Raw genomic sequence first — 144,179 nt, forward strand, 5'->3', positions numbered from 1 at the left:
TTTAAGCATTTGCATTCCAGCATAAATGATTTTGTCATTTAGCCATCCACCGTTGATTAAAACATTTTTTATCGTCTTCTGAAAGTGTTATGCTTCTAACTTGAGTAAGCTTATATTGACCAATAGAAACTGCCTCTTCTTCTTCTGCAAGACTAATATGTTCTACTTGAAAAGCTTTCTTATGTTTATTTACACATATCCTATTTGGGTGGCAATGATTTTTGCATACAGAACCAAACAGTTTACAAGGACATCGTCTTGCATGACACCTATTTTTGCATCTACAAACCAAGTTCATTGAATGGAGTTAATCTTTTTTTTTTTTTACTTCTGAATATGTCTTATCCAAAATGGAATCTGGTATAATCACTTTGGAACTCTCATAAGCATGGTTTATTGTTTCTACTAAAGGGGAGTCATCAACAGAGCTGTTTGATTTTGGAAGAGTTATATTGAAATCTTCATAGATATCATTTTTTGGTTTATGTTCTGAATTAAATGTATTAAAGATACCCCTATTTTCTGATAACGACTCAATAAAGATGTAGGTATTTAGAGAAGTCACCTCATCATCAAAGCATTGATCATCAAGACTTTCTTTATCAGAAGAGCTATAATCAACCAAACTTTTCTGTAAAATAGGGGCAGAAGGTTTATAGATTTTGAGATGGCCTCCTGTAGCACGAATTGTAACACCTTTGTTATCTTGAAGTTTGTATACTCCATGAGGAAGGCAACTAAGTATTTTATACGGGCCTACAAATCTATCTGTTAATTTACCTCCTTTGGTTTTTTTTACGATTAAAATTTTATTTTAGTACTAAGTCATTTACTTTAAATAGTCCTGATTTTGAGTGCTTTTTATCGTAATTGTTTTTTTGCTTCACTTGAGCTTTCAAAATATTTTGTTCTGCCTCTTCCAAGACTAACTTATATTCTGTCAGCGACATATCTGGATCCTTTAATTTAAAATAATCTGCACTTAAATCTTTAGGAGATTTTGTCTGGAAATCTACATCAATTGGAAGATATGCTTGTCGACCATACATCAGATGAAAAGGTGTGAACTTTGTAGAATCATGACAAGATGTATTGTATGCAAATGCACAGGTATCTAGAAAAACACTCCATTGTTGCTGTAATAATTTTACGAATGTGTTTGTTACAGAGTTGTGACTCCAAAGCCTGCTGCTGATATCTATGTGCTAGAGTGTGACAAATATTGGTAAAATTGCATACAATATGAGCACACCTTTTGAAAAATGAATTTTTTAATTCGTATGGCATACAACTCATGCCAACAAGTGGACCGGACTGTGTTATAATGTTGGGCAAATGGATAAGAAAATGATGCTTTGGACGTAACCTTTTTTCATTGTTGCAGTATAACTTGCTAAACATAGATAAATGATCACTAATAACATGCTTCATATAAACAATCATTTCATGTGTAAAACATGGTGCAAAAATTAAATCAATTAAATGAGACAAGTGAAGCAGAAATTTCCAGTTTTTATTCTTTAGAGGGACAATTTTTCCAACAGCCATTGGTAAATACTTGAGCAGAGCCCACCATAAACAAATAGCTTTATTAATATCTGATAGAGTTAGGCACTTATCTAATATGACCAAACCATGAAGTATACAACCTAATTCTGCAAGCACAACTCCTTCTAAGAGAGTATGCATAATATCTATACACCAATTATCTGCCAAATGATAACCTTTTATTTTATTGAGTGGACATTCAGTCTTTACACCTCTGTAGTTATTTTTCAATTTATAACTGTTCTTATTGCTTGACCTACTTGCTTCTAAATTAATTAGATCTGTTTTGTAGCTATGCACAGTACGCTTCTGAAACAGTTCATCTTCAAATTTATTTTGAACATCAGTTTTTGTTGCATAGCAAATTGTACAAAAATGACTGCCAGAGAAAGACTCAAGAAATCCAAGCAAGCCATTAAGAGCCAAGTTATCACAAGTAACTTGGCAAATACTTGCATAAATTGTACAACTACTTAAAACTGGAAATTCTCCTTGTAATCCAAGAGTGCCTAACTCCTATATCTCATCAACAAATTTGCTTAAAATTGGTCCATGACCATAAATTGCAATATCATGAGTGTAACCCATTGCTAACAAGTGCACATTGCCAAAACAAGAGTTAAATGCGTGTGGAAGATTTTCAATAGTATAATAAAAGACACCTATGTTATGAACTGAGCCTTGACTTCTCAACGGATTGGTTACACCTAAACCATCATAAAACAATTGGATCATTAGAGAAATTTTAGAGACATCACTAAAGAGGTAATGTTCTTTAAAACGACTTCCATCTGAGGAGTCTGTTAATACACCAGGTCCACACTTTTTCTCGAGAATTGCTTTTACATAGGCCTCATTCTGTAACAAATTAAATAAAGTTTTTTTGATAAAAACTTATTAGAACTGATCATATACAAATTTGCTATGCCCACAATGAGACTCTAATCGTGCCATATAACAAATACCTTCAGGTTGAACCATAAGAGGATGCCCTGCAAAGTAAGAGTCAATGCGATAACGTGTTGATAAAAAATCAAGAGGATTATTGCATAGTTCCAATTTGGATTGCATTTCTTGAAAAATTTGGTCAATAACTGCACGATCAATACCAGCTAACTTAAACTTTTATTAAATTCTTCTTTAAAATAACATGATAGTGATCCAGCCATATTATTATATGACTGGACAATTGTCGGTATGATACCATATGGTATGCTACTATTTGCACAAAGTTGTGTTTTAAGTGATGCTCCTTCAGCTTTAACATTCTTAAAAAATACAAATTTTTTGAAAATAGCTTTTATAACTCTATAAATGCTTGAAATGGCGGCTATATTATAATTATATCACGCGTTTCTTGCGCATTATTTTACTCCACATTAATGTGCAATGTTTCAGTCTTTAAAGAATTTACACTCGACTAGCTTTTTATGAAATAATAACTCCACAAAATTGTGCAAATTACGTCCTCTACACTTAGTGTGCAATTTTATGTCCACACTTTCCGCGAGAGTGTAGGAAAAATTATCCCAGATAAGAAAAAAATATCCCAGCAATCGAGTTTATATATTTTTATACTCCACAAGTATAATTTTTAATCGGCATATATTCTTACGGCAGTTTACAACTTACCACCTCCCCCCCGGCCCTGTGTACTAGCGAATATATTTACACTGTAAGACTTTACCGTGAAAATCACGGTACTATACCGTTACCCATAAGTGCCGGTATTGTACCGTGATTATTTTACGGTAAAACACCGTGAATAAATCTCGGTAAAACGCCGTTGTTTTACGGTAGAATACCGTGATTATTCTGTAATGAAACAGCGTGAATTACGGTATAGTACCGTGATTAATTTACAGTAATGCCTCGCTCATTTGTTGTAAAGTATATATTGTACGACATAAATCAAAATATATTTTTACTATTTTCGAAAATGTTTCGCCTGTTTCATTTTGTCTTATTTTTTCTTTAGTTTCAATTGTATTTCAATTACATTTTGTTCAAGTGTATCTTCAATTATAAATATCTATTAACATATATGTTTGTTTATATGCTAATGGCAACAAAAACACGTCATATTTTTAAAAATCTTTTCAGTTTTACATTACTTACATGCATACATTGGAACGCAAAAAAACTGCGTTTTGCGTTTGCGTTCCAAAATAAAAACTCACACGCAAACTCACACGCATTTGACGCAATTTATTGCTTTTACTTACGTAAACGTAAACGCAACTCACGCATATAAAATGCGTTTAAAAACGTAACTTAAACGCAACTTACGCGTATAAATGCGTTTACAAACGGAACTCAAACGCAACTTACGCGAATAAATGGGTTTGCAAACTTAACACAAACGCGACTTACCTAATCTATTTTTAAAAATGTGTCTTTTTAAGAAAACGCGAATCGTTAAGTAATTACTTTTTTTTTTTTAATTCAAAGATATAATAACTTTTTATTTAAACCGTTGTGTTATTATTGAAACTATTGCATTATATATTCATTTTACTTTTGTGCTTTTCAAATTCAAAAAATACATTATCTTTATATGATAAGTTTACATTTCACTATCTGAGTCATCGTCGTCCGAAAAATCATTTAAACTTTCAAGAAGTTTTAAGTTTACTTTTAACAATGAGCGACTGATAATCAGATCAGCTGTAATGTTGCCTCGTCTCTTTTCACAAACAAAACCAGAAGTACTAAAGTATCTCTCTATAAAAGCTGCTGATGATGGAATATTTAGTAAGATGACAAATAGCTTTCGTAAAATTGGCATTTTAGAATTTTTGAACCAAAAATCATAAGAAGGATACACAGATACAGCAAGTCCTTTCTCTTTCTTTTCAATTTGCTTAAAAAAGTTAAGTTTTTCTTTTTCGATTTCAAGTAAATAGAGTTGTAAATTAGGCTCCCGAGCTTCTGGGCAATAGTTATCATCTAGCATAAATCCGCTGAGCGAATCAGTTTGCTGATCATTTGAACTCAATCGGTCTTTCGCTTGTGTAAGCTCACATCCTGGTTGCGATTCTAAAGCACTTTGATAAATATTACGTGCCGTAAAGAATTTCAGAACTTCGTGTAGCTTTTCTACTGCTCCTAAATAATTTTAGGTTGGGATATAAACTCTAATATAGTAATTTAATATATAAAAGTAGTTAAATTTTTAAATTAGGTTTTTAAGAACTAGTTTTTAAACTAAATTTTAAAACTTTTTCTTTGTCTTAATTAAATAATAAAACCTAATAACTAAATACCTATAACAATAAATTGACAATCAGGTCTAAAGAACCACAATTTAAGCTTTGAGATATTCAACAGTGATGCTACCTGATAAATTCCTGAGTTAAGTTTGTACTCAAACGTTAATTTAAAAGAAGAAATTAACAAGTTAGCAAATTCTTTTCCATTTCCTTGTAATTCCATTGAAATACAAGTTGGCCTAACAAAAATCCATTTTAAATATATAAATAAAGATGATCAAGCTCATACCTTTTTTTTAAAATTATTTTCAAAATCTTAAAACATGTTAGAACTTGTAATTCAACATACCATAAACACATAGATGAGGAGAATTTGATATTGGCACTATATCTATTTGTTCCATTTTCTCCTAAACATTTTTCTTACTACCAAATATCTTTTAGTAACTACATTGCATGTTATTATAAAATGAGTGAAAGACAATTAATTGCTTGAAAATATGTATTGGATATATTTTAAATTAATGATTACTATCTTTAACTTACATCCACAAACATAAGGAGTGCGTCAAGTTTTTCATTAAATAAACTAATCAAAGCCATTACAAGACCGGGACCCACAGGTAAATCTGACAAAGTTTCATGTTTTGCTTTATCTAAACTTATTATCACCTTCTTTACTTTAAGGTCTGCTATTCCACAACTATGAAAAAATAAATACAATTTTTCATCATATAATGCTTTCATCAAAAGTTCACCAGCATTCACTCCACCCATCAAAACATCACAGTGATGTAGCAAACAAAAAACCTAAATAGAAAAAACCAATTTAAATATATATATATATATATATATATATATATATATATATATATATATATATATATATATATATATATATATATATATATATATATATATATATACCAAAACTAAATAAAATAAACTTCTACAAAAATCTAATTAAATACTATAACAAAATCTCTATTTATTAGTAATATAGATTAATACATACTGGTTAATAATATAAGTTATATTATTTTTAAATAAAATCAATTTAAATTACTGTAAAGATATTGGGGAATTTTATCAACAAATCATTCAATAACATCTTTTCATTTATTTCAGTTCGTTGCAAATAGTATTCGAGTTCTTCAGGACTGTTTGAAACACTGAGAACTAGTTCTCGGTTCAAGCAACCATAGCTATCACTTGTTTTTTTTATAACATCTACTGATAATTGTTCCTTTTCGGATTCCATATTTAAAATACTCAGTAATGGTGGAACACGGTTTGGCCGCTGCAGATAGTCATAACGGTTTACTAGCTGTAACGTTAAACTATCATGACCGCTACCAATCATTGTAGTACCATATTTATCTTTAAACGATTTAGGATATTTGGCAACCATTGAAGATGCAATTACATCTAAATGTTTTTGTAATAGCTTTGGGCAAACAGCAAGGACATCATTTATAATAATCCTTATAAATGCACACCGATGTGCTGTTAAAGGTCTTTCTCCAGCTGCTAATATATCTTGTAACTCTTTAGACAATTTGGCCCAAGGTAAAACAAATGTCAAATACCAATCACCAGCACTTACATGTTTAATCTTCATTACTTGACAAAATTGACACAATTATTAAAATAGAGCAATTAAATATATAAAGAACACTAAATATTTTTTCAATTACTATGTTTTATTAACAATTTTTTTTAATAACTTACTCGAATTAGTTGAGTTATTTTTCACTTCAATTGTAGGCACCATTTGCATGCTGGATTGTGTGGCCACAATAAAATCTACAGAGTTTTGGGATTGTTCTGCATAAAATTTTATTAATATTATAAATAAAAATTTATAAATAAGTATATGATAATAAAAATCATATTTATTTTGAGTATCATAAATCTTTTTTACCAGAGCTTTCCTTTGCTCAAGATTCAAGGAGTTTGCGTTGTTGGATGGGTTTTAGAAAAACCAAATCATCAACTTTAACCAGGTAGAGATCTGTTTCATTTTTAACACCTATTTCCCATAAATTTTTCACAACCTGGTTTAAAATACATCCGTCAATATTTGGCAGTGTTCTTAAAATATTACTTTTAATAACCCGTACGGAAATTTCCCATGGAAATTTATGAAAAAAACCCACGGAAAAACCATGGGTATTTGGAACACGTTCCCATGAAAAACTCATGGTTTTTCCATGGAAAACTCATGAGTTTTCCATGGAAAAACCATGAGTTTTCCATGGAAAAACCATGAGTTTTTTTTTTTTGGTAAATCTATTTTTTTATCGCAGATTTTCCATGGAAAACTCATGGTTTTTCGTGTTGCAAATAAGAATTTAAAATTCCATGGTTTTTCCATGGTAAAACAGCATGTTTAGCTTTCGAATTATTTGAAATCTCATGTTTTTTTAAATTTCCATATATACCATAAAACGCAAACTTTATCACGTAAATTGCTAATACTATTGAGTTCTCTTAATCAATGGGATCGCTTTTGCAGAATAAAGTCAATAAACAAAGTAAAATTTAAATCTTGTTGAAAAACATAAATGAAAAAGTTTATTGCTAACAAATATCTTCTGGCTCATTTTCATCCACAATATTGCCTTTCATTTTCCGCCTTTTGAATTTCCCTACATCTTGCAACTTTTCAGCCATTGACTGCTTTGTCATCCTGCTATCGGCTCCAGGATATTGTTTCTGAACATACGCTACAAAACAAAGCAGGAAATACAAAACTTGTAATACATGTTTTACAAGTTTGAGTTGCTCTTGTCGACTTAATCATGGAAAGCTTCTTGTTCGATACTGTGACACCAAACCCCAGATCAATCTAAAAGTTATAAGTAAAACTTATTTTAATTGGTAAAAATATAACAAGTCATCCAACATTTACATATATAGCAACTAGATACAATTAAGCATGTTTATCTAATGCTGATCATATTAGCATTTGACAAAGAAAAATGTTTTCTCTTTTTGATGTATCTACTCGGCAAAAGTGACAAACTTAATAGATCGGCAATGCAGATGCAAAAGCTGATCTATTTTTGCTTTGCCAATTAATTATTACGCTTTTTGTAACAGGATGCAAAAACTCAAAAGCAGAATTTTACCGACCAGACGTTGGCAAACAACTTTTATATATTTAGTACGGCATTCTTGTGTCGACCTGAATATATAAATGAGTTTTCAACAGTTTTCAAATTTTAAAAATACTTCCTGAACTCTAGTAATGGGAACAATAATAGTTAATAATAATTACAGTAAATAATAATTAAATAATTCAAACTGTTCCAGTACTACAATTCATATGTATACCTCATCAATTTGTTGAACCCCAAAGGCATTCTGCGCAAGACTTAATGGAGATAGTGAATTTGCAATAAAATGTTGATTCTCTAAAAAGGCATTTATAGGTTTAAAAATTTATTTTTAAAAATACAGGGAAACAAAATATAACCCTAATAACAAAATAAATTTAGAAAAAGCAAAGAAAAACACTTTTTCGATATTTATGTCCAAACCTGTATTGATTTGGTAGAACTAAAACTTAATATCAATAGGCAAAAAACACTTTCTCAAATTTTTCTTGAATTTAACGAAATAAAAAAAAGTTCTTACTTTGCTAATTTGCTGACAGTTTGTTCAAAGGTTTACTCAGGGTTGTTGTATGTGCCGCAAAACTTGTTAATTGGGGTAAAACAATAGGAGAAGCACTGTCTAAACACTCTGAACTAGATTGGCTCAGGGCTGATGTCAAACTTTGTTGCATGAATCCAAACACTTTTGGTAAATCTATGACAACAACAAATAAAAAGTATATACATGTAGCATATTCTGCAAGTAAAATTACATCATTAAATATCTAAATAATTGTAAACTAATCAATAGCACTTTCCATAGTAAAGTTTATCTAACAAAAATATAAACTTTCTCAAAACTGAGCTGGGCAAACATAAATAAACACATTTAAAAAAATATTATTATCAGAAATGCAAAGAAGCTAAACTTACCATCATTCAATTTACATAATACTTGTTTCATTCGTTCATATTCTTTTTTAATTAGAGCATGTTCCTCTGCTTGCATAGTCATAGCAGCAATTTCTGTAAAGTATCAACATTCTGATATTTAGATATATTTAACAACTTAGTTATTATATTATTTTATTAGTTGCACAAATTTAAATGGTTCGAATGGTTGTTTATCAGTTTTATCAAAAAGAGGTGTATTATGTATGATTTTTATATATGTTAAATAATTTAAATTAAAAATTTTTTACACTACCCAATAACACTTGCTGTTATTGTTATTACCCAAATTAAGAATAAGCTAATAAATAATAAAACACGAGGAAAAAATAAAACAATTAACAAAAGTTTGTCAATTAATAACTATAACACCAAAGGTTACCATCGCGATATTTTTGTACAGTGAAAGCCAATTGATGGCACTGCAAACAACTTGTAGTCGTCATTGTTAATCTAGAAGTATTTGCAGGTTTTAAAACAGCTGGGGCATTATGTGATTGTGACAGCAAGGGCATTTTATCTAGGTTTTCATTATCCACTTCATTTTCATTGTAGCTATTGTTTGAGAGAGCTGATAAAATCCTTTTGTCAAATGATTTTGTTGCATAATCTCCCCTCTAAAATTATTAATTAGAAAAGACATTTTAAATTAGTGAATTAATGTTGATATTTCATTTGTTCATAGTATATTCTGTTTATAATCAAGACATGTGACACGTAGGGGTACACATATAGAAACTGTTCAACTATTTAAAAATAAATATTAAGAGCCTAATGTTATAAATACTTAAGCCACAATAAAACAAGTTAAGAAAACTTATTTTTAATTTAATCTTATATTTATGTAATCTTTATCCTTTTAAAATTTAAATATTATCAATAACACAAAATCCATAAACATTACAAATGAAATATTAACCTTTTTATTAGACAAATAAAAAGACAAATAGATATATTGATAACAATTAAACCTTTTTTTTGGGGACATTTCAATACTTTTATCATTAAGCTATTAAAATTTAAAAAAAAAAGTAATTTATTTGTATAAAATGATATTGCAACTAAACTAACCTTCTGCTTCAATTTATTTTCAGAGTTGCAAACTTGCATTTTTAATTTCTTTGGTGCAGATTCTTTATTAAATAACACATGATTACCTTCATTTGATGAAGGAGGACTCTTACTATGATCTGAATCAAAATTATCCTTTTCTGTCCAAAATTTATTTTCTTCCTTGCTCAAATCAATTCGCTTATCTAACAAAAGTATTAGCATTAATGAGATACCAAAACAATATATAGCAAATTGCCCTTAATAATATCTGAATCTAGTATTTTTACCACTAACTGAAAGAACACGCCCATCGTGTGAAGACCAACCTTCTGGAGGTATCTTTCTTTTTTATTCCATCCATTTGATCTTACCTATTCTTTTATTGTCAGTAAGCATTCGCTTATCACTAACAGCAATTGAAGGCACAATTGAAGTTTGCTGGCTGTTAACCCAAAACACTAAAGCGTAACTCATCCTCAAGTCAAGAATTAGTATACTTTTACAACAATAACTGTAAAATAAAAAAATTGTTGGAACACTAATTACACATGAAAAAATTAAAACAATTTTTACAAAACTAACTAGCACTTTATTAAAACAACCAGTTACATAATGAAGCTTTAAATTTTTTGTTAGATTAATTTAAAAAATTTAATAAGCTAAAATGATTTAGTTTATTTCATTTAATTTATTTTATAATCTGTTTTATAATTTAACACAATATAATTTAATATAATATAATTTAACAAAATTAATTCATTTAATTTATTAGTAACCCAAAAATTGCATTAAAAAAAAAAAACCTAAACAATGTTGCCTATGCATTTTACTAGAAATTGATAGCTTAAAATAACGAGTTTATTAAATAAAAAAATTTTTTTTTTGCCAAATTACTTTTTTTATGTTTAACAGCAAAGTAAAACTACTTTTTCCTTTGCTCTTAAAAGTAAATGAGGTGCCTCACAGAAAAAAGTACCAAGTCGAAGAAGACTAGAGTTAGAAACTATAACTTGGTACCTTCAAGCACCTTGCAGAGAAATTTCCGTGAGACGCCTCAAATAATTAAAACTATACAATTTTAAGGTTAAATTTTCAATGAATATAAGTCAGACTCAAACATGAATTTGTTTATTTATCAACTTGTTTATTTAGTCTTATGTTTCATCTGAATGTGAAGATATAGGGTCCCAGGTATCTAGAGCAAAATGAGGGTCATGCCTAGGGCTGCCCCAAAATTTTTAAGAAATTCTAAAATTATGAAATAGATGTTTTCATTGGTTTCTCAACTTTTCAACACATAGTGTAGGGTTAGGGCCCAAAACTAACCAGGGGGTGGCGGATGTTAGATCAACAACTACCTGGCACAGCACTGTGCAAAACAATATATATTATCGAATGCAAATAAATGATATCAATATTACTTGTTATTAATAAATATAACAGATTTAATAATTAAAGAAAATGATTTTAGAGAAATTGGTACATTGTAAATAATACAATAATAATGAAAGCAAAAAAATAGTTATAACAAACATAGTTATAAATTCAACAAACCTCAAACTTTTAAATAATACTAACAAAAGGTAGAATATGATACATGATGCATAATAAAAACAAACATAATTAAAATTCAAATAAATAAAACAACATATTTATACAACCAGATTAAACCTAATGCAAAGAACTAATTAGTCAATTTCCCACTGATTGGGCAGAAAGCACACATACGATGTTACATGAGAAAATACATTTAAAGGTAAAAATAAGCACTTTTGCTGAATTTCATTAGCAAGCATGGCAACCAAAGTATTACTGTTAGAACCAGTAGTTGTCATAATATGTCTAGATATAGCAATATGAGATAAAAATGCACACCTCCCTGTAGCGAGTTTAATTAAGAATACATAACATTCATTGTTAACAATAACAAATGAGCTAACAAGACACAGTATATTATCTCTTACAACTACGCAGTAATTAATTCTACTACAACTCCTAACATACTGCTGACTTAGCACCATTTGGCCATTGACAATTGCTCTTTCGAAAAAAGCTAACTGATCTGGAACTACATTAGACAAAATTGTCTCTAAAGCTCGTTTTTCAGCATTGGTTAGAAATTTATACTTTGGTGCACCAAAGAGTTTTACATTTTCTGTAATGCAAACAGTTTTTCCTGGTGTATTTGTTCTAGATAAACATTGATCAAAAAACTTCAAAACAGATTCTGGAACAGTATTTAAATATTTGGCACCTATAATTGGCAAATTTCTGTATAGAGTAAAAGTACGACATATCTGAAATGGTACACTTTGTGTACCTTTAAAAAGGTGCAACAAAAAACCATTGCTGTTTTCAAACATAAAGTTAGAAATGCCCCATAATGGACCCCACTCACGAACAGTAGAAGAAATATGCTGTGACAAATGAATGTTGTAAGTCATATAATCAATGGCATATATAGTACTAAAATCAGACACAAACATATGTAATTGATTTTCAGCTCGATCTAGGTCTACATGACTAATACTTTCGCTTAACAATATGTAAATACTTTCCACTAGTAACAAAAAATGGTTATAATACACTTGTGGTAAAACACCATGTAAAACAAATAAAGAATAAAATAACAACCAGTTACCCCATTCCGAGGCTTTCCACTGAGCTCTTTCATGAAAAGATCTTGGTGCTCTTGTAATATTACTAGGTAGTTTTATTTTTAGCAGCATATCATTCATATTGTTAATTTTATTGCCAATATACCATGGCTCATTGGTCTTTTTAAGCCACAAGACGCTCATGTGTCTTGCAACTCCTAGCATAATGCAGTGCATGTAATCCACAACAAATCCATCAATTATATTAAAATAAGGAATCAGTAACAATGGACTGGCACCCTTTACACCATTTCTTATTTCTCCATTTTCTACAAGATACCTCACATCATCAACAAATCCTTCTAAAGTTCTGCTGGGATATAATTGATTATCAAAAACACGCTTTGGAGGTCCACCATTACTGTTACTAATTGCAATACCTGGATTTAAACACCATGAACATCCATATTTTCCATTAAATTGTTTAATATTTTGCAAAACACACCTTGCAGCAGAATCACAAGAACATACTAAACAAAAAACTTTGCTTAGTATATTTTTATTCTGAGCCTTACTAAACCACAAAAAACCTGTATTTGCTAATTTTGAACATTCCTCTACAAACACCTTAAAAAAAGTATTTATCTTAGGCTTAACACCAAACCATAAACCAGTTAATAACACATGCTTCCTTCGAATGTTAAAAGGCAATTCATTAATTACACATTGCAAAGGCCAAATACTTTTTATAGATGATCTGAAAATAGTTGCTCCATCGCAATTCCATGTTAATGACATATTTATTGTCTGCTGCAATTCTGCAATAGATTTATATGAAGATCCATCATAAATGTCCTCAATGTTGTCGCCATTATTTTTAACACGATCAAAACGATACTGAATAAGATCAAACAAATTACTATTTTCTAACATTTCACGTAACTGATGTTCAAGTGGCAGCACAAGAAAAAAATCTCTGTTCAAACTACTTTGTACATCAACTTTACAAACTGGACAAACATCAAAATCACTTATAGTGGTACCCAAATAAGTACATGTAGAGCATTTATTACAATAGAAATGTTGTTCCAATTTGCCTTGGCAAACACCAAATATTTTGTTAAACAAATATCTAGTTTTTGGTAACAATAAATGAGGTATATAAATATGCAATAGGCTGAGCAAATCATCCAAAGCAAGTTTCGTCAAGTTATGCCGCAAAACAAAAGCCATTATAAGTGCTATTGCACCGCCAACTGTAATTGCAGAATCAGGTAAAAAATTTTCTTCATACAAAGGATCGTTAAATATGTTATCATTCACATTATATTCATTACTGTTTTCATCAAAATTAACGTCATTGTCCACTTCACCTATCTAGATAAAATTAATATATACATACTATTTAATTTTTTTTTTATATACTAATTTATTTATACTTATAATTATTATCTACTGTAACTTACTTTATAATTAGGCATCAACACAACTTTTTAAGCGTTCTATTTAAATGTTGCCAGCATGCAGATAACATTGATATAGAAAAAAGTAGCAATGATTATATCATCATTTATAAATAATAATTATAAGATTCTTACCTCTTCTTCACCTAAGCTATCTGCATAGAGTAAAACATCATTCATATTGCCAGTCAAAATTTCCTGCTTATAATGTAGTAATTTAAATAATATGATAAAAATAAAACAAAGAGATTTATGCACAAATTATTACATATATAAATGTTACCTGCGTGTTAGTAACATTTGCATAGAAGAAATATAATATTACTGTTAAATTCTAATTAAAAAAAAAAACAAACTTACTTCTTCATCTGAGCTCTCTTCATGATGTACATCATTATTAAGATTGCCAGTCAAACCTGCCTGCTGATAATGTAGTAATTAAAATAAAATGATAACGTTAAAATGAAAAACCTTATGCATACACTATTACAGCCAAAAATTTATTATATCTTTACTTTACTATTTAAAACATAATAAATTTAACAAATACATAATTTATTAAGTATAGTAATGTAAAAAAAAGTGTGTGCATAATATAAATTATTTTTACTAAAGATGAGGGCTTAAATAAAGACAAATAAAAACAATTATAATAAATAATAATGTATTGTTTATAAACATACATTATTATTTATTATAATATAAAGTGAAATCTTCCATATTAATTAATCTTTCTTTCTAATATTTTTAAAACATTACCACTGTTTTCCTTCTCCACTTTGTGGTTCTTGGAATATCATTATAAGTTGCATCCCAAAGATAACGCTTATATCTTTTATGGTTAATTTGTATACAATTCGCCATTTGAGAGCTTTTGAAATTCAAATTGAATTATCTTTAAAAATTTTAAATTCATATAAAAACAATATCAATATGATATGAACAACATCATTTATATCACCAATCAAACCTGACTGCTCATAATGTAATTTAAATAAAATAATAAATAAAAGTATAAGGATTTATACGCAAATCAACCCAATTAAAACGAATGCAAAAAATATTATTTAGTCAAGTTACAATTGATTGTAACAAGTTATGACGGCATCTTTAATCTAGCATTTCTAAAACCCATGGTGCAATACGAGCGATACATAAAAAAAACCATAATTTTACCCATGGAAATCCCATGGGATTTCGATTTCCATGGGAAAATCATGGTTTACCCATGGGATTTCATGGGTTTTCCATGTAATTCCCATGGGATTCCATGAAAAATTTCCGTAAGGGAACCTCCATTATCTAAAAAAATAGATCATATATAACATGTGTATATATCAAGAGTATCATAATAAAAGTCATATTGTATTGTAAGTAAATTTTACAGAGTTTGATGTGGTTATTAAATTTAAAAGATTACAGCTAATTAAATTTAAAAAACATGCATATATAGTATTCACAAAATGTAGTATTCAAAAAAGATAATTAAATTAAAAATACATATATATAATATTAAAAATGATACTTGCTTCCATTTTAAATTATACAAAGCAAAAAAAAACAAAATATTAAAAAATTTAACAAAATTCTTAGTAACGCATTATACATATATTTAGCAAAATTCTTAAAAAAGAAAGTTTTCTTAAAACGTTTTTATAATACTCTCGACTATTGTTTTTGATTGGTTCTTATGACTGGTTCTTTAAATAATATTTCTGAAAAAAACTACACACATTTACTGCATAAATACTATAAACAAAATAGTTTACAAATGAAATCTTTTACCATGATATTGCCAAATAAAATGTATAACTTTTAAATATCGTTTATGTAAACCTGTAGTTATTCGATGAGCATGACACAGAGTGCTTTAAGGAAATAAAAGAGCGATTGCAGTGCTTGTAAGATGGTAGTGGAAGGTAGTCTATTAAAGAAGCAATAATTATACATAGAATCTCATTATTTTCTCCACAGACCTCATACATACCAAGCTCATGCACAAATTGTGTGTTCTGCTCATTAGTAAGAGCATACTCAATTCCATCTGTATCAAAAAAAAGAAACAAAATTCTTGCAAAAATAGGAAGTTCGTGATCCTTTGTAAAGTCAAAAATCAAGAATAAATCTTTTTTGTAATGGGTACCTTGATAGACAATATGGGTAGAAAATGTATCTGGCAGTTGTCCAAATGTAGTTATAATTGCCTCAGAAATTGTAGAACTAAAGTTTGTGACATTGAATGAAAATGAATTGACCGCATAAATTTTTGAACTTGGTATGCTTGAATTATTGTATGATTACAACAACTGGTGTGTCTCTGTTAAGGTTTTACATACATGCTTGTAATTGTTAAAATTTCTGGCACATTTTTTAAAGTAAGAATGCTTTTGTTCAAACCTCAAAGTGAAAACTCGCATTAGAGGCCCGTAACGTAAAATTAGCTGCGGATAGTGGGACAAATAATGATGTTTTGGTAATAGTTTTGAAGAAGAGAATAATTCTCTACGAGAAGACAAATAACCATTTATTGAAACCTGCAGATAAGCAATATGTTGAATGTCAATATTAGGTGAACATATAGTCTCAACAATTTCTTTCAGCCTTAAATACAATAACCACACAGGATCTTCAAAATCTGTAATGTAAATTCCTATATAAAGGGGAAACAAACGCAAAAACACCCAGTTTTGAACTGCATGACCACTTAACTTTTCAGTACTCAAAGTTTTATTCATCTCACAAGGTTTATCCAAAGCATCTCCTTCAAAATATTTCTACATGTTAATTCTTCTGTTGATGTTGATAAATGAAAACCATCGCTTACTAACAAAATATTTAACAAATAGATACATATCTCGTGAAGCAACGCCTTCGAAGATATCATGAGCTAAGCATGGTGGCAAACTTGTTGACACATGAAATCCACATAAATTATTAAATGGTGAATTAATTTTTATTCCTTCAAAATTGTTACCATTATTCTGAGCTAATTGAAGCGGGCTATTATTGTGGCTTGATTCTGTTCGATCTATTCGAATTGAGGGTTAAAATCAAACTCTGCACGTGTTGCTAAACAGTATAGACAAAAGTGTGAAACTTTGCTAAAATTTTCACAAAATCCTCCTATAGAATGTGATCCTAAATTATCCCCTAGTATGCATAGAAGTTTTGTTTTTATAGATAAACTTTCAGAAACAGAACCAGACATTTCTGCCGATTCAGAAAATATTGGTGCAAATACTTTGCTGACGCCAAAGTACTTTAAATCTTCATCTTTACACATAAGTACCAGCTGTAGCTGCTCTGATGTATATCTCTTGTGTGATGGAATATTAGCTAATGTTAAGTAAACTGCAAGTATTCTGTTTTTTTCTTCCTGATCCAACTGGGTTGACAATTTCAAAACAATCTTGATATAGAATAAGATATGAAATTTTATCATCAGACTTTGCAATATCTCGAATTAGGGATCCACTCAGTAAGTCTGAATATATACCAAAATTTTCTTCATGTTTTAGCCAAAACCCAGGTTCATTCCCGTGTTTATTGTACATCATTTTTAACAAATCCTTTATTGGAACATGATGAACAGTTCTAAATTTTTTATTGCTATCCAAACCTAAAGTAAATTCTATTGGAGTTATGTAACTCATGTGTTTATCAAAATAAGTTTTCCTTTTTTTATTAGTACTTAAAGCGTACAAACTGTTTATCTTTATTTGTTCTGACTTTTCACAGATATCGCTGCTTTGATTCGAGATTGCAGAAGTCAGACTTTGAACAGAGAATTGAGTACTCGAATTATTAACTACCATAAGTTTATCAAAAATAGATTGAACACAAGAAGCTGGAAATATATTTTTTTCTTGCAATTTTAAAAAAAAGAGAGCTTGATCCTTCAAATATTTTTCAGAAGAAATATTATCAATACAATCATGAAACTCTTCATTGTCATAGTGTTTTAAAGATCCACCTGAAATGACTTCTTGTTCAAGGATGTTAACATCTTTATTGTTGTTTGAATTAGAAGAAATTAAGCTATGTACAACATACAGTGGCATGATAAAACTTGAATCTCATTGCTTGTGTCGTCTTGTTATATGAGATGCAAATGAATTTCGATTACTGTAAGAACTTTTGCAATTCATGTATGGACAATGAACGCGGTCAAGTGAATCAAGATGCAATTTAAGATGTAAGATAAACTGAGATAGTCCAGCACATATTTTTTTTACATAGTCATATCACATTTAAAACTTTTGAAAATGTTATTTATTTCTGTTGTTGGTTTATTTTCGATAATACTTTTATTATGTTCTTTTCTTATATGCAATTTGAAAGTTAAATACGTTTTAAAAATAATTCTGCAATTTTGAATGAAACAAGGAAATTGAACATTAGCTAAATTGCGATGACTTTGATAATGAGTCATGTAACTCAGCAAAGATTTCATCTTTTTACCACAATGGTTGCATGCTTTTAAATCCAATTTAGACATTATCTTTTTCATAAACTATATATATATATATATATATATATATATATATATATATATATATATATATATATATATATATATATATATATATATATATATATATATATATATATATATATATATATATATATATATGTAACTCTTATCCAATTTTTTTATTTCTTCAACACTGTGTTTCACCATCAGTAGGTTCATCAGAAAGAATGTATGTATATATATATATATATGTATACATATATATATATATATATATATATATATATATATATATATATATATATATATATATATATATATATATATATATATATATATATATATATGTACATAATTACATATTCAAAATATATATACATATAATGTAATAATTATTAGGATTTATAATATTTATAAGATTAAAAGGATATAAGGTATGATATAAAACACAACTAGATAACCTAGTTGTGATCTTCAGGGTGAAGTCTTCAGCCTGAAGGTACCATGGACTTCAGCTATGTCTTAGTAAGATATAGCTGATGTTAATGATATCTTCAGGTGTTTGATATCAACGTGTTTGATATCAAACACGTTTTATATACTCAATCTTTAATCTTGTATTTGATATCAAATACGTTGATATCATATAAGTTATATCATAAAATCAAGTGCAATAAGAAATGACATTGAAACAAAAAATATTATTTTGTAAATTGTTGGATGAATTATTTAGACATACAAATATTTCAAATACAAATTATTCAAAAATCATTGCTAAGACTAAATATTTAAAAAAAACATGGCAACCCAATTTACTTGATTTGTCTAAAAATTTTACGGTAAAATACCGTGAAGTTGTTAAGAGTCGTGGTCGCGGCCAAAACACCGTAATAGTTACGGTATTGTACCGCAAAATACGTTCACGGTGAAATACCGTGTTATTCACGGTATAGTACCGTGAATTTCACGGTAAAGTTTTACAGTGTAGTCTCTAAATATTTAATTTCATATCAGCGATAAGAAGTACCAACTTATTAGCGCAAACTTCCGTCATTTTTCTCAACAAACTTGTCATTTAATGTGAAAGCTTACATATTCAACACTATCATCACATTCATAACTAAAACTTTATCAGTTTCTCATTTTTTCAATCTACGGACAAATAAGTACGGAATTACGTTTAAATTGGTTGGCGTATTTAGGTTATGTTTGTTACAATTTAAGTACATTTAAGCTTCGGCAATTTATTTATTATAAAATGCATACCAAATGTTAAATGTATTGATAGAGTTTTTAAGATGCAAAACATTTAATAACATTTATTGAGAAGCTAATCGTCCGCATTTAAAAATGCAACCTCCGCAATTAAAATCGTTTTTAATAACTGAAGGATAAGATGAACATGCTATTAAATGGCTGCAGTCGCTTTATAAAACCAGAAAACTTCTTATCACTTTTTAATTATTTACAAAATGCAGAATATAATTTATCATTTTAAAGTACATTTTCACTTTTTGTTAAAAAAAATTTAGATACGATTTATTTTTTCCAAAATAATGTTTTTTTTTTTTTGGTGTAAAAAATTTATTTTTTAGTCGTATTTAAATTCATTTAATTATATTAATTATGACTGTATACTAGGCAGCAACAATTTTTGTCATTAAATTGCTTCAAGCTGGAGTAGATAGTTTATAAGAAAATAAGAGTTTCAGCGTGAAAAGTAAGATCTAAAGTCAACTAGAAGCAATATTATTTAAAAAGTAAGTTTATGAAATATCAACTTAAATAAACCGCATTTGAGACGCCAGTTTTTGTAGAATTATAAAGAAAAGGTAAGGTTAATGAATTAGTTCATTATGAAGTATAAACTTGGGTGAGTCATAATTAATACATTAAAATATAAAAGACATTTACAAATGTAAAAAAAATTAAATTTAAATAATATAGAATCGGAAAGACTTGCAACGTTCATATATTACACTTAGTTTTATAGACAAATAAACAATTAGTTTTTCTAAAAAAAATTGAAAATCAGATGATACTTTGCAAAAACTTGCGATGATTGGAGCCTGGAAACATAAAAGCCCTCAAGTTTCTTGGGTCCCTCCTGCCCCAAACATGACAGCAACAAGTTTATAAAATCATTTTTAAACATATTGCAACCTTATTTGATTGTTTTTAAAACAAAACAGGTCTGTAATATCAAGCCGACTATATTCTGTATCCGTTATATATTTCAAAGTGTCTTCGTAGAGCGCAATGCGCTCTACATAGCCATAAGCTGCTCAGAGCGCAATATTGTACACGCATGCGCAATTATTTTATTATAACAGTGCGATTTATATTTCACAATAAAGCTGGTTAGATAGACGGTTAGGGTAAGGGTTAGGGTTAGGGATGGGTTTCTTGGACTTTTATTTTTAGCAGGTGTTTACCGATCAGCAGGTGAAGCTACAGAGGAGTTATGGGACATTAGTGATGGCCGGTAGATTTTTCGTTCTGTAATGAGTTGTGAGCGTTTTCATACCATTTCAAGAGTTTTTAGATTTCATGACAATGCAACTCGATTATTAAGACGCAGCAATGACAAACTTGCACCTATTCATAAGGATTTTAACTTTTGGGTACAAACACTTTCAAATAGCTTTAGACCATATGAAAACATTACTGTTGATGAACAGCTGGTTCCATTTCGTGGACGTTGTTCTTTTAGACAATATATAAAATCCAAACCAGCTAAATATGGGTTAAAGCTATGGTTATTGTGTGATTCTAGTACCAGCTATGTCTGAATGCACAAATTTATACTGGTCGTGTTCATGGGGATGGCCCAGAAAGGAATCAAGGGCAACGAGTAGTACATGATTTAGTTGAAGTCATAAAAGGATCTGGAAGAAATGTTACAATCGACAACTTTTTCACATCAGTAACACTTGCAAAAGAACTTTTGGAAAATAAGTCTAGTTGGAACGATGCGCAAAAGTTAAAAAGAAATTCCTACAGAATTTTAACCTGCTCGAACACTAGAAGTCTACTCATCATTGTTTGGTCACCAAGAACAATTAACTTTAGTCTCATATGTCCCAAAGAAAGGAAAGTCAGTCATTCTGCTGAGTAGCAATCATTGTGATGCAGAGTTATCAAACCGCCCTGACAAAAAACCACAGATAATTCTGGACTATAATTCAACGTAGGGGGATTAGATACTCTTGACCAAATAGTCTCTACTTTTTCTACAAAGAGAATGACGCGCAGGTAATTATGAATATAGCAATACTCTATATAAGTTTATGAAACATATTATTTATTTATCTATGTTTTATAATTCATGGTAATCTTTTACAACATCCTAGACATCTGCTGTTAATGCTTTTGTAATTTGGATGCATTTAAATCCTACATGGAATAAACAGAAGACGCATGGAAGTAGATTGTTTTTAAAAGAACTCGGTAAATCTCTGGTAGCAAACCAACTCCAGTCAAGACTGTTACTTCCTAATTTGTCTTTAAACTTACACGATTCTATTTGCAAGTCACTAGCAAATATTTCATCACGAAATGTTGAATTAAGTTCTTCAATGTCTTTCAAAATGCAAGCTCTGTGTTAGATCACTTGATAAAAAAGTTCGAACTACTTGTAATAAGTGTAACAATTTTGTATGCTGTACACACAGCAAAATTCTTTAAGAACACTGTGCAAAGTAAATCATACATGCATATATATATATATATATATATATATATATATATATATATATATATATATATATATATATATATATATATATATATATATTAGGGTGTCCCAAAAATATGAAGTTTTATAATATTGATGTCTCACCCCATTAAATATGTCTGTATGGTAACAGTAGTTTACCTGCCAAATTTTAGCCCATTTGGAAAATGCTTAGAGGTCCCCAAAGGGGTCGAAAGTTTCCAATTTTGGTGTTTGATCGTTCGCTACCAACTTTTGATACAGTGTTATATGATATGATTATAAATGTTTTATGATTTTTTTATACAAATGAAACAAAATATATAATTGTGAAAAAATATATAAATCTGCAATGCCTTTTATTTTGTAATTTCAAAAGTTAGGTCAAAAATGATTGAAAAACAAGGTTTTATTGAATTTCAGTTCGCTTGAATATTAATTAATAAGCATTTATGTAGATTAAGCAAATAATTCAAATTTTAGCTAGCAGTTCACGATTATATTCTGCAAAGTTTTTCCTATGTTGTTCAACTACTTGAAGCAAAAATTGTTTTCCAACGCTACTCCCCGTTCTGCAGAGTCATTGATGCAAACCAGATTCCTTACAAACACTGCCGCAACTTGGAAAGAAGGAGTATCTGACCAGTTTTCAACAGGTATATCAAGAAAACTGGCATCAATATTGGATGTTTCAAAAAATGTTTTAGACGCACGCAAATTATAAAAACTTTGTGGTAGTGTTTTCATCAGATGTGGCCTCGATCTGCTTGTATTGTGCGGACAAGATCAGTCTTTTCTTTGTCAGACAGGAGAGATGAAAAAAGAGCAAGAGTTGCCAATTCTGGACTGATGTACCAAGAATGACGCAGCATCATTTTTAATCCAGTCGAACCAAGAACTGCATCGTCGTAGTCATGCAAACGCTGTATCGACAAAATATCATTCACAGGTGTATCAGCAGTGAGCCTGCATGAAAACCATGACTGAAGATAAAAACGAATGATAAACCGATTCAAACTTTGAATACCTTGTAGTTCTCGAGCTGTTAAGTTAAAAATGGTTTTATTTACGGTGAATAATAGTTCAATTTTTAATGCGTAGATGGCTTTTGCCATCCATCGTGCCCTGTGCAGTGCACCAGGTTTGCGAATGGCTACATCAACTTGCAGCCCAACCATTTGCGCAGCAAGAAGTAGAAACTCTAAATAGTCATCTCGTGATTGTCTGACCTCAAGTTGATATTTGATGAATGCTTTAATTGCATCTGAAACAATTATCAAAGGGGTTGATCTGGCTTTTGGTGTGTGAATCATTTCTGTCCATTTTTCACGAAACCTTTTGAAAAATAAAATTTCTGATCCAGTGGATGGTCCAAGACAAACATTGAAAACATCGGCAAGCAGCACTTCAAACATATGATGACGGCAAGCCATCCATAGTAAATTACGTCCATGGCTTTTTCTAGAAGAGTGCAAACTCCATTGAGTTTTCCAGTATTGGAAGCTGTCCTGTCAAAGCACTTGCCAATAACCATTGATTCACACTTCCAAGATTTTATATGTTCATGAACTGCATCAGCAGCTGGTCGTCCTGATCCAGATGCTAACTTTGGAACTCCAAGAAGTTTTGTAGTGCCATCGACAAGTGACGAGAGCAGAACAGGTAACCGATCTACGCTGACCACACCAGTAACATCGGTCAAAAGTTTCCCATCCCAATGAACAATGGATTTTGAGGGAGCATAGTTTTCTTTTACAAGAGCTGCAGCTTGTTGACGACGGCGCTGACGATGACTATGCATTGTACTCTTGGAAAATATTGTCTCTGATATCGGAACATCAGCTTCGTTGAATGCCGATACAAGAATCATAGTTGACTTTCTAATGCTGGTATTTGTCCTATCCAGCACATCTGCAACTTTGGGAGATATAATGTCTCTGCGATGTCTGCGTTGTGTTGTAGAATTTGTTTTACTTGAGCATGCTGATTGTACAAGAAATTCTTCATCAGATTTATCATCTTCATTAGAACCATGGCAAACGGATGATGTTGTTGAATGTGTTGCACTGTCCAGTTATTGGTCTGCAGCTGACTCTGCTGTTGATGATAACCCACTCCGTCCACGGTAAACAATTTTCGATACAGCATCTTTTGCTGCATTATCGACATCCCTGATAAATTGTTTTTGACGTTTAGCAACTCGTTTTTCTTTAACCATAAGTTTTTTGTCCACAGACCCAATCGATCCCGTTTTTGATTGTTGTTGTAATTTCAAAAACTGTCTGTCTTCATCAGTTTTTATCAACTGTTCAGAGTTGGCATGGCTGATGTCAAAAAGTTGACTCAACTTATTTGTGTATTCTTTTTGGTTCATTTGATCAGTAGAGTTATTTCTCTTATGATGCTTCATCAAACGAACTTGGTCAGCATACAGATATTTAATTTTCTGTATTATGTGATGTTTTTGTCGAACAGGCAGTCTTGATTTAACCCAAAATGGGAGCAGTTGCTCGTGCACTTGTTGTGCAGCTTTATTAATGTTTAGCTTCTGTACACGGTGACAGAATACAAAATTTTTCATGACATCTCGGCCTGAAGGGAGGCGAGCACCTGAGATGGTTTCTTTTGGAAAGCCGATAAGCCATGTTGTTAATGCTTCTGGTTACTGTAGATTTAGCCATACCCTAAAAAAATAATACAAGTACCAATGACAGTATAAGTGTTATTAAGTATAAGTAGTTTAATATTGTTTTTAAATACTTTAATATATTTTAGAAATATTTGGAGAATGCAATTAAAAAATGATTACATAATTGTTATATTATTAGTACAATAATTAACTTACAAATTGTTGCTGTATTTTTTGTTTTTTTCACCAATTTATATGCAATAAAGCATGAGCAAATTGTGTTTACTAAAAATAAAAGAAGACAAAATGGCCACTTGGTCATGTGACAATAGCACTGCAGCAAATAATAAGTAAAAGTAAAATTTGTTTCTAAACTTTTGTTCAAAATAGCGAGTTGACTGGTCAAAAATATACATTTTTTGCATTCTCTAATAAAGATTATCATTCTATAGGTAATTGTTAATAATATTTTAAACTATAATTAATGTCAGCAGTGAGATAATTAAACTAGTTTGCATTTCTAGCTTTATTTCACTCATTTTGTGCACATTGTTTAAGATCATTGATATGGATTTTGAATGAACTTGATAGTAAAATTTTCAAAGCCTTTCGGGGACCTCTCAAACTTGTTCAAATGAGCTGTAACTTCACCAATTTAGTTATTGTACCCAAGAGACACTTTTCAGAGGGTGAGACATCAACTATTTAAAAAAAAAAATTTCCGTGCATATCTGGGACACCCTCATATATATATATATATATATATATATATATATATATATATATATATATATATATATATATATATATATATATATATATATATATATATATATATATATATATATATACACATATATATTTATGTTTAGATCTTTTTTCTGTTAATAACAAAATAATGTTTTGTTTTTGGTAAAACAGAATAAAATCTTTTTAATCTTTTTAAACAAATGATTATTTTACTAAAAACATTATTTAGTTGGGGTCCGTATGGACCCCAACGTAACAAGTGCAAGTAAATTAGCGACGGCATAGTAGGGTTAATTTCAGCCGTCATCCTGTTTCGCTCAGCATACAAATTGCTTAATGCGTCAGAAAAAAGGCGCTCACTTGGTGCACTGGTAGCAGGTGTACATAAAATCATCGTTGAAATGCAATACAATATTGGAAAAAGATATTGATTTTGATGCCAAAACTCTAAAGCATTTTGTTCTTGCACTGACAATTTTATATATTTACTGATTTCTTTTTTTAAATCTATGGTTATATTTTTGTCACTACCTATTCCGGAATCATCTTCCGGAATCATCATCCTCAAATGACAACTTAAATTTTTTTGATTCCATTGTCACCCTTTTAATTGGAATTATTTTACCAACTCTTTTTGCGAGATAAAAATCTGACAAAAATTCTTTTACGCTTTTTAAATATTTCTTTTGTTCGTACTTTTCAAAGAAATGAAAACTTTTATAATTTGGATCCAAAAAAGTGGCACACAATAAAAAGGAATTATTCTCTAATTCATATGAATCTTTGTTAGTTTGTAAAGATTCTAAGAAATGCGATTTCAATATTACAACTAAAGGAGGAGTTTTACTTTATTTTTAATTAGCTGCTTCTCAAGGTACTTTATACTTGGAATAATTAAAGAACACGTTGCATACCTATCGCCAGATAGTAAAACGCTTACTTGATGAAAGATTAATAAAGCATTTACCGTTTCTTTTAAGTTTACAATTTCATCTTCATCAAGTAAATACAGCGGTGGCCAAAAATTAAAGACCACTCATTATTTAGTTGGTTTCTTAATCTTTAAATTAAAATTAAGAAGATTCTAATTGACATACTAAATTTTTTTTTTTTAATATCTTGTTAATTAAAACATACGGATTAAAGTGGTATAATTTTTTAAATCTATTTCTAATTAAATAGCATTTAACTTATTAAAAAACTGATGAGTACTTATAAATCTTCTTTAAATAAGTTGGACAAAATTTAACGACCACTTTCAAATCTTTAGTTTGCCCTTATTAAAAATTGCTTATTACGTTGGCTATAAAATAAAATGTCGAAACCTGAGTTTCGATATCAAATAAACATTTATTTTTTGAATTGCAATAAGGATATAAAAATATTGCAAAAACGCGTGCAAAGATCGAAGAAAAAGACAGATACGCGGCTCTTGTATTAAAAGAAGAAGGCTATAGCATCAGACAAATAGCAGAAAAGCTCGGAAGGTCTCACTCTTGAATTATTAACATAATTCAACGATACAAAGAGACCCGGTCAATTAATGATCGTCGTAGGACTGGACGCAATAAAATTTCAAATGACCGTGATGTTCGCTCGTTAGTGAGATTAATGAAAGAAAACAGACAAGCATCATCTACAGACTTGTCTACGAAATGGACACTGTCAAGTGATCTGAAAGCAAGCCCTAGAACTGTGCGAAGGGTCCTCCACAATTTAAATTATTTATGGCGTGCTGCTGCAAAAAAACCACGCTTAAATAAAAAACAAAAATTTGCCAGGAAAGAGTGGTGCAAACTACATAAAAATTGGTCAACAGATCAGTGGAGCCGTGTGGTCTTTAGTGATGAAATGAACGTTGAGGTAGACAACAGAAAAGGTCGCATAATGTTGCGTAGACTTCCAAGCGAACGGTTCGATGAATCATGCATTTTGAAACGAACAAAACAAGGCAGTGGTTCAATAGGCATTTGGGCCTGTATGAGTGCCTGTGGAGTTGACGTTTTTCATTTATTCGATGGTAGACTCAACAAAGAAAGGTACATCGAAATTTTGGAAAACTCGCTTATTCCTAGCATTGATTTATGGCATTTGCAAGATGGATTTATTTTCCAGGAAGATAATACGTCGTGTCATAAAGCGCATGTTGTTAGCGATTGGTTCAATTCTAATAAAATTCAAGTGCTTCCATGGCCTGCTAATAGTCCAGACTTGAGTTCAATAGAGAATTTATGGTCGTGGCTTGATCAAAAGCTTGGTAAAGAACAACTTTAAAATTTGGAAGATTTGAAATCTCTCATCATTTGAAAAATGTGCCTGATGAAGTAATCAAAACTTTCATGAATTCAATGCCAGAACGAGTACAAGAGTGCTTGAAAACAAATGGAGGAACAACACGTTTCTAAATTATTTTTTTATTGCTTTTTGAAATTATTTTGAAACTGGTCTTAAAATTTTGTCCAATTTTTTTTCCCATTTATATTTTTTACTAGTCAGTTTTTTAATTTTTTAACATTATTTTGTAAAAAATTATAAATTCTTTTATAATAAATATAAAATACAATAAAAATTCTTTCTAAAAATGTTTTTTTTTTTTTTTTGATACCTTTTTCCAAAATAAAATTATACTAGTATGTAGCGGGAAACCATTTCTTTGGGGTAATTCCGTGTCAAAACAACAACAAAATTTCAATCTCTAAAAGACTTAATTTTTGCAACAAATATACTTAACTAGGCTAAAAAGAATTCCACAAAGTTGTTTCAAACAAATCGGAATATTTTAGAAGTTATGCTCGTTTAAAATTCAAAATTTTGTAACATTTTTACTTATCATGCTCCCCTAGCAACGTCCTTAGTAAAAAGTAAATGTCAATACATACGTTGTTACCTTAACTATATTATTTCATAATTTGAAATTTTCCACATATTATTAGATGCTAAACCATAAAATTCTACTAAGAAATAATAATTTTTTATATTTATTAATAATTCAAAAAGAGAAAACTGGCGTTTTTAATAAAATTGAAAAGTAAACAGGTTTACTATAAGAGGAATTACAGAAAAGGTTATGATCTATATATTTCCAAACTTCATATTCTTAAAGTATATACAAATACCTAAAAAAAAAAAGAAAATTGAGTTGTTTTTCAACTTACTAATCTAAAAAATTTAATTTTTAATTTTGATTAAAAGAATATTGAGATTGAAATCGAAAATTGATAGGTATTTATGTTTAGGCACAACCACAAAGTAAGAGTTCTTACTTATGTGTAAAACTACAATATGCATATTTAATAAACTCAATTTAAAATATTTAAATATTAAAAACAGGTATTTTCACTCAGAGCTAGTCAAAAATAAGAGGTATTTTCACTAAGGTATAAAAATGCAATATTTATGACATATCCATGTCCATAAATAGTATCCAGGTCCATCAATAAACTCAATTTTAAATATCAAAACATATTAATTTTTTGAATTCCATGTTTTTATGAATTGACAAATTTATATACAAATTAGTGAACTTCTTCACATATTCCTTTGTTTTTCTTTGGACTGTAAAACAAAACAAAATTAGGTGATATTTTTTAACTAATGCAAAAATATTGTCATATACATATCATAGACATACGCAAACTGTCAATTCTAAGAAATAATTGATAAAAGGAAGCAAGCAAATGTTTTTTAAGATTCAAGGGCCATGTTGTTGCATAAATTTATCCCACATCAACTTTGCACATCACTTTGCATCTCACAATTTTTAAACTTGTAAGTCAAGGTAGGGATATTGTAATCACTGTAGTATTTCATCTTACCTTCATTTTGACATACAGGAATAAATTCATGAAAGTCTCTTGTTCCTGGTATTGTTTTTACATTTTTAAACCGTTCAGATTGTAATAGTCTTGTTTCTATCAAGCTTTCACTTGAAATATAAATAAAGTTTATACCTTTGATGTTGTTAGTGCAATATGTAAACATATCACGTGAGTTTAATATTTGATTTGTAGAAACTCTCTGCAAACTAGTATTAGCTACAAGCCGTTAAACTGTTCCTCCTATACCATCACAAAGTTGCTTTCAATGGCTGGTTGCAAAGAAAACCCATTTTGCATCTATTCCAAATTCTGATTTATGCTGACATAGATTAAAAATATTTTTGCAGTTTTTATATTGAGATGAACAGCCATCAGAAAAGTAGATCACATTTTCAATGCTGGGTATCTTTTGCTTTAGATTATTGATAATTGATTTTTGTACCTCGTAAACCATTGGTACATCATGATTGTTATCATCTGATATAATGCAATATGAAGTGGAATGCAATACTTGATTTTCTTTATAGTACACAACTACTAGATGAAGTGTGCACGGAAGATTATTCCAATGAAAACCTTGTACTTCATCCTGCAAAACAAAACTATAGTTTTCTGCAAAATCTCCTAGAATTATTGCACTATTTGATGGCAGTTCTTCTTTAAGATTTTTTAAATATTTAGATTGGCATTTAGAAATATATGAATGCGCTGTTAGCTTCACTAGTTTTTCCATCACCATATTTACATAATCTGGTATGCTTACAAGCTGTATAACTAAATTTGATCTATCAGTAGTAACCCATTGGTTAAATTCGATAGTATCTTCTTCCTCAAACTGTCTTATTAGTTCGAACAGCTTTTCTTCTAATTTAGATGTTTTTTTCGGACATTGTGTACATCGATGTAACATGCATTCTTTGTTTTGCATGTCACAAATAATAAGTTTATATAGTTCATGGTAATCAATTTTAATGGGTATGAGAATTAACTTCATGTTTAGATGGTAGATACAAACGCACACAGAATGGGTTCCTGATGAGTTTGGCAAAACACACCATTTAGGTCTTAAAACACAAAACTTGGAAAAACCTAACTTTACATGTGGATATCGAATTTTAAATGAAACAAATAACTCTTTTAAGCTTGATAAAAGTAGTCGCTTTTGCATATGGACTTTCCTAATAGCACTTACAGAATCCTTTTGACCAGGCATCTGGCGAGAGTTTTCATTATCTTCATAAAAATGTTTTACTGAAGTATTTATTTGATCAGGGAGCATTTTACCTCGCTTAGTTTGTAGAACTGCGAGAACTCCTTCCTTCTTTGCTAAAGATCTAGATTTTATTATTAGATATTTTGAAACACCAAAATACTCACTAGCTGCTTCAATTGACCATTCTTGTGGGCACAAAGTCAATATTTGAGTTTTGTCCCTAAATGAACAGCATTTTTCAAGTTTATCTTTTATCAAAACTAACATTTTTTCGAACTGAACAACTTTTTTTTTAAATCAAGAATATATTCATTATCAAAAACTTCAACTTCTGTCAATGGAATTTTTAAAGAACTTGATAACTTTTCTTTGAAAACTGTTGTAATAGTTTTAATTTTTTTTCTCCCAATACTCATACGATTCGCAAATGGCTTTCAATGAAGGTTGACTGGTGACACGCCAATTATACTGAGACAATCCGAAAGTTCTTGTCTGTTTTTATTTATATCAGCTTCTTGTTCAACGTTAAATACATTTTCTTTACTTCTACCTTTATTTGTGTAATCATCAGAAATATCAATGTTATTAGTATTAACTTCAGTGGAAGCTTTTAATTTGACTAAGCAATTTGTACAATTTTTGACCAGGTACAATATTGAACCTGTTGTTTAAAGCTATGGTTCTTAACGTGACTATGAAAAGCTTTACTAACATTTGCACGGTCTTTTGTGAACTAACAGTGGATCACAGCATTTATTCTGAAACACAGGGAACTTCTCAAGATAGTACTTTTGATGATGAAAACATAAGTCAATAATCAAATCAGGAGAAACACCAGACCTCAGTGCAACTAAATTTTGCTCATCTGGAGCTAAATCTTTAAAAAATTTTACTCCAATGTGGTTTGTAAACGTTAACTTGTGACAATTTGATTTTAAAATCAATCAAATGGAGCATTGTGATGTTCCAGCCATTATAAAAATACTTAATTTCAATATTTTATTTTTCTAAAACCAACATTAAATAAATAATAATTTCTAACATGAGTATTATAATCAAAACTTTAATTTTAAATAAATAAGTGTAATCATAGCTATTACACTTATTTATTTTCAAAATAAAAATGAATTTCTGGTTTCTTGTTTAATTAATTGAATGGAGCAAATGGTTCTAACATTTGAGTATTATATATAATAATGTTTATTTGAGAAATTATAATTTTTTTGTGAGAATTTGTTTTAGTTATAATCTCTATATGGAGATTGTAACCAAAACGGTGAATAAAAATGCAATAATAAAATAGACATGTGCATTAAAAAACAGTAAAATAACTTTTGCCTCTTACAGGTATTTATATATAAACTATTATTGTAAAGATTTAAAATGAATAGACCAATACCTTTTCTGCAATTAATCTTAAACTAGACATGTTTACTGAAAAATTATTGTTAAAAACCCGGTTTTCATCTTAAAGTTTTTATTCAAATATAAGATCTAATAACTTTAAGTAATGATTTTTGATTTCTTTCTTCAAAAGTTTCTATACCTATTAAATTTTGTAAACGTATGGTTAATGTAACTGTGCATACTTTAACATTTAGGTGTTGCTATAGACGTTGCTAAGAGCGCGGAGAATAAAAAAATGTAAAAAATCTCAAACTTCAAAGACCCATAACTCTCAAAATAATGAAATTGGCTCCAAATTATTTTTGACTATTCCTAACGATGGTATTAACTGCATTTGTGCCAAAAATCAAGTTTTCTGAGATGGTGGGTTATCTCGACTTGTTGTTTTGACATGGAATTAACCTTTGAGGTGTCAGTTAAGACAATCCTTAAATTTTGTTGTGTTGAGAGATTATATGAACGTAATCTTCTAATTAGCGTAAAAAAAATTGCATCATTGTGTCGCGCCAGAAGAAGCGTTGTGCGTGCTTCATATTCATTGTATAATTAAGTACGTGCGTATCCATTAAGGGTCTGCGTCTCGTTATTTGTTTAAATCGAGACGAGACAATCCTAAAAGCTTTGTCCTGATTAGCGACAAATATCGAGAAAGTTTTCAATTTTCAGTCGAAATCCGGGACGATACCGAGACGAGACGAGATGTCCCGGACAAAAAAGGAGCTTTACAATTTCCCGGAATTAACATCTTTTTAACGAGACATAACGAGACATAACGAGATATACTAGTTAATCCTTAATGTGAAATTTAAGTAATGAATTTCTGACACAATTACCAATATTTATTTCAGCTGCTATTATTGATATTGTTATTTTTGGGATAGTATTTAACTTTTTCCACTAAAATATCGTGTAAGAAGTGGATAAATATATGTCCAAGGGCTAAGTTTCTGATCATTTAACATTGTTTACCGCCGAAGTCAGTATTCACTTTTGATGCAAGAGTTTGTTTTACACTCATATTTAAGGGAAAGGTTATCCGAAGTGTCTTTAACTTTTTTGATCCATAAAACTTTTTTTTAAAAAGTGTACTTTTTGCAGAGACTAACAATAGAGCATGATGTTCAATACCTAGTTCTTTTATTTTTTCTCTTTTCCTTTGCCCTCCAAGGACCACCCATTGTTTATGGGGTTTTCCAGAACCAAAATGGCTACTTTTATTGGTCATAAGATTTTCTTGAAGCCATTGGTCTTCTTTTTCTATAAAAGAATAATAATTTCTACCACAATGTTTTGGTTTTTTTCTTCACTTTTGAAATAAATCTATCTAAAGTAGTATTAATTTATGTTCTATTTGCTAATTTCTTCAGTTTTATTTGATTTCGTTAAGTAAATCCTTCCGAAATGGTAATTTATCCACTCCTAATTCACGTATATTCGGGATAAGATCTAACCTTTTTGTTGTTGTTGTTTTTAAAATCATTAACATATATCAGAAACATTTTTGAGTACTTTATATCATTTTTCACTTTACACTGTTTAACATTTTATGTTATAACTTCATTGACAATTATCACATGACGTTCCCTATAATGTTTAAGTAAATAATGTTACTTGTATATTACAGGAAATACTGAAGCTGTTAAGTAATGGTATTTCAAATATCCAGCACTTCTTGAATAGTAAATCATTATTCAAATTAAAACATTTTAACAAATTTCTAAGTAGCATATGATGATAAAAATGTTTCTTGAAACTATATTTGATATGTTGAAACAAGTCATACAAGTAAAAAACTCAAATTCAAGATACAAGTAAAAAACTCAAATTCAAAATCAGCGACCATTTTGTCATTGCGTACTTGGCGTATGTGTGGTAAGAATGCATTTTGTCGTGTCATTTTTTAGAATTTCATATCAACATTTTTATTTTTTAAAAAGTAAACTTCATTTTTGTGTTAGTTTTTTTTGCAGTTAGGGTAAGGTTGCCAATATTGTACCCCCTAAGACAAAACTAAAAAATGTCGGTGATCTACTGAGTGAAAACATGGATTTTCAATTGGATTTCATAATTTAGGGGCTGTTTGTTGTAAAGATGTTAAAAAAACTCAAAATTTAAAAAGCGTTAAGTCTCGAAGAATCAAATTAAAAAAGTAGCGCTAAGAGTACAATTAAGGAAACGAGATCCTTAACTGTACCATTGTAATCCAATATTGTACCACTTTCGTGATTTCAATTACCTTACAGCTTTGCAAATATTTTATGATTTTAAATTTAAGGGGTTTAAAAAACCGATTAAAAGGAATGGTTTTTATAGAATCAGCAATTGGAAATATTCTGATATAACATAACATAACACCTAACTGCCCATAATATAATGAAATGAAGTTTTTTTATTTAATAAACTCTATGCAACTTGAATTATTTTTTCTTCTGGGAAATGCCGAAAAGAGTTATCACCACATATGGTGCAATTTTTATTTAAATTGTATGTTTATCAATGGGTTAGCTAAGATTAGAATAGAGGAGGAAGATAGGTATTAAAGATAGTTATGCTAAGTAATGCAAAACATAATATACTTTATCTGTTTTAAAAATAACCAAACTAAATATTGTAAAACAAAATACATAAAAACATTATTTTTGGCAAAAGTGTCAGATATATTGTGTCTGTTTTTGATTAACACCTGCACAGCCAACATGACACCAGCCTTGATATATTGGTAAAACTGAACTAGAGAGTGCTTCTTTTTAAGGACTGCTTGTCAATACAAGAGTAATACTAAAATTTTAATTTTTTTGTTTAAGTGGTGAAGTTCGTATTGTAAGTATGGATATTTCTCTAATTAAATCTCAAAAGGACTTTCTTAAACTTTACATGCGTTTTTTAGCGGTCAGAATGGTTGCGTCGGTACAATTTAGGACATGCCTTGAGGTACAATTTACGCAACTAATCTGACATTCAGTTAATTAAAAAATTTGACAAACAAAAATAAGATATTTTAAATTCTAGGTATTTATTTATAATTTAGATAAATTATGCTTTAACATAAATACACTGAACAAATCATATTTTCTGCTTTTTTTAGTGAAATACGCTTAGCCATAAAAACCTAAAATAAGAAATCTCCAATAACAAACCAACAAGAGCTTACTCTAGCCTTAATGCAGTCGGATGACAAAAAAAAACAGTTGACTACTTAATTTCATTCAGCAAAGATAAAAAATAAATTAAAAGATTTGTTGTGGGTTGTAAAAATAACGATTTATGTTAAAAGTATAATATAGGCATCGGTATTATTAGCAACCTTACCCTACTACTGCTATTATTGACTTTACTGTTCTGAAAAACTTCGTTGTAGTTCAGATATAAAATTGATATCGAAGGTATGTTGAGTCTTTTTTAAAATATATTGGGCCAAATTTAAAAACTAATTTTTTATGTGCATGCGAAATTTCATTGAAAAATATTATGTTGCAGATACCTAATTGCTTGTAGCAGAATAGGTACCTTAGCTTAATATTTTTCGCAATATAATGGGGGATTGAGGGGGGGGGGGGCCCGGCCCTTCCAACGATTTTCTAACAAAATGAAATAGAACATTATTATAGCCAATTTCTTTAAAAACAAGAACGAATATCATCATAATAGCTTAGTAATTTGAAAAAAGTATCTATATGATGCACCTCTGATTTGCTCATAATAATCTCTTTGCATTATATTATCATAATTATTATAAAATATATTTTATTGTTATTGTTTAATGTTGTTAAATAATCCTACATTATTTAATAACAATATGCTTTCATTCAATAGTTTAACTTTATATTTTAATTTTTTGATTATTTATGATAAATTTTTTATGATGTTTATGAGTGAATGAGGTATCGGATGGTGTGCATTATTTGATGCATCATACGGTCATTTTTTTAAAAAAAAAGTTCAGCATGCAAATAATATTTATGTTATGATAAAGTTGCTCATAATTATTATCAAATAATAATTATGTGCACTTTTGTCATCTTATCAAGCAATTCATGTGTTTTTGTCTAAAACAGAAATAAGTAAGTGATTTTAGTTTTCGAAAAAAAATGAAATTAAAGTAAATATTATTCTCTTAAAAAAATTTCATTCATTTTAAAAAAAATCATACTTGACATTTTAAGGTATCATGGGACCCAAAAAGAATATGCGTGTATTTCGTGGTGCAGCAAAAAAATATCTAGCATCAAGCTTCACTTTGCCTTCACAAATAGACATAGACTGTAGAAATGGACATATACTGTTTATATTTATTAGCAATGATGAATTACAAAAAGCAACTATTGAACAAGTCAATAAGCTTTATGGCAGTGGTTCCCAACCGGTGGTCCATGGACCCCTGGGGGTCCATATGAACTTTTGAAACGGACCACAAGGTAAACGTAAATTCAAAATAAATTTGAGTTATTGAATTTTAGTTTTGGTATTTTTCTCTGTCTTAAAGAAACAAATAAATCTTAAATTCAAAATGTAATTTATGCTAGACAACATGTTGCACAAAATCTGTGTAAGCCAATTCGACGTTAACCGTCAATGACTTGCGGACCACTATGAAACAATAAATACTTTATATTATTCTTACATCCTTTAATTTTAAATGCTATATAAAATTATCTTATCTTATGGTAAAAATATTTTTTTCTAACTAATTGGTTTGAAAGAAAGTAATTTGTATTATTTTCTTTAAACAGTCGAGAATATACTACTCTCAAATGAATTATACAAATCTCGAGTTAATATATTACATTATTTTATATTATTTTTAAAATTCTTTAGATGTCTAAAAGTAAAAAAAGGTCATATTCAGATGAATATATGAAATATGGTTTTACCTACATGCTAAAAGAAACCATTTGCTACCCACAGTGTGTTATTTGTTATAAAGTACTAGGAAATGACTCTATGAAACCCTCAAAGCTTGCTATTCATTTGAATAAGTGCCATCCTGATCTTCGAACAAAAGATTCTGATTTTTTCAAAAGAAAATTTGAATCACTGAAGAGATGTAAGTTGGATAAAACTGGGATTATTCACCAAACTCAACAGAATATAGTAGAAGCATCTTATAAGGTTTCATATATAATAGCACAGAAGAAAAAAGCTCACACATTGGCTGAAGAAGTTATACTTCCATGTACAAAAGAAATCGTTAGATTATTATTTGGAGAAGAAGCTGTAAAGAAGATAGATAATATCCCTTTATCAAATACTACAGTCAAACGAAGGTTAACTGACATTTCATCAAATATTAAAGAAAATGTTATTAATGAAATTAAAGAATCACCATATTTTTCTATTCAGTTGGATGAGTCCACAGATGTAAGTTCAATGGCACAATTAATTGTATTTTGTAGGTATATTCACAATAATAAATTCAAAGAAGAATTTTTGTTCTCTTCTTTCCTTGAAACAACAACAAAAGCAGCTGATATTATGGAAATTATGAAACAATTTTTCAATGACAATCAATTACAATGGAAATATTTTTTAGGAATTACTACTGATGGAGCTCCTGCCATGATGGGGTGTAAGTCTGGATTGCAGACTAGGGTAAAAGAGATTGCTCCAAATGTAGTTGGTGTACACTGTTTTATTCATAGACAGGCTTTGGCAACCAAAACATTGCCAGGTAGTTTGAAAACTGTCTTTAATCAATTGGTCAAATTAGTGAATCACATAAAATCTTCTGCTCTTAACACTCGACTTTTTACAAAATTTTGCTCTGACCTAGATGCTGAACACAATAAGTTATTGTTTTATACTTCAGTGCGATGGCTTTCTGCTGGAAATTTTTTGGAAAGATTTTTCAAGCTTAGAAACGAAGTGAAAGAATTTTTATGTCAAATGAAAAGTGGACTGGTAGAATATTTTGAATTTGACAATTTTGAAATAACAACTGCTTATCTCGTGGACATTGTGGGTCATTTTAACAAGTTAAATTTGCAACTTCAAGGCAAAAATGCTAATGTCATTACACGCTCGGATAAACTGAAGGCATTTATTGAAAAGCTCAAACTGTATAAGACTAGAATTAATAATGGAAACTTGATAATGTTTCAAAATTTAAATAGCGTAATTGGAAATAACATGCTTCCCGAAGTTATAAAGATAGAAATACTTTGTCACCTAGATAATTTGATTAATGAATTTGGTAACTATTTTCCAGATGTGAACCTTTTGAGCAGTGAAGTAATTATATCACCATTTTCTTGTGATGTGAAAAATGTGAATGAGGAAGCACAAGAAGAATTTATAGAGTTAAAAATGATACCACTGCTAAGGATCACTTCAAAATAACACCATTAAATAACTTCTGGTTGAAAATGAGGAATTTATATCCATTGTGTTCAACAATTGCACTTAAAGCCCTTATTCCTTTTTCAACATCATATTTGTGCGAAGCAGGGTTTTCAGCCATGTTATCTATAAAAACCAAAAAAAGAAATAGACTTGAAATTGATGCAGATATTAGATGTGCTCTATCAAAAACTAAACCAGATTTTCAGATATTAATTGCTGGTAAGCAGTGCCAGAATTCACATTGACCAGTTTTTGTATCATATATTAACTAAGATAAAATGTTTTTGGGTCATAGATAGTCTATTCTATTAAAAAATACCTTGAATAAAATGTTGTCCTGATGAATAAAAATTACATTATTAAAATGTTCGCCTTGTAATAATTTTTAAAAGCAAAGGGGTCCATGGAGATTTTATGATATATAATTTGGGGAATGGGTTAAAAAAGGTTGGGAACCACTGCTTTATGGCTTCAAGATTTATAGAAGTCATATTAAACTTCTTGTTAAAGAATCAAAAAACTTGGCATGCAATTTTTTTAAGAGATTCTAAACATTTTATTGACTTTTGCAGTAAGCTTTTCTTTTGTCAAATGACAGTATTGCCAGCAGCACAGTCATTACAGTCAACCTCAAAATTAAGTAGCACTATTTCATCTTTGTCAGTTAACTCATCTCCTAAACATATTAGTGTTTTATCTTCATCTGATTCAAGACCATCATTATCCAGGTTTAGAGCTGACCAGTTATCTCCTAGAAAAAAAGTCCTGAAACGACGGTTAAGTATTTTGGCTAGTGATATTGCTACCAAAACACTAAAGTATAGAGAGGGTGTAAAAGTGTTAAAGGAAAAGGCTAAGATAAGGTCAAACTTTAAACATCTTAATGAGAGTATCGCTCGCAAAGACAAGACAATTAAAAGTTTGAGGAATAAATTAAAACTTCAACATTTTAACTTACAGTTAAAAAAGCTTCAAGTTGCAAATTTTCGTTTAAGAAAACAGCTAGAATTTGCCCAAACAAAGCTGTCTAATGAAGAAACCATCTTACGCCAACAAATAACTGAAAAGAATGCGGAGATTTATGCCCTTCAGAATGACATGCTTAAGTTACAGGAGAAGATAGAACAAATGCAGCAAAAAGTACAAAACATCAAGTATAAAAATGTCTTCTCATCCAATATTAGGGCAGTAATCTATGATATGTTGGCATGTCAAGTTCCTACTCACTGCCCAGTTGGCACATCTAGTTTCAATTTCGGAATTAAAACCCTTATAAAAACGTATTCGTCACGTTCCAGGCGTAAACCAAGAACACGTAGATTTCACGGAAATTTTACTGGTGTTTGACACGTCTTTTATGAAGTTTCAAACACGTGTTTATTGAAGTTTTAAATACATGTCTTATAAGGTTTCAAGCACGTATTAAATGAAGTTTCAGTTTGGAACTTAAATCTTGATCAAGTACGTGTACGAGACGGTTAAGCGTAATTAAAAATACCTAGATTTTACGTGAATTTTACTAATTCTGTCACGTGTTTATACTAAAGTTTCAATTAAGGAAACTTTTAAAATCATTTTAATTTATTAAAATAACTTGTTCGTTTAAGATAATCATTTTCAACGTACGACTTATATTATAATAAAGAAATTAAATTATCATAATAAAGTAACATTAATGTTCCTTTCATTATTTACTACATTATATTTATAACATAATTCTACTTTTCTTTATTTTCTCCAAGCCAAAAAGTTAACGTAGCTATATTTCTTCAAAAATTTTACTTCAAAATATATATATATATATATAAAGATATATGCATATATCTAAATTTAAAAATCCGCAAATAAAAGAAAATGCATAAATTGATCAGTCTCTTGGCAGAAAGTGCTCTTTTCATTCCTTGCTTTAACCTTTCACTTAAATAAGTCTTTAACTGTATTTCAGAAATCTTCCATGTCACTAATGACAATAAAACTGTCGACAAAATCAAAGGTAAGTCATGTGTTGATGACAAATGGTCAGTATATTGCTTGTTTGGCACATGGTTACCATACATAACGTTAATTTTTTATTGTATTTCTTTCGTCATCAGAGTCTAAAATTGTATAACAATGCACTTTTGCATCCTTACACACAGTTTCATTTGCATCAAATTTTCACTTAAACTTTTCTTTAATTGTCCTAAAGACGTTTTCAAATTTTACTAACTCATTTATTGAAGTAACCTGTTCAAATGTCACTTCAAGTGCAAATCTTTAATGATGTAAATTCCATTTAGGTGAAAAAGAGGACTATCAAATAGTTTGTTATTTGGATAACATCCTTTACGAAACTATATCAGTTCTCAATTTTCTACCAGTTTTTAAATAAACTATTCTATGATTTTCTGGTGTTGCCTCTATTGAGCATCTTTCACAACCAAACTTTGCAGTGTGTCCCACTACACATTTAATAAATGCTTGTGCAGGTGCATCACAAGGAACTGAGAGAACACGAATTGGCAATTCAATGTCATTAATAGAAATTCCACACTGCCAAATTCCATCAGCCAAACTTGAAAATTTATGATTTATGTACAGGTAAGTTGTCAATATTTATGCCCACTTTAACAGACCCAGTTTCTTTAGTGCTTCTTTGAAAAATTGATAAAATACCCTTTTGTAATCCTAGGTAAACATACTGTCAATTACATTTATCAACTTCTACATTACAAGGCATACGCAGTAAAGTGTGAGAATCTTTTGGAATGTCTTCTTGATGAAATCAACCACTAATTTGTTTCATGCTAACAACTCATCAAAATACTCTCTTTGGAGTTTGTATTTTACTACCCATTTGGTAAGAACTGATAAAAATTTATGCACAGTTTGCTTAATTAAACATGTATCTTTATTTTCTGAGCTTGAACTTTCAAAAGGATCAGTTTCTTCTGAGGAATCAAAATGAGAATGACTACTTGAACTTAAAGCTATCGTAAGGGAATCATTGTGAAAACACTTTTAAATATTACTCTCACTATCTTCTGACGTTTCTTTTAAGAAATCAGTTTGAGAGTGAGAGCTTGATGAAGATAAATTGAAAGCACAAGCCAAAGATATATTTCCAGCCAAAGATATATTTCCAGCCAAAGCTGCTTGACATTTCTGTATATATTCTTTTATATATGATGCTGAATTTGCTGTCTTCATTTTTGTTAAAGTGCTAATTTTACAGCATTAATTACTAAAACTTGTAAAATGTTAAAATATAAGAAAACAAACCAAATTATTAGAAAAAATATAAATATAGGTAGGAGAACATGGGGTAAGATGACGCATGGGGCAAGATGAAAACATATTGTTATCTTCAAAACTTAACTAAATATGAAATCTAACTATAGCTAAAAGAGAAGCAGATTATATCTACTAGATTTATTTATGCTTTCTTTATAAATATTATTTTCGGAATCAAAGATAATTTATAAAAAGGTTTTTCATATATTAAGAAAAAAAAAAATTTATCCTCTTGTATTTGATTTATTTCATCATTACATCACCAGCCAAAGGTAAGCAAGAATTTCTCATTCAGTTTGTTCAATTTGGAAGCCATACAAGTAGTATTAAGCTATGATAACATATTTATGTAGAGTTGTGAGTCATTTTGAAGATTAACTAGCCTAGGGGCATGATGAACGGGGCAAGATGACTTGTTTGTCCTTTCGCCAAAGTACATGTTTTACCATAAACCTGTAATGTAATAATTTTTGTGTAGCTTAGTCATTATTACATTGCTTTATTATGCATTAAAATATTTTGTTTGACATTTGCTTTATTTTGCTGTGTCGGAATTTGCTATGAACTGATTAGTAGACTTTTTTTTGCATAGCCCTATATAAATATATAGTTAAATTGTTGAAAAAATTACATAACCGTTTGTATTACATATCTTATTAACTAGAAATTATGATACCGTGTTATTTGAGAAGGTAATGGTATAATAGAATTTACTTTTTTTAAAGCCGCCATCTTGCCCCGCATACGGGGCAAGATGATAATTTGAGGTAATTTTGGTTAATAATTTTTTTCCAGGCTATTTTTAATTTTGATATGGGTTTTTTATATATATATGTTACGCGTAATAATTTTTTTTCCACTTTTTGATAAAGTTTTACTTATTGAAACAGCTATTGAATAAGATGTAAGTGCTTTTCAAAACGTTCGTCATCTTGCCCCATGTTCCCCTATATATCCATAATATTGCCATATTACCGATATACACATTATCATTCTATTGAGAAAATAATAACATCCAACTATTGTTATAACATCCAACATTTTTTTTGGCTTATATCCAACAAATTAATGTACATTATGGCAACAACAACAAAAAATATTTACCAGAAATATAGATATATCTAATGTATTTCATAGGCTTGGTCTAAACTCTTCATAAGGCAACAAATGTATGAAAAGCAAAAACATTAGTCTTATACATACAAAAACTGTAATTACTTAACATTTTTTTGACAAATATTTCCCCAAATGTACTCTAAGTATACTATTGAATCTTCAAGAAAATACAAAATGAAGCAGCTGTTGCAGGGAACACCAATTTTCAATTTTAAATCTTCTTTACTCATTAAAAACTGCTTTACAAAAGTCTCTCCTTCAATTTATTCTTTTTAAAATGCTTCAAATAAGTTCGTAAAAAAAAAACCGCTAAAGCTATATTTAAGGGATTTTAAGGAAACTGCGTCAGTATCCACTTTCCGTAATTGCTTCTGCGCGTAAATCAACTTTTAAATATTCGCGTGTTTTTATCACTGGTTTCACAACCATTACAAAAACCTATTACAAAATCACACTACGATTCTGCAACGGTGAAACCATCCGTAAATACAGAATACAAAGTTAAACATTTTTTTAAATACAAAGTTAAACATTTTTTGGCAGAAATCATTAAATGAACTGAACTGCAAGTCATCACTTAAAGCCTCGGAAACTTCAAAAGGCAAGCTTTTAGTTAGAGATTGCTTTGCAGCAAACATTGTTGTTCAGCTCAATAAACTCCGTTACAAGGACAGTAAAGGTAAATAAATAAAGGTAAAGGTAAATAAACTATTTATCATATTATTACTCTAATATTGTTTTGCTGATAAAATTATGATTTTGAATAATATTCTGAACATAAAAAGTTTGTTGATTAGCATACTTGTTTCAAATTTACAAACAAGTTCTTTGCATTGCACACTTGCTGATAATTTTTTTTCTTTTTTAAGGTGATCCAAAAGGCTTTGTTAACTTTTTGGACAAACATGGCCTGCCCAGAGGATTAATACCACGCAACAGAGGAAATAGACTGCACATCCTTTTTCATACATGTGGAGTTTTGATCCACCACTTCCACAAACTTCAAAGTTTTCTGTTTTCTGGGGTAGTTTTGTGTGGACTAAGAAATTCTTTGTTCGAAGACTTCACATCTGAAACAGGTTAGATTTTATAGTGTAATAATGACCTTATCATATACTTTATGACATATTATATTTAATTTAAGGTATCCGTGAGATGTGTGCCCTAGCATTAATTGGAAAGCTACTGACTGATCCTAGGATGAAAAAGTTCTACGTTGCATCAGGTCATGGACTTGACTACTTGTCTGGCATTCAAGTTTTCAAAGATGTTCGCAATGCACTTGTTGAAAGCAGCACAATGGCCCTTTCCCTTATTCACAGAAAAACAGACTTTTTTGCTGGTGACCTCAATGATCCAGTTTTTAATTCAATTAGTGACTTTTGTCCAAGGACTGAAGAAATGAGATGCGCATTAGCCAGCTGCCTAAATGCTATCATTAGTGTTATTGATCGTCAGTATGAACGACAGTTCAACATGACCTCAACTGATCAATTGAAGTCCCAAACACTATCGGCATGACCTCATAAAATTGACTCTGAAGAACTTGTAGGTATGTTTAGCGCTGCAAAGCAGAAAGCTTGTAATGCCACTCTTTTTTTCTTGTCATCAAAAATTCACACATGCAAAAATAGGACAACTGGTTTCCTTTCTAAAAAACCAACTGATGTACGAAATAAATTGATAGCTTGGTCCATCTCCTCAGCCCGAAAAAAGCGGTTAGCAAACATACAATGCCATGAAGAAATGAAGGTGGAGTCGATTAAACGCATGGCTAAAATGATTAAAATTAAGGAGGACAAAGAAAGAAGAAAAGTAGAAAAAGTATTAAAATCTTGCATGCCTCAGCAGATAAAGCAACTGTTTCCGGATTTGGAAAGTAATGCGGCAGCAGATATTGAAGACATTCTCAATGGTACTGCTCTTGGAAGAAATATATGCCACATGTTGCATGATGCTGGCACTAACAGCCAAGATATATACTATGGCAGACTACTTAGCATTACAAAAAAGAACAGTGCCATATATATAGTTTCTTATTGGAAACCAAATGAGAATGAGGATGATGATGGTGTTGAGTACGATATGACTAAATGTCAACTCTCTGCATACATCATAAGCGGTGATATGGTGATATCATAAACAAATTGTGATTGAATTGATAATAGTATGGTAAGTTTTATTATAAAGAGTAAAATGGTTTATATGCTTGTGTTAATAAATATCATTTACGATAATAGGTAAGTCAAATTGTTAGAAGTATTTTTGCAATTGTAGTTATTGTATATATTATGCTCCCCCCAGCATTTTTATTTTTTTTTTGTAAAGTTATGAAATGATATATTTTTATCTCATTCATTATTTGTATATATCAGATCTTATTTCAGGAAGTGGGGTAGTTATTGACATCCAATATTTGCTTGGATGCTGATGCATTAACTAGATAAGATGCTGGTGTTAAGTAATTTTAATAAATCAGTATAACTTGATCATAGACTAGCCATCCTCTAATGGCTAGTCTATGAACAGATCTATACTTTTTCATTATCATTTTTATATATCACATCTTTTTTATTTCAGGTATTATTGTGAGGATTTGTCAAACCAAACATTAAGGTGGTAGGCCTATGAAAATATTTTTTCAAGTATTAAAGATATATTTACAATAAAACTAATCAGTTGTTAACAATAATTATGAAATTAAACATAAAATCAATAAAATATATAAAAAAGTGCCTCGCTTGCCTCGAAATTATATTAAAAAGTGTGAAAAAAACGAAAACTTCAAAACACAATTTCTCAAAAACGACAATAAATCAAAACTTCAAATTTGGTATGGTAGTTCTACATATGTATAAAATTCATTTGTCATAGGATTTTTAAATTTGCCTTCCTAGTTCAGATTATATTGAATTTTAAACTTGAATATATATTTTTATAAAAAAACTCTGGCAGATAAAACCACATTGTAGCGCCCCAAAAAAAGAAATTTTAAAAATCTTATGACAAACGAATTCTACATGTATGAAGAACATATCCTGAAAATTTCAGCTTAATTGCTTACTTTAAACTGGAGATATCATGTTTTAAAATTTAAAAAAAAACTAAAAATCTCAAAATGAGAAAAATCGAGTCAAAAATTTAAAATCAAAAAATTACGTCTAAAAACACTCCTTAAAAGCTACCAGTGCTATATGAATCAGTTTTTTGCATATTGAAGTTGATTTACGACGCTTGTTTACAATTCGCTTTTGGTCCTTTAAAATCAGTTTTGGAATAGTCAATGATCCTAACAATCCGAAGTGACTTAAAACAGATTTTACCCCATCTCCACCGTCATTATAATGAACTATTGCAGAGTTTATACAAAGTTCAAATGTTCTTCTACTTACAAAAATGTTTTTAGGACATCGAGTCCATAAAATTGAATGAAATGCTTCATTTGAATTTTGGGTTTGACCATGTAAACATTTACTTAGCAAATCGTCATCAGATAAATCTTTAAAAATAGGTTTTATTATATTATGAATAAAGATAGGCAAGTTAATTTTGTTTGTGTGAGTACTTGTACCTTTAAGCTTATCTAGTTGCCACTTGCACCATGAATATTCATCCCTAGGACACATAGAATGACGAATGCTATTATCACTAAAATTTGTGCTGTGCCACAAAACTGCTCCTATTGCTTTTTTCATTGCATAAATGCTGTTAGTGTTATTTCTAATTGCAATACCATAATAATTCTGCATCGAGTTAATTGCACTATTAGTCAAATTTCCTTTTCCATGTAGGGGTTTATTTGTTCCTTTATACTTATGTACAATTTTTCGCAAGCGTGTACCAAGTCGCTTCTGCACATGCCCAATGCATTCTAATTTTATTGGTTGAATATTATAACTTTTATATGGGTTAGATTCTTCAACTTCTTTAAAAGAGGAAGTATCACCGTCCCCGAGGTATTCATGATAAATCAAATTGTATTTTTTAACTGATCGAGAAAAGATTTCCAACGCACCAGCTGCTTCCATCGCACCAGATGACTTTGTATGGTTAATGTGACATATGTGATCTGCTTTCCATCTGTTGTAGGCTGGTGATCCTCTATGTTTTTTCCACATTGAACAGCCTTTACAATGCTTGGAAAAAGCTTTAGTGTCTATAATTTTGTTATTAACAACAGCAGTTACAACACCATTTAGTGATGTGAAACCCCGCCTTTGCCAAGAGCCATCAATTGTTACTCTTTGTTTAGTTGGAATATTTAAAGTTTTGTCTTGAGCTTCTTCAGCTGCTTTTTTCATACTATTAAGAGCAGCCTTCTCATATGCTGTATAAATTTCATTGTCATTAAGTTTAGAGAATGGTGTTTTAGATAAAGAAAACATATTCATGCATTGAGAAAATGTTTCCATTGCAGTAAAACCTTTACCAATTTCACGAAAACCAATTACTGCTCTTGCATTTGCTTCGTAGATTTTAGGACCTTGACCATGGTTTTGTTTAATGCATTCTTTTGATGTATAAACAGATTTAAACCATTCGCATGACTCACATAACAGTTCTAAATTATGGGCAAATCCCTTTCTCTTCTTTCTGTTATCAATGAGAGTTATTTTTTTATGGCCACATTCAGGACATACTAACAAAGGTTGAAATAAACTCTTAAGTATAGAGAAATTAACAAATAAAAAGTAATCATCTTCCTGCCTTGTTACTTCACTCTTGGTATTGAGATTAGTTTGATCTATAATTAGCCTCTTTTTACTTATGCAAGATGAAACTTTTTCTGATGAAATATTTGAAAGATTTATTCTTGAATATTTGTTTAAAGGAGGCTTTTTCTTTCTTTTTCGTGAAAAATTTTGCTTGTTGCTTTTTCCAGAAGACATTACAATTATACACCAGTACAACTTGTTTGATTTAAATCAAAAGTTGAAAAATTCATAAATAATGATTTTATTCCACAACCAATATACAGTTCAATACGACAATTATTATAAGAAAATGTGATTTTAAAGCATGACCAAAAACAGCTCAGATCTATATTAAATTGGAAAAAGAAGCTTCACAAGATTTGTCATTTTGACCATCAAATTTGGGTAAAATAAAGGTTTTAATCTTTCGTTGCTATGGCGTTGCTAAGGTAAATAAACAAACTAGCTGATAATATAAGTTATTTTAAACCCTTTTAGTTTGATCAAACCTAAACAAGTTATATATCAGAAGATAGAGGATAAATTTTTACATAAATACAATATATTACCTATTTTTTCAATTTTTGATCAAAAATCTCTATTTTTCATAGGCCTACCACCTTAAGAGATTAACTTACTTTCTATCAATGTTTAAATGGTAAAATGTGTTATGCATCAGGAGTTAAGTTATTTTGATTTATTTTTACCCTAGGGCATACCAGATATAATTTATTTTGTATATTATTGCAAGGTTTTATCAGACCATGCTGAAAGTGAGACTTTTGCTTCTGTGGATATTGATACCTTCAGAAGACAAGAACTTACATTTTCTATCTATGATGTCAATGCTGTTTGATAAATAGAAAAGATGCGTCTTCTTCGGATAAGGCAGTCACAATCATCACGAAAAAGGCTTTTTTCATAGCCACAATTTTGTTAAAAACATTACTAAGCAAATGAGTTTTTTTTTTTTTGTTTAACTATTTACATTTATTGAAGTGTTCAATTTCTTGGGGGGTGGGGGAGTAGTAATCGAAATAAATCGATTACTACTTTTATTAAAGTGCTATCCGAAAACAGGATCACGAAAAATAGGTATAGTTTAAGAAACCATGAATCTTTAAGTTCGCTTTTGACTTTCTAGCTGGGTATATAAATACACACTATACACAGCATAAAATAATATATGGTAATGGAATACGCCTTTAATTATATATACAGTATTTATTACATATTAAAATATTACATAATATAAGTATAATAAGGTATAGTATTGTAATTACTTAGAGCCTAATAGAATATAATAATGACATAGAGGTTATTATTACGCTTGCATCCGCGATATTTATCATACTAATTTATAAAACTTTATTATTAAATTTTAATTCATTATAAAAAATATATTATTATTTTAATTAACATAATAAATTAGCTAAAATACTAACAATTTTTTTAACATAACTTTTTTTTGTTAAAGCGTTACGTTGAATGAAAACTTAACGGAAACAAAATATTGGGCAAATAAACAATAAAGTTCGATTACAAAACTGCCGTTAGCCGAACATGAAATTTTTATTTTGGTCGCAGTTTTCTTAAGCAATCCTTCTTGTGAAACTTTGCTATTTAAATGTGCATAACTTTTTGTAGAATTATTCGTTTTTTATGAAATTTTCACTATTGCAATACTTATTTAAAGCTCTTTCCAATGGTATATGATAATCAAATATATAAATATTTTAAAATTTTACGCACATACCTAGTATAATTCATTGTACAAAATTCATCGTACTAAATGAATTGTAAATATGTAAATTGTAAAAGCTGAGAAAGAGAGAGAGAAATACATAACTGTAATGAAAACATCGTCGTCTTCATTTTACGCATAATATGAATTATGACAAATAAATCAACTTAAAGACATTCATTAAAATTTATTGTTTTTAAGAAATTTAAAATACGTTATATAATTTGTGACAATTAGGTAATGAAAATGTAATATTTGGAATAAAATCATGTAAGAAACAAAAAGACATCAATATATATACACTCAAAAAAATCTTTCCTTGCAAATTAAGGGAAAAAATTTCCTTACCGGTTTTTCCTTAAAAATTTCCTTTACCGTAGTAAAAAGTATTCCTTGATTTAAGGAAACTTATTTCCTTATGTCTAAAAACATAGGAATTGTTTAAAGGAAATATGCTTCTATCGTCTTCTATAAAAGCGTATTTCCAAAAAAAATGTGCGCCTTTGGTGTATTAGAGTGAAGTGCGCTGATATCTTATGAAATGATAAAGATACATTATACTTAAAAAGTTATTAATTTACAAAAATAATTGTTATTGTTATTATTAGAAAACAGTAATTTGTTTCCCAATCGTCATGGAGTATTAAAAAAAAATAATCTAAGCTGCTATAAATTATACCAGCTAGTTTAATTTTTTTTCTTTACTTTATGACGATTGGGAAAATAATTATACTATGATTATATAAAACCTCATGTATGTGTATGGTTAGTGTATGCATTGAACTTGGCTAGTTAGGCTAGAAGGATCAAATAAGCGCGAATTTAATTACTTTCCTACGTTAATCTAAGGTTAAAAGTATACGTATAAACTTCACGAGAATATATAGGAATGCTTTGAATATATATATATATATATATATATATATATATATATATATATATATATATATATATATATATATATATATATATATATATCAAGTAGTTTAATGGTAAATTTTAATACATTTTAAAAGATTAACTTGTATAAACTTTAACAGATTAACTTTGATTCATAATTGAATCAACAAATATTTTGAAGTTGATTTTGAAGTTTGATTTTAGCTCAATTTTTTGAGATTTTTGTTAAATTGGTAAGTAAATTATACTTTTAAGTACATTACTTTTGAAGTGAATGTATACATTTTATTCATACTTGTTACAAATATAAGTTTTTTTTGCATCATTAAAGTGGAAACCCTCTCTCCCTCCAAAAAATTTTTTTTTGTGTAATTAATATTTTTCAAATTTAGTTTCCTAATCATAAAGTAAGTTACAAAATTTATTGAAAATAGCTACTTTTTTTTCTGGGTAAAATGGTACCTGTAGCCGGTGCCAGAAAAATGTTGAAAGACACCAGCCAATGTATCTAAAGATTTTAAAACAAAGTTCTAACATATTTTGCATACTTATTCTTGTAAAGTTGGTATTTAATATTAGTAAAACAGATTTTTCATATGAATTTTTAATAGGCTAATATATTTAGACAAAATTGTGGTCAAAAAGTAACTAAATTTTGTGACTTGGTTTCTTGTGTTCTAGGATTTAATTGGATTACTGGATTTTATTTTATCAAAAATATGTCACTTAAATCATAGAAGGCAACAAAACGCATTCATACTCAAAATTTTTTCTTTTTACCACTTTTATTTTTTCAGATGTTGGCTAGTGTCTTTAAAACCCTTTATCTGCTAAAAACAGCTTTTATTAAAAAGGCTTGCATAAAAAATTTGAAAATAATATAAATATATATGCAAATATCGATAAAATATAAAAGTTAAATGTTAAAATGCACTAGTTTCATATGAAAGATTCTAACTTATTTTTAACAAGATTAATAAAGAGTATTCCAGTGTTTGTTTCTATCTTAAAGTTATATCAAGTAATGGAAAATAAAAATACTTGAAAAATACAAAAAGTGATAATTTTAATAAAAAGGAAAGTGGTAAGATTTTAAAAACAATTTGTTTTTTTAATATTTTTTCCTTATGTAAAAAAAATTTTTTATGTAAGGAAATTTAAAAGTTAAAAAAAAGTGCTGTTGCTATTGTGGTTATTAAGAAAGCTAAAGCTTTATAAAATTTAGTTTTATAAAGATCTATAGCAAAATTTCAAAAATGATTTGAGATAGTAAATCTCTTATAAATTTTGCACAAATTAAAAAAAAAAATCTTTTTAAAAATTTACATATTTCTGAGGGGTTTTCCACTTTAATCTTGACTCTTAGTTATAATTTTTGTTTTGGTTGAAACACTTTTTGTTTCCTGATAAACTGTTTTGAAAAATATGTTTTTTTACATTATTTTGTAAATATTTATAGTTAGTTTGATTGTTATGGACAGCTCGTGTTTACTCTTACACGTTTACAATCACGATCGTTCCAAAAAAAAGCTAATTCCATACAAACGAGATCAGGGTGCTGAAGAGCTTTTGTCATCAGGTAATACTACATACTATTCACAAAATGCAGCAGCCTAAAACTAAGTTTTTATGAGTATTGAAAACAGTAAATACTAACTGTATTTTAAAGCTAACTAAAATAATATATTCAGCACTAATTAGTCTAGGTTTTTAAACTATTGTTTTGCGCTTGAAAAAGGTTTGAGAGGTTGTTGTTTTTTAAGGTCCATGTTAGACTGGATTTAAAAAAACACCATTCAGCAATAGGTTTATAAGTGGAACAAATAGCAAGTGAAAGTAGTTAATTCAAAACATTTAGTTAAAATCAAGTATGAACTGCTTTTTTCAGATTAAATAGGAGTAATAATCATCAAAAGCTTTCAATCTTTATTTTTTTACCTCTGCAATTGCAGTTGAATTATTAAGTTAAAATATATTTTCATAATTTAACTCAGCAGCCCACATCATTTCATATATCACATCATTTCATATATCACATCATATTCTTTTTGGTGTATATTTTAAGAACAAATTAACAGTGGTTCTAGAATGACATTGCATTGTTATGTGTGCCAAAAATCCTTCACATCTGTTAATATAATGCTGTGGCACCTAAAGCGTTTGCACACAATTTCTCCCCATTCTGATGTTCAATATGGACAAGGGGACTGTTCAATGTGGACAAGGTGACTCCTAAAATATGCTCAAGTTTTCGCAATTTGAGATTACATATTGTGAAACACCATAGAGAATTATATGTAGGTGATTTTGCACCTGTACTATGCTCCTCCAGTCAATGCAATGATTGTGAAACAAACGAAATCCAAATAGAGCAAAAAACTATGACCAATATTGATTGTGATAATGTAAATGATGCAGTTTTTGGTGATCAAATTAGTATACAGGAAAGCATGCAGGGTTCTTTTATTGCATTCATTACTAAGTTGCAAGCACGGTCTAATGTTCTTTTGACAAATGCTAAATTTGTAACTGAGAATGTTCAGGAATTGCTACAAGATTCAACGCATCTTACAATCCAGCGTATTCAATCCATTTTTAAAGAACTAGGTATTGATGAAAATGTTGTCTGCGTTCAAAATCTTTATAAAGATCTTGAAACAGTGTCTACTGCTATTGACAAAGTTGATACGGAACATAAACAGCTTGCTTATTTAAAGCAGTGGCAGTTGTACATTGAGCCACAGCCTGTACCTGTAGGAATTAGGAAAGAGAGTTGTAAATCAGTTTTATCAGGCAATCGAGAAATGAAGAATGTTGTTGATACTGCTCAATACATTCCAATTGAAGTATTATTAGCACGTATAATTATTGAATGCAAAATTAATTCTTTAAGTTTAAATTGTAATAGTCATGCCAGTAATGATGGAAACATAACAGATTTCTTTGATACTAACACGTACAAGAAACATCCATTTTTCTCCAAATTTCCTGATGCTTTAGTTTTACATTTGCACATTGACGGATTTGAAACTACAAATCCACTCGGTCCACATATACAGATACATAAAATGGAGGGTCTGTACATGATGGTGCGAAATTTACCTTCCAAGCTACTTTCAAAAGAAAGTTCCATTTTTCTTGTGGGTATTTGGTATGCCCAAGATGCTAAAACTAACGCACTTAAATACGATGTAATTCTCGCTCCCCAAGTAAATACACTAATGAAGTTAGAATCGGATGATGGCATAGATGTATCTGTGTGTAATCAAAGAATAAAAGTAAGAGCAGCATTAGCACTATTCTCAGCTGATAATTTGGGGTACCATTCATTATTTGGTTTCTTAGAAAACTTCAATGCACGCAAGTTTTGTAGATTATGTGAGGCGACTAAAGATGAGAATCAAACAAAATTTTATGAAACTTCTTATGTTAAACGCACTAGGGAGTCATATGATGAATCGGTTAACTCGTTAGGTCAATTTGGGTATAAAGAGTCTCATACCGGTATTAAACACGGTTGCATTTTTAACAAGTTAAAGTACTTTCATGTGGTGGAGAATTCGGCAGTTGATGCCGTGCATGATCTACTGGAAGGCATCATTCCTCTAGAATTAAGTGATATTTTAGGGAAACTAAGTGATGATGGATACATATCTCTAAACGAATTTAATTTGTTGTTGACAGAATTTAGTTTTGGTTCTTCTGATGTTAATAGTCGTCCCACAACTTTTGCGTCATTGATGCATTTAAAAATGACTGCTTCTGAATGTTGGTGTCTAATGCGAAATCTGTCATTTATAATAGGATACAAAGTACCACGTGATAACCCTCATTGGAATTTACTTTTATTGCTCATGGAAGTTGTAGACATTGTTTTATCTCCAAGGGTTAATGATGGTTTAGCAAGTTATTTGTCACATCTAATAGCTGAACATCATCGAACTTATCTCAATTTATTTCCGGATAAGCACTTGACACCCAAACATCACTATTTGTTGCATTATCCTACAGCGCTCATTAGAATTCGAGGGGTTCTCATTGTTTCAAAAACATAGCGTTTTCATTAACAAAGTGTTCTCAAATTGCACTAGCAAATGCGTTTCTTGCTCACTCTGTGTTCAGCAATCATACTGTTATTGGAACAACGAAGGAGAAGATTGTATGCCAAATTGAACCATGTGATATTTATCAGTTTTTGTGCAATAATTTTCTGTTATCAAAAACAGAGACAGTACATGTTGCACAATGGATTGAAGTTGGTCATTACAGAATTGAAAATACAAGTATAGTTGTGTGTGGTTTCTGTGATGGTATACCTGAGTTTAGTTATGTTGAATGCATTGTTTACCTTGGTAATAATACATTTATGTTGTTAAGGAAGCTTACTGTTAACTACTTCGATGACCATTTTCATGGTTATGTGATTGATTACAATCCCTGCTCAAAGCTTTTTAGCACTCAAGTCCAAGACTTAAAAGATAACATTCCATTAAATATTAATAGTGTCTTTTATGAAGGTAAAAAAATTAATTTTGTTAGTCCTAGATATGTAATCTTTTAGTCAGCCTTTTTTTTTTGCTATATTTTGTTGTTTCTTCACATTAACTGTTAAATTATGTTGACAATCAATATTCCCAATTTGTGTAGTTGGGATTTAAACTTAAATTTAAATAGTCCTAATAATGAACCAAATATTGTACTGTATCAATATAAACCTTTTATATATTTGAATCTACAATTAAAAAACATGAATCTATGATAAAAAAAAACCTTTTTTCAACAGGACAAGTGAATTAAATTTTATTATTGAATTTATTATTTTTGATTCTTCTACTAAAACATCATATAACATGTGCAGAATTGTGTGTGTTAAATTTTTTTTTCTGCTTTAATTTATTTTGAATCATTACATGCATTTAGCTTTCTTTATACAAAAATTATATCCCATGAGATAAGCTCCTCTCAATAATTTAGTATACTAAGGAACAATAATAGTAATAATAATAATAGCAATATTTCTTTATTGGCAATAAAAACATAAAACATAACAGCTTGCAAAGTGTAAACAATCCAAGAAGTAGGCTAATTACAGCTAATATGAAAATAAAATGATTTATAATTAATTTTTGTTAAACTTTTCTAATTTACAAATTTTATTAAAAATGCAAATAATTTACAACTTAAATTTGTTATTTACTAATAGGCTAATAGCTGCATTTTGTCTTAGTATGTCGGAAATTTGACATTGGTGCAGATAGCACTCTAAAGTTTGTGTTGGAAAGTGATGGATGTGAAATCGATCCTGAGGACTTTTCAATAGTGCTAAGGTCTGATATGTCGGTGGTTATACTCAAACCAAGCGAATGTTGGAAAGAGGCATTGTATTATATTTACTGTGTACTATCATAATAATTTATCAGTATAACATTGTGTACAGGATGAAAAATGTAATGCTTTTGCAAAATCATCAATTGTCATGCACTTTCACATTACTTTTACATAAGTTGTATAAATTGAAATGTTAATGCTTAAAATATGTTATTGTTTGTAGAAAATTTTCAGAAACTGTGTACTATAAATGCGAGTGAAACAAGTTTGTGTGTGTAAGCCATATTGTTATTGTATTACTGTTTGTCTAGAATGCACGAGAATGTCAATCCATAACAAGGGAAACTTCACCATCAAGATCTTTTGTCAACAATGAAAATAGCTATACTTCGCATGTCACCACTCACATCACTACATCTAGCAAGGCTAGTAATAGAGACGTAACTGATGTCAATGAAAATACTCCTAATTCTTCTGCATCAGACATATTATCTAACCAAGTGTCTTTAGAGTCATTCTTGCTGCAGCATCCAAAAACTAAACACCATATGATGAGATTGAAAACTGGAAGCTACGAAATATCTGAAAGACAAGCTATAACATATGTTACTGCTGCTAAAGTTGTTGACTGTTATGGGAATTATACGCCGAAAGATAAAATGAAAATGGTTAGCATATTTCTTGCCGGGATTACAGGACTCAAACCAGAAGATTATTTTGAACCAAAATCTCACAAGGGGTTTTTAGCTAAGTGCATTGAAAATGCACGTGCTAAGCTTAATAGCAATGAAAAAAGATGGACTTGGACTCCAAAAGAGGAAAGGGATAAAACTAGACAAACTTTTGTACTAACTACTGGAGCACTGTCCAATTCACCCTCTACGAACTCATTGATAACTATAACTACTATTCTACAAAATGATGAGTTCATTTTCACAGGTTGCTGTCGAGGATTGGAGGAGTGTGAATTCTGTGAAGGTAATTACTATGACAGACTCAAGTCAAAAATGTGTTAATATTGTTTTTAAATAACTGTTTAACTAATGAGTATTGCATAGACTTATTCATGTAGCTCATGATTTTCATTGAAAATTAATTACACACTGTGTTGCATAAAACATAAAATCTAGTTTTGATTTACAGGTATAGCAGGCTATGATATAAAAACCGAAATGGTCAAGTTAACCACCTTGTCTCCATCAGTGTTTGCAGAAGACCTCCTACTAGCAGCAAAAATAACGTTTTGTTACAGGCGAAAAAAAATTGAAGAACGTCATCCATCATATTTAGAATGTGTACAGCAAATACCATGTTACTTATCCTTGCCACAAATGGTAAATATTTTCTAAATAGATATTGAAAAGTAAATAGTACCTTTTTCAGTAAGTAACTTGGTATTGATGTAATTATCTATTTTGTCATTATTAAGCCTATGTAGAGATTTAATTAATGTTTAGCTGCTGCAAGATTTTCGTCGTATGTATCCTGATGCAGCTGATTGCTTTGTTGTGGGTATAGGAAATTTAATAACATCTGTGCTGCATTATTTTTCAAAATCAACTGTTAAATACCTTCAAGAATGTAATACAGAGGGAATTATTGGAGGATCCAGTAAGTTAATATACAAGTGATCTAAGAAGTGTTTTGCATTAGGGTGCATCAACTCTGTTAAGTTTTTTCAAAGTCTAACAAGATTTAGGCGGGCCATCTTAAGTCTGAAATTTGCAACGAGACCCTAAACTCTGAAAAAAAGTTTAATAATGTATGTTGGATCTCAAAAGAAGCGAAATTTTATTAAAGTTTCAAAAATAATTATCTTTTTTTTATTAAAAGCACTATATTAAAAAAATTAAACAAAAACTATTAAAAATTACACTTTTTTTATTTATTTTTTAAAAATCATAGTTTTTATGCAATAAAACATGAAATAATAATGTTTGTATAAAATATTTATTTATAAAATTCATAAAAAATTTTGCTTCTTTTGAGACCCAACATGACATGAACTTGAAAAAAAAATTTTTTTTGCCTTTAGGGTTTCATTGCAAATTTCAGACTCGAGGGGGCCCCTTAAATCTAGCTACGCTTTTAAAAAATTTAACAGACTTGTCTGTTAGAACCAAAGGAAGTTTTAAGAATAGGTACATATCAGTTTTTGAAAGTATGGGGCGATTGATGCACCCTATTAGGCATATGTAATTTAAGGTTGACTTGTTAATAAAAATAAGTTGCATATTGTATAGTGAAACTAGAAGACTTATTGCATTTTTTATAGATGGACAGACTACAGCTACTGTGAAAGCATTGCTATACCTTTTGCCGATGACAGGAAAGAAGCGCCTAACGGCAAAGGAGTCGTTTGATTTGCTGATTGCATATAGAACGGTAAGCATTTTGGATGCATTGTTATTCATATTTATTAAAATATAATGTCTTGTTTTCTCTTACAGTACATAAATCCACATTTGTTTTATATAGACTTTATTTTCTCAAGTTAAAATAACTTAAAACTAATTTAGTTTAGTATTTATAGCATAAATTGTGAATATTTTAAATTTTTATGAAATTGGAAATGTCCTAATTCATATTACGTTTACTTATTTTTTTATATTTAGCCTGGCACTGGAAATTCTGTAGATGTTCCGCAAACCTTGGCTCATCCCAAGCTGTACCTTGAATATTCGTCAAATGATCTCAACAAAATCACTGGGAGAATTGTGTGTGACGGAAAAGTTTGCTTGGCTGGATTTTCAATTGTCGAATGTTTGGATTACATGTTTAAGATGTTTTGGATTTTTAATTTGGAGTATCCTAGCGGTATAGAGATGTTTTTTAAATTTTTGCAATTTAAAATATATAAATTAACTTTTGGCAAGGAAAGAATGGCTGGTACCATCAACAGTGTAGCTCGTCTTTTTCAACTATAGCTTTGTGGTGAATGTACACTGCCAATATATAAAGAGTTGAAACATTTATATCGGTATAATAATTTTACAGTGGAAACTAAACCGACACTTTTGACTATTGAATATTATGTACATTACTTTTGTGACTTGTTAAAATGACAACTTTTAAGTGTTCGAAACGTAAATTATTGCTTTCCTATATTGATGGAGGAAGGACAGTTGAGGCACTGTCAACAATTTTAAAAGAAAATTATCAACTTTCTGAGGACAACTTGTGTTTCATCATTAGTGATATTCAAAGGCACATTATTCTGTCGTTTAATAAACGATGGTTACAGTCGTCACGGAAAAGGGATGCTGTTTTATCTAAGAACAGTGATTGGTTGGATTCTGAATATTGTGTACCTTTACCTAACTCAGAAGAGGCAATTACCGACTCCACGCGATCTACTCCTTTTAAAAAATGCGGAAGGCCGTGAGTGTCTTATGGAGATTCGTCAGAATCCAGTAAAAAAAGAAAAAATACCATGTTACTTAAGGAATATGGATTCGAGCACATCTTTAATACATATCTTCAGGCGTTGCGTTCAATAGGAGAAGAAGCAGAAGCAAAACTTGTTGAATAATTAAGGATTGTTGATTAAGACAAAAAAAACTTAATATCGAGTTTTATGGAAAACGCAAACCAGAAAAATATGCTAATGTATGAAGAAGCACTCAGCGTGTTTACTGACTTAGATTTAACAAAAGCACAATATTTGTACATGAGGAAGGTGAAAATGAACGAAACTGTTCCATATTCCCACCATATTATAAAATTCAAGAAATTAAACAGACCTGCTATCCACCATCTTCTGCAATAGAAATTACGAACACACATGCGAAAATTCTGGAACTGCAAGATTTATTGGATCACACTGTAGCTAGAATTTCGACCATAGATTCCGTTTACAGTATTGAATTCAAACATTTACTTTTATATAGTAAATGGGGCTGTGATAGTTCCTCTGGCCAAAGCCAATACAAGCAGAAACTTCCAGAGGAATCTGAACTTATTTCTGATGCAAATTTCTTTACTAGTTCTTTGGTGCCTATCAAACTAATTGATAAAGTAACTGGCGCAGTTGTTTGGCAAAATCCGGCACCTTCATCTGTTCGTTTTTGTCGACCTATATGTATAGAATTTTGCAAAGAGACTCCCGAGAAAACTAAAGCCGTTGTAGATGAAATAAAGAGCCAAATAAACCCTTTGCGGCCGTCTATAATTAATAAAAATGGTAAAAGTGTACAAGTAAAACATGAACTTCTTCTAAAAATGGTAGATGGAAAAGTGGCTCAGGCATTAACGGATACGCCTTCTGGGTCTACATGTACAATATGTGGAGCTACTCCACGGCAAATGAACGATTTGACTAAAGTGGCTTCTAGGCCTGAAAATGAAAATTCGTATCAATACGGATTGTCTACATTACATGTCTGGACTCGTTGTATGGAAACGATATTACATATTTCTTACAACATTTCTTTCCAAACATGAGCAGCCACAAGTGAAGAAAAGAAACGGCTAAAGCAAGGGAAGAAGATCTTGGTGCAGAAACGTTTTCGTGAGGAGCTAAGGTTGATCATTGACAAACCAAGACAAGTAAGTGGTAATGCCAATGATGGTAATACTGCTACATAGGTCGTTTGGAAAGTTCGTAGAACTTCATCTATAAAGATACAATGAGACAGGAAATAATTAAATATTTATATATCATTTTAAACTGCGTTTAATTATGAACATTTTAAGTACTTGTTGAAGTATTTTGAATGTTTATTAAAAAAGTTATTTAAATTTTACTATATACGTTTTCAAGAAAAAATTTAAAAATGGATAAATTTGAATATTGAGCATATATTAAAACCCGTGCTCTACTTGGAGTTTCAGCACAAGCCATAACCGATGAGTTGGTTTTAGTTCATGGTGACCAAGCTCCAAAATATAGTACAGTTGCCAAGTGGGCTACTTTATTTAAAGATGGTAGAGAGAGTCTCGAAGATGATCCTCGCTCAGGGCACCCTCAAACCACGTATACAGCTGAGAATATTGAACGTGTGCGAGCCATTATTGAAGAAAATCCTCATGCAACACATGATATAATTGAAGCCCTGACATCGATTAATCGCTTTACAATCAACGAAATCATTCACAACGCACTTAAAAAAAAAAATTAACATCACGTTGGATACCCCACGAGTTAACCGATCAAAATCGCAAGAATAGAGTTGAGGCATGTAAGGAAAATTTAGCTCTTTTCAGAAACGGTCCATGGAGACTATGTGATATTATTACAGGGGATGAGTCGTGGTTTTATTTGAGACAAGTTGGACACAAGTCGGCTAACGCTAGTTGGGTCGGTGAAGGTGAAAGTCCAAGAACTTTAGTAAGATGCGACAGGTTTCAGCCGAAAAACATGTTCTACATCTTCTTCAAAACAACAGGTGTTGTTCATTTGGGTTATGTTGAAAAGGGAGACACCATTACTAGCGAATATTATATAAAAAATTGTTTGAAACCTCTTATATGCGAAATAAATAAGCAAAGACCTAAAACAGGCACTCAAAATTTCAAATTTCTCCATGATAACGCTCGACCCCATGTGACTGAAACCGTCACAAATTGTCTAAACCAAGCTGGAATTACAATAACTCGCCACCCACCATACTCACCAGACTTAGCTCCATCCGATTATTGGCTATTCGACTTGATAAAAAAAAATCTTGATGACGATACTGACGTCGAAAGTCAAAAAACTCGCATAACGAAGTTACTTCAAAGTATACCCAAAGAAGAGTATAAAAAAACGTTTGACAAATGGCTTGAAAGGATGCAACTTTGTATAGATAACGATGGACATTATTTTGAACATTTGATAAAACAAAATTAAAAAAAACTCTTCTTTTTTTTTTAGAGGGGAGTTCTACGAACTTTTCTAACGACCTAAGTAGAAGATTTTTTTACAATGCAAGCTGCTCTGCTGAAATCACTGGAGTGGATGAAAATTTGATTAAGCGATTTTACATAATTCTGCAAGCTCTCTCCTCAGGTGTTATGATAAATGCTGAAAGTTTTGGTAGTTATGCTGTAGAAACTGCCAGAATCTATGTGACCAATTATGCATGGTACTATATGTCATCTTCAATACACAAAATCTTACTTCACGGAGAAAATATCATAAAGCATTTTGCAGTACTTCCTATCGGTCAACTTTCAGAAGATGCGCAAGAATCCCGTAATAAGGATTATAAAAAATTTTGCTTTCATCATGCCAGAAAATGTTCTCGATCAGTTACAAATGAGGATGTATTTCATACCCTTCTTTACACTTCCGATCCGTACATCACCAGCATAAGAAAACCGTATAACAAAAATGTGCAAGAACTTGATGAAGATACTCTGCAGCTTTTGAAAGTCAATGAACTGATTTCAGGAACTGAAAGTCCTTATGTAGTTGTGATATAGTACCTTTAATATACCTATACATTATTTCATAAAAACAACTATTTAAAAATTGTTATTAAGAAACTGTTTTAAATATTTCTATAATTATTAGGTAAGCATTTTATGTATTTTTCGTCGTTTCTAATAATTTTAAGGTATTTTCATACATTTGTAAAGTATTATGTTAAAGTGTATATTAAAAAAATGCTAATTTTGAAGTTTTAGATTTTTATTTATTTACTTTTAAATTTGTATTACAAAAAATTCTTATAAAAAGTATTTCATTAGAAGCGTCACATACTTCTTTACATTACTACTTTTGTATGAGACTTTTCTTTTCTTTTCTTTTTTTTTTATAAGTTTCTAATTTTTCCATATTTCGAATGTGGTTTTCTTTCACATTTCGCAGCGTCACTTTCGGATTAATTTTTTTCATTTTAACCATCGCAGAGTTTTATCAAGCAAAAATTAAAAATTATTCTACGCCGCTAAACTGCAGTATTACCAATATACATAGCAGCCGAGAGAAATTTCGGGCCCCGGGGAAGTTTTCTTAAGGGGCCCTCATTATGATCAATTATATACCCAGGACCAAAAGAAGCATGCTCTGCGCATTGAAAATTAAAAGTAAAAGTTAACTAAAGCTTTTAAAAGTCAAAACTGATTAAATCTTTTGAAAATGGTTTTAAAAAATTTGTTTGTACACACACGAGGCCCCGGGAATCTTCCCCGTCCACCACCCCCCACCCCCCCTCTCGGCGGTCATGCCTATATATATATGTATATACATTTTATATATATAATATATATATACAGGGGCGTGTACAGGAATTTTTTTTGGTAAGTCGCAATTTTAGCATCCCGCCCCCCCTCTTCCTCATTGACAAACGCATATATCAGGTAAGACGGCTTAGCAATCGCCCCATACTTTATCGCATATGATGCTAACCATTAGCAAGCATTATTGCTTCGCACGCTATCTTTTTTTAGAAGAAAATGATGATAACCATAGTCAGCACCAACGCTTAACAATTACACACGACCTATTCTTATATGAAGAAAAAAAATTGTCTTAAAAACCGTCTAAATTTTATGTTTAAGAAATGTTTAATAAATACATACCAAACAGGGTGTATGTACTGAGGGAAGTCCAAATTTAATTTTTAATGTTTAAAACCCTTTCTTTCTTTTTATATTGTTCAAAATGCAAGTAATTAAAAAGATACACAGCTTTGTATAAAATAATTGGGGATGTCCATTGATATATTTTAATATATGCTTGTTGTTGATTACAGTCTTCTCCTCCTGATGATAAATATCAATAGAATTTGACTAAAACTTTACTCAGGGTGTAATTGATAAGGGAAGTCCGGAATTTGTTCTCCTAGAAATAATAACTTTTTTTTTTTAAAATTGATAATAGAAAATATTTAAGAAATGAAGTACTTAACTTAATAAAAAAAGGAATGTCCATTCAAGTTTCTTACTAATTTGTTTAAGTCAAAAATTAAAACAACCTCCGTTTAAATATATAAATCGTGTTTTTTTAAATAAACTTTAGACCGTTCTCGATTTGACAAGCACTATGATAAAATACCAAACCGTAAATCTAACTGTTATCCCGGATTAATAACTTCTTACCATCCGTTTGAACAATTAACCTTGTATAGTTTGCTTAATTATTGCTTTAGTTTGCTATAATTATTCGCTCTGTTTGCTTTTATCTACCGACGCATCATATTTATTCAACAAAATATTGAAGTTGTGAAAAAATATATATTTATGCATATTTTGGGTATGTCCAGCGACGTAGCAGACATCCCCTAGACACGCCCCTGATATATATATATTTATATATATTATATATATATAATGTATATACATTTTATATAAAAAAAAGAAAAGAAAAGAAAAGCCTCATACAAAGTTAAGTAAAAGTAATAGTCACTGTTAAATTTTTTTTATTTTTTCATTTTTATTACATATTATACGTATTATAAATATACAGTATTGGACAAAACATTTGCAACCAAATAATGCTAATTTAGTTTCTTTATATAAAAGTGCTGCATTTTTTCAATTTAGAGAAATAACTATGTAACTGTTTAGAGACAAAGTTCTTCAAGTTTTATTCATCACAAAGTTCATTATTTGTACACGAAAATTAATAAATTAATCAAAAGTATTAAAAAAAGTTGATTTGCTTCTGGACAAAACAAGTGCAACTCGACAAAATGTTGACGAAGCTGTATTTCGCTATCGATATTTCGTGGTGAATCCTTTGTTGTCGATCACAGCCTTGCATCTCCGAGGCATAGATTCGATCAGGTGATCAATGAAACTTTGTGGAATCGCTGCCCAGGCCTTTTGGATTTGTTTAAACAGTTGATCCTTATTACGAACACCTTCACGATTAATTCTGCGGTTGACGATCTCCCACAGGTTCTCGATAGGGTTGAGATCCGGAGATTGAGGCGGCCAATCCATCACCAATAGGTGGTTGTCTTGAAACCACTGCTTAACTACGTTTGCAGTGTGTTTCGGATCGTTTTCTTGCTGAAAAACCCATTTTATTGGCATATTCCATTCAGCATGAGGTAACATAACATCTTTCAGGATATTTTTATACATGAAACGGTCCATTATTCCATTGTTTCGATGTATTGGACCTAGACCGTTAGCAGAAAAACACCCCCAGACCATTACATTGCCTCCACCATGCTTCACGGTCTTATGGCAGTAACGTAAATCGAGGCGTTTTCCGGCCGGTCGACGTACACGGCAAATGCCATCGCTCCCAAGGTTGTTGATCTTCGATTCATCATTGAACAGGACAGTTCGCCATTTCTGCGCATTCCAGTCAATATGAGATGTAGCAAACAGGAGTCTTTTCTTCTAGTTTTTTAGTGAAATCAGCGGTTTCTTTGCAGGGCGTCGAGAAAACAATCCGGCTTCAACAGCACGTCGTCTGATTAATCGGTCCGATACAGGCAGCTCTAATTGCTTTTGTATCTCAACTGATGATATCCAGGGATCCTTCTTGACGGATCTGACGATCATAGAATCCTCTCTAGAAGTGGTGGAACGCGGTCTTCCACCTTTGTTATCTGCTGCCAACTTCCCCGTAGAACGATATTTGGAACATAGTCTTGATACGGTCCATTTTTTCACGCGATATTTATCACAAGTACTTTTTTGTGACATTCCACTTACGTAATCGCCAATAATTTTCTTTCTTAGTTCCAATCCAAGACTGTCGGGAACCATTTGTGCACTTGAAGTCATAAAAATAATAAATATTTCTCGATGCTACTGGATGCTTCCAGATGCTTCTTCTGGGAACTTCTGGAAGCTTCTGCATGCTTCTGGAAACTTCTGGATACTTCCTTTAATAATTAAAAAACTTCCGTGACGTTGACACGGACCAGACTTAAGAAAATGAAACAAACCAAAAAAGTTGCACTTGTTTTGTCCGCTGCAAAATGGCACTTGTCAACAAAACTCTGCCTGTGTGCTGTCACCTGTCAGCTGATTGCTCATGTCATGGCATACTATGACTCCAGACTCCTTAACTGTTTGCTGTGGTAGTATAGTTCATTTCGTTTTTAAGACATGTAAAATTAGGAACACTTTTTAGCATTGTTCGATGTTTGTTGCAAATGTTTCGTCCAATACTGTATATATAAAAATTAGTTTTATTAATTAATTCTGCACTGAATAAATCGTTTATGTTAAGTAAATAGTTTTTCTTAGTTAACATGGTAAATCTTTGTTTAGATGGTAAATCTTTGTTTAGATGCAGCGTGTTGGTCGTGGGAGACCAAGTGCTCCAACAACTATTGTTACTGAAGATGAAATCCTGGCTAAACCACGTGTGTTGCTGGGATCAAACATTTAAAGAGCTTCCAATATTTTCGGCGTTTCTATCTTGTGTGTTTCGTCATTAACCTCTGTAGTTGATAAATAAAACAAAATAAAATTTTCATAGCCGCATTTATTTTTTAAAATATATTCAGCAAGAACAATAATTGTAGTATCCTATATTCTATAATTGTAATAAGAAATTTGTCTAAAACAAACTAAAATTATACAATCATAAAATATAAAAGTTTAAATTTCTTTACATAATTAATAATGTAATAAGTAAATATTAACAATATAATTGATAAAATAATTAAATATCAACAATAATAACAAAAAACAAAAGTATTAAACAAAAATAACTATATTGAATGGGTAAAAAGTATTTAAAAAATAACTATATTGAATGGGTAAAAATGAAAAATAACTGCTTTGAATGGGTAAAAATATTAAACAAAAACGTATTTAAAAAATAACTAATTTGGATGGGTAAAAATGATATAATAACGGGGGACTAGTTAGATAAGTTTTATTACAAAATTCCAAGTGTATCTGTCGCAAACCTTTCTCCAAAAACTTGAAAAACTCTGAAAATCGACCATGAAAAAGATGCCCTGGAGATGTAAATTGTAACTTACAGCAATTTGTTATTAAAAAAATAGCGCCCAAACCACTTCCCAACCAATACATAACAAGATTTAAAAAAGTATTTTTTGGGTAAAAGTAACAATATTTTTTTCGCAAATTAAAAACTTAGTCCACTAAATTTAGTTAGACTAAAAAGTTAGTCGACTAATTTTAGTTACGGTTTTTTTAGTTAAGTTAGTTACAATTTTTAGTTTTGGTCACAACACTAGTCATTACCATCATCACTTTTGTGAAATTAATATTACTATTTTTGTCGATTATAGGGGGCTCGCGCCTGACCAAGTTTTTGTTTATGGGTGCAGCCGCCGATTTCATCCGAAAATTTGGTAAGTTTGTTTTAACTTTCCTTTTCTCTCCTTTTTTTTTTTTTTTTTTGTTGTTTAACTGTTAAGTTTTTGAAAAGTTTCCCAAGTTGCTTTTGTAAGTTTTTGTGTTTTAATCAATTTTTTGCCTTTAAGATATTAACACATTGTACTAAACTTACAGGGGCAACTGGGGCGTTCTTCTTTTGTCTCTAGTCTTTGCAACTTTTTAAGCTCTAGGTTAGTAGCTCTGGCTAATGAAGCTGTTCCACAGTAACACAACTCTTTTTGTGTTGATTAGTATATAGCTATTTTTTTTCTTTTAGTGTCTTTTGTTGAGTAGTGAGAAGTTTATCACTTGATGTGATGTTTCAAAGACTTGTGGCATGTTGAATCACACCAGAAATTGATAAACTTTATTTCTTTATCTTTGTTTTCTAAACTTTATTTCTACATTATTCTTTTTTCAAAATGGATTGGTAAATTACATTCAACTACAATTAATTGCATTGCTTTGAGAATATATAAATACGTTCATACAAAAAATTGATAAATACAGTGGCTTTCAAAAATGTAAGGTCACTAAGATTTTATAGCGATTTCTTAAGCTTCTTAAATTTTTGATGATTTTTGAAAAATTTAAAAAAAAAGTAGATTTTTTACATTTTTATTTGGAATACATTTTTATTTGAAATGCATTTTTATTTGGAATATATTGTATAATCAAAGTTAAAAGTAGATTTTAAAATAAGTATCATTTTTGGTACCATAATCAATTAAAAAGAGAATCAGGATAAAAATTTGAAATAAAAAAAAATGTGTCAAAAATATAAGGTCACGCTTTAATTCAGTAGTTTGCATGACACTACGTGCTTTTACGCAGACTCGAATACGTTTTTGCATAGATTCAATCATATGCATATATAATTCAATCAGATGCATATATAACTTTTTCCAGTGCAGATTACAACTGTGAAAAGCTTTCCACATTCTCTCTTAATTATTTCTTGTCCATCCATGACCGTTTTGTAAGTATACTGGCTAAATCTCCCCTATACAAATATTTTGAATTCCCTTTATGAGAAATGTATTCTGATATACCTATCGAGTCGTCACCGCTTTACACTCTGGGTACACAAAATCTTTTCTTATATTTCTCTAAAACTAAATCTTTTAACAATAGATCTTTTAACAATAGATCTTTTAACAATAGATCTTTTAACAATAGATCTTTTAACAATAGATCTTTTAACAATAGATCTTTTAACAATAGATCTTTTAACAATAGATCTTTTAACAATAGATCTTTGAACAATAGATCTTTTAACAATAGATCTTGATTAACGATTAACCATCAAATTTTGATTAAGCATTAAAAATGACTTTAGAGCAATTTTCTTCTGACCAGTGAAATCTTTCCTTACACCTATTATATCTTTTAATCCTATTTGTCAACCTTAAAAGCACGTTTCTGGCAGCAACATAATAATCAATTCTTTTTTTATTAAGACACTTTCTAACTGTTCAGTAAATAATACTAACGTAACCAACCTCATTACTAAACTCAGCTGACAGTTCTCTGTAGCTAATTTTAGGATCTTCCATTATCCTTCGATACAATAAACTTTGATCCCTAGAACTAAGTTTTGACGGCCTACCATCTCTCGGTGAATCTTTTACGTCATTTGAAAGTTTGTAGTTGTTCAGTTTTGTTTGGACACAGAGTTTGCTGAAACACCACATTCTTGCTATTTCTCGTTGACTTTTTGTGTTATCTTTGGATGGATATATTTGGATTATTTGCCATTTGACTTCTTTTGATACTGATTTTCTGCCCATTTTTCTTCTTCTGGTGTGCCAAGAATTCACCAACTGAAATATTTCTTGAAATACTGTTTAGAAATTGATTTTTATTTCAAATTAATTTGTAATTTATATTGGTCGAAGCGAGTGCAAGTTTTCAGGATTCTCGTATAGTTAATTTAAGAGTATTAAGTTTCAATTAACTTATGTAATTTTGACACGTTTTTTTTATTACAGTTTTTTGACCTGATATTCTCTTTTGATTGATTTCGGTACTAAAATGATATTTTTTTAATTTTTTCTTCTTATTCAATGTATTCAAAATAAAAATTCCAAAAAAATAATCTTCAGCAATTGCTTAAATTATTTCCATTCTTTTTAAACAAATAAAAAAATCTTTTTTTAATTTGCTTAAAAAGTAAAAAATAAAGAAAGATTTTATTATTTGTATTAAACAAATAAAAAAATCTTTTTTTTATTTGTTTAAAAAAAAAAGGAAATAGTTTAAGTAATCGCTAAAAAGTTTGTCATACAAGAGTTGCCATACAATTGCTTTCAAAAATATAAGTGACGTTATATTTTTGCAAATGATCAATGTACCCCAACCTATGGCGTACCGTGATCTCCGAATTGGGGCGCTTCAATTTCATATTAAAAACAATTTAACTTTTCGTTTTAACTGTTTTAATTCTTATGTTGAGATATATTGTATAAAACATACATTTGATGTTACTAATATAAAATCAAAGCGCCCCCCCCCCCCCCCCCCAATTCCGAAATCATAGTCCTTCCATTGAGATAAATTTGTATAAAACATACGAAGTTGCATGTTTTATTCAATGCATCTCAATATACGTTCTTCTAATGTGTAATGGTTAGCACTCTCTTACTCATTACGTTAATAAAATACAAAACTATTCTTTCTTACTCTTTTTGTAGTCTTTCTTACTCTTTTTTGTTCTGTTTTTTATCAAATGCTCCTCTTTTTATTCTTCTTTTTTGAACGAGTATCTTCTTCTTGTTTTTCTTTGTTTGAAGCGGCTAAAACTTCTACTTACTTTTAATCAATATTTCTTCTGACTTCTGTTTAACTTTTTACTTTTTTCTGTTTATAAAAAATTTCTCCTTTTTTTCTCCTATCAATTACAAAACTTTTTTGTTGATCCAAAAACTCTTCAATCACAAAAACTCTCTCCCTTTCTCTTTAAAACTGATTTTCTAAAAACTTAGTGTAGTTTTTTTTCTTTTTTGTTTATGCAAGAAGAAGTCCTTCTAACTCTATTTTTGAGCTTTCATAGTTCTCTATTATTATTTGTTTCGTTGCTATACCTACTTAGTATTTATTTACTTTGTAAAAGTCTCTGCGTGTCAGGTAAATAAGTCTCATGTAAATATGTCATGTAAATATGTCACTGCGTGAACATCTTTCCTTAATCGCTATTTTAAACTTTTTCTTTATTACGTTCTATCATTTTATCGTTTATTTAGGGAAGAGGGGGGGCAGCTTTGAACGGGGGCAGCTTTGAAAAAATGCATTTTTTAAGCGTTTTTGTATTTAAACTTAATAACACTAAATATTTTGTGAAGATAATGTTTACCCTCGCAGTTGTCACCTGTCTTTCCTAGGATTTGGCATAAACTGGACAAAATATATGATTGGTTTGTTTTTGAGGACAAATCGTAAACATTTCGATATAAAGTTGTAATAATTTTTTGACCACGTTTCTAACTAGTGAGATGTTTTATGTTATTTATAAGATAAGATAACTCATAAGATTTACAATTAAGCAGAAAATGTCAATCGTTGAGATAATTTTGTTTGGAAAATCATCGTTTATTATTTAAATCGCTATTGGGGCAGTTTTGAATAAAATGAATGGGGCACCTTTAAATCGCTATTTAAACTCTCGCACTTTATTGCTTGATTATTGTCAACCAATAAAGTGCGAGAGTGCAACTTTATTGCCTGAATTTTGATTATTTAAAGATAAAAGTGGTTCGAAATTATAAAAAAAAGAGAGTTACAGAAGTCATAGAGGATGATGTTAATAATGCTGTTCTCCAAGTTGCAAATGGATTAATGAGGCCAAACGAAGCTGCTGTAACTTATAATATAAAACGTAAAACTTTACATAACAGAATAAAGAAGTATAAAAACTTTTTATCTAAGACCAAGCTTGGCTTGACAACTAAATATACTGTCACACAAGTATTTAACAAAGATAAGGAAGTAATGCTAAGAGACTACCTAATGAAAAGCTCTATAATGAATTATGGCTTGATATACCCGATTTAAACTAAATCCATTTCCATTTATTTTATAATCGCATTTTTTTGAAGTTTAATGTTTAGTTGGTTTTGTAAGTTTTTGGTTTTTTAAAAAGTTGCTTCTATTTACAGCTTAAAAAGCTTTATATAACTTTTGTTAGATCAACTCTTTAGAATGACTATAAGATTAGATAATTTAGAAAAAATAACTGATTTTTACCATTAGAAACTTAAACTTAAGGATATTTAAAAATAAATCAATGCTTTATTTTTTTTTAAAAAAATTTAATCACTAGTTATTTCCATTTGTCAGAGATAATTCAAAGCTGCCCCAGGTGTGTTCAAAGCTGCCTCAGGTTAGGGCAGTTTTGAACATTTTCGCGCATGTTGCAGAAATAAATATTCTGACTTATTTTTTAGCTCAAAATTTATTTAAACACAGCAGTTTTATTCCTTAATAATTGTTTTAAATATTCAGAAGAAAAAAAGTGGTTTGAATGATTAAAATATTGATTTATAAAAAAAAGTTTAAAAAATGTTCAAAGCTGCCTCCCTCTCCCCTATATAAATGGGTTAATAAGTCTCTGTGGGTACATCTTTTCTTTATCGCTGTTTTTAACCTTTCTCCCTCCCCGCAATATAAAAAACTGCTGGTGATATTTAGTATAAATGCTTTCTGGTACGTTAGCTAAAATATTTGTTTTAAAATGTACTGCAGTCATTTCTGGGGTTCCATATTGTTGACGTGAATGGTGGTAACGTATTTGGAGCTGCGCGATCTGTAACTGAAGATGCTAAATATTCATCATTTGTAAAAAATTCTGGATTAAATAGCTCAATGCTAGCAAATCCCGACAATACATTGGATGGTGGGAAAGTTTTTTGGTTCTTAAATAGAAGCAGTATCATAAGAAATTGACTTACGAATTAGTGACCGTCGAATTGTTACATGCTGCGCTATAGTTTTCAATGCCTAGTGAACCGCTTCCCAGGTTGTTTCGAAGAATCAACTAATTGATTATATTTTCACAATAACTATTCCTCATTCTTATTAACTTGACGTACTAATTAACTTGACGTACTAATTAACTTGACGTACTAATTAACTTGACGTACTAATTAACTTGACGTACTAATTAACTTGACGTACTAATTAACTTGACGTACTAATTAACTTGACGTACTAATTAACTTGACGTACTAATTAACTTGACGTACTAATTAACTTGACGTACTAATTAACTTGACGTACTAATTAACTTGACGTACTAATTAACTTGACGTACTAATTAACTTGACGTACTAATTAACTTGACGTACTAATTAACTTGACGTACTAATTAACTTGACGTACTAATTAACTTGACGTACTAATTAACTTGACGTACTAATTAACTTGACGTACTAATTATGACAAACACTCCAGATCGATGAGTCATAAGGACTAAAGTGACTTTGAATTTAGTTTGGTTTTTGAAAAAGATTTACAGCGCTTTTCAATACCATTTAAAAAGATTTTTTTTAAAAAAAACGCATGTCCCTCCCCTCTTCTTACCTCGATCCCACAACTGAATGAGAGGATAAGTACTTTTTAATTTCATTAATTATTTTATTAAATAGAGAAACAATATGTGTTAGTAAATTTTTTAAAAATCTACGTTAATTGTAAAATCTTTATTTTTTAATTTTTCAACGTAAATTCGTTTTTGTATTCATCAAATCTAATTTTTTTTAGTTTAGTGAAAGTCTTCAGCTTTAAAATACACACAAAACTCTCTTATTCTACTCGTAGTGTTTGATACTTTTTTTCTCAATTACACTTCTTTTTATTCTTCCTTTTTTTTTTTTATATGAATATCTCTTCTTCTTTATTAGAAACGGGCAAAACTTGTTTATCCAAATATTTTTTAATCGCAAAAACTCTCTCTCTTTAAAATTCTTCTTAAAACCTTCTTAAAAACTCTCTTTTACTTCTCTTTAAAACTCCGTCACCTTCTCTTTAAAACTCCGTCACCTTATCTTTAAAACTCCGTCATCTTTTCTTTCTGTCCTTCTCCTTGAGAGAGTAGACTGTCTGTAAGACTCTATTTTTTGAACTTTTGTAGTTTTTGCTTGTTTTTCGCTTGCGACACCTATTCATCATTTATTTATATGGCAGGTTGAAAAAAGTCTTCGTGCTTACGTCTTTTCTCAATTGTTGTTTTTAACTTAATTCTTTTCGCGTAATCACTTATTAATGTGAAGAGCTGACGAGTCATTATGTGTACGTCGTTTCTGATCGTTGTTTTTTATTGTTTTTGTTTTTTGTTGCTTTTTTTTTTACTTGATTCTACCTCCTCACAACAAGTATGAAGTTCTCGTTTATTTCATTTATTTTGCAAAAATTTTGTATTAATGACGTAATCCGAGATTTAAAGATTTGCAATTGAAAATTTCATGCATTTCATTAAAGTTTCTTATAAAGTGGTCTGCAGCCCTGAAGATGCAGCCAAAAAGAACTATGATGTCACATCCTTCAAAACCAAAAAACGAGAGGTTGAAGTTTTAATGAAACCGTGAAGTTTTACTTAGTGGCTGCTGCTGCTTTTTCACTTAGTGGCTGCTGCTGCTTCACGTACTGCTGCTGAAGTAGCAGGATGTTGTTGGGTGACAAAAACCTGGCTACTTAACTCGAAAAAGTTCAGAATCATCCAGAAAAGTAAAATCAAGCGACATTACTTGTGGTAGCAGGCAGTTACCTTATTTTGTCGACTCTAAATGTACTAGTCATTTTTATAAACAGACGCCAAAGTGGTCATTAAAGGCAGGACATCAAGTGCTTCCATCTTATTATGGTATACTAAAAAAAAAAGTTGGTCAAGAAGGTTAACGTTATTCTGTATGTTAAATGTTTTCATTAACTTTTTAAAAATCGCTTTTAGAAATTTAATTCATTTATCTTTACTTAAACAGCTAAATGCAAGTAAGATAAGTTAATAAAATTTATCTTATTTGCTTTTACCTGTTGACCGTCGCATGGTAAATTTAATATTTTAATTACTGTTTATTGTTTAATTATGAAGTTTTTGACTAACATGTGATAACTAAAAATCTGGACAAAGTTTGTGTAAATATAAAAATACAAAGACAAATTTCATGAAATTGCAATCACTTCTATTTTGTTGCAAATTTAATTCTTTAAATATATTATTAAAAAATAATTTATTTAGGAATAATTAAAAATGAAAAAAAAAGCTTATAACGAAGACCCCCTTAGAAAACGAGTGTACTCATTTTTGGATGATAACTAAAACTTTATTGTAAATCATTTTCGAATGGAGAACATACCAAAATCTACTATTTATAATATACTTAAAAGAAAGGGAACAATATAGGACCAGAAAGAAAAGTCGGAAGTGGTTGCAAAGCAATAAAGATGCCTGCAAAAGAGGTAAAGCGCCTTAAAAAATCGATTGATCAAAAGGATGGTATTTCACAGCGTGGTCTTGCAAAACGATTTCATGTACCACAACTGTACATATGAAAAATTATTCACCAAAAAAACTAGCATTCGTTATCGTAAAAAAACTAAAACACCAAAAAGAACACCGGCTAAAAAAGCAGCTGTTCGTTCAAAGTACTGCAGGTTGGTTTCGATCTTTCGGAAAAAAATTATTATTATTGACGATGAATCGTATTTTCGTTTTAGCAACACTAATATTTCTGGAAATGCTGGATTTTACTCTTCTGACATAAATGCAGCATCAAATGATGTAAGGTTAAAAAGAAAAGACAAATTTGAGCCAAAATTACTTGTTTGGATTGCATTCTCTACAAAGGGAATCTCTCAGCAGTTAATTTTTCCGTCAGGCCAAGCAGTCAATGAAAATGTGTATATTTCAAAATGTCTTGTTAGATTGGAGAAATTTATTGAAAAACATCATAAAAATGACAATATTGTTTTTTGGCCTGATCTAGCTTCGCCGCATTATTCACGTTAAGTACAAAGTTATCTTAAAGCAAAAAAATATTGAATTTGTACCAAAAGAGCATAATCCTGCTAATGTGCCAGAATTACGTCCAATTGAAGATTTTTGGTCTGAACATAAAAGATCAGTGCACAACAAAAACTGGCAAGCTGAAAACCTTGTCAAATTTAAAAAGCGGGTAGAGTTTTCAATTAAAAGAATCGACATAGAACAAGTACATCGGCTGGCTTCCGCCACATTTACAAGAGTAAACACTGTTCGTCGGTCATGGCATAAAAAAATTTATAAATCTATTTACTTTTATTATTTGGATTTTTTTTTTTGTTATTATACTTTCTAAAATTATTAAAAAAGAGGAGTCTGTTAAAAAATTTTACCGTTTAAAATTTTGTCCAGATTTTTTAGTTATCACATGTTACAACTGTGATCGTTTGTATTTTAATTTTTCGGCTGTAAGGTTACATCACGTATTAATATCTTTAGAAAGTCCGTAACCAATGATGAACAAGTTTAAATATGGCTGCAATAGTAGCTTTAAATGTTTACTTAATCCTTATTAAAATATTTATTATAAATTCTGATTTTCTTTGTTAAGGTATTTTATTAAATGTAAAAACTTAAACTTTAAAGATCTTTATGAGTAACCCTTATGTTATTTATGCAATTTGCATCCAAACTACCTTTATGCTCTACTAAGAATCGCAAAACAATGCACATTTACGCCATGCTGATAGAGATTTCTGTATAGAAACCAAAAGACGTATTGAAGAGATCGCATCACTCCTAGGTCTACACGAAGTCTTTTTCTTCAGTCAGAATGACAAGGTCAGGGTATTAAAAAAAATGTATAAAAATGACTTTTATAACATGAGAAAAATCTTTTTATATTTAAATACAGATGAATCAGAAAAAAATTTAAACAAAAGATGATTTTATCTTTAGAGAGATTGATAGGTGCCTATTGGTCTTATGGCTGCAAACAAGCAAGCACTTTTGCTCATGCATACAGAGTATCGAGCAACTTTACCATATCATAACTAGGTCTTTGCCAGTCGACAAAAGTTGGTACCACCAGTTACGCTGCGATTGAAGTGCACAAAGATGGTGAATGGAAACCAATAGTTGTGGGATGGTCTAGTGTTACTTACATTGCCATTAGATCTGGAAAACACTGATCGTTGAATGACTTAACTCACACCCTGGATCTTTATAAACTGCTTGATTTAAACGAGGTTAAAGATTTTACTAAAAACGGTTCATTTATTAATCAGATGTTATTATGATTGTAGATGGTGGTCCAGACGAGAATCTTTCTTATCAAAAGGTTTAATCTATTCTTAGTGCAAATTCAGTAGATACCATGGTTTAGGATAAAATTTATATTTTGGTTATAAATATATACTATTTAAGTGTCTAATGTATTTAAATATCTAATTTTAAAAGGTAATTGAGTTAGCAATTCATCTTTTCCTTAAGCATGATCTTGATGCCATATTTTTGGTGGTAAACGCACGTAGAAAGATCGCATTAAATCCTAGGAAGAAGAAAGGCACCTTGAAGACGTCAACTCTCCATATTCATTTTCACTGATAATCAAAACTGAAGCCTTCTCAAGAAGGCTGGTGTGACGATAGATGAAAATCTGGGAAAAAAAGTCCAGTTTGCTGGTGAAACAGTCTGAAATCTGGTCTGATGGTTCAATCGTTTGATCGTAGGTCAGCAACTGGATGCACTTTCAAAGACACGAACAAGTCAGTATTTACTTCAAATCGTTAAGTGTGAAACTCGGAGCTTTTAACGCCGGAAAGGATCCTAATTCACCGTGGTAACTAATTGTTTTTTCCACCACCAATCCAGCTCTTACAATTACCGGAAGGAGGACTTCAGGTTCTAAATGAACAAAAATCACGAGGCCCTGTCTCTTTTTGTTGGACGCCAAAGTTGATGATACTGTATTACAGGGGACAATTGCGCAAAAAGTGCTAATCTACGAACTCTTGTGGTTATCTGTGCTATCTCTCCATCAGAATTTTAGTGGCAAGAATTGTTGCGTGTATTTTGCAAGTAACGTGTTGATTAATAAGAATTTGCTTGATTGTTAATAATCAGCAGCACACAATCAGGGTAAGGCCAAGCAAGTTAGTACCTCGTCTCCAGTGTGAGCTTATTACAACTAGTTTGAAGAAAATAAGGAGCACATTGAGTGAATTGAGGAAAATGAGTTAAACTTATCTGGTGTTCGATTCTTTTCCAAAAAAAGCTGTTTAAAACAATGTCTTTCAATGTCAATTCATTTTTTGGATGAATACTGAAGCTCACAGGGGCCAGATGCCAAATAAAAAAGACAGCAAATCGTTATGTCTACATATAACGCAAAAGTAATCTTAATGTTTTTTGTATAATAAAATAAAAGTGTATATAAATATTTATTGTTAACATTTTAAATTCAGCTAATAAAGTAGAGCTTAAATGTTAGTTATGTATCTAAATGGAAACTTGTTGGGGGGGGGGGGGCTAAAAATGTGTGACTTACATTCAGAAGGAGGTCGGCAAATTGTTGCAAGGTGGGTAGGAGTCAACAATAGTCGAAAACTACGTGACGTAGTATATTGACGACCCCATTTTGAACATTAAAGTTAAGACCTTTCGTGTCTAGAAAAGTTAAATTCTAAAAAGTTATTCAATTTTGGAAAAGAGAAATACAAATAAAATAAGCCTTTTATGCATTAAATCATGCTATATATAGTTTATGCAAAATAAAATTTATGCACTTATTATATAGTTTTCTAAACAAATCAAGATTGTCCATCATATTTTGTTTCCTTATATCAGGAGGTGTGGATATCCTAATTCTTTTTTTTTTTTTTTTTTTTTTTTGACAATTGTTTCATATATTTAAAGAGATTAGAAGCACTAAAGTGCTTCTTGGAGTTAAAAATTAACAATCGCATTATCACTAACATCACATACAGTTATTGGTTTCTGGTGTTGAATAAAATCTTGGAGAAATTATAACGTTCACGTATTAATCATATCAATTTTGTTGGGCAAAAGGTCATGAAAATTCCATTTTTCACAAACAGGTACCTAGCAGCTCTTTTTATCATTTATTGTTTTTATGCTTCCTTAAACTGACAATTTATTTAACATATACTAAAAACATACATATTAGAAATGTGTCACTTTAACGTCTGGTATCATGCCATTAGAGCCACGTTTCTAAAACCAGAACGAATTTTCAACTTCTATATTCTGAGACTGGATGGACTAAGTTTTCCCAAACATATATAACATAACTGATGGAAGTTTTTTGTTAATGAGGTCATTAGCAATGTTAATTACAATCCATCACAAAACTATACAAGTTATGAAATACTTTACAGATACAAAAGACTTTGAATTTAACAAAATATGTTACTAAAAATAGAATTTTTAAATAAATTCAAAATTTTAATTTAAGTTTAAAATAACTTTAAATTTAAATAAAAATTTTAAATAAATTACTTTAGAAAGTTTCTATTTGTTTTAAAAATTGTAGGTATAATAATATATAAAAGTATAATAGTAATATATATTTCAATTAATATAATGTTAATATAAGTTATTTAGAAAAAAACTTGTAAAATAGAGCGCATTTTAGAAGTAATTATTACTTACTAAAATAAATAACTCATTTTCTCCCAACTTTTAAAATAGGAGATAGAACAAAATAATTCTAATCTCGCGATATGTAAAGTATGTTGAAGATCATGGATCAAAGCCGCATCACGGACATTAAAGTTTTCAGACGCAAAAAAAGATTTAAATAGAAGCAAATTATAAAAGCACCGGCAGTCGAGAAATTGTTAATATTCTGCAGCTGGAAGCATCTGAAAGAAGTGATATTAAATTCAAGGAAATCTTAAAGCAACCACCTCTCATAACAACGCCATAAAAAGGGACAAACGAAAAGATTGGTTGGAAGGATGAATCGCCAGAAGTCGTTTCTTCTGATTGCGCAAGCGACTATAAATATTATCAGGACGATTTGCGTCAGAGAAGAAAGGATATTTTCGAAAAGAGCATTTGTTAGCGGAAGCTCAGTGGTTAGGAGAGGAATAATACACGATGAACTTACATTTCCACCTTTCACTTCTAATCACATGAATGCTAAGGGCTATCAAGAAATATTCGAAAGTAATTTATTGCATTTTCATGATTCACTTACGAAGAATTTTTCAGCAAGATAACGTTAATGTTTATTTTGCTAATTCATTAGTAGCGGTTTAAAAAACAGAATATCGTTTCGAAGACATTGCCCCTGTATTCTCCTGACCTCAATACAATTGAGAATATATGGGGATAGCTTTCTAGATTAGTTTGTACATATGGTAGACCATTTCAAACTGAGTGAGCTTAAGACTGCCCCTGAGGACGCATGGTCCAACTTTCTAGTCGAATAAAAACTTTTAAGCTAAAATTATTCTAAAATGATACTTTTGTATTAAGATATTAAGAAATGACATCTAATGTGGAAGCGCTATAGCTCTGTGAAAGGTTTGTTAAAGAAAAACCTGATGATTGTAAATTTCATGTTCTTTGGACATAGGTATGAAATTAACCATGCACACTAGAATGTTAAAAAATTATCGGAACATATATAAAAATAAGATTTGTTGGCCTTCCGTTAAAATAGCACACCCGCTTAAAAATTATCTTAGCGCTATGGAGAGGAAAGTTCTTGGGTTTCATGTAGAATTTATTTTAGAAATCGTCGCTCATTTCTCTGCTCTTCAAAAGATAACAAAAAATATTACAAAGTCTATTTTTTAAATCACAAACTATAAAAGGGAATTGGCGAATAAAGAATTTATAAATATGTAAAAAACAAACAAAAAAAATGTCAAAAAAAAAAAGTATGAAAAAAGAAAAAAAAAGGAAAAAAAAAGTACAAAAGATGAGAATGATTCAACATACAGATTTAAAGATATCTCTCTAATTTTTCTCCACAAACTGCTAATACTCAGCGTAAAATATAAATCTATTTATAAAACGAATCGACGCAATTTATCAAACAATAGATCACAGAAACCAATAAAAAAGTTGTTGAGGTTTTGCTTTCTTTCTAAGGTATTAAAATTGTTAGGTCCAAACCAGTCCAAATAAAAATTCACGCCGTAACAATAAAAATCACTCTTCGATATCACGTGAGAAATCCGTTGCAGATCCACCGAAAATATCAATTATATACAGTGTTATAAATCACGAAACAACATGTCGTTTTAGTATTTAAAAATATAGAGCGCTAAAAACTTACAAACCGACACCATCGCGGACACCAGCCACTTAAAATTCCAGAAAAATAAAATTTGACTATAAGAAGTACCATGCGTGACTAATAAACCGAGTAAAAAAAAAACAACAAGTGAAACAGTTTGCAGCGATCAACGGTGAGAAGCACTTTAGTACCCCATCTTATGGTTCTGGCAAAAGGGAGCTCCTCGTGATACGAAAAAACTGTTACCTTCGAGTCGTAAGTTGCAAGCCTAAAACAAAATGTTCAAAAAGTAGGCGCGGTCACTTTGGTCAATAACATTTCGTGAACATTATTAATATCTATAATGCTGTATTAAAAACATTACAATACTAGATAGTTAAAAAAACTAATGTTATAAAATGAAAATTAATATCATAAAAATTTTGAAACTGAAATTAATATCATAAATATTATAAAATTAATATCATAACTATTGTAAAACTAACATAAATATTGTAAAATTCAACCTAATATTATAAACATAGAATCAAAATTAACAAAATAAGATTAATAATTCAATTAGAATTTTTTTTTTCTTTTTTTCTCTTCTTTTCTTCATAAGAAACATGCACTTGGCTCAGAATATTTTCACATTTTTTAGTGCTGTGAGATTTGTTTTTTCGTTCTGTCTTTTTGGATATAATCTTATCGTTGTTAAACTTACTTTCTTTATATCGAGAAAGGGGTTTTTGAATTAGTTCAATAAATACAGAAAAAATATCTCTAACCACGTTTTGTTACGAATTAGCTTCCCATCAAAGAAATTTCAAAAGTTAAAGTCAAATTAACTATTGCTTAAAAAACTTTTTATCTCAAGGTGCAAATTTAATTTGATAACATAATAACAGGAAAATTACATCACGCCCATTTTTCCAAGCATCGTTTGAGAATGATGCAAATCAATTTTTTTGATTAGGTAAGCGTGCACTCTCATATCAATAAAATGAAATTAACTCTTTGATTTAGATAGGTTTATCACAGAATCAATAACAATGAATGTAACGGTTAGTAGGTTGTTTCTAACTTGTTCTTATTTTTCTATTAAAGTAAAAATTTTCTAATAAAAAAAAAAAAGAGATATCAATTTTGCATAAATTTCTTACCTCACAAACAAAGCATTCTGAATGCCAATTTTTGTTCAATGCTTCCACATATTTCTCTCCTCCAGCGATTGGTCGTGCGCATCGTCCACATTTTACACTGAACAACTTTTCATGACATTGCTCACAGTAAGGCCTTCCTAAAAAGAAAGTAAAAAAAAAAAAATCAATAAAAATCTAAGCAATCTATCTTAGAAAACTTTACGAAAGAAAATTTTTTACAAATTTACCAGAATCAACCAAGAATCCATCACTACCAAAACTTCTGCTGCAAAATGAACAGACAAAATGATCAGGATGCCAACTTTTTCCTAAAGCGTTGATACAATTCTATAAAACAAAAAAAAAACAACAAAAAATTAACTGTGTAAAATATTATAACGATAATGAAAGAGCTTAACTAAAAGTCAAAACTGCGGAGGAAATGAGCCACAATCCAAAGCATAATGAAGCTGCACATAAAAAAGGTGTAAGAATGTATATTTTAAAGTAAATGCGCAAATATCCAAAGACCAATTAAATATAAAATATAAGAAGTTACAATTTAAATAAAATTAAATTAAATATGTAAAAAACGTTTTAAAAAATAATCCAATAAATATTTTAAAAATTCATTTAAAAAAATGCCTAATGCATACCAAATCATTAAAAACAAAACAAAACTGAAGTATGTAATGCAAAATTTAAAAAAATATATGAAAAAGTGATATCAAAATGAGATAAAAATAAAGATTTATAGAGAGAAATTCATTAATTTGAAGAAAAAAAAAACTAATTTCTTCTTTTATGAAATCTAGTTTTAAAGCGCCTAAAAATAGAAATTATTTTGAAATTTCTAATTATCATCGTAACACTTGAATTGGGTGACTTATATTGAGCTGCCTCATTAGCTCTTTTTTCTTTCGTTTAGCTAACTCAACTTCATCTTGAAGATTAAGATTTGCTACTCTCTGTTGTAAGTGCTCATTCTTCAGCATTTCTTCATATAATGATAGTGACTCAAAATGCTGCTTTGCAAAGATCTCACGAGTTTCCATTTCCTCTACTGCAGATTCTAACAATTTCACTTCTTCTAGTATTGTAAAACCAGTTTGGCTTCTTGCTTCTTGCTTTCTTTTTAGCTCTTTTATGCGTTTGTTCATTTCATTTAATGTGGCTTGCAACTCGTTTGTTTGCACATGCAAGTCTAATCTTCGTTGTTGAGCATTTTCTAAGCGTTCACATTTCATTTTATAGCCTGCCATTATTTCTGCTAGAGTTGACTGCCAAGAATATAACTTACATTTTGCTGTATCCAAATCACTCTGCAAAATTTGCAAATTTGCTGTGAACTTTTTATTTACACTACACAAGTTCACAGTGGCAGCTAACACTTTCTGCTTCATTTCAAAAAGCTGAGTCACTTTAACTAATTCTTTTTCACAGAGCGCAATTTTTTCAGTAAGAGCTGCGCGCTCTATATTACCTTTGCTAATTGTCAAACGTGCTTTTTTAATGCGCAAGTTATTCTCACTTATCTGCCGAGCAGCTGCTTCAGCAACACTGTTAACCTCATTCAACTGTTGTATCATCCAATTGATAGACAAAGAACATTGCAGTGGATCAAATACTCTGTCCGCTGACGCCAAGCACATGTCACAAATAACGTCATTTGTTGCTGTCTATAAGAATTGGAATTAGTAGTTATGAGTGTATGTTAATATTGAAGGTGCGGTCAGAAAAGATGGTGTCAGCGGTCAGCACGTTTTGTCAATAAATATACATCAATTGTTAATCAGCGATTTTAAAGGTATGGAACATGCCAAGCTTTCTGATCGCACCCCCTGCTTAAATCATTTTAAATTATATAAAAAGTGAGAACACAATTCAGGGGGTGCTATTGAAATTCCACTTAAGTGAGTGCTCACTTTACAGAAGTCTAATTGTGTGCATTTCTAATTTGCCAGAAACTCATAAAATAATGCTAGCTAATGAGATAAGAGATGAAAAAAGTATTTGTTTCAATATATAACAAATATGAATATTGGTTATATATTGAATAACTACAATTTAGTAAGACAAATTAAACTTACAAATATATATACTTACTCCAATGATAGCATTGTTGCAGTGAGCGCACTTTGGAGCAAAGTATTGATTGTAGCATTTTTCACAATACAATGCATTGTTTTCCTCCACAAATGCTTGGTTTTGAAGTGATGTGTTGCATGCAGAGCAGCAAAAATGCTCAGGATGCCATGTCATACCAATAGCACTTACAAATGGTCCTCTGGAAAAATTTAAGTTTTGCTATATTCTAGTATTGTAAAAGCAAAATGAATACCAAAAAGATGTGCATACTGACATAAGAAAAATAAAACATCATACGTCAATTGGTGTTGACAAGCATGACATATTAGGTCCTTTGGCGATGATGTTGCAGTGTTTTGTGGAGTTCCTTTTGTCATTACTTTGTTAACATTTCCAGCTACTTGTGGTGGTGGTGGGTTACCATATGACTTTGGTGAAAATCTTCCAGGCCCACTACTAGATGGTTGGTATGAGCTAGTTGGTGAAGAAGGTTTGTTACTTTCATATGTTGGTGGAGGAGATGGATACTGGCTGCTAGCTAATAGTCGGGAATTTGGATTCAGAATTTCTGTTGCATTAACTGCAGGTGGAGGAGGTGGTTTATTTGAGTATGATTGGACAGGGCTAGCTTTAAAAGTTGGTGCAGAGGCTTTCCCTACTTTAAAATTAGGTCCAGAAGGCATGGGTGCTTTTGGAGTTGGATTAGCATACCCTGGTGCAGTTGTAATTTTTTTTGGAGGTCCAGCATAGACTGGTTGTCCCCTTTGTCCAGCAGGTTGATTAAAAACAGTCTTTATTTCATCTAAATTTTGTATTCTAACAAATTAACTTAAGTAACTCTTTTAAAAAAAAAATAACTTGATTAAATTTTAAATTTGAAAAATTAAAAATTGAACCTGCAGTTCCTGCTTCAATATGCTGCTGCATGGCTTTAAATGTTCCACCAGACTTTGGTGCCTCATGTTCATGATCAAACATGTCAGGAGGAGGAGGAGGAAGGTCTAAAAAAGTATGCCTAATCTTACAATAACTTTAATACAATTACTACCATTGGAAAATATAATCTTTTTACTCCTTTCTAAAACTATTTTAAAAAACAGTTTTTTAAATAATCAGGTCAAAATATGCTAAGTTATCTTTTACCATTCATTTATCATAGTTTCCACTCATCTCTTTTTCAAAATTGAAAAGAAATATAAGCATAAAATATGTAAAAGATATTTTTTCAATATAGATGTAAAATTAATTTTAAAGCATTATATATGCTTTAAACATATAAATATATATATATATATATATATATATATATATATATATATATATATATATATATATATATATATATATATATATATATATATATATATATATTTATTAAAAGACAAAACTTCAGCAGAAAAACCTAAATGTTAAATGTATTTTAATGACACACCAAAATTTAATCTCTATTGCCAACTAAACATCAACAAACTTATGAATATTTTTGGGTGCTAAAACTGTATCTGGAATCAGTTTTTTTTGTACCATTTACAGTTCTCTCACAATATGAGATTATTTGTATTTAAGAATGGGGAAGATAGGGTAGCAGATACTCTGATTTTGTTTAGTTACAGATTTTTTTTTTAGTGTAACACACCAAATAAATTAATATTATACCACTGATATAAATAAATTAATATTATACCACAGAGAAACAATACCACTTCAATACATATATGTTAAGATTTATTATTTTTTTTTTTTTGTATTTCCTTTCTCTCTTTTCTTTAAAGCTACTAATTTAGATTTTTCTCCAAACTGATGCATTTGGTGAATCTTGGTGAAGTGACCAGCAGTAATCACCTACGATGCTGACACCATCTTTAGTAATGTTTCTTCATCACTTTGATGGAGACATTACTAGGGTTGGTGATACTAAAACAAACCTTATGCATATCTCAAGATTTTTCTTGATCACTGAGTTTTATTCCAAAATAAGCAAAATAAATAAACTTTACTTCTTTGATGTTTTATTAACTAATAATACAACACATAATAAAAACGTAACACAGTAAGCCATACTTAGTCACCAAAAGGAAAAAAACAACTGTAAGCAAAGAAGAGCAAGGTATGAAAACAAAGTGTCACCATTTTTTCAGGTATCACCATTTCCAATCTAATTTCATTTAAACTTTATAGTATATTAAAATACTATAAAGTTTAAATGAAATTAGATTGGAAATTAAATAGATAGATTTTAAAAATTAATCTCTATGTAATAAAAATGCATCTGTTATGAAAAATACACATTTATCAACACAAAACCTCATAAGTATGTCAATAAATAAATTAAAAACAGTTTAAGTTCAGAATGATTTTCTTCTTGGAAATCTTCACGATCAACTTTATATTTATTTAATGTAACTTGGTGTGTTCACTATCATAGATTTGTTGCACACAACCAACAGATGAAAAATCTCCATGAGGTAAAACTATTAAAAAATTTTCTTAAGATTGCAAGGTTTTTTGTACATCAGTGCACAGTGATCAGTATACATCAACTCAAATGCAAATGTCATTACCCCAAAAGTAGATGTTTTTTACAGGGTAATTTTATGTGACTCAATTTGATCTCGGACAAAATACTCAAAAATTACTCAAAAATTATACAAAAATTATACAAAAATTATTTGTTACTCTTTTATATACTAAGTAAGAGAAATGGCAAATGACACCACAACAGGTGGAAAAACATGTTCATTTCAAAACTGCATTATTACTTCTGCCAAAACATCTTATGATTGCATTTCTTTAAATTGGAATATTTCTATTATTTGAATATCATTTTTTTGTTAAATGTTAATACAGTTTTAATCAACATTCTTAAATTTTGAGATGTATTTTTATTATAGATACTGATTGTTGATGAGCAAAATATAATACTCTTGGGAGAAAATAGGAAAAACTTATTGCTATCCCTCATCATATAATTACCCAAGTATAACTTGACTGTATTGACATTTACAACTTAACACTGTTTTTACTGTAACTCTAAACTAGAATAAAAATCTGAATGCTTGAAATAATTCAAATAGTAAAACAAAAGAATTCCTATCCTGATAAAGAAGTATTTTTTATGATAAGTATTTTTTCAGACTTTAAAAAACAAAGTCAGAAGATTTTCATAACTATCAAGTTCTTTTAAATTTAACTTTTTAACTTAATCTTTTTATACTAATCAGAAAAAAAAACATTAAATGCTGAAAAGATTATAAACAGCATTAAAAACCTAATCTTTTTTTAAAAAAAAAACTCTACACCTCAAAGGATTAACTTGACATTGGTCCTTTGGTAAATAGTTTTCCTTTTTTGTTTGTTTTATTTTATTTTATTTTTTGAAGTTTTTTTTGAAGTACTCTATATATACTCTTTTATGATAATAACAATAACAACATGAATAAAAATAAAATACTACAATTAAAATACTACTGATATTACTAATAATAACTATAACAACAATATAACCAAGAACAACAAACATAAAAAATTAAAAAGATATCACAATGATTACCATCAAGTGCATCATCAGTAATCTTCTGCAATAGTTTGAAAGAACGAGAAGTATTGTTACCAACACTACTTAGACCAGATAATCCTCGATTTTTAATATCCTCTGTTACTTTCATTGAACCAGAAACTTAAACAAATTTCAATTTTTGGTTCCTCAGTATTTTAGGATCGGTTTATAAAGTTGCAAATAAAATTCAAGCCTGAAAATGTGTGCTTTTTGTGCATTGCTATTATCAAATCATTGTAAAATTTTGCATAACGTTTATTTTATTTATTTTATTTTGAAAATCTATTTGCATGACTAAAACTAGAAACCATATATATTTAACTGAAAATAACAAAGAATGACTAGAAAAAGAAACTTAATTCTAAGGTAAAATTTATACTTTTTAAAAGTAATTTTTAGTTAAAAAAGCAAAAAAGATAGAGAAAGGGAGGGGGAGTGTATTTGCCAAACAATTACACAAATAAAAAAGGAAAGAACTTCATAGTGCAAATATATTTCAATGATTTGATTTTACAGGTCTTTGAAGGAAAACAACATTGCAGATTTTCAGATTTACTTTTGAATTGAACAATCAATTTTATTCTCTGTTTATTTTCTTTAAAGACCTTACAAGCTCAGTGCATTAAAAAATGCATTATGGTTAAATATTTACCATCACTTAGATTTGTTCTCTCACTGGTCATCGGTAAAGCAATGTCCTCAGCTGTCCCTGCATTAAACTCTTAATCAGTAAGAAAGTTAAAATAGCTTCTATTCATTTTTTAACCATTTATTTCACATTTTAAGACTGGGATACATTCAAATTAATTTGAAATATTTCTTATAGGAGGAACTCTAAAAAGAGTCTTAACTACTACTTAATTTTAAACACATGCAGCTCTGTGAATACCACAGTTATATATGGGATGTAGTTAAGAATAGAGCTTTAACAATGGTAAAAAAAAATTAAGAAGTTCCCTTTTTTTTTTTATAGAAATGTTTTCAAATCAGATCAAAATGTTTAAGTTTTGTTAAAAACTGCAACATATTTTTAAAGACAAATTTTAAACAATAAATCAGAGTAAAATATCTCAAAAGAAAAAAATAAATATGTTTCCCAACTTTCAAACACGCAAACAAACAAAATATTGATGTTCCACAGCAGTTGATGTTTCTCACAATATTTTAAATATTTCATACAATGCAACATTTTATGTATGAAATTGTATTTATCATTTTTATTCACTCACAGCTCACAGTCTAAATCAGATTAGCTAGAATCAAATTGAACATCATTTCGATGTACCTTTTTTTAAATGATTGAGATATTTACAATTTTACCATCGAAATCTTTTTTTGTTGTTAAAAATTGTTTTGAATTTTTGTACAAGAAAACAGTTTAACAACTTTATACCAATCACAATTATTTTAAAAAATCATTTTGTAAAAAAACCTATGACTAATTATCATAACAGCAGTAATAGTAATTATAGCATAAATAATATAAAAATGATAATTACTAACAATAACAAAAACATAATATTAATAAGTATCTAATTATCCTTTAACTAACAACTATCCTGTACAAAAATTATTGTTAGGTCAATTTCTGGATTAATGACTGCATATTTTTAAATAAAATAAACAAAAATTTAAGGAATTAAAACATTAATCACAGAGTTAATAAAAAATGGAGAAACGGAAAGAATGAGGAAATAAACTGATTTGTCTTAATGATTACCGTCATCTGCATCATCAGTGATCTTCTGCAAAAGTTTGAATGAGCGAGAAGTTGTGTTACCAGCACTACTTAACCCAGTTGTTCCTCGATTTTTTATATCCTCCATTACTTGACGTGAACCAGGAGAAACTTAAACAAAACTTTAGTGTTTGATTTCAGAGTTTATGAGACTAAGAAATGTTTGCGAATAAGAAAGGATTGAAAATTTCTGCTTATAAAAAATGTTAAAAAATTTTAAAAATGCTCTTCGTTTGAGTGAAAAAGATCAAATTAAGAAAACAGAGAAAACTAAAAGTGAATAGGATAAAAGAATGTGCAGTAAAAGTGCTTGTGTAATCAAACCATTCAATAATTTCTTACAAAAACAAAATTTGAAAAAATTTACTTCAATTCTATACAGTTGAACAGAGCGAGAGAAACTCTCATAACACGATTTGGAGAAATGGGAAGGAAATTATTTCAATGACTTGATTGTTACAGGTCTTTGAAGAAAGACAATCAAAATTTAAAAATATTTATAGTAGGATATTTAGTAAAAAGATTTTTCAACCAGGATTCTTTTTTTTTTTAAACTAATAACAAACTTTCATTCTTTTAGATTTCTTTTTTATTTATATTTTTTTTTTATTATTTTAAAAAGATTGTCATTCTTCATATACCACTATTAGTGCATGTGCTTGTGCATTAATGGACAAATAATTACCGTCAGCTAAGTCTGTTCCCTCAGCCGTCATACGGAAAGCAGTAGGCTGTGGTGTTCCTGTGATAAATTCTACTTGATTAGTAATTAAAAAATTAAGACACATTCACAAAAAAGACGTAATTTGACTACTGAAAGACCAATTATTAGTATTTTTTGTTATTGAATAACAAAAATCTATTTTAAAAAGCAGGAAATAAAAGTAATAACTGTGTAAACACTTTAACTGAACTTTTTACTAATTTTTACTATACTTTTACAAAAACTGCATTTTAACTAATGAATTTTATTTTTGAATAGATATAAAAACATAAAACATATATATGCATAATTAGAACTAGTATAACAACCTTCATTTTGAAGCTGGTTCTCAAGTCTTGCAAAAGATCCTTGCCCTTGATCTCTGACATGAGCATTTTGCAACATTTTTAGAACATCAGAATCAATGTCTTTTGGATTATTTTTTTCCTCTTTATATTTTTCTAACTCCTCTTTCCTGTAAAAAGAATAATTTGTGGCTTAAAGTAAATAACAGATATTGTTCAATCTTACAAAAAAAAGTAAATATAAAATGATGATGATAATAATAACAATAGTAATAATAATGATATTAATATAATAATAATAATAATAATAATAATAATAATAATAATAATAATAATAATAATAATAATAATAATAATAATAATAATAACAATAACAATAATAATAATAATAATAATAATAACAATAATAATAATAATAATAAAAATAATAACAATAACAATAATAATAATAATAACAACAATAATAATAATAATAATAATAATAATAATAATAATAATAATAATAATAACAATAACAATAATAATAATAATAATAATAATAATAATAATAATAATAATAATGATAATAATAATAATAATAACAATAATGATAATAATAAAAATAATAATAATAATAATAATAATAACAATAATAATAATAATAATAATAAAACAACAACAAAAACAATGATAATAATAACAATAACAACAGCAACAACAAAAACAACAACAGCAACAAAACAACAACAGCAACAAAACAACAACAATAACAATAACAGCAGCAACAACAAAACAACAACAATAATAATAACAATAATAAGAGCAGCAGCAACAACAAAACAACAACAATAATAATAACAATAATAGCAGCAGCAGCAACAACAAAACAACAACAATAATAATAATAACAATAATAAGAGCAGCAGCAACAACAAAACAACAACAATAATAATAATAATAATAATAACAATAATAGCAGCAGCAGCAACAGCAGCAGCAGCAGCAACAACAACAACAATAATGCATTCACCCTAATTATATAGCAATAAAAACAACCATAAAGAAGCAATAGAAATAAGAAAAAATTATTTCACTAAAAAAATTTCACTTTTTTCTTGCATATTCTGCTGGATCAAACTTCTTGGAAGTAACAGCAGTACTGGCTGCTGGCTCTGAACCAAAAGATCGTGGTTTAGCATTAAACTTATGGTCTACACCAGCAGAGTGCACAGTCTCTGTTACATATAATGTTTGGCTAGGGTTAGCTGCAAATCCACCACTACCAACTTGTTTTACTTCACCAAGTGATACGCCTTTACCAGGTCTGAAGAATAAACTTATCATTCTAATTTTTGTCTTTTGAAAATTAGGAGTAAATTGTGAAAAATGAAAATTTAAGTGTTAATAATTTCAAATGCATGAATCAATATTAATTGTTAGAATCCTTAAATTGACATCAATTATTATGTATAGATTATTGCATGTATTATTGTATATCAATTATTGTTACAATGCATAAAGAAAATTGGTATCGGTAAATTTATCAGAAAATTGGTATTGGTATATCAGTTATTGTTACAATGCATAAAGAAAATTCGTATCGGTAAATTTATCAGAAGAATATGAGTATGAAACTATTTTATCTAATCCATGTTTAAACTATGTAGTATTGAAAAAGAAAAACAGAATAGTTGCACACATAACAAAATGAAAGTAAGTTTTAAAAAAAAAAAACTAACTTTAGTTTAAGTTGCAGTTTATCGCCAGCATTTTTTATAAGATTTTGTGCTTCCATGTGAGAAAGGAGTTCAGTAGCTGTGTAGTTTATTTCTATAATCTGATCGCCAGCAATAAGTCTTTTATTGGCAGCTTTGCTTCCTGGAGTTACCTAATGAGCATGCATTAAGTTTTATAGCTGAATTAATGAGATTTTTATAAATCAACTTAGTAATATTATTTCATAAAAGTACCAAAAATAATATATTTATAATATACACTTTATAATATTAGAATATAGCCTTTTTACCTGATTTTTTTTTTTTGTTTGTTTTAATCTATTTTTGCATAACAAACTTTATATAATAAACCTTCTGATATGTTTAAAAACACTCAAGAGATATAAATTTATCATATAAATAGTTTTACATAAACTATTTTTTTAATTTTGTTTTGTAATTGCATTTATTAACTAATTTCAAATGGGTATTATGAGTTACTGAGTATTTTCCCTAATATCTATATAATCTAAATCTTGATTATTATCTAAAAATATCATGACAGTGTGTAAGTGTGTATGTGCATTTTGTGAGCATTTTACTGTTAGAAATTTATTTGAAGATGGCATTACCTTAAAAAAACATTTAACAAATATTACGATAAAGCAACCTTCACATTGCACCAAAGTAAAATATAAAACTGCTTTTCTTTCCACCTTTATATCATGAAATGACGAATTAAATTAAACCACTACTTAGTTGGGTAAGAACTTGCATCAAGGTTATTCCACAGACTTGATAAGATTTTCCATGTGTACCAGGGATAAGTAAACTCAATATTCTTAAATTATTTCCATTTCATTTTCAAAAATGCTATTAATTTTTTTGCAATTTCAAAGCTACTTTAGCAAATCTGCACAACTTTGAGTCTGCGTATAAAAGGATTTGCATTAATGGCATTTTGCACAACTTCTGCCCATGCAACTTATTTCCTTTGAAGGCTGGCTATAGCAAAGTGATCCCTTTCAGCATCATAAGTGCTGTGTTCTCTGTTATAAAACTTAGGATTTTTGAGGTAGCTATTTATCTTAAAATAATTTAGGAATTTTAGAACAAACACAATATAATAATAGCAGGATTACTTTTTAGTTTGTTATATTTTCAGTTCTAAACTGTATATTGTTGGATCATAATTTAATAAATATATTTTCATTTCCTTTTTAAAAAAAACATCAGAACTTTCATTATTATCAAAATAACCCTTCTGCAACTAAAAAACTAAATTAATGCTAGATTGCATGGCAGAGGCTTTGAATGCTAAAGGTTGGAGTGTGTCTGTTATATTGGGTAAAGTGTATGCATTCACTTCAAAATGTAACTATATTATGCTTTTGCAACAATAGCAGCGGCTAACTTTTAAAAACATTACACAGGAAATGTAAATTCTTACTCTAGCAATATTCAAGGGTATTCCAAAATCCTTGCCTCCTTGAAGACGGATTCCCCAAGGACCGCCACCATCTAAAATCACTTCATATAAATCACTGCTCATTTTTCAAAATATTAGTTTTGACAGTGTAATATTTAGTTACTATGTTCAACTAACAACAGCATTTGTGCTTCAGGAAAGCTCCTTGTCTCAGTCAACTCTGTAGACACCTCGGACACACGTATCCGATTTTTATGAGGGTGGGACAGTCTTAAGCGATACTATTTGCTCAAAAAAACTCTATTGTTTTTAAGTTATTTGATTGTTATCAACATTCCTTATATGGTTGGAGTTTGTTTGCAAATATAAAAGCGCGGGCGCATCTCTTATCGCGGGATGGGCCGTGCTCACACTGACACAAGATGTTTAGTCATCTCTAAAACTTTTCAGTGATAGATTAAAAATTTCAGCCTCAGTTTTAGTGTTATTCACCTAAGTCACGATTAGTAACTTTAGTTTTTAGATTTTTTGTTTTTTAAAAACGCAAAAGTTGAATGAATAATATTATATAATAACCATGAGTAATTGTGTACTCGCGGATTTATTTTTCCTTTCTGTAGCCGAAATATAATTCTATAACTTTTAAGTTCTTTTTCACACAAATCTATTTTTTATTGCTTTATATTCATTTAATTAATTTTCTTTCTTTTTTTTTCTTTTTTTTCCTTATACAACAGATTTAACAAAACAAAGTTTGTGACAAAACAATTCGTTGTTTAACAAATTGAATATTAACTTGTTTTTCATCCTTCACATGAGATTGAGAGATATACTTTCCTAGGCCATACTAAAGCAGAGGGGGTATTCTTAGTTGGCAAAAATAGAAATAACTAGAAAGATCAATAACCCAGCGTTAGACGTATATTTCTAATAATTTTTTTTTTCGAGCTACACGATTTCTCTACACGATTCTACACGATCAAATCTCTAAAACTTGTATCATTTTTCTGATTCATCGGGATTCGAAAAGATGTTGTAATCTTATAAAACGCTGGTTTATTAGATTTCAATATCCTTTCGAATCCCGATGAACCATCTGGTAAGAGTTTTGTCAAACGAATCTTTTTTTTGTTTATATCACAAATTTAATGTCATTATAGGGAATCAACTACATTTTATAATAGAAATTGCTTTCTTGTTTAATAGCTTAATCGCCTGTAATTATGTAGGCTAAACTATATCTTTTTAAATAAACAAAAAACAAAAAAAAACATAATATACATGCAATTATAGAGCAAGCGGGTATTGAAAAAAAACTATAAATAAATCTCGTTTACATTTCCGTTAAGATTTTAACTGCAGACTTTTTTAATGCATTTGTTATTTCCTTTTTTGTGATTTGTGTTTTTTCATTTTCACTTCGTGTTTTTTGTTTTCTATAATCAGAAAATGCTTTAACATTTTTATTGCATAACTGATAAAAGAGACTTTGATGAAAAAAATATAGTTAACTCTCCATCAATAAAGAAAACATTAGAATATTTTGAGAGTTGTTTTGACTCGAGTCATGATAAAGAGGCAAGGTTTTCAAATGACGACGGTAACGTAGGCGTTTTTTAAACCAAGCGAATTTGTTTATAATAAAGAAGAGCGTAATTGAAAGGGAAACTAATAAATTTTCATTTGGTAAACAAAAGCAAAAGGAACTAAAAACTTTAACATTAAAAATATGTATATTCAGTGAAATAAAAATATATCCAGCGCGCTTTACCGAAAAGCAATGAAAAAGTAGCGATATGGCGGTGATGTATGTTACGAAATATCACAGGGTTGCCGCTTATAAAATATAAACAGTTAAATTTTCTATCAAAAAGAGACTTAAGAGTGTAAACAAGAAATGCTTTTAATTTACTCAGCGCTTAGCTTGATTACCATGTCGGCGTTATTAACGCCGGTATGGCAATCAAGGAATTCAGATTGCAACCGTTTTCACTATATATATATTTGCGCGATTTTTAAATTTGCGAAGGCAAGCCTTCACTGAAAGCTGTAAAATTTGGCACTTGTTTACCGCTTTTAATGACTCATTTTCTTTTTTACGACAAAAATCTTTTACAAAATTTTCAGAAGTGTTTTATTAACTTTATAATCATATTTTGCAAGTGGCTTTAATTGTGTTTTTTGTTTCTAAATGCGGAGAGAGTTCATTCTGCCAACAGCTATTTGGCTTGAATTTTTCAGTAAATAACGTGGCGGCCTTTTTGCACTTGCAGACGAATATTATTGAATGAAAGTTGTGCTATTTGTTTTTGTTTTTGTTTTTTTTTTTACTTTTTTGTCTCCATTAACTTCTGAGTTCAATTCTTTTTTTTTTTTTTTTTTTTGCTATTTATTTACTTTGGAAGTCATGAATTTAAATTTTGTTTGTTTTTGTAAAAACATTGTGTTTTAACATTTATACCAAACCCTAAACCAATGAAATTTATCATAAAGATAGTCACCTTAAACATAGTTATCATAAATAAATATATTTAATATGATTAAATATATTTATCATAAAGATAGTCATCTTAAAGAATAACTTTCTTAAATGTCTGTTAAAGCTATGAATAAAAAATATTACCTAGAAATATAGAGCCAACTGATGAACTTCTGTTGGCTCTATAATGATATAGCATAAAAATTCTCAAAAAGAAGAAAAACCCCTTTCTATTTTTATGCTACACTATTAAACTAAATTATTGCTATCAAGAGCAATTTAAAAATAGGTAAGATAACGACAGCTAAGATCCAGTAGGATCATCGATCGCTAGAATTGAAATAAGTCTCAATTTAAAATTAATCATGGCCTTTGCCACTTGCCATTCAATTTTTTCATTAAACGCGTGGTTTTTTGTTAACTTGTTTCTGACATGTTTTAAAGTTGAGTTTTTTTATATAAATCCATGTAAACTGATAGTGATATATCGGATATGACTTTCCATTAATTGTAATGCCGGATGTTAAATTGAAAAAGCTATCTCCGGCCCATCACTAGTAATAACATATCTTTGGCTGAAATGCCAGTTAAAAAAAAGAGCGCTAAATAATAAAATGTTAAATTGCTTGCCCACTAAGGACCACTGTCATCATATAAATTGAAAAAATTTATTGATAGTGTTTCACATCACGCATTTACGCAGTGATCACGCATGATTCATTTTTACATCAAAAATAAATTTTAACTTTTCGTTTAAAAGAGTAAATCTGCTGAGTTTTAAAAAATAATTAAAACAAATTGTTTATCGTATTTGAACTTCATCAAAATTGAGCATTCTTAATTTGCTTCATCAAATAATCTTAAATCATTTGAATATTTTAAACCTTCATAAGGAAAAAAGTGCGATGGTAAACTGCTAAGTATTTATGTTTTATACACATATACACTTGTGAAGAAATTGTTGCACGGTTTTGATGCAGCGAAGTCTAACAGATTTTTTGATATTGTTGTGGAAAAGTGGATGCCATTTTTTTTTTTATTCTCTTAACTTGCACTCGTTTTTCGAGGTTAACAAAAATGTTGTAATTACTAATTTTTTTTTTTTATTTCATATTGAAAATTTGTTTAAAATGAAACGGTTTAGATGTTAAATTATTAAATATGATTTAATTTAATATGATTTTTAATTATTTATTTTTAAGAAATATTTCTGATCTTTACATCTAAAAAGACAAAAAATTAAAAAAAATCACAAAACTCAAATTCGACGGTTGAATTCACAACAAAGTATTGCTAGGATGAATATTTATTTCTATGATGTATATTTATTTCTAGGATGAGTATTTATTTCTAGGATGAATATTTATTTCTAGGATGTATTTTTATTAGCAAACGTTTGAAGGAATTTTTTAAGTTGTTGATGTCGAGCAGAGATTGGGAGTGACTTTTAAAGGATTTTGAATTAGAGTTGGTTAAAAGGCAAATCTAACATTTGGAGTCCTAGCGAGGAAAGTATAGTTGCCTCTGTCAGATCTAACATACCAGTATAGAGAAATTATTGGTAAAGAAAAATGGGGTTATGTTCCTGGTTTGACAGTTAAATGTTCGCAATATAAAATTTCTTAGCAGTTTTTCGTTTTCTGATATATCTTGACATGTATAAATTGTCAGTACGTCATAGTAAAGCATCTATTGGTATAAGCGTCATATTGATTGGGTTAAGGGTCGTTCAAGTATTACTTTTTCACAAAATAGCTCATTTTAAACTCTTTACCTTCAATTTATGGTCTTTTTGTTTGTTTTTTTTTTTCCCCTTAAATACTAGTTTAAAAATGAAAAAAAAGATACTCAAACTTTGAAACTTTTCAAATTTTTTTTTTTTAATTTTGTTTGATAGAACATTTTTTTCTTATTTTATTTGATGGTAAAAAGCCAAGTAATTAAAAAATGTGCAATTTACCTCAATTTTATTGAGAAAATTCAACAAACAATCCAGCTGTACTCCCACTGGGAGTGTAATAAAATATTTGGTTACGCTAATATTTGCAGGTTCTTGTATGGTTTCTTCTGTTTTGTAAAGCTGCTTTCTGCTCGTCAGACAATTTCTAAACCAGTCTCAAACTTTTTTGTGTCACGTCTCACCTTAGCATTTCTAAACCCCCCCCCCCCCCCCTTTGTACTACATGTAATTTTTGATAATTAAAAATTATTGTTCACAGGCGAAGTTTAAACTTTAGCCGCTAAAACTGTTTGTCTTTCTAAAATCGTTTCATTTCTAAATTGAGCAATACGAATAATTCATTTCTGCCCATGAAAATTCCCAAATGACATCCTCTAATTCTTCGCTTCTACGATTTAAACCAGTTCCTAATTTGTTCATTTGTCTGGAATCAACAACATATTTTATAACTAGCTTAATACTGGGACAACGTGTGGGCTAACCATAAATGGAGAAGTATGATTTTGCCGGTACCGACACATGGAGGAACACTAAGTCTTAACTTAATTTGAATTACAGCATCAATTACGACTAAAAACACAAAGAACAACGACCACATAAAAATACTTCCCAAGTTAACCTTTGCGCAGAAGTTTTTTATCTATATCAGATTGAAATTATATTACGAGTTTCCCTTTTATATTCGGCAAGCGGAAAGTAAAGAAGCGGTTAAAAACAATTTGGAAACCTTTTTCGAGTTTTTTTAATGAACTTTAAATGAACTTTAACTTTCTGTGAACTTTAAATTTCTTCTTTTTATAGACATCCAACTCCTACTGTTTTTTTTTTTACAAACTTCCCATCGCTTACTGATCTAACAGCTTACTATTTCTTCTTATAAATTTTCAAAATTTTGTTGCGACTTTTACTCATTCTCCATTCTCCTTAGATTTTGCTTCAAATGTTTTTTATTGCACAGGATAAACAATAATAATCGGAAAGTATAAGAATCATTTTTTTGATATCGCAACGTATATATTACAATTGTACATTACTAAAGAACACAAACAATTGGTGTTCTGCGCATGGAATCAAATATCGCAATTTAAATTTTGTTATAGCATAAACTATTTAATGTTTACATTTTATAAATGGCATTAGGAAATTCATTTATTTTAACTATTACATATTTGTCTTCTTCCAATATCTAATATGATTGATAACAAATACAAAGACATTAATGAACGGTGGGCATGAACGGTGGGCATGAACGGTGGGGAATCATGTAAATGTAGGTTAGAATGGTAGTACTGGTACACGTGTACATTTCCTTGCTAGACAAATACAATGGATCTAACACGTCTTCGGTTACTGAAAAAACGACATATGACTGGGACATCTTACGACAGCGACTTGATGAGCATCCTGACAGTTTCCAGTTTCCTGAAAGCAAGAGACAAAACTACCAGCTGAGTGATAAACACAATATGTGGAAAATGAAGCTCTGGTTAAGGGACTTATTTATGATAACAAACTTTATTACTTTTCTATTTGCTGCTGAATATAAAACTGAAGGCCCTAAGAACATTAATAGAAGCCTGAGAAGCAATTGAAGTTTCAGAAAGAAGAGGCCATAGAAAATCACAATGCATATGGCCTCCAAACTGCTTAAAGTGTCTTTCTTTACAGTTTTGGAATCAGCTGGATGATACAAAAGATTCCAGCAGCTCGCAGAGATACTTGTAATCTCCTATCTAAAAGGTGTCCTCAAAGAGAGCTCTAACGCTGGTCTTATTGTGTTTACAACAAACTGGTACAATAAAGTGCTGGATTTGAAGGTATCCTTAGACCAGTTGAGTTTGAATATACCCTTTAGTTTAGAGTTTATCATGTCCTAAGGTTTTCATAACTTTCAGTGTTTGATTTCGAATTTTCAAAAACCGTCAATTAATTCTCGGTTTCCAGTTTTTTAATACTGCGAACTTAACGATAAAATAATAAAACTTGAATGCTCTTCATGATCTTTGCATGAAGTTTATTTTTAATAAAAAAATTTAAAGCTTTTTATTAAAGGAATAAAATTTCTATTTAATCTTTTTAAACTCTTCTTTATATGCTAATGTAAGTGTTGACATTTATTTTATCAGAAAAAAGGTTAGTTGATCTTAAAACGAAATTGCTTTTTCTTGAAAACAATCTCAATACAATCCATCTTTTCCCTTTTTTATAATGGTTCTGAGTGCTAGTGATGATCTGCTCAGTGACAATGGGTTGTCAACTTGGAGCATTTCAAATAAGTATTTCAAGAAGCAACAGGGCTGTCATTCTTGAAATTCTTGAAATTCATATGAATAAAATGTGATTATATATATATATATATATATATATATATATATATATATATATATATATATATATATATATATATATATTATATATATATACATACATATATACATACATACATACATACATACATACATACATACATACATACATGCATGCATACATACATACATACATACATACATACATACATACATACATACATACATACATACATACATACATACATACATACATACATACATACATACATACATACATACATACATACATACATACATACATACATACATACATACATACATACATACATACATACATACATACATACATACATACATACATACATACATACATACATACATACATACATACATACATACATACATACATACATATATATATATATATATATATATATATATATATATATATATATATATGTGATTGTTTTTCTAAATATTTATTAACTTCTAAATATTAATTAGTTTTTTCTAACATACCAGTTGCTTTTGTTCAGATTTTACCAGTAGTACCTTCTGTTCAATTTACCGGTGAGAAGTTAGCCAGGGAAAAAGCTCTGAAAAGGAAACCTTAGCGAGTAGATCTGCATCTTCTTTCTTTTTTAATATCTTTTTCTGGTGGCGTACTCTAACATTTTTTCGTGGGAGGTTTGTTCTGAGATCAAAAATTTCATTATTTAGAAAATGAAAAATAAATTTATAGATTGCGCGAAGCTGAATGGATTTTTTTCACGATTTTACATTAAAGTTTAATTTATTGGTTTTTTTTTTTAATAATTAAAACTCTATGTAATAAAAATAAAATGAAGTTGGGTGATTTAAAACCAGGTTGAAAAAGTTTATTTTTTTTGTGTGTGTGTTATTTCACTTAAACGCGGGTGACGAGTTTTCACCTCGCGGTATTGATCTTATTGAGATTATGACATTAAATAAATGTTTTCAAGTTACTTCGATGTTTTTTTTATAAACTTGCCTTAACCCTAATCGAAGCCAAATAAATTTGCTGAAATGAAACGTTTGATGGTGTAACCGGACATTCATTAAAACCCAAGACTTCCCTTAAATCACTCGAGTACTGTATTTGTTTTACTCTGCATGAAAAATCTATTCTGAAAAAAAGATAAAAGCTTGTTAACAGAGGAACTTTTACGCTTCTAACGTTTTGTTTAACAGCTCAACAGATACGCTTGTAATGTTTTGTGCATGATTGTAAGCAAATGGGACGAAGTTTGTGATATATCTGTTTCGGAATGGGATTAAATTTTACCATTAATGCAACTCATTCAGGTGGCAACGCACCTGAATTGAATCTTTAATAGATGAAATGAAACTTGTTTAACTATCTCGGGCGAGCAACTAAGATTTTATTTTAACAGATATTTAGCATTTAGAAGTATTTATTAAATCATTTGTTTGACATCTTTATTTCGTGGAATGAGCGTCAATCAATGCTAAAATAAAAGTAATCGAAACGAAAGTTTTCGAAACGAAAAGAGTTTTCGAAATAAAAATTTTCGAAACGAAAAATGCTTCTCTTTCGTCTTCTTGATTTTTTTATGCAATAAATAAAAAATAAAAAATTCGAATGAGGTTCATTTCATAATTTTTTACCTTTAACATTAAAAGCATTTTTAGTATCGCTAAACAACTCCAATCCATAATTGTAAGTCCCTATCACCTCATCAAAATTAATAGTGAAGTATCATTTTGGTTTTATTTTGAACAAGAGCAAAATAATCGTTTAGTTTTGTTTTAAAGACATTTAAAGCATTGGTAATGCGTAGCATCGTCTCCTTTTTAAAACAGGAGAAAAACTTCTCTAAAGTATCTTTGTTTTTTGTTTAGTGTCATCTTTTATTGTTTTAAGAAGCTTTTGTAGGTTTCGTAATCTCTCTCTTTAAACGAAATCATTATAGCTTGGTAAATCGATATCGGGATAGCATAATTCTGAAATGCAAATGCTTAGTTGTTATACATTTTAAACTAATTATCTAATTTAAATTGTTAATTAAAAATATTGAGATCTCTGTTTTAGCCCACTATGAAATTTATCTTTTGTATTATTCCATTTTTTAAAACTAAATGCTAAAGTGAAGTTTACGCACAATAAAAATTTTTCCGTTTACGTAGTTTTTCAGGCCAACTTTGATGAACTACAATTGGCAACCAGAGGAAAACATTGAGTAGAATTTCATCTGGCGATTTTTCTTGAGAACTATTTAGCCGTAACTTTCATTTAATGTAAAGTTTAAAAATTGTAGCTATTTTCCAATTACTCTGTATTAAGATCGAGGAGTAGTTTCTTTTATTTTAAGTGCAATGCCTTGGCCTTTTAAGAGAAAAGGAAACTCAGGAGAAATAAAGGAGCAGAGCAGAAAGCCGAGCGGTAAATCTATTATTGTGATATATATATATATATATATATATATATATATATATATATATATATATATATATATATATATATATATATATATATATATATGTATATGTATGTGTATGTGTATGTGTATGTGAATGTGAATACATTATAGCAACTATTTGACCTATATTTTAACTCTTTTAAAAGTCTGTTTTATAAGTGTTACTTATAAATTTTTGTAAACTTCTACTTTTACTTTGTGAGTAGTTTATTTCTCATGTTTTTCTCATGTCTTTTCTTTATCTTATTTAGGTCATTGCGCTTTGTTAGTGAATTACTGTTTGCAATGACCTGCGTTTTTTGTAACATCCTTAACACAAATTATATTGATATTGATTGATTGATATTGATATTGATAATTTATTTTCGATATATATATATATATATATATATATATATATATATATATATATATATATATATATATATATATATATATATATATATATATATATATATGTACATATGTATGTATGTATGGATGTATGTATATATGTATGTATGTATGTATGTATGTATGTATGTATGTATGTATGTATGTATGTATGTATGTATGTATGTATGTATGTATGTATATTCAGTTGTATATACATTTATATATATATATATATATATATATATATATATATATATATATATATATATATGTATATAAATATAGAGTTTGTACTTGATTTATAAGTATTTAACCCACTGGTTTTATATTTATGTTAAATATTCCATGTTCTATTTTTTTTTATAAAGCTTTTTAATTGTAATATAATAAATGTAATTAGATATCTGGATTAAATTAGTTTTACTTTTATTATCCTTAGATTCCAAATTCAAGCAACAAAAGTTGCCTGCTTGGCAGCCTATTATAACTGCATCAACTGTTCTTCCTGTATTCTTTTTCTTTGGGGCAATTTGTCTTCCTATAGGAATTGCATTGTATGTTACCGCAAATAATGTAAGCGTTTCTACCAGTTCAATATATCCTAATACTTATTTTTTGTTAACAGTTTAAAATTGAAGGTTATATATGTATAGATGTAGATGATTTTTTTGGAAATTTTTTAATGGGTAAATCTGTTTAGCATCTATTTTACATGAAATGTTTTGTTTGCAATTTTTATATGATAACAATAAAAAGCCAATCAAAAACAAGAGATTTGGCTTTCTTAATTTACTTTTCCTTAATTTACTAAAATGAATTATTTCTATGTCAACCTCATATAAATGTATTTTAAATTGAGCCTTTTGTCTTAATTTTTTTTTATTGAAGGTGCACTCTTGTCAAATGATTAAAAAAAAAATTTCCATTGATAGTGTAAAAAGCTATTTATTCTAATTAACAATTAAATTACTTTTACTAACTTTATCTTTTCAAAACAAATTTACGTCTGGTAAATTATTAAAACATAAATTTTTTCTTACTTTAAACCATAATTTTACTTAGAAAAATTAAAATTTTTTGGTGTTTAAGCAGTTTGAGGAAATTTAAAATTACTTTTATTGTCATCACCAAATTAAATTATATCATGAATGCTTTTCCCCCTCACATCTGGTCATTATTTTAAAACATGCATGTTTTTTTTATAAAATTTTTAATTTTAATTTTCATATTTGAGTCTCAAAGAAGATTTTGTTAATCTTATTATTTGTTCCTAATGCATTACTTTTTTGATAGATTGAGGAGAAAGAATTTGAGTATTCTAGCTATAAGGATTGTATGATTTGTGAGAATGACCTTGAAAGTAAATTTAAAAGTGGCACCAGCTCAAATTGTTCATGCAAGATAACGTTTACATTAGATAAAACTTGGAATGGTGATGTTTTCTTTTACTATGGACTTTCAAATTTTTATCAAGTAAGTCTTTTTTTTTTTTTGCAAATCATGTAAATAAGCTGAATATATTGTCTTTGATTGTGACATTAAAAATTGTTTCTAATATTCTATAAAATTAAGTGACAAATTTTTTTTCTTTAAAATTAATTAAAATTAAACTTTATTTATTTGAGAAAATAGTTGCTACTTAAATTGTTAAAGTGTTACATCTTACTAAGTGGTATTTTGGTGCTGTGATTTTGCAGTTTCTTTCTTTCTTTTTTTTTTTTTTTTTTTTTTTGATAAAAGTGCCATATTATTTGAATTAACTGTAATTGTTGTCTGATGTGAAGTGTGAGGTGTGAAGTGTGAGGTGTGAAGGTGTAAGATGTGAAGCCAATAATTGCAGCTCTATAATTTTTTCAGATAAAATGTTATGCAATTGTAATTATTGCATATTAGCTCTTTTCTTGAGTGGATATTGTTAAGTTTAACATCAGGTAGAATTAGTGAACAGTTAATTGGTTGATTTTTTTTTTTTAAATACTCTTTTTAATAGTAAAATAATTTAAAATAAAAATTTTTGGATGGAATTAATGAGCTTATGATATAATATGATATAATAACCTTTTTGGTTTATCTTATTTTAGAACCATAGACGTTATGTTCGTTCACGAGATGATAGTCAGTTGCATGGGGTACTATCCTCAACTGTTAGTTCAAACTGTCTTCCATTTGATTCAGTTAATGGTACAGCTTATGCTCCTTGTGGTGCCATTGCAAATAGCATGTTTAATGGTATTAACTTGTTTTTTTAACAAAATAATCAAATTAATAACAAGTTTATGTTACACTGAGACTTTTTGTTAATATCTTCTTTATACTTCTTTATCTATAGATCAGTTTGAACTTTTATTTATGAGCAAAAATTCAAAAGTTCCTTTAACTTACAAAAATATTGCATGGAAAAGTGACAGAACTGTCAAGTTTAAGAATCCACCCCAAGGAGTCAAGGAGCTGGATAAGTACAAGAAACCAAGTTACTGGTTCAAAAAAGCTAGCGAATTGGATCCAGAGGATGAAGAGAACAATGGCTTTAAAAATCAGGATTTTATTGTTTGGATGCGTGTTGCAGCATTTCCCACTTTCCGCAAGTTGTATCGTTTATTAGATCGTGAGGACAAAAAAAATAATTATTTTCAAGATGGCCTTCCTTACGGAGACTATGAACTCACCATCCGTTATAGTAAGCATGCTTTAAAAAATTTACATATATTTATATTAAGGTACTTTCTTAGATAATATTAATTAATATTTGAATTCCTTTTTTAGATTATCCCGTTTCTAGTTTTGGAGGGAAAAAGCGCTTTATCTTGAGTCAATCTTCATGGGCAGGAGGAAAGAATCATTTTCTGGGTACTGTGTACATTGTGGTTGGCATACTGTGTTTAATATTTGGATTTGTTTTTTTGATTATCCATACCAAGTACCGAACAAGGTTTGATTTTAGTCTATTTGTCTTGATCTGACTTTTGATTATACCAAAGGGCACTTTTGAGATTTTTTAAAATGGTGTACAATTTTTTTAAAATTAAGGTTAAACAACATTGTCTGAACATCAGGAATTTGTTCAACAGTTTTTAAGAATCACAGATAATGCTGTATTATGCAAATTGCATTCAATTTTTATTAAACTTGTAAACATTTATTACATTCAATTTTTTTTATAATGAATAAAATATATGTCATGGTCTTTTTCTTATAATCATTCTAAATTCAATCATCTTAAACTAACTGTTCCAGTTGAAGCAGAACTGACAAAGTAAATAAAAACATACATGACAGAAAGTATGCTCACATTTCTTAACACCCTCACTGAGTAATCATCAGCATTGTGCATAGTGAATTGATAGTCAGCTAACCTGCTTATGCTTTTTCAAAGTATTGATGTGTCATTTGTGATGTGTTATATGCTATGTGTGATGTTATGTATTGTATGTCACAAAACCTTCAGATTTACTTTTAAATTTCTAAAAAAAAATTGGTATTTAACTTAGTTTTCTCCATATTTGTATAAATATTTGTAAATGGAGATAAATGAATAAAAAGATTTAAAGTAATGATAGAAAATTTTCTTTAAGGTTAAAAAATTATTCAGAAAACTTTGAATTTTCAAAATCAAGTTATAAGTCACCTTTTGATTCATTTGGATATTTACTGGTGTTATACTTACAGCAGCCTGATAATCTAATTAGATATTTAATATGTTAAAAGTTATTTATATTTTGGTAATTTATTTATAATAGATGAAGTTTTATTTTTTTGATCTTGTTTTTTTTTTTTGTAGAGCTCCTACAACTGGTTGATCTAAAATGGATGAATTTGTAAACCCACAATATTAAATTTAATTTTTGATTTTAAAAGCAGATAGCAAGTGAAAGTCTCTTCTAAAGTAGCTAAATTTTATTGGCTCAAAGAATTTGGTGTAGATTTCTTTTTTTTTTTTTTTTTTTTTTTTTTTTTATAGCTTTTTTTTCTTTTTTTTAATTTACTAATGAAAATTTCAAAAGCATTTTATCTTTCTTCTGCAAATTTTTCTCTAGTTCGAGTGAAATTGTTGTAAAATTGTTTATCTAACTTATTTTATATTTTGCTTTGCACATAAATATTTTTTTTGTTTTGTATTATTCAATTAAGTATTACAATTACTTCTATTCTACTCTTTTTTTTTTCAATGGAATTTAATTTTTTTTAAATTATTGGAAATGTTTTGATGAACATCAGCATAAATTTATCAATCTTTTATTTTTCTTTTTTCTTTTTCGTTGTTGTGTTTTGCAAAATATATCACTATTATTTAGTTTGTAGAAAAGTCTTACTTTGAATAAGTTTTGTATGTAATTAACTATTTTTTTGCATAAAAATGTGCAAAACAAGTTAGAATAGAATAAACTGTAAAGAATGTAGTTCTTTATTTCTTTGGGTCTAGTATGATGTTTTGTAATCAACCACAATGCTACCTTTATAAGTATTTAATCCACTGGTTTTAGGATGGTTTTGTATACATATATATGAATCATCTCACTTAGAATCTTCTCTCTTTTTTAATACTTATTTAAAGCCTTTTATATTCTCTCATTGGTTTACTTTCCAAATATTTCTAAGTGCAGATTTTACTTTCTTTGACTTCTTGTTATTTTTCTCTTTCCCCGATATATATTTAGATTACAAAGATCAATATGGCACACACTCTCATTTCTGCTTACTTACCTCCTAATATTGATCCTACTAAAGCAGAGCTTGCATTCCAAGAAAGATGTATTCCAAAGCTTGTAAGTTCAAAGGTTTTGTTACTATAACATTTTGACTGGTCTGTTTTCTCTCAAAAATTTCCATTTTTTTTCAATAGATAAGGAGCAAGTTATAGTGAATTGCATCAGTTTTTGGCTTACAAATCTTATTTTTTAAGTTTAAACATATAGGTATTATATACTTCAACCATTAGAATGAACAGCTATGTGACAATGATTTAATGACAAAGCAACGTGCGTTGATGGCATTGTGTGATTTACTTCATAATCCTGAAAATATTCAACAAGTCATTACTTGCTGTATATTTTTTCTTTTTTTTTTTTTTGTTTTTGTTTTCATTTTTCTTTTTTTTTTCATTACTCAGATTATCTTGTATTAGTTGAATTATTCAAATTTGTTATTTAAAATGTAATATGTAATCTTTACTTTTTATTTTTCGTTTAGCGGTTATTCCAAGTTTATTGAATCTTTTACGTGACCCAGACATCATTGTAAGGATGAAGACATGTGAAGCTTTTTTAATTATGTCTGGTGAGTATTTTAGAACAAATTTGTAAATAATTCAACAACATAAGTTTTGGATTTCTTAATGATTTAAATTTCTTTCATTCTTTCTAGGGCATGCTATTTTTGTGAATAACTCATCTACATAAGTTTTGGATTTTTTAATGATATAATTTCTTTTGTTCTTTTTAGGGCATGCTATTGGTCGACAAGTTATTATTGATGAAAATGCTGTTAAGCCATTGTCATTTCTGGTAATATATCTTTTAAACGCTAATGTTCTTCATCAAATGTCATGTTGTAATATCAAGTGATTAATAGATTATGACTTCAAGAGAATTTGTCAGATTTCATTAATAGCAGAATCAAGAGCAGTGTGCATGTTTTTACATTTTTTTAGTTCTTTAAAGTGTTGTAAGATAATGAGAATGTGTGAGATTTCCTTCAACTGTAACAACTGTAGCAGTCTGATGAATATAAAACAGCAGCTTTTTTTTTTTTTGTTTTTTGAGTGGTTCTTCAAATACTATGTTTAACTTAATCTTGTGCAGTTTTCTATTTGTTTTAATAATTTTTGTTCATGTAGTTGACATAGTATTTTTGCTGGCTTTTCTTTTGATCAGATTAGGAAGTTGTTATGAAGAATCAGTAATTTCTGCTAGATAAGAAATAATGATTTGTTGCCATTGACTTATATAAATACCTTTTACCAGTCAAATTTACACTGTAATCAAAACAGTCAAATTTACACCCTGATCATAGCAGTCAGATTCACATCCTGATCAATAGCAGTCAGATTTACACCCTAATCAATAGCAGTCAGATTTACACCCTAATCAATAGCTTTTATTGCAATTGTTTAGTTTGAAGATGAGTGTTTAGATACCCGTTTGAATGTATATCGCACAATTGAAAGGATGGCATTCGGAGAACCAGGTGTCCTTTTTTTTTTTAACTTACTATTAACATATAACAAAAATCATTTGCTAATGGAAAGTTAAATTATATTTAGATAATCTAAAAAACCATTTCTAGGTGCTGATTCTGTGGTTGAATGTGGCCTTATGCCATCGCTAATTACCAAGCTAGAAACAGATACAGACGAGATAAAGGTCTGGTTTTTGGCTTATATTGGTTTAATAGCTTCAGATTTTTTGTCATCGTTTCACTTAGGTAAATTTTATCATATTTGTTGTTTAAGTTTATATACATACCTGAATATCATCTTTATCTTAAAAATTTTTTTACGCAATAATCATACTTTTCTTTTAAAGTGTTTTTTTCTATATTTCTATAGAAATTTTTTACCCAGTTTCAGGACTTTATGGATTTCAAATAGATTAATATTTCAGATTTCTATTTTCTTCACTCATGTATATTTTCTAAACCCCTGCGATACATATTTTAATGGCCAGATATTTGTAAGGGTACTGCTGTTGTATTTAATCGTTTAGCAAAGCATCGTATTTTAGAAGAACTTGAGTATTTAAAGAAGAAAAAAAAAATAATAATATCAAATACTTAATCCAAATATCAAATATTTAATCAAATATTTCTGTTACTTTTGAAATAACATTGAGATATTGAAAAAGATATTAAAGAATCTCTTTCCTTAAAATGGCTTCTCCTCAATCAAATGGCTCTCTCACTGTGTTTAAAACACAGCATTCATTTAACAAATATTTTTATTTCTCTGCATTTTAAATGTTGGTTTTTGGGATATTCTCTATCTTTAATTGGTTGCTGTGGTGCATATTCAACTTTCTGTGAGGCAGGCATTTTTATGTCTATTTACATTAGAGCTAGTTATATTTTAAGGTTATGGGATAGGATGCTAGTGGTTCGTAGGTTAGAAGAATTTGGGTATGAAATGGTGTGAGGATACCTCCTGACTCTGCGTAATGCTAGTATTCTGACTTAATTTTATTACAAGCATGCTTTTGTTGGCGCGCAATATTTATAATTTTAAATTCTGATTATAAAAATCTTTTTCCTTTAAATACCTTTATCATCAATAAAAATTTCTCAACTTTGATAACTGTTTCTTACTATTTCTTACTCGGTCTTCTTTTCTTTTATGGTCTTTTATTTCATGTATTCAACCATAAATCACCTGCTGCTTAAGGCCCACCCGTATGTCCCCAACAACGCTAACTTTTCTTCCCCACTAACTCTTTCATAACCTCCTCATAATCTGACTCTTAAGCTCTTCCTTTGTAAACCCATCCCTCCCTTTTTTTGCCTTTGTTTTGAATTTTTTATTGGATTTCTTTATTTAGGGCATTGGAATCTTTTCATTTTCGCTTGTTGGTGTGTAAGAGATTAATGGTTGATTTGAGTGATTAGATTGTTACGATTGGCATCTTGTTTAGACTTCCAATAAGAATTTGCTCCCTCACATTTCTAACAAATAACATTAGGTTCTTTTTCCTTGAACTTTTTCTATAACTTTACAAATTGACTTACGCGATGAAGACTTTAACACTAAATTTTCTAAACGATATCATAAATAATATTTTAACGTCATACGAAAACTTGTTTTACAATAATTTTGTTGAATATATCAGTATTTATAATTTTCTTCAAAAAAAAACAAAAAAAAACAAAAAAAACAACTGATTTTTCTCCGAAAAAACTTGCTATAACTGAAAATTTTTTTTCATAAGTAACAATCTACAGAAAAAAAAATCTTTGTTTACAAATAGTAATGACTTAATACGTTTTTTCTTTTTTTTTTTGAGGAAAACACAGAAAGGGATTCCAACTTTAATCTTCTCATGTTTTCATACAGAAAGTTTATAAAGATTTTTTTTGCGTGTCTACATACACGTATAAAAATTTATCTTGAAAAACGATTGTGAAAATTCCAAAATACTTCAGTTAAATTTTTATTCGGATATAGACTGCCCTTAAATGCTTCTTGACAAAGTGTTTTTATTTTTACTAGTTAATTATTCTGACTGCACTCAGTCGTTGCATTCGTGTTAACTTTGCCGAGGCTCTCGATTCTAACGCGATACTTGTTTGCATTCCATTACTTCTAAATAAAAGTTCTTCAATCAGAACATATGCGGCCATGGTTATAAAGGAACTGTGGTACGTCTTACAATTTTATTTTCGATATTCTTTTTCGTAGCGCTAAAATTAAGTGTCTACTAAAAAGTAAACGGTTTTTAAACGTTATTTAGTTTGACCACCGATGGGAAAAACAAAGCATGTGAGGCCGGTTGCGTTCCGCACTTAATCAATCTACTCAAGGATCAAGTCGTTTCTGTTCGGGCTCAGGGGTTAGCCGCTCTTAGTGCGTAAGTAATAATAATAATAATAATAATAATAATAATAATAATAATAATAATAATAATAATAATAATAATAATAATAATAATAATAATAATAAATAATAATTAATAATAATAATGATAATAATAATGATAATAATAATAATAATAATGATAATAATAATAAATAATAATAATTAATAATAATTATAATAATAATAATAATAATGATAATAATAATAAATAATAATAATAATAATTATTATTATTATTATTATTATTATTATTATTATTATTATTATTATTATTATTATTATTATTATTATTATTATTATTATTATTATTATTATTATTATTATTATTATTATTATTATTATTATTATTATTATTATTATTATTATTATTATTATTATAGTAATAATAATAATAATAATAATAATAATTAATAATAATAATAATAATAATAATAATAATAATAATAATGATAATGATAATAATAATAATAATCATAGTAATAATAGTAATGATAATAATAATCAAGGTTTACCAATTTTAGTTTCAATTTTTTATATGAAAGTAAATCAACTAAATAATTTAGGATTACTATCACAACACGTGGGAAGCAAGAGGCTTTAAAATCCGGTATCATATCTCTTGTTCTTCAGTTGTTGCTAGATTGTGATGTTGAGGTCAGATTAAATGCTCTTAAATTAATTACCAACCTTTCGGAGGCACCTGAAGGTAAGATTCAAAATTTATAGTTCATGGTGTGTTTTAATCGAAATCAATTATTTTACTTGTGTGGTTAGTGTGAAAATAATTCTAGTGTCATAGAAATGGTAAAAGTAATCTTTCTCTCCTATTATTAGGTCGTAAAGAATTTTCTACACATGTAGATGAAGTTTCGAAATTGAAGTTTGACCACGACAGTGCTGCTGTACGCAAAGCAGCGCAGATAGCTGAAAAACTGATTCTTTGGAAGCCTTAATCTTGATTTTTAGTTCAGAGTTTTTATTGTTAAATATATTTTTTTTGGTATAGGTTTTACTTCGTTTTATAGAATTAATGCACATTTGGTGCTTTATAAGCTGTGATTTAGTAAGATTCTTCACATGACTTTACACACGAATCACTAAACGCTAAAGTTCATAGATATGTTTTGTTTTTCAGTTAATAGGAATTATAACGAATAAGTTTAAGTTTCTATATGATTCATTTGAAAGAAATTGAATTTAAAATTTATTTATTTATTTAGAAATACAAAGTTATATGATTTCATAAAAAAATTGTGAAACCTCGCATACCTTATATTATTTTGTTCAACCCTTCAAGACATTGCACAGAAAAGATATTCAAACAATTCTATTAAACTTATTTTTCAAAAGTAACAAATGTATACTAGCACACAATAACAAGTTATGATGAAACATGTCACACTACAACGTTTTGCTGTTTTAAATCCAGTAAGAGTTCCATTCTAACAAAATTTAGAAAACATGATTTGGCTTCAGGTATAAAACCCTTGAAATTTTTTTACTACAGAAAAGCATTTCAAAGAGCATTTCAAAGCATGCAAAATAATTTTCATAGTAGCCACGGTGACCATTTAGAATGGCTAACATCTAAATGGGCATTTCAATTGTCAAAAACATAAGATTTGAATTTTTACTACATGATCAACAACATTGACTTACAAATTGAAATAAGTATGTCTTATCCTGAAATTTTCAGTGGCAACTTAAAAAAATGCAATTTTAATTCAACCTTCCCAATCAAGAATTCTCTGCACTATTAAGAATTATTTAGTTCCAATCGTAATAATTCAATAAACATTTTGGAAAAACTAAGATGCAAATTGAACATGCGGTCATTAAGATAGGATGGCCATAATGTAGAAATATAGTGTTATTTGAAAAGAGCGCATTTAAATATTAATTTCAGGAGTTCACCAAAACGTTTCAGCGAAGATCTCAATTATAGAAAATTATATCAAATTTACCTGGGATCATAAAGTGTTCCTTCTTGGTCGTCGTCAGATTCTTTTTTTTTTTTTTTTAAATCCACAAAAAACTAATCCATTTTTATGATGGCTGATTTTGATACTATGCAAATTTTAAATACTTTTAGTTTATACTTAATCAATCTTGAAAAGTATATGTACCAGGAACGATGTTCATCAAATAAAATAAAAGTGAAGATGCTTTTCTTCTCTTATACTAATATTTGAAACATAATCAGAAACCCCTGAAACAATTTTGAAAGTATGGACTTTTTTATAATTTTAAAATCATTTGCATTTTTGCCAAACAATAGTTCCGTTGTAAATCTATAAACTGTCAATTGTAGCATCAGTCAATTTTCATTTCTTTCTTGGGCCTCTGGCATATGAAATTCAATTTTTACATTGCACTAATTATATGGTAGTGAACTTAATTATTTTTCATAGAAAAGCAATCTGAAAAATTTAACAGTACATTTATCACACTAAAAGAATGTCAACATCATTAATACAATAGCCAACTGATTTTTTTGTATTTTACTGTGGTGTTTTAATTTCCTAAAACTTTCTGGAGGATATGGATTAATTTAATAAAGTGCTAAATTTATTTTCGACACTTAACAGGAGCTTCTGATGAACTAAACAAATTTTTTTGTCGATTTCCATGAAATTTCAATTTCTTTTTTAGTCTAAGTTTTTTTGTTTTACTCCAAAAACTTAAAAGCGTTCTATTAAAAGCGTTTAATAGATAAAAATATAAATAACAGTTTTCTATTCTGAGCAAAAACCCATTGCTATGCGTATTGCTAAGAAGAACAAAATTCCGTAGTCGAAGGAAATGTCAGATGTGTAAAGAATTAAATCTAATTTTTCAAATTCTTGTTTTCAAATTCTTGTTTTGCAATGTTTTGAATGTTAAAAATTTCGAACCAAAAATACACAAAGTCGAATTTTTTTTGTTGTTGAGAAATTTAAGAGTATTTATACCTAAAAGATTTGTAAGTGAATTTTTACTTTTTTATTCATCATCATTAATTGCTAAAGGTAAAACCAAACGCCAATACTAAACATAAATCAATAAAATATAAATATTCAAATTCATTATAACACTTTCGTCAGTAATTACAATTCCATTTGATTTATGTCGCATGCACCGATACAACAGGAAAAGTACTTAATCCTGCTGTTGTCCAAACTTTCTGAACACACCCTGTGTCCTTCGTATCAAAATGACCCGTCTTCAATTAACCCCCAATTAATGCAGCTTCGTTGAAATTAAGTACAAAATTTTATCTTGCAAATTGTCATTCACCACAAAATAAAAGAATGTGTGAAAACCTGAGATTTCTTTCTTCGCTTGAATTTTTATAACCTAAGAAAAGAAAAAAAAAGAAGCCTAAAAAGGAGTTTTGGATGCATTTTTATTCATCCAAACAACCCAATTTTCAATTCAAGATAATGTACAACACAAAAATATGAAAAATAACATAACCCATTTAACAAATTCTCACATATAGAGCAATATACAAGTGCCCAGCCTTTGCATATATAGTTCATATACCTGCAGCACACAGTATTTGTTTTATTATTTTTGAGGAGCAGGGTCCTCTCTTCTATTACACAAGCAGTGTAGATGAGAGCTTAGGCTTGTTCTTCCGACCTGTTACAACTATGGTAATCTTCCTCTTTAGAAACTGTTTTCCGAGTTCATTAGTGTGACGGCGGGGATTTTGTTAAACTTATTTTTTATAAATGTGATGATTTAGAGAGTGATTTAAAGTGTGTGCTGTTGTGTTATGATGGACGGGCTTTATAGTTAATTTTCTTTCGGGTGCCGTTGGTTCTATGTAGATGTAATGGTAGCGTGACGCAGAATAGTATAGAAGCGCGGTTAGAGCATCAGACTTTACATTAACAAAAAACGCATAAAGCAATAATAACAATAATATTTTCTCAACAAAAATAAAAATACTTACCATTGGTTTTTTAACTTTCTTGATAAATATTCTCAATTATTTCTCATTAACATACATTCTCTTAATATTTACTCATGCAAATAACATTACATCAAAACAGATAATAACGCATATTTAAAGTTACTCAAATATTTTTCCATACCAACTCTTCTCATAAGGTTCTCTTTAAAATTTCCATAAACTCTTCTCATAATTTTCTCTTTAAAATCTCCTAAAATTCTTTTTTCATAAAATCTTCTTTAAGTCTCTTAAAACTCTTTTCTCATAAATTCCTCTTTAAAATCTCTTAAAACTCTATTCTCATAAATTCCTCTTTTAAATCTCTTAAAATTCTTTTCTCTTGAAATCTTCTTAAAATCTCTTAAAATTCTTTTCTCATTCTATCCATCCAACTCTCTCTCTCTCTCTACTCCTCCTTCTCTTTCTTCTTCCTTCCTCTTTTTCAAGCTTCTTATAGTTTTCGGTTGTTTACGGTTGCGTTACTTATTATCAATTATTTACATAACCGGTTGAATAAGCTTCAGTCTGTACGAACTTTTCTTACTTATTGTTTTTAACTTTTCTTCTTTTGACTTTATCATTTATTTACATGACAGGTTGAAGAATCATCGTGTGTACGTCTTCTCCGGTCACTTTTCTTTTTTCGCTTTATCATTTATTTATATGACAGGTTGATGAATCATCATGTGTACGTCTTCCACTTCCACTTCTGAATCAGAGTTTTCTTGCTGGACATCTGAGAAAATCAGCTCTAAACCCTCTTTAACGTTATAATGCTCATGAATTCAGTACAGACAGAATTCTGGGTCTTGTTTTCTGCAGCACCTCTAGAACCTCTGGAAATACACTGATGTTCTTCTGAAATCTGCGAGAACACTACCTAATTTGTTAAGCTTAGTTCTGCTGTTGATTGATCTAAGACATAAACAAAATTCTCTAGCATTCTTAAGCAAATAGACCAGCTCACTTGGAAATGTTAATAAAAGCATCGTTTTACTTTTTCTACTGTTGGGGCCAAAAAGTCTTCAGTTTCAAGTTAAAATAATAGCGTTTAGTGGATTTAGGAGAGGGGGAGGAGGGTTAAACACTGTGGCGGTTCATTTTTAACCCGAGGACAATAATAGGCTTAAAGATTTTTGGAAAGCTTGTATAAAATCATACAATGCACTTTTACAGAATTATTCTCTACACAAAAAATGGTGCAGCAAAAAGATTAAGTTTTTGAAGAAAAATTGTATCAAGCGAAGAAAGAAGAAGTTCTGATAATTTGCTTCAAACTATTTTTACTCCTTAAGTTTTTCTATTCCTTTTAAAACGAGTCTACAATATCATTTCTTATTTAACGACTCGAAGATCTGCCCAATTTAAAGTTTCTCCATTTATTAAAGTTAAACAATTTATAAATTATATATATATATATATATAAATATATATATATATATATATATATATATATATATATATATATATATATATATATATATATATATATATATATATATATATATATATATATTTATTAAAGTATAAATAAACATTTAACAAATTTGTTTTAAAGTAACGTCGGGAAATAAATTCAGTGAAATCAATCAATTGAAAAGTCTCTAATAAAACTGATGATATATCGCGAGGTTAGAATTATTTTGTTCTATCTCCTATTTAAAAAGTTGGGAGAAAATGAGTTATTAATTTTAGTAAGCAATAATTACTTTTAAAATACGCTATATTTTAGAAATTATTTTCTAAATAATTTGTTCAAACATAAATTACGTAAAGCATAAGTTATTGTTTCTTTAAAAATTAAAACTAAAATTTTCAATAACTTTTACTTTAAGAGAAAAATCAAAAACTTTCTCCCAACGTTTAAACTTGGAGATAAAACAAAATAATTTTAACCTCGCGATATATTAACTAGATATCTAAAGGTGAGTTTCCACTCATCCGTTTTAGCTACGAGAAAGGGAAAGGGATGGGAAAACTAATCACGTGAGCGAACGCAGTTTCTAATTTAATTTTGAAAATTAATCACTGCGCATGCTCACTTGATTAATTTTCCCATCCTTTTCCCCTTCCCGTAGCTAAAAAGGATGAGTGGAAACTCACCTTTACTCGCGCTTCCGCAGTGAAGCAAATTTTTTCCCAAACTCAGGTTTGTTTTGCAAGCCTAAAATGACGCAATGATAAACCAAAACAAAACAAAAATGAAGTATTGTCAGTTAAAGTAAAACGGCTGCCGGCATTAACAACTTTAAAAACTTGCTTGACTTTTTGTTACGGAATTTTTGTGAAATTAGACATTTAGTTAATATGCATCATTAAGTAAAACTCGGTTAATATAATCACGAATAAAAGCTGAAAACTTCTTTATTAATCGCAACTCTAAACGATCTCTGAACAAATTTTATACTCTGTTTCGGGTGATTATCTTGCTGATGGATCCATTTAAGTAGAACCTTATGCTCATCATAAGGAAACATCTTTTAAATGATTTTCTTGAACATAACTTGATTAAAGGTACCGTGAGTTCGTGCGGTACGGTGAATCAAGTGAATCGATTCTAAAATCTGAAGACTGAAGCATCTAATTTATTTGGACTTCCTCCACTGCGTTTAAAAATTTGAAACTGATAATTGGGAGTTAAGTCTCTGGCTGTCAGGATGTCAAGTTTATTATCTTTCAGTATACTGCATACTTTGATTTATCAGTCAACAGAATTTTTTTTTGTTTAGTGAAGATGGCGTTTGGAAAGTTTCATTTGGGTGATGCATAACGCGCAGAAGTTTTACAGTTGATTCATCATTCTTCGCACAAATCTGCGACCAAATAAATAGTTTTATAATTTATAATTTAAATACGGATTAGAAATTATCTAGTTGATGTTAAGTTTTTAAAAATTTTACAAAAATAACAAACAAGTGCCATAAAAATTTAATGGTTGCATCATTTTAACATGTGCAATTTCATTTGAAAATTTCTAAACGTTGTGAAAAACCACAAAATTACTAAACCACAAAAGTACTAAACCGCAACATGCCATAAAATTAAAAGTAAAATTAATGTTACAAAGCAAAAGGTGGTAGAAAAAGAAGTGTTCTTGTCCTTTTGCCAGCAACTGTCTGTTATTACTGTTTGTCTTAAGATAAAAACAATTATATGGGGTGACAATACAGATGGTTATTTGTTAAGTTTAACAGGTTTCTTGCTGGAAAATGAGTCGAAAATGGTGGAACTTGTTAAGGATATTAAAAAAGTATATTAAATGAAATTCTTAAAGTTAGTTATTGAACTTTTTATAATCAGAAATGATTTTTTTAAAGGTTTAAGTCCTCTGCACGACGTTATTAATAAACCGGCTAGCCGGTTCGGTTTCAAAGTATTATAGTTGTTTTTAATTAATTGATTGGTTGGGCGATATAGCACGTCAACATCCGAATTTAAAAAGGCTAAGGTGTACTACAAAACGTCGCAAAAAAATCTGGTTAATTTTTACAATTTTGTTGTAACTCATTGGAATGACATCTATTGCAGAGCTTCCTTGTTATACACTTATAAACTATCCAGTTGAGAATGAAACTGTTACAGAGGCAAAACTCAAAGAAGATCTCGGTAAGCAAAAGTTTAAGGAAAATTTATAGGCACTTTTTAATCATTTTCATGGAACAACCAGTGCAAATATGTATGATTTACTTGACATGATAAGATTTTTGTTAATGATAAATCGATTTTAATTTATTACCAGCTCATTTATATTCAAAAGAACTAATTGGACTGCTCTATTTCGTTAGCATTTAGATATGGTAGGAATTTGTCTGTTCTTCTATAACCTTAACGCAGCAGTTATAATTTCAAAATCCACGAAAGTGAAAAGGCTATACTATATTTAGAATGGTGTTAAATAATATTGAATTTTTTTTATTGTAGCAATATGGTTATAAGATACTTGTCACTCTTGTTGCATTGAAAATGCAACAAAAATGTTTAGAAACTGTCCAGACAACAACTTAATTATTTTGTTAATAAGTTTTAAAAAGTAATTTTTCCCTTGAAAATTTTCCCTTTTTGTCAAGCAGTTTAACTTATTGTCTAAAAACATGAAATAAATATACCTTAAATTTCCATTAAATGTTGAATAATTAATAAATTGCATTGTTATTCTTTTTTGGATCTTGTTTAGTTTTTTTTAATTTTATGATTTGATACTCATTACCAATTATTTTGTTTGAAATAAAAGTCTCTTTACTAATTTCTCTTCACTTTAAGCTATGTAAACTAATACAGAAATAATATACTAAGTGAATTTTGATTATAAGTTTTTATGAACAATAGTTGCAAAAAAGTAAATTTTGGTGGTAAATAAATGGGGTTATTATTTCTTCGGGATAGTTAGTGTATGGCTTTTTCTTTAAAGACTTATGGCTTCCTTTCAATCTTTCCAAATTTATAACATTAAGGCTTTTATTCTTTTCATATCATAATTTACAGTTTTTTTTTTTGTTTTTTAGTACTGTTTTTTTTTTTGTTTCACAACTTAATCAAAATATGAAATCTTAAGCTATTAAAGTGACTCAATTTTTATGCAGTGTTTTTCAGTTTCATTCAGTTAAAATGAAGAAAATATTTACAATGTTAAATTGAAAGTAAACAAAGTTAGATATCTTTATTCCTTGATTTTATTCAGTTTAGTTAAGTTTTTGAAGATTTAACAATTACTGGATAACTTTCAAATACTGCTTTTTTTTTTATATATAGATATAGGAATTAACACCTTCTACTTTATTTAAATATTGCTATTTAATTTAAATAAAAGTTTAAACTCAAAAAAAATAAATAAAAAAACAAAAAGAAATTTTGTAACATTTCTTTTTTATTTAACTTAATAAAGAAATACTAGCGTAGTAACAATTAAAAATATGTTAATAAGAAAATTTAATATTCAGTAATTTGAAAAGCAATGTTTTGTATTTTTAAAAATCTTTCTAGCCTAAGTGGATTTCTCTGTGAGATTTTTGTAAGAGTTTTAGTGTCCTAAAAAATCTTCTTATAATGTTGTGTTGAAAATGCTTCAGTTTAAATGATGTAAATTTTCTTGATAAATTTCAAAATGTGCTTTTTGATGTACAAGTACAATATTTATTTATCTATTACTATCTCTTTTTTATATCTATTATGATATAAAAATTAGAAATATATATTTATATATTTAGAGCGTGGTGATATACCTGTAAAAACTGCGGCATTAAAAAAGGTTATGTATCAACTTCTTAATGGTGAAAAAATGCCATCAGTTTTAATGACTATAATTAGATTTGTGCTGCCTTTGCAAGATCACACAATAAAAAAACTGCTTCTTATTTTTTGGGAAATTGTTCCAAAAACAAGCAGCGATGGAAAACTGCTGCAAGAAATGATCTTGGTTTGTGATGCTTACCGAAAAGATCTTGAGCATCCTAATGAGTTTATAAGAGGCTCAACATTAAGATTTTTGTGCAAGTTGAAGGTAAGAATTGAATTAATTTAATCATTTTTGTCACAAAAGATTACAACAAACATTAAATACTGTGGTGTGGTGTAGGAAAGTCCTAGTTCTCAATATCTCAATTTATAAGAGCAAGTTTATACTAATAAGTAATGAATTCAAATTCTTATTTTTTGATAGTATTGTAAAATAATAAAAAAATTTTCAGTTTGTCCATATTGAAGGGGTGAATTCATTCTAAAAAGTCTTAATTTAAGCTGTAATGTAGTTCAAGGTGATAGCAAAAACATAGTAATATAATTTTTTGTGGAATAAAAGAAAATCCTAATAAATAAAAAAGAAAATCCTTATGTTTAGTATTGTATACTTATTGAATGTTAAAATGACTAATTCACTAAAGACATTATTTTTCTGACAGAAATTTATCAATTCTACACATAATATAAAATTAACAAATTTTTTCTGTTATTCTGGGTATAATTTTACTTAATTTGAGACTTTTTAGCAGCTTTTTCTTGTTTTTCTTTCAAATTTTCTAGCCGAATTTGCCATTTTTCCTGTTTTTCAGACTCTTTTTCAGCTTTTTTTCTCTCAGTTCTCTGTCTTATTGTTTTTTTAGCTCTCTTTTTCTCCTCTAAACTACCAATATATTTGTCAGATGTGATGACTGATCAAACTTTTGTTGCTTGTTTTGGTACTTTTTTACTCTGAAATTCTTCTGGACTAACAAATGCAGACTCGAAAAACAGTAATTCGTTTGAAAAGGTCCTTTAACTGGTCTTAAAACCATCTGATTAATTTCAATTTTAGATTTTAGCTAAAGTTTTCTAAAGTTCTCAATACTTACTGGAATTTTCTCCAATGGCATTTCTAGAACCATGTTCTGTTCTCGAGTTGTGGGATTAACAACCTCTCTTTTGTCCATTTTATTCTGCCAGTATTAAAATAAGGCTTCTTGTTCTATTGCATAAGATTACAATGTCTGTCAACAATATTTCATTACAATTACAATTCAAAGATTACCTGTCCAATGCATAAGATTACAATGGGCTATAAAAGATTTTAGTTGCATATCAGTTTTGAAAAGATTTTTGGCCTTATCAATTGGACTTAATAGTTCTGCTATAACTGGAATTTCAGCAGATTCTTTAGAATTCATTTGAGTTTCATTTTCTTGTACACTTAATGGAGTTTTGTTAAATCTAAGTTTTCTAGTAAAAAAGAACACAAACCACAGCATTTAAAACCATTTGGTATTGAAGTTAGTTAAAATGTCCTATAGAAAATTCCAAGGTTTTGCATACTCCATTCTGTGATTATGTTGGTTCAAACGTCTTTTGCAACACAAAAGTAAATTTGGTCCAATGGTTGTGCAAAATGGGTGCAATTAGGTGGCAAACAAACAATGACAATACCATTTTCTTGACAAAATTATCCCAAATTTAAGGTCAATTGTGATTTGTGGCCATCTAAAAAAAGAATTATTGGCAATGAGTCACTATCTTTTCTTAAAAATCCAATGAAAGGTCCAGATATTTAATCATAAAATGTTTGGACATCTGGTTAACGCTGGCTGATTTACCCATAACCCAATCTTTAGGAAAGTCAGCTGCAATTTCTGGTAGGATTTGCCATTCATATAGATGCAAAACCAAAGATGGTGCAAATAAATTACTGAGAAACTTTCTTTATCACTATTTGCAGTTTTGTTATACAATCGCTTGTTTTTTTGTCTAATTGTATTTTTAATAGATGGACACAGGTCGTAAGTAAACTCATCAAGGTTCCAAATTCGATTAGGATATTCAAACACAGATGATAAATCATTTTTATAGATATATTCTATTATTTTTTAGAGTCACATTTTAATATTTTGTTTGGAAACAAAAGTTCTGTGTTTTGGAAGTGTCTGAGCCTTCCAAATCAAATGTGTTGAATGTCTCTTGAAAAAAATGCATGCCCAATGAGTGCCAATTACTTTTTGGTCAAGATTCATTTTATGTGCTAAAATAGATACACCCTTAAGAAGTTTCTTTGTGACTAGCATTCCAAAATTGGTTATATTAAGCCAATAATTCCCAATTTTTAGTTTTAACATATACAGTTTTATCAAAAATTGTTGGAAGGCCAATTTGAATCTTAGCTCGACCTTGTGTTAGCTGAACAAGAATTGTGTTTGTATTTTGTAAAATTTAGTTGCTGCATAAATTGTCCTGGTCTTCTTTTTTTATTTTATTCAATGCTTCATTCATATCTTGTTGTGAATATGGCTTGTAATATCTTTTTGGGCCTAAAACAAAAAATTAAATTATTTTTGTAAGGCTAGCATATTCTTTTGTATACAGTAAAAAAAAAAAAAGAGGAACAAAAAGAAAGTAACATTGCATTTTTCATTAAAATATTCGAATTTACATGTAAGCTGATTGTTTTAACATACAAATTCCAAACTTATCATGTTCATGTGTCATTAATCAAAATAGTTTTTTAACAATAAGATTTTCACAATAAAAAACCTAATTCTTCACTTTTTAATTTTTTCATCACTTCAATTTTTGATGCAATTTTCAATATGGCACCAGCTTATATTGACTATTTAAATCTCTGTAGAGCAAATACTCTGATTGGCTAAATTCTCCACCAATCCAATCAATTTTTTTACAGAAATGTTTCTACAACAATATCGAGTTAGAATAACAAAAGTATTTTCTCCGAATATTTATTTTACAATATACAAACTTTATCATTTGTTACATTTGAACTTCCTTACAGAACTTTGTTAGGTCACATCACAGTAGTTATGGTTATAGTTTATAAATATAAAAAAAAAAGATCATTGTTTGCATGAATAATTTGATAACCATATATTTTCAATAATCCTTTTAAAGTAAAATACTCTTGTCATTCTACAAGTTTTCAGACCTAAATAATGCATTCTTATGTTGTTTAAAGAAAAATTAGAATAATTTTTTAAGTTTATGTACAGCTCAATTTTTTAGTGAAATGTTTTACAAGAAGTGTTAATGGTTCAATTAGATGTATAGTAATAACTGTAATTCCATGCACGTGTATATTCATTTATCATTCATATGTTAGTTTATTACATAAATAATTTTTGCTATAATTTATGATTAAAATTTTTTATTCATATAAAAATAATAATTTTAATCTCAAGGAATCAGAACTGATAGAACCATTAATGCCTGCTATTCGTGCTTGTCTTGAACACCGTCACTCGTATGTGCGTCGAAATGCTGTATTTGCCATTTATACAATATACAGGTAATATTCAAAACAGTTTAATGTTTAGTAACTTTATTTAAAAAAAGTGAGATGTTCATGTCATTATTTAACATTCCTCAGTTAATGTTATTGTAGATTTGAATAAAACTTTTATCTTTTTAATTAAAACATGTTTCATGAACATTTTTGCAGAATATTACATCAATCTCCTTATAAAAAATTTATTTTTTCGAGAGTTTTTTTATGTATATACAATTGGTGTACTTTTTAACAAAATAGAAAAATAATAATCAAAAACTGCACAGAAAGTGTTATGAAATGTCAATATTTAAATGTAGAATATTTATTTTAGAAACTTTGATTTTTTAATACCTGATGCTCCTGAACTTGTTTATGAGTTCCTTGAAAAAGAACAGGATGCATCTTGCAAACGAAATGCTTTCATGATGTTAATTCATGTTAATCAAGTAAGTTGTTTATGTTGAGTTTTTTTCTTCTAACTTAAAATTTTATGTCTTTTCAAAGGCTCAGCTTTTTATCAAAAGAATTTTTTTATATTCTAATATTTCACTATTTTCTCTATTATTATGTTGGTGGTCAATTCTCTTTGTTATTGCTTATTAAGGAAAAAGCCTTGGACTATCTAAGCACCTGCATTGACCAAGTTCACTCCTTTAATGAAATACTTCAGCTTGTTATTGTGGAGCTTATATACAAGGTTTGTATTGCTAACCCACAAGAGCGTTCTCGTTTCATCAAATGCATTTACAATTTGTTGAATTCTTCTTCTAATGCTGTGCGTTATGAAGCTGCTGGAACTCTTGTCACACTGTCATCGGCTCCAACAGCAGTTAAAGTAAGTGTAATTTTAGGTTTATTTAGATATACAATAATTAAATTGTTACTTGCTATTTATTGTTAGAAAAATCTGGTTTCAATTTTCTACAGCTAACCTAAAATTGAATTGCAGAACAGAAAAGCTTTATTTTACAGAACAGAAATATACTCTTAACTTTGTAGTAGAATTTCTCTTTTAAAAATCAGATTAAGTGCTTACAATTTTATAAATAGTATTGTGTAAGTTTAATAAAAATAGTTCTGCTCTTTAAAACAAAAAATAACATAAAATCCGTTTTTTTTTATAAGGCAGCAGCAAGCAATTATATTGAGTTGATATTAAAAGAAAGTGACAATAATGTGAAGCTCATTGTGCTTGACAAGCTGATCAAGTTGAAAGAAAATCCAGCTCATGAAAGAGTTCTACAGGTAACTAAAATATGTATTTTTAAAAATGAAATGCACCTTCTTTTTTTCAGCATACAACACTTTGACTTTTTTTTAAATGAATTATGTAGGAGTTGGTAATGGATATTATGCGTGTATTAGCAAGTCCAGATCTTGAGGTTCGAAAGAAAACATTAGAATTGGTTCTAGAGTTAATTACCCTTAGAAACATTACTGAGGTAGTTTCAATTTAAAATTATATTTATAAGAAAATTTTTTTAGAAAATTTTCATTTCATTTTTTACTATTTAATATTTAAAATATCTGAATAAAGTCAAATCTTGTATTAACTTTTAATATTAATCTAATGATTACATAAGCACTTAATACCATCCTTGAAGCTATTTGTCAATTACACTATTGTTTATTTGTTAGGTTGTGATGATTCTTAAAAAAGAGGTTACTAAAACACACACAGAAGGTGAAAAAGGAGATTTAGTTGGTAACTATCGCCAAATTTTAGTCCGAACACTTCACTCATGTTGCATTAAATATCCTGATGTTGCTCCAACAGTTGTCCCAATGTTAACTGAGTTTTTGGGTGATGAAAATGAGCAAGCCGCACTTGAAGTGTTATTATTTATTCGAGAAGCAGTTTTAAAATTTGTATCCTTAAAGTCAGTTATATTAGAGAAATTGTTAGAAAATTTTCGTACTATCAAGAATGTTAAAATACACCGCCACGCCCTGTGGATTTTGGGAGAATATTGCCAGCAACCAAATGATATTCATACTGTTATGAATGAAATTAAAGATGGTCTTGGGGAACTCCCTCTTGTTGATGATGAGTTAAGAAAAATGGCAGGAGCAAAAGGAGAAGAAACAGTTGAAGAGGACAAAAAATCAAATCCTTCTCAACGAATGATGGTTACAGCAGATGGTACATATGCTACCCAGAGTGCATTTGTTACAAAATTATCAACAGTTGAAGCTGACACTCGACCACCTCTAAGAAACTACTTGATAAAAGGCGATTTCTTTATTGGAAGTGTTATTGGAAGCACTCTTACAAAATTAGCACTAAAGTTTATAGATGCTACTAGTGATGTAGTGGTGCAAAATAAATTTGTTGCAGAGGCAATGTTTGTGATAGCAAGTATTATTCATTTCGGAAAATCTGGAATCCCAGAGAAACCAATAAATGAAGATGATTTGGGTCGGCTTGCCATTTGCATAAAAGTTTTATCTGAACAAAATGGTTTCATGAAACACGTGTTTAAAGTTGAGTGCAGAAATGCTGTAACTGACATGTTAGATGGAAGCAAACAAATCATTCAGTATCAAGGTATTTTTTTCAAAGAGTCATCTTCCTAGAACTATTTAATATTATCAACATTTCTTGTTTTTGAAATTGTAACTGCTGAAATTTTTTTGAAGGTGATTCAAGCAAAAAAATAATGTTTGCTCAGCCTGATGAATCAATCGCATTCTTACAGCTTTTTACAAAATCTGACCAGTCAGTTGCAGAAAATCAATTTGAAGTGAGTTTACTTCAAGCTATTAATAGTCCTCTAATGAAAAAAGAGGATGAGAATATGAGTTCAAAGTTAAACAAGGTAAAATGTTGTTCCTGGAAAAAATTTTTTTTTTTAACATCAATGGTGGCATTTTTTTTTTTTTTTGGTGTTATAAAGAAAGATTCACCTGCACATAATTTTTTAAGTTTAAGTTTTTAGCATGTGACTAAATGATATTAAATGGAATGACAAGTTTTGTTATTGTGACTTTACGTTTTCATGGTTTTATGACCATTTTATCAATAAAAATTTTACCAACAAAAAACAAGTAAAAGTAGAAACAGCAACAGGAGAGAAAAAAAAAAAAAAACAGAAAAAAATTTTTTTTTGAAACAACTTTTTAAAATAAGTGTCTTTATTACACAATGTACATAGATAATTAATCCTTTTTTACTTTGTTGAGGTCTAATGAGGTCTATTAGAACCCAATTTTAACCCAAACTTAAAAATCAATATCAATTAAGAGGGGTTTTTTAATGATTTTAAAGTAATTAAGTAAGGCAAAGTTATATAAGAACAGCTGTTCTTGCATAATTTTGGAGTGCTAAAAGCAAGTTTTTAATATGTAAATTGGCTAGTTTCTTTTATATGTAAATAGGCTAATTTCTATAATATGTAAATTGTTACTGTGATATTAGCAATCGCATGAAGTAAGATTAAGAAAAAATAGGATGCTATTTACTCTAGATTATATAATTAGTATTGGTGACCAATAGAAAACTGTTACCCTTACCAACATAGTGCAATAGTATGTCTCCACATTGTATAAAAATTGTAGTATCTATTGCTTGATGAGTCAGGCAGTGTCTTTGAACATTCCTTTTTGCTAATATATCTAGTCATTGGATAGCATATGGATAGCATTCATGTAAGTGACATGAAATTTTCACAAAAAGCAGCAACAATTAAGTTATTGAAAAACTCATCCAGGCTTACAACTACTAGGTTGTAATATGTCTTTAATAATTCGTTTTTTACACAGCAAAATTTTTTTCCATCAAATTACGGAGCAGCAAGTAATGACCATGGAAACTGCTTCCATTAAGACATTGCAACCATGAAAAAAAGGGATTTGAAAGTAAATCGTGCTCATTATTGCTGTTGAGGCTATTACTGAATAATTGTAATGGATAATCTTTTCCTTAAAATGTAAAAGAGTCAAGATAAACAGAAGAGATGAAAACTGAAAACAGGATTAATGAAACTTAAATTTTTGAACATTTTAAACTTGTTTACTAATTTAGTTTTTCTTGATAAACATATGCAATTGATTATTTAATGTATTCACTGTTGTTTATGCAACTTGATAAAATTATCGTTCTTTACACATTGTGTATTTCAATTTAGGTGTATTATTTACTTATTATCTGTAGCTAGAAAGTGTAAACATTTTTATTAAAACTAGAGTTATCTGATTTATTTCTTTGGTAAATTCATTCAGAAATGAGAGATTTTATTTCTAAGAGTTTGAAGAACTAAATTGAAATTTGTAGAGGAGTGTTCTCACTTCATAGACATAATGTGAATGCTTTAAAAACAAAAACACTTAAAATACTTTTGTCAACATTTCTATGAATTACAAATATTATTACTTAATTGAGCTTTACCAAATAATACAAGAGTGATTAGAACAAGATTTGATTTATTTTGACTATTTCAGGTAGCACAACTAACTGGTTTTTCTGACCCAATCTATGCAGAAGCCTATGTTAATGTAAACCAATATGATATTGTCTTGGATGTCCTGATTGTAAATCAAACTACAGACACATTGCAAAATGTTACTCTTGAACTTGCTACTTTAGGTAAGATGTTTTTACTGTTTATTTTAACTGCCTCTTTAATCTCCATAGCATCATTTTTATATATATATATATATATATATATATATATATATATATATATATATATATATATATATATATATATAACTTTTTTTTTTCTACATAACTTGTTTGCAAGTGTTTCTTTACATAACTTGTTTGCAAGCGTTTCTTTTATTGATTTTAGAAAAAGCTTTTTTTTTTTTAGGAGATTTGAAATTGGTTGAGAAGCCTTCATCTGTTACTTTAGCTGGTCATGACTTTTCCAACATCAAGGTTTTCTGATCGTAAAAATAATTCAGCTTTTTTTCTGCTGTCTATGGTTGTTGTTGACCAATCAGTTTATTGAATTTAATTGCTTTTCACAGGCTAGCGTTAAAGTTGCGTCAACTGAAAATGGCATTATATTTGGTAATATTGTTTACGATGTCAGCGGTGGAAGCGGCGATAGAAACTGCGTTGTATTGAATGACATTCACATTGACATTATGGATTATATTCTTCCTGCTTCGTGTACTGATACTGAGTTTCGACAGATGTGGGCTGAGTTTGAATGGGAAAACAAGGTACTTTTTTGGTACTGTGAAATTTTTTCAGCAATGAGTGGCTAAAAAACTATGTACTTCTCTCTCGCTCTCTTTTTTAACAACTGAATGTAATTAAAGGTTCAATGGCCCTAACGAACGAGTGATAAGTGAGTAAATATGGTGTTATTGTTCTTTTTAGGTGTCTGTCAATACAAATATCAGCGACACTCGTGAATATCTAGACCACATCATTAAATGTACAAATATGAAATGTCTCACGCCTGAGAAGGTATGTTCGGCTAATTATTCAATTCACATTAAATTGGCAAATAAACATCCCATCCCCTTCCTCCAAAAAAAAACAACGAACTTTCAGTTTTCATTTAATTTGCAATCAGTTTTTTTAAATTTATTATCTGCATTTAACAAAAAGTTAAATGCAGATAATAAATTTAAAGTTATGCGACGTAAGATTTCTAAAGCAAGGATTTCTCTTGTAATAATAATGATGATAATGATGATAGTATTTTAAGAAAAAATCTAAAATAGATATATTATTTATCATCAAAACAGGCTATATCAGGCGAATGTGGTTTTCTAGCGGCAAACTTGTATGCCAAAAGTATATTTGGTGAGGACGCTCTGGCTAATTTGAGTATAGAAAAACCATTAAGTGGAGGGCCTGATGCGTTGGTTATCGGCCACATTAGAATACGAGCAAAAAGTCAGGTAGGATATTGACTTTATAAATCCTCAATCGTTATTAAGTTACGCAATTTTTTTTGTTTCAAGTTGTGCAACTTTCTGTTTGAAATGAATTTTAATTTATGCCGCTTTAATTCCTAATCAGATTAATTAACGATAAAATAAAGAGAATAATAAAATTGTATGTCTGTTGTTCTCTGTTTCCCTCCCTTGTTTTCTTTGTATTTTTTTTTCGTCTTGCGCTTTGTTTATGCTTTCGTGTTTTGTTCGTTGAATTTTTTTTTTTTTTCAGGGCATGGCTTTAAGTCTTGGCGATAAAATCAATTTGTCTCAAAAGAAGACTGTTAAAGTTTAAATATTTTTTCGTCTAGAATAAACTCATTCTTTTGGTAAAAATTTCATCGTTATCCCTCTTTAAAACAAAAAGACAACTTTCCGTTAACCGATTTCCCATTTTAAAGTCGAATTTTACTTTTTAAACATCTAACGAAGAACATAAATATATTTGTGTGTGTGTATGAATATATATAAATATAATAAAAATGCAAAATTAGCTAAATTTTTTACGAAGTTATCATTTTAATGTTTCAAACGCTGAAAAGAACAAAAAATCAATATTTGCTATGGCAACAAGGTGAGCTTTTTTTCCCGAAACCAGATACTGCTAATTATAAAGCTAAAGACAACGGGGGTGTTTGAACAATTATTCGTGGAAAAACAAACAGCTACAAAATAAAAATAACAAAGGAATTTTAGATAAAGAAAAAAAATCACACCAATGTAATAAATGTTCAATAGTACCAAAGCAAAGAGCAAACGTTGAAGTTCGTTAAGCTTCGTATGAATTTTTAAACAGAAAAAATGCGTAAAAAAAAAAAAATTGCTTTTTTTGTCAGAATAGTATGAAATTTTTATAGTACACTAAATTTTGGTTCGCGTGTATGATTCAAGCGTATTACGAAATAACACGCACCGATCTGGACCTTCTAACTGGTCAATTTAAAAGACTTTAAAATCTTCAAAATCTGATATGATTTGGTCGGTAAGTATAATGTGAGCTATAATTTATGTAGATGAACTTTAAAACCAACATAATGGCGGCGAAACCAGAAGATTAGTTTTATCTGCTCATTTTCCATTGATGTTTTAAGGTATATATCTATATGTATATGTTTTGAAAAAAATATTTGTTTACAACTCGACGGATATACGATCCGTTGAACATAACAGCTTTCGCAAGAGAGTTTTTTCTGTGCTGAAGCACAAAACAAGGACGTGGAAACGTTGATTTAAATATTTGATTTTTCGCTGACTCAGCGCTTTTTTTTGAGACGTTTTTTCCTCACCTACAAAGCGTAAGAAATGTTTTACATATTTTAGCCTCTCTAAGTGCTCTTAAATACTTCTCAAGCTACGCAGTGAGTTAAGGATTTCTAGTGTAGTACTGTGCTGCTGACGATCTTCGACAGAAAAGTTGAAAAAATCTGTTTTAGTGGTACCGTTGGTGATAAAGATGAGGCTTTTGAAAATTGTGCTCTCAGTGTGCTTCACATAATTTTTATTCAAAATTTCTTTTCTAAATTTCTCTTGAGTAATAACTTTGTTGGAAATCACTGCAAATCTAAAAAAAAAATCGGACATTTTTCATAAATCATTTAAATTATAGACGAATGACGTGGAAATATGTTGGAGAGCTGAAACCCCCTGTTTGGTTATTGCAATTGAGCCATGGGAAATTCGTTTATTACATAAATATCGCTTTCTTTTTATAAATTTTGATTGATTTGATTCCCTAATTTGTTATTAAAATATTACCTTAACCACTATGAACAGAATCTATGGTGGTAAGTTAAACCCGCCCAAATACTTTAAATTTGAATACATTTCTAACAGCTGCATAACGTTTTGCTGACTTTTCTTCTCATTCGGAAATCTGTATATATAATTATATTATATTACAATATATATATTATACAATTCTCTCTTTTCTAAAACTCTTTTACTTACAACCACTACCACCTTTTTTAAACTCAAACAATTAATTGCTTGCACCTTTACATTTGTTGGCTCGAACTTTCCTGAGCCAGTTTAAATGCTTCGAAGAGCCTTAATCACTCAAACTTACTTACCATTTTTTAGCCGCTTGAATATCAAACGACGAAGAAAAAACTTGAATGCATTACTTTTTTCAAAGAGAAGTACAAAAAGAGAGTTTGGTTAAGATATGTTGAATGCGTTTACGCTCTGAAGTCGTAGTGATGATGCGGGAGTGTTGTTTTATAAAGACTTCTTCGGCAAAGCATTGTAGAAGTGCCACTGATTTCAATCTCGTTCACTTATTTAGTATTAACTAAATCGAAACTATGAAGGGTTTTCAATTCTTTAAGCAAAAAAAGGATATCGCAAATTGTAACAAACGCATTACATAATTTCTGTTAAATCGTCCTACGGTTTTAATCTCAATTACATCTTCTTACTGTTTTAAAATAAATAGCAACTTTGCTTAAGTTAAAACAACTTCTTATGGCTTAGCAAGTCGTCGAAAATCTATACTTTTCGTTAAAACGCAATTGTAATATGGGGCTTGCGTGTAACGTGACATTTCAAATTCACTTCTAATCCAATGTAACCGGATAAAAATGACATTTTATCATAAACTAGACGGCTCCTCGGAGAGTTACATGACTTAAAATTCTCTCTTGATTGGCTAGGATTAAAAAGATAATTTCTATAAAGAGTTCAAAAGCTTATGTCGTTATTTTTTTTTTCAGCATTTATCAAAATTGCGGTTGTTTTCTTACGTCAATCTCTTAATACGGTTTTAGTTCAAATGCTTTTTTTTTGTGAAAAAGTTTGTTTGTGTTTAGTGCGGAAAGTCTCATGGATTATTAAATGAGCGTATTAGGACGCCATTTTTTTTTGAAAGTGTATTAGATTAGTTTAAATTCCGTTGTGTTTCTTAAATTCCAACGAACTTTCTTAGTTAAAGAAAGCATGCTTTTGTTATGTCGGCAAAAACTTTAATATCCGCACCATACATTTGTATCACGGTAGCTATAGCCCAACAAAGACTTAAGATAGATAGCTGTTATTTGAGGCTTTTTTTCTGCCTCAACCGTTTTTATGCTAAAATAGTAATTCTACATCTGTAACGAATAGATTTGAAAGGTGTAAATAATTTTAAGATAATTGCTTGGCAGGGAGAGTGTTATAGATAATAGAGATTAGATTCTCTACGGTCAACGACAAATAACGAATGTCGTTTAATAAGTTAATAAATGGAAGCACGCGTAACATTTTATGTCTGAGACAAAAGCTTTTTTCATTTCTTTTTCATGATCTATACATAACACACACTTCTCTTGATGTTTATAAAAATGATGTTCTGAATGAGATAAAAACTAAATAGGATTTGAACATCGAGAATAAATCCATCATAAAGAATTCATGACGAATTAATTAAGTTTTTCAAAGTACATTAATTTATCTGCGGCTAAGTTAAGTTCTACGATAGAAGAGCGTTTCGCAAGTTATTATAATCATGCGACTAAAAGAATGAGGTCATCGCATTCATCAAATTCAATTTCATTCATAATTCATTTACGAACATTTGAGGAAGAATGATAAATAATTCTGAGAGAGAATATCATTTGGAGGTAGGTCCTGTTAAAACGTAGTTTATAAAAAAAAAGTGGGAAAAGCCGTTAATATTGGTGCATAATGATGTCATAAAGACGTTTTTTCCTTGAAGTAATTTACTTTGTACCTTTTTAATAGTATGGTGTTTGGACTACTGATTAACAGTTAGTTTTCATGCCGCAGTTGATTTTTGTTAATGTTTGTTAATCGTTTTGTTCTCTTGACTTTAAGTTGAGTTTAAACAATCGGAAAGAAAAAAAAAAAAAAAAAAAAACAGAAAAGAAAAAAGATTTTCTATGCTGTTGTAACTCGAAATAAATCTTTAACAAAGTTTGCTTCAGTAGAGAACCATTAGTGGATGGCTTTTTAAAAATTAAGGATTCAGAGAAATAGAAGGAAATGATGTATTAGAAAGTTTTTCTAGACAACTACATTATTAGCTTCTAAAGAATTAATAGGCTTTTTAATAATTCACTTTAATCTACATTGAATTTCATGATAATTCTATAAAAAATTTACAGACTGCTATAAAAATAATGATTAATACTTGATAATTTTTAATCTTTTAAAAACGAGTTTTAATCTTTAAAAAACGAGGAGTTCAGACAGATTTTTTTAGTACTCTTCAAGAACTAACCTTTATTTTTGGGTAAAAACATTTCTTCCAAAAAAAAATACATCTCGCTATTTTTGTATCAACATTCAGTTCAACTTTGAGAAAGCTTGAAAGAGTTATGCAGGTTGCTCTCTGATTACCATGCCATCCCAATAAAATCAAGAACGTTGTTCAATCCCAATTCAAAAAGTCAAGCAAATATCACCTGGAAGATACCACCTGGGATATATCATCTAAAAAGTATGACCTGGAAAACATCAACTGCAAAAAATTCCAGACAAATGCATGTGCTCAGAATTGTTTTCAATAAACAGCAGAACAAAATCACGAAGAATTAAAAAAGCTTTTTTTTGTGTGTTTAAACAGCTAAAAAAATAGACCGTTACCTTATAATCGAAAACGTCATGCTGCTGCTGAATTTCTCGTTTTTTTTTGTTGTTTTTTTTTCTCTCTCTTATTTTTAATCAACATGAGTAATTAAGTTGCTCATCGTTTGTTAAATAATTCTTTTTCTCTTCGTAATCTCTTAAGCAAACTAACAAACCATGCTTAGGGGAAGCTGGGGAGGAGGGGGTAAAGAAGAGAGAAAGGCAATAACATTTTTAAGAAAGCAAACCTTAGTTTTGTTTCTTTCGACTGCCAAAATAAAATTGCTTAGCTTATACGTTTACTAATATGAAATCAATGATTGTAAATATTTAGCAGCGATAAACTTCTTAAAATTCAGAGCCTTCGGAATGCAATTGCATACAATGGAACTCACAGTAAAGCATTAATGATAAGGAACTTCTACATTTTTATATGAAGGGGCTTGTTTACAATGTTCAGCTTCAAACATAGTTTGGTTCGGTGTCGAAGAACAAATAAAAAAATAAAAGGTCGCTAATCTGTTTGCACATGAAAACTGACAGCTCTTGTATTTCTTTTATGTTTCTCTTTATTTGAAAAAATCCTTCGTTTGTAAAGTACTTTTTGATCGAAGAAAAAACTGAAAGGCATCATCCACCGTTGAGGTAAAAAAAAGCAACTTTTTTGTTTTGTTTGTAAAAGCCAACAAAATGTTTTAATTATTTTCAACCGTATGAAAGATAATTTTTCCATTTTCGAACTAAAGTTTGGAATAAAGAAATTTTTCTTCAATATTTTATGCAGCAAATCTTACGAGAAACTTCAATATTAACGTCACTCATGACAATACCAAAAAGAAACCAACTTTGGTATTTTCATTACAAATGAAAAAAATTCACTCAAGTGTGTTGATTCTTTTTTAGATTACTAACCGCAAGAAAAAAGAAAAAATTGAAAAGGCTCTTGATATCTAAGATCAATGAGCTGCTTAATTCAGAAAATTAAGATATTTGAGAAGTAGTTGTTCAATAATCTGCTGTTTAAAATCAAATATGTTGAAGTGTTGTATTGCATTTTATTTTTGCTTAATCATTCCTTTGCTTTTTAGTTTAGTTTAAAAATTTATTGGATAGCAGAATGTTCCTGTTTTTTATTACTTTCATTTTTGCGCAAATTCAAAAAAGTTTTTTGCTGGAAGATATACTGCTAGGAGCGGCTCTGCCATGGTCTGGTGATTGGCCAGTTGCACCCCGTTTTGCTTCAGGTATCACAATTGCTGTTAACAAGATAAATAAAGATCCTAACCTGCTACCGGGTTATAAGGTCAAGTTTATCTCAAGGGATAGTAAATGTAATGAAAGCGGAGCTTTAGATTCTATTATTGATATGGTTACTAAAGATAAAATCAATGCTATAATTGGGCCTGCTTGTAGTGATGGATGTAAAATTGGGGCATATTTGGCATCTCATTGGAACCTACCGATTGTTTCCTATGGATGTGGGGCTTCATACTTGTCACAGTCTTCTATCTACACTCATTTTGTTAGGACTATTGGTGCTTACAATCAATCTGGGGAAATAATTGTCAAACTAATGTCAGAATATAAATGGACGGAAATCGCAATTATCTCTCCAACAACAGGTATTTTTACATATATTATTATATGTTGCATTATATTTTATATTATAATACTTTTATTATATATATATATATATATATATATATATATATATATATATATATATATATATATATATATATATATATATATATATATATATATAATTGACAGATAATTATATAAAGAAAAAATAAATTTGCAATGCCAAAAAAAAATTTACAAGAGGCTAAAACGTTTCTGATTTTTCCTCACGTTTTAAAACAAAAAGACGTGTAAAATCATTTTAGCCAATCCTATCATACCGTTTGATGATAGAATTAATAATTGACTGTGTGAAAAATATTCTAGCCACTTCCTGCAAATTCAATTTCCCTCCCCACCTCCCTAATTTCGGTTTACAGTATTGTTTTTTTTTACGTAAAACCATTTTTCGTTAAAGTTTCGCAGAAATGAACTTTTCCCTATCAAATTAGGCAGGAAGTTGTTTGTTACTATTTTCCTACTTTTTCGAAAATTCCGCTTAATAATTAAAATTTTTTCATGCTAATGTTAATCCCCCGAGTAAGTAATCGTAAATTGGCAACTGGCCGAATACATTTTTTTCTTCTTCAAACGACTTTTCTAACAATAAAAAGTGTAGATTAAATAAAATTGAGTCCGACAAATGATAAAAGTTAAAATGAAGTAATATCTCATAAAAAGTTTGTGCAAAATTTTCAATGTTTTTTATTAATCAAACGCTGTATCTTTTCACACATTACGGTTTACGGTTTAAATAACCGGCGACCAGATTGAGGTCGAAAATACTCCACAGAAAGTCGTTTTGAAGCTAATTATAAAGCTGCTTAAACTAACCTGATTGTGCTGTCAATGATCCTATTGGTTTGATCTCTATTTGAATGATCAAACAAATAAGATTATTCTTCCAAATGGCATCAATCCTAAAAGTGCAAGTATATTGTACGATTAATCATTAAAAGCGGTTTTAAGTTAATTAAGTTTGAACACTTAATTAGTAAAAAATAACTCCAAGTAATTAACTAATAAAAGTAATTAAAATTTTTACAAAATTGAACGCAGACAAAATGCGGCGTGATGAAATTTCCTAATGCGTCATTAACCGAAAAGAATGAATTTTATATTTAAAAATGTCAGCTCTATGGAGCTTTGTTTTTACAATTGCTTTAGAAATATAACAAAAAGGTCATAAATGTCCCCACAAAATGAATGAATGTAACTTTAGCGCATCACAACCATTGAGATTTTTTTGGTGGTAGTTTAAACATTTATTAGATAAACGCAAAAATAACAAAAGGTTTGACACCGTTCCACACGCGGATATAATGTTACATATAGTATAACAAAAGATTCCTAAAACATTAATATATTACCGCTGTAGTTTTTGTATTTTCTAATGTTTAAAAGCAATCAAAATATTGTTGAAATAGTTAAAAGAATGTCTTTAAAAAATGAGTTGAAAATATAAAATATTTAGACACTTGGAAAGACATCACAAATGGTGTGAAGCGACATGTTGAAAAAGCAGGCCTTAAAGTGTCCTACACAGAAAGTTATGATAATGATAATCCGATGGCTGAAGATATCAAGCAAAGCCTGCTAAATGGAATAAAAAAGTCTCATGGTAAAGTTTTAAAATTTGCTTTTCATTGCATTTTTACATTCTTACATTTTTTTTTTTTTTTTGCTATTCAAAAAAATTTCAAAAACTTCTCGTAACTCATGAACGAAACAATTCATTTTTTACTTTATAAGTTAAAAATTTATCAACACATTTATTGTTTTAATATTATCATTTCTGAATTAAGATAAATTCGACGTATTTTACTTGTTCATAATCGATATGCGGAGGTTTGTGATTTTTGATATTTCTAAAAAGTTAAAAAAGCTTTTGTTGACGTATGTAGCTACTATTTAAAGGTGATCAAGCTTGATGAAGAAAAATCAAAGAACTTTTTTCTGATTAGTTACTTAAAATGTGTCAATTTTAACAAGGAAAACCTTTGTCAATACAAAAATTCGCGAAATTTTCACATAAACATTTTTTCACGAATGTAAACTTTCGCGAATCAACGATTATTGGTTTTCGTAAAGATAATCTTTCGAATGAAAACAAAGTTCGCGAGATTTACGAAAGTTTATCTTCGTAAATCTCGCGAAGTTTGCACACCTAAAGTGCAACTTTGAAAGTGATATTACGTACAACTATTCTAAGCCACAACCTTTCTTGAGTCAAAGTTTGTTTTTATTAAGAGGAGAAATACTTTTTGTAAAAAATCTTTATTTTAAAACAGTTTACAACACTTTAAATTTTTTTAATCCAAAGTTTCTTTCTATTTAAATTTTGTACATTTCTACGCAAATCTTTTGTGGGTTTCAAAATTATTTCTGTACTTTTAATGCGCTCTTTATTTACCAAGGACAAATATCAGATTTCTTTGTATTTCTACATGCCACTTCTAGAGCAATTCTAATGCCATTTCTGCCATTACCTTTTTTTTATCGTAAAATTTAAAAGTAACTGTCTCAATTTTTTATAACACTGCAACTAAAACTAATAATTGTATCGTATCGTATCAGTATAAAAACGAACCAAGACGAAGACGCTAAATGCTAAAATAATGCATTACGTCATTTTACAATTTGATAAATTTGTTATAACTTAAAGAAGCGTTGTTTTAGTGTTTAAAAATAATTACCCTTTTTAGCTTTGAAGTATTTTTTTATATATATGTTAAAAGCTTTTCTTTTTTATATTTGTTTAATATAAATACTTTGAAAACAAATAATAAGCAAATGTTTAGCTAATTATAAAAAAAACGCTTTCTTTTAAAATAAAGTAAAAACCACTGTCTTGTTCATGAGTTAAAAAGCTTATGTTATATATATATATATATTATATATATATATATATATATATATATATATATATATATATATATATATATATATATATATATATATATATATATAATATTCTTTAATCTTATTAATAAAAACATTCATATAAACATTTGTTAATTTAAATGCACAGTTAATGTTATAATAAATTTATATTAAAAGGATCATTTTAGAGAAAAACCTGGTTATAAACTTTATTGGTGAAAGAAAAACGAAATTATTATTTTTAAAAAAGGATTTCTGAATAGAAATTATAGATTTACCTCAGAAAAACAGTACGAGGCAAATATCAACTCAAAAAATAAGTTCACGCATTTGTATTTAGTAACTACCGCTGCTAGCAATAATCGTGATTTATTCAGTGCTGCAGCCATTTTTTATTCAGTGCTGCAGCCATTTTTTATTCAGTGCTGCAGCCATTTTTTATTCAGTGCTGCAGCCATTTTTTATTCAGTGCTGCAGCCATTTTTTTTTTTAAAAAAAAGTTTTCTCGAACCAGATTTCAAAGCAAATTGTAATCATTTAGTAGTTTGAGCTCGTTGTTTTCAGCTGTTTCATATCAAGGATACTGCTATGTTTCATATGAATGCTGTTTTTAACAAAGCAGTTTGAAAAAGCATTTTGTTTTGGCAGATAACTACCATCACCGTTGAATTGGGTGGGACTGGGGACGCATTGAACCACGCACCTTTTTTTTCAATAATTTTATTTGAAAGCTACAAAGTTAAATATTTCTAAGTCAGAAATTTTATCTCACTCCCTTGTATCCACGATGATCATTACACAATTAACCATACGAACATATTTTAAAATTACAAATCTTTAAGTATGAGTTCAGTTTTAACGGTTACAATGTTCATGAAGTTAGAACTGTCAGAATGGTTTCGTAGTCTTATTTGCAAAATTGACAAAACGTGATTTTGAAAAAATCAAAAATTATTCCAGGGCCTTTAAATTATATATAAAATAATATAAATTATATATAAACCACTGATCAGGGTTTTATAAAAGAATCTATAGACTGTTGAATTTTCTCCGACTAGAGAGAGATCTCTTCTACCACAAATTTATTATTTTGGAACTCGTAATAAAAAGCGAGTTACTCTTTTTTAATCACTGTTTTATATTGGAGTGTTAAAGTAATAATACCAATTGATCTACGAAATCAATTTTCAATTCGGGTTTATGAAAATATTACAAAACGCAGGTCATTGCGAATAGCAATTCACCAATAAAATCCAATGACATAATTTTAGTACACAATATGTAAGAAAAATCTCTTTTTCTAAGCTTTATTACTTTTGCACAGTTTTGATGAAAGATTGCCGCAAATTTGATTTGGAACTTTTTCCCATTGATATCTAGTTCTTGCTTTTGCGCTACTTCTGGAACTTTCTCAGACTTGCCCATCCAGGCCCCAATGGTTTGAATGGTTTGATTAAATTTAGTTAATTTTCTTCCACTTAAGCTTTAACAATGCGAGCTGTATGGGAAGGAGCCATATCTCGTTAAAACTGCAACCCTACGGTTCTATCAAATTGCATGGCTGCTGATGGAGCCATTCAGTTCTGCAATGTTTCTATGCACATGTGTTGGCTTATGTGACCTGTCGAGAAATTACACAAGCCTACTAAAATTAAACCAATCCTTAATGCACTCCCATTTATACAACCTTAATTTCTGGTTTTTAATGTAAAAAAGTTCTCCGTAGTCTTTTTTTATACTGTCTGGATCCTGGATGACGTTCCTGCTGTAATTTAAGATTATTTCTAATGTAATTCTTGGAAATTATTATTTGCTAACTCCTTGCGGCTGATCCTGGAGCGTTCTTTCATACCTAACATTGTTGTTTCGGTTGCAGCTTTTCAATCAACTTCTCTATTTTTAATCACTTAAAGTCTCAAAATAATAAATCTTGTATGATACTTAACTAGCGTGGGCAATTTCTTGAAACCTTTTACAACTTTTTTTGTGACATAATAGTTGTAAAGAAATATTTTTCCTTCAATACAGAACAATAAATGTCTTTTATCAAATATGGTTCCTCTTTACGCTTTCAAAGAAAGTACGGTGGTTAAGAATAAAGTAAAAGGTAAAGACCAAGGTTGAAACGAAAGAGTTACTTTAAAAAAAGATTCTTAAACCTTAGGATACAATCTATTTTAGAGTGTTCGGAAGGGTGTTCCGAGAGAAGGATTCACTATCATCAAATGGATTTAATTCCATGTTTAATTTAACTTTTTGGTAAGAAAATAAAATTGTTAAGTGACTAATCTTTGAATAATAAAAAATAATCCCATAATCAAAATATTTACGACAAATGGTTCGTTATGATGCAGCATATACTTATTAGTTCTGTCTATATTTTTATAAATACGGCTTTTGTTGTCTACATCATTCTTGCAAAAACCGTATTTATAAAAAAACAAACGGAATTATTAAATGAGTGCTGTGCATATATTTAAAACGGCTGCTAAGCAAAAACGAGGAGAAAATAATCAAGCAAAAATGTCGAGGTTTTGTCTCAAAAAATTACATCAAAAACTTAAACTAATAATTTATTAAGAAATATTTGGTGAATTTTTAAACTCTTTTCTCATTAAACATGCTCCTTACAAATTATATACTTTGAAAAAGCGAACAACTAGTTATTATAATCCTTGGTTCGTGTGCTATAATAATTATTTATAAAAAAAATTTAAAAAATTTTATTTGTCAAGATACTAGGAAAATATATACATTTTAAAATTAATAACTGATTAAACTGAATAAATCTGTCATCTTGCAATCTCGTCATCTTTATAACCTTTTAAGAAGTCTGTTTTAACTTACTTTTAATTAACTTTTGATGGAATATTCTATTTTGACCTATAAATTATGATTATTCATTAAGGTAAATGAATTTTGATTGAATATTTTAATACATAAAAAAAACAAAAAACATTCTCAATTTAAAAGTAAACATTCTCATATTTAGAGAAATTTAAAAAAAACTTCGTAAATCAGAAATCTAAAAACAAATTAACCTTTTTTTTTTTTTTAATAAAGTTTATACAAATGTTATAGGATAAGCAATTCGTTTAAAAGTTTTTTCAAAAATATTTATTGCACAATTTTTTTAAAAAGAAACTCAATCACTTAAAAAATACTTCGGAGGTTTTATGATAATTATGGTAATTATGATAATCATGGTAATTATGATCATAGCTGCACAGTCTAGTAAAACTAACCAATTCATTTACAACATAATCCGAAAGTTCCAATCACTTTAAAAATTCCTTTGAAAATATTGGTTCAAAATTTTCCTAAATTCAAGGTTTAACTTTTAAAAAGTGAACCCTTTATTGAACAAACTCCCGAACATCACAAAAACAGATTTTATCCTCAGTTCCATGAGTCTGTTCTAAAGTCACTCATCATTTCTTCTTCAATGTTATTTTGGTACTTAATCATATTTAGGTCAATACGTTTTATTCGTAAATCACAACTTGTAACGACCTGTGATTTGTAACATGCTTATAATCACGAACTATATATTTTTTACTGGTTTCGAACTGATCAAGGTCACTTGAGGCAAAGTCAGTCAGTATTACACAATTTAAGCCATGAGCTCAATACTCTAAATTAAAATATAAAAATAAAAACAAAACACCGATATTTAATATTAGCTTGATCCCTGAAAATACAGAAAAACACTATAACGAATAATCAAATATTATGTTGGCTCAAAAGCGCTAGAATTGTATTTAGTCTATCGCAAAAATGATAACATATATAATAACGAAATAAAGAATATGTGTAGCGCAGCATTCATAACATTCACCCTCCTTGCAAATAATATTAAATAAATCTTCAAATCACGACTTTCAATTCTATCATAGGTCTGCGAGGTTGATTGTCCATTACTTGAGTAAGCTCTGAAGATCTCAACTAATCTATTTTCGATTTTCTTTTCAAATTCGAATTGATTATTTGTACTCCACCACCTGCTCCAGTAAGAGTAGGTAATCTGAGATGTGGGTATAAAGGATTTGCATCAATAAGATGGACTTTGTTGACCGAATCTTCGTATTTGCTTTGATACACATTTCTTTTCATAAATACAGGTCCAGAATTGATAAACCACGAAGGATTTGAGGACCCAGATGATGATCTTCGTTAATAGTTGAAAAGACGTTCATGTGGACTGCAATTCGTAGAAGTACATAATAGAGATCTTGTAGCATGAAGAGCTTCAGGTAAAATTCTTTTCCAAGACGATATATGAAAGTGTCGAGATTTAAGAGTGAGTAATTTTGCCTTCCAAATAAAACCATTGTATCTTTTAACTCATCCATTTCCAGTTGGACTGTATAAGGTAGTTTGATTTGCAGCAAATCCTTTACTAAAGAAACACTCCTTGAACTCATTAGAAATTGACGATGATCAGTGATCCGAATGGACATAGCTTGGCATACCAAACATGGAAAAAAAATCAGGTAATCAGTTAATCACAGTTTTAGTGGTCGTATCATTTACAGGATAGGGAAAAGAGAAACATGAGTATTCATCAATAGTTTGTTAACATTTACTGTTCAGGGGTTGTAGAAGCTTACGGCCTTTTGAAATCAATAGATATATTTTCAAATGGCTGATTTATTTAAACTTACTGTACAAAATTTGGGCAGTTTTGTTTTGGTTTTACTTCCTCACATATCCTGCTATCTCAGCATATCTGCTTTTTATTTTCTCCTAAAAAAGTTTTCTCCTGAATTATAAAGATGGATGTGAGTAACTTCAAAATGGCAATGTGCAACATGCAAATCATGTAAAGAATGTATTTGGACCACTGGGATAGAGGATATCATAAAAGTGAATTTTATTCTTTATTTTTCTGTGTTATTTATAGTCATACATGAATTCCACAGAACGCTGGTCAGTGATGAGTAAAAAATAACAAACCTGAAGTGTTTCCAATCGCTTATGGATTTAACAGTTGTTTGAGCTTCTTTCTCCACTGATAAGAAATATTTTCTACTTTGTTAAAGAGTATGAGAGTGAAAGGCTACAGGCCTTACATCTTCATAAAGTGTGACTGATATGATGAAATTAAAAGCATCAGTCTCTGTCATCAATGAGATACTTTCATCAATAGTATGTATAGAATCTTAAGTGAATTCAGATTTTAAAGTTTCAAATGCTATTATCTTTACCTTATTGAGTGCAAATTAGTTAATAGAATATCAGTGCTTGCTTTGAACAATAATTTTATTAAGCTTTCATAATTGGTAGATGCTGCACAGAGACTTCTTAAATATTCAAATGAAAACAGGATGTCAGCCACATATTGAAGTTTTATACAGTCTTTTGAGGAAGTATTTGATTTATGCCCTTGCAAATATTTTAGTAATAAAAACAGAGATTTTAAACAATCTCAATGTAATGAAAAAGTTCCATTAACAGAATGAGATTTTTGGGCTTGATCAAATAGGATTAAGGAATATGGCAATTGACTATATAGACAAAAAGGAAAACAATAAAATACAAACAAAATTTTACTGTCCAAAGAAGTGCATCATGTTAAAAATGGTATTAGTGTAGGATTAGCTACCACTTATAGTGATGATGAAATATGTAACCATTGAGAAATTATATTCCAGCAGAATTTTAAATTGAAGTCAACAAAAAATATCATCATTTAAAAAAAGTACTAAATTACCACAAAACAAACAGAATCATCCAGATTTGTGCTAGATAACAGATTGCACTGATAAATCAAATATGCTTGTCAATTAGTAAATGCTCTTCTAAAAGACAAGAAAGTAGGCTCTTACAATATCTTAGAGCTAAAAAGAAGTTCTAAAACAATGAGATTTTTGGAAAAAAAGAAATATTGAAACACACTTATAAGAAAAGCAGATTATTATTTGCATTGAGTTTGATGGG

At 29.2% G+C, this 144,179-nt stretch overlaps 11 protein-coding genes, 1 long non-coding RNA gene and 3 pseudogenes across 25 annotated transcripts in view; 7 read left to right on the forward strand and 8 right to left on the reverse strand.

Annotated features, from left to right (window-relative positions):
- Nucleotides 1-1,077: 1,077 nt before the first annotated feature.
- Nucleotides 1,078-6,964, reverse strand: LOC149880382 (uncharacterized; annotated as a pseudogene).
- On the reverse strand, nucleotides 4,115-6,540 carry LOC149880383 (uncharacterized). Its single transcript, XM_090070617.1, has 5 exons — nucleotides 6,492-6,540; nucleotides 5,827-6,383; nucleotides 5,307-5,570; nucleotides 5,110-5,170; nucleotides 4,115-4,656 (listed from the first exon to the last, which is right to left on the reverse strand). Exons 1-5 carry the CDS (start codon nucleotides 6,538-6,540, stop codon nucleotides 4,115-4,117), a joined length of 1,473 nt encoding a protein of 490 aa, XP_089926743.1.
- A 331-nt stretch (nucleotides 6,965-7,295) lies between the features above and the next one.
- On the reverse strand, nucleotides 7,296-10,442 carry LOC145181603 (uncharacterized). Its single transcript, XM_090070461.1, has 5 exons — nucleotides 9,884-10,442; nucleotides 9,195-9,429; nucleotides 8,795-8,887; nucleotides 8,403-8,576; nucleotides 7,296-8,179 (listed from the first exon to the last, which is right to left on the reverse strand). Exons 1-4 carry the CDS (start codon nucleotides 10,085-10,087, stop codon nucleotides 8,407-8,409), a joined length of 702 nt encoding a protein of 233 aa, XP_089926587.1. The 5' UTR covers nucleotides 10,088-10,442; the 3' UTR covers nucleotides 7,296-8,179; nucleotides 8,403-8,406.
- An 867-nt stretch (nucleotides 10,443-11,309) lies between these two features.
- LOC145198354 (uncharacterized) lies at nucleotides 11,310-14,823 on the reverse strand. The gene is made up of 4 exons (XM_090070892.1): nucleotides 14,685-14,823; nucleotides 14,282-14,348; nucleotides 14,061-14,123; nucleotides 11,310-13,839 (listed from the first exon to the last, which is right to left on the reverse strand). Exons 3-4 carry the CDS (start codon nucleotides 14,103-14,105, stop codon nucleotides 11,554-11,556), a joined length of 2,331 nt encoding a protein of 776 aa, XP_089927018.1. The 5' UTR covers nucleotides 14,106-14,123; nucleotides 14,282-14,348; nucleotides 14,685-14,823; the 3' UTR covers nucleotides 11,310-11,553.
- A 14,750-nt stretch (nucleotides 14,824-29,573) lies between these two features.
- On the reverse strand, nucleotides 29,574-30,472 carry LOC149880384 (uncharacterized). The gene has a single exon (XM_090070043.1). It carries the CDS (start codon nucleotides 30,303-30,305, stop codon nucleotides 29,574-29,576), a length of 732 nt encoding a protein of 243 aa, XP_089926169.1. The 5' UTR covers nucleotides 30,306-30,472.
- Nucleotides 30,473-36,099: 5,627 nt separating this feature from the next.
- LOC149880385 (uncharacterized) lies at nucleotides 36,100-44,801 on the forward strand (annotated as a pseudogene).
- A 1,019-nt stretch (nucleotides 44,802-45,820) lies between these two features.
- On the reverse strand, nucleotides 45,821-47,978 carry LOC149880386 (uncharacterized). The gene is made up of 2 exons (XM_090070044.1): nucleotides 47,923-47,978; nucleotides 45,821-47,797 (listed from the first exon to the last, which is right to left on the reverse strand). Exon 2 carries the CDS (start codon nucleotides 47,546-47,548, stop codon nucleotides 45,821-45,823), a length of 1,728 nt encoding a protein of 575 aa, XP_089926170.1. The 5' UTR covers nucleotides 47,549-47,797; nucleotides 47,923-47,978.
- Nucleotides 47,979-49,531: 1,553 nt separating this feature from the next.
- LOC145191964 (uncharacterized) lies at nucleotides 49,532-60,641 on the forward strand. Of its 3 annotated transcripts, XM_090070742.1 has the most exons (8): nucleotides 49,532-49,946; nucleotides 51,457-51,576; nucleotides 55,225-55,373; nucleotides 55,637-56,303; nucleotides 56,469-56,659; nucleotides 56,783-56,936; nucleotides 57,601-57,710; nucleotides 57,941-60,641. In XM_090070742.1, the coding sequence occupies exons 2-8, from the start codon at nucleotides 51,471-51,473 to the stop codon at nucleotides 58,250-58,252; spliced, it is 1,689 nt and encodes a 562-aa protein (XP_089926868.1). In that variant the 5' UTR covers nucleotides 49,532-49,946; nucleotides 51,457-51,470; the 3' UTR covers nucleotides 58,253-60,641. The 3 variants fall into 3 exon arrangements, with proteins under 3 accessions (XP_089926868.1, XP_089926871.1, XP_089926869.1); XM_090070743.1 differs by lacking the exons at nucleotides 49,532-49,946; nucleotides 55,225-55,373 and having other exon boundaries at nucleotides 50,257-51,576; XM_090070745.1 differs by lacking the exons at nucleotides 49,532-49,946; nucleotides 56,783-56,936; nucleotides 57,941-60,641 and having other exon boundaries at nucleotides 50,253-51,576; nucleotides 57,601-57,726.
- On the forward strand, nucleotides 52,137-54,558 carry LOC149880387 (uncharacterized; annotated as a pseudogene).
- Nucleotides 60,642-79,299: 18,658 nt separating the features above from the next.
- Nucleotides 79,300-92,783, reverse strand: LOC145186757 (PDZ and LIM domain protein 7-like). Of its 7 annotated transcripts, XM_090070183.1 has the most exons (14): nucleotides 92,475-92,724; nucleotides 91,049-91,197; nucleotides 90,418-90,633; nucleotides 89,355-89,500; nucleotides 89,008-89,064; nucleotides 88,305-88,433; nucleotides 87,237-87,293; nucleotides 86,579-86,704; nucleotides 83,925-84,029; nucleotides 83,326-83,830; nucleotides 83,047-83,227; nucleotides 81,189-81,288; nucleotides 80,962-81,098; nucleotides 79,300-80,087 (listed from the first exon to the last, which is right to left on the reverse strand). In XM_090070183.1, exons 1-14 carry the CDS (start codon nucleotides 92,574-92,576, stop codon nucleotides 80,004-80,006), a joined length of 2,094 nt encoding a protein of 697 aa, XP_089926309.1. In that variant the 5' UTR covers nucleotides 92,577-92,724; the 3' UTR covers nucleotides 79,300-80,003. The 7 variants fall into 7 exon arrangements, with proteins under 7 accessions (XP_089926309.1, XP_089926310.1, XP_089926311.1 ...); XM_090070184.1 differs by lacking the exons at nucleotides 86,579-86,704; nucleotides 87,237-87,293 and having other exon boundaries at nucleotides 92,475-92,754; XM_090070181.1 differs by lacking the exons at nucleotides 79,300-80,087; nucleotides 80,962-81,098; nucleotides 81,189-81,288 and adding an exon at nucleotides 81,734-82,619 and having other exon boundaries at nucleotides 92,475-92,726.
- Nucleotides 92,784-101,390: 8,607 nt separating this feature from the next.
- Nucleotides 101,391-106,428, forward strand: LOC145186559 (cell cycle control protein 50A-like). Its single transcript, XM_080062700.2, has 7 exons — nucleotides 101,391-101,626; nucleotides 102,478-102,611; nucleotides 103,332-103,511; nucleotides 104,120-104,267; nucleotides 104,368-104,715; nucleotides 104,802-104,967; nucleotides 105,817-106,428. The coding sequence occupies exons 1-7, from the start codon at nucleotides 101,560-101,562 to the stop codon at nucleotides 105,833-105,835; spliced, it is 1,062 nt and encodes a 353-aa protein (XP_079918826.2). The 5' UTR covers nucleotides 101,391-101,559; the 3' UTR covers nucleotides 105,836-106,428.
- Nucleotides 106,429-106,578: 150 nt separating this feature from the next.
- Nucleotides 106,579-111,684, forward strand: LOC145186560 (radial spoke head 14 homolog). Of its 3 annotated transcripts, none has more exons than XR_016446298.1 (10): nucleotides 106,579-106,801; nucleotides 106,975-107,080; nucleotides 107,226-107,312; nucleotides 107,478-107,539; nucleotides 108,149-108,221; nucleotides 108,321-108,458; nucleotides 110,233-110,381; nucleotides 110,474-110,590; nucleotides 111,162-111,304; nucleotides 111,433-111,599. XR_016446298.1 is itself a non-coding variant. In XM_090070593.1 (10 exons), the coding sequence occupies exons 1-10, from the start codon at nucleotides 106,709-106,711 to the stop codon at nucleotides 111,549-111,551; spliced, it is 1,026 nt and encodes a 341-aa protein (XP_089926719.1). In that variant the 5' UTR covers nucleotides 106,579-106,708; the 3' UTR covers nucleotides 111,552-111,684. The 3 variants fall into 3 exon arrangements, 2 of the variants coding, with proteins under 2 accessions (XP_089926719.1, XP_089926720.1); XM_090070593.1 differs by having other exon boundaries at nucleotides 108,321-108,397; nucleotides 111,433-111,684; XM_090070594.1 differs by having other exon boundaries at nucleotides 106,664-106,801; nucleotides 106,952-107,080; nucleotides 108,321-108,397; nucleotides 111,433-111,684.
- A 6,180-nt stretch (nucleotides 111,685-117,864) lies between these two features.
- LOC145186222 (coatomer subunit beta-like) lies at nucleotides 117,865-129,506 on the forward strand. Its single transcript, XM_080062326.2, has 15 exons — nucleotides 117,865-118,144; nucleotides 119,743-120,035; nucleotides 123,187-123,293; nucleotides 123,607-123,721; nucleotides 123,880-124,110; nucleotides 124,401-124,520; nucleotides 124,610-124,717; nucleotides 124,914-125,823; nucleotides 125,916-126,094; nucleotides 127,716-127,860; nucleotides 128,087-128,154; nucleotides 128,247-128,444; nucleotides 128,605-128,694; nucleotides 128,979-129,134; nucleotides 129,403-129,506. The coding sequence occupies exons 1-15, from the start codon at nucleotides 118,051-118,053 to the stop codon at nucleotides 129,463-129,465; spliced, it is 2,877 nt and encodes a 958-aa protein (XP_079918452.2). The 5' UTR covers nucleotides 117,865-118,050; the 3' UTR covers nucleotides 129,466-129,506.
- A 296-nt stretch (nucleotides 129,507-129,802) lies between these two features.
- LOC149880388 (uncharacterized) lies at nucleotides 129,803-131,689 on the reverse strand. Its single transcript, XR_016446216.1, has 3 exons — nucleotides 131,240-131,689; nucleotides 130,926-131,043; nucleotides 129,803-130,731 (listed from the first exon to the last, which is right to left on the reverse strand). It is a non-coding gene; the product is annotated as an uncharacterized LOC149880388 (long non-coding RNA).
- A 975-nt stretch (nucleotides 131,690-132,664) lies between these two features.
- The window catches only part of LOC145186455 (atrial natriuretic peptide receptor 1-like), a 21,362-nt gene continuing 9,847 nt past the window's right edge, over nucleotides 132,665-144,179 (forward strand). The window contains exons 1-3 of one of the 4 annotated variants that reach the window (XM_090070416.1): nucleotides 132,665-132,766; nucleotides 134,822-135,355; nucleotides 136,831-136,977. In XM_090070416.1, coding sequence (XP_089926542.1) covers nucleotides 134,851-135,355; nucleotides 136,831-136,977 — 652 coding nt within the window. In that variant the 5' untranslated portion in view covers nucleotides 132,665-132,766; nucleotides 134,822-134,850. Of the gene's footprint in view, nucleotides 132,767-134,292; nucleotides 134,379-134,821; nucleotides 135,356-136,830; nucleotides 136,978-142,360; nucleotides 142,493-142,666; nucleotides 142,733-144,179 lie in introns of those variants that run through there. The other 3 variants (XM_090070415.1, XM_090070417.1, XM_090070418.1) reach the window with 3 other exon arrangements.

This window comes from Hydra viridissima, unplaced genomic scaffold (assembly GCF_058129835.1).
Source record: "Hydra viridissima isolate aposymbiotic clone 2 unplaced genomic scaffold, HvirCarnegie_v1 scaffold_13, whole genome shotgun sequence".
NCBI lineage: Eukaryota > Metazoa > Cnidaria > Hydrozoa > Anthoathecata > Hydridae > Hydra > Hydra viridissima.

Bases quoted from the DNA above. Each gene is read 5' to 3' on its own strand.
- LOC149880383 (XM_090070617.1), bottom strand. From the start codon at position 6,540: ATGCAAATGGTGCCTACAATTGAAGTGAAAAATAACTCAACTAATTCG. The intron at 5,571-5,826 runs GTAATTTAAATT...TTTTCTATTTAG, and splicing joins AATTCCCCAATATCTTTACA to GTTTTTTGTTTGCTACATCA. The intron at 4,657-5,109 runs GTATGTTGAATT...AAAATTATTTAG, and splicing joins TCCTCATCTATGTGTTTATG to GAGCAGTAGAAAAGCTACAC.
- LOC145181603 (XM_090070461.1), bottom strand. From the start codon at position 10,087: ATGCTAATACTTTTGTTAGATAAGCGAATTGATTTGAGCAAGGAAGAA. The intron at 9,430-9,883 runs GTTAGTTTAGTT...TAATAATTTTAG, and splicing joins AAAATAAATTGAAGCAGAAG to AGGGGAGATTATGCAACAAA. The intron at 8,577-8,794 runs GTAAGTTTAGCT...TTGTTGTCATAG, and splicing joins ATTATGTAAATTGAATGATG to ATTTACCAAAAGTGTTTGGA.
- LOC145198354 (XM_090070892.1), bottom strand. From the start codon at position 14,105: ATGAATGATGTTTTACTCTATGCAGATAGCTTAGGTGAAGAAGAG. The intron at 13,840-14,060 runs GTAAGAATCTTA...AATTTTATCTAG, and splicing joins ATAGCTTAGGTGAAGAAGAG to ATAGGTGAAGTGGACAATGA.
- LOC149880384 (XM_090070043.1), bottom strand. From the start codon at position 30,305: ATGAAGTTAATTCTCATACCCATTAAAATTGATTACCATGAACTATAT.
- LOC149880386 (XM_090070044.1), bottom strand. From the start codon at position 47,548: ATGTCTTCTGGAAAAAGCAACAAGCAAAATTTTTCACGAAAAAGAAAG.
- LOC145191964 (XM_090070742.1), top strand. From the start codon at position 51,471: ATGGACAGCTCGTGTTTACTCTTACACGTTTACAATCACGATCGTTCC. The intron at 55,374-55,636 runs GCATTGTATTAT...CTGTTTGTCTAG, and splicing joins CAAGCGAATGTTGGAAAGAG to AATGCACGAGAATGTCAATC. The intron at 56,660-56,782 runs GTAAATATTTTC...ATTAATGTTTAG, and splicing joins ACTTATCCTTGCCACAAATG to CTGCTGCAAGATTTTCGTCG.
- LOC145186757 (XM_090070181.1), bottom strand. From the start codon at position 92,576: ATGAGCAGTGATTTATATGAAGTGATTTTAGATGGTGGCGGTCCTTGG. The intron at 90,634-91,048 runs GTTAGTTTTTTT...TTTATTCTTCAG, and splicing joins AAACTGCAACTTAAACTAAA to ACCTGGTAAAGGCGTATCAC. The intron at 86,705-87,236 runs GTAAATATTTAA...AATTTGTTTAAG, and splicing joins GAGAACAAATCTAAGTGATG to TTTCTGGTTCAATGAAAGTA.
- LOC145186559 (XM_080062700.2), top strand. From the start codon at position 101,560: ATGCCTTGGCCTTTTAAGAGAAAAGGAAACTCAGGAGAAATAAAGGAG. The intron at 102,612-103,331 runs GTAAGCGTTTCT...CTTTTTTGATAG, and splicing joins TGTATGTTACCGCAAATAAT to ATTGAGGAGAAAGAATTTGA. The intron at 104,268-104,367 runs GTATTAACTTGT...CTTTATCTATAG, and splicing joins TGCAAATAGCATGTTTAATG to ATCAGTTTGAACTTTTATTT.
- LOC145186560 (XM_090070593.1), top strand. From the start codon at position 106,709: ATGGCACACACTCTCATTTCTGCTTACTTACCTCCTAATATTGATCCT. The intron at 107,313-107,477 runs GTGAGTATTTTA...TGTTCTTTTTAG, and splicing joins AGCTTTTTTAATTATGTCTG to GGCATGCTATTGGTCGACAA. The intron at 111,305-111,432 runs GTAAGATTCAAA...TCCTATTATTAG, and splicing joins CCTTTCGGAGGCACCTGAAG to GTCGTAAAGAATTTTCTACA.
- LOC145186222 (XM_080062326.2), top strand. From the start codon at position 118,051: ATGACATCTATTGCAGAGCTTCCTTGTTATACACTTATAAACTATCCA. The intron at 120,036-123,186 runs GTAAGAATTGAA...TTTAATCTCAAG, and splicing joins GATTTTTGTGCAAGTTGAAG to GAATCAGAACTGATAGAACC. The intron at 129,135-129,402 runs GTAGGATATTGA...TTTTTTTTTCAG, and splicing joins GAATACGAGCAAAAAGTCAG to GGCATGGCTTTAAGTCTTGG.